This window comes from Bactrocera neohumeralis, chromosome 4, assembly GCF_024586455.1.
Source record: "Bactrocera neohumeralis isolate Rockhampton chromosome 4, APGP_CSIRO_Bneo_wtdbg2-racon-allhic-juicebox.fasta_v2, whole genome shotgun sequence".
NCBI lineage: Eukaryota > Metazoa > Arthropoda > Insecta > Diptera > Tephritidae > Bactrocera > Bactrocera neohumeralis.
In genome coordinates, this window is record NC_065921.1 from 38813976 (window position 1) to 38958154 (window position 144179).

A 144179-nucleotide genomic window follows, 5' to 3' on the forward strand; every position below is an offset into this window, starting at 1 on the left:
TTGTTCGTTAATATTTAATTGCCTGCTCGGTACAAGTAGCACCTGTTGGCAAGAAAATGCCCTCGTTTGCCAGACCCATTTTCTGGCTCAGTATGAAGAAAGCAAAAACGGCGCGGGTGTTGCCGATGGAGAAATATCATACGCCAGCAATTACATAGAAATTTACAGATTTTATCAATGTTATGACTGTTGAAGAAGTCAAGTCGCCTTGGAAAAGTTTTTTGCTACGGATAGTCCAAAATTTTCCAGTTTACACAGCCATAATACTTTGCCTTAAAAGGAGATTTTTCAACTTTGAAATCGACGAATTTTATTGATTTTCTTACACGGGTTTTTTCTCTGTTTCCTTGAATGTATCCTTATTTTTTCAAAATAAAATTGATATTATATCTAATATAATCCCATCTATTATATTCTTTTTCTTTTTTGATTATTTTATCAATTCCAATCGTTGGGCATGCTTTCGTCCGAAAAAAAAATGATGCATGCTCCAAGTTCTTCCTATTGAATAGCTCGGCCGGCAATCCATCGGCCCCCGCCGCATTGTTGTTCTTCAGGCTTTAAGAACTGTTCGCATGGAACAAGGATTCAATTGGGGGATCGTCTTATCCATCGTTCCCTCCATAAAAACCTGCTGATAGATCACCTTTGGGGGTTATCAAATGTATTCTCATTTTACTGGCTTCATAAATTTTGAGGAGGTTTCACTCATTTGTTCGTTGATTGTATCTGAACGTGCTGTGGATCGATCAAAACGAAGACTGTGTTCTTTTCACTTTCCGAAACCAAGGCTTCTCGTAAGGAATTTGAAATGCCGTTCAGTTCCCTATGTTTAATATCAAAAAAGGAAAGAAATCGTTCGGCATCTGTTGTGACTCTCGACGTCGAAATTCCTTGTGTATGTTCAATGCGTTTTGTTTGACGGATCTTGGCTGCAACAAATAGTGGTCCGAGTTATGAGGAAAGTCTTTTACTTGTAATCCTCTGGGAAAAGATCCTATGTTCGTTTCCATGCAGCATATTGTGTATCACTATTGTGTGTTATAGGAAACTTGAATTTAGCAAAAAGGTGCACATTAACCATAGGATGAATGATGCATTACTAGGTCGGGAGAGCCCAGTTTAAGCAGATTGAACAATACAATAGAATAAGAACAAAAAAGAAATAATGGTCTGTTTGAGCTGTGTTGCATTGTGTCTTCCAAGATTTATGTTTTTTCAAAGAAAATTAAAATGCAAATGAAAGAAGTTTTTTAATATTTATGATACATAGAATTTATTCCAAAACCTCAAATTATGGAATTTCTCCAACCATTAAGCGCCCATCAGGTACATATTTTGGCTGAACTTTATAGATGTAAATGCAGGTGTGTGTGTTCCACTTGAGGTGTTTAGCATTTGGCGCATTATGTAAGCTGTCATCGAACGTGGCTAAGTACATTTAATGCTCTCAAGCCTAACGCTTTGCTTTGATTATACTTTATTCCAGTCACGTTATGATTATGGAAATAAATTGCTGACTTTTTGACAAAAGATTTGCAAGTTTATTGTAGTTTTATTGTTCCGCCGTTAACGGTTAAAGAAAGCAAATAAAGGCGATGTCGGGCAATAAAAAAATAAAACAAAATAAAACTGAGAAAGCAAAATCAAGTCCAAAATTGTGTGCGCTTTGCTGTAGAAACGCGCACATGGTAAAGGCTGAAGACAAATAAGTTTATATGAAATACAGAAATATGCTATGAATGCACATCTATACACACATAGACAAAGCGACATGAGCGTGTGTATGAACCAATACTTATGCTTGGTATGTTTTGATTTTGTTTTGGGTGAATAAACTTTGAACGCACCGCTCGCGTACACCCAACCGCCAGTGTTGTTGTCCATTAATTTGTGAGTTAAATAAGTCACGCACATTTAGTTTAAATATTTAAATTATTATTTTCTTACAGAAATTCGTAATCGCGCACTTTATTATACATTTTTACACATAACATATAGAAATAGACAAACAATTGCCTTTAACATTGCTTTTAGAAATCAGTCCAAAGTATATTTTTCTTCTATTTAGCGCATTGCATCGCAAAGATCACAGTTCTCTTCATTTCAACTAGTTTCAGCTCGTTTCCGCTCGCACGTGTAATCAGCTTGCTAGCTTGCTTAGTTTAGTGTTTTTTCGCCGCCGCTTCTGGGTTATAGGGATGCTCTTCCAAGTACTTCAAAGTCTTCAGCACCGATTCGGGCACTGGTGGTGGTGTTGGAAGGTGTGCGCCCACCGGCTGGTAGCCATTCTCATCAGCTATGTACGACACCAAGTACTCCTTGCCGTCATCGGCGACAAAAGCAAATTTGCCCTCGATCGACTCGCCATCATGCTCTGCGTCCACCTTCTTCAAAACGCCGTCTTGTGAGGCCTTCGAGCCATCGCCGAGCTCGTAACTGTGGGAAACAGAGTAGCAAAACAAAAGATGAATTAAAATTTCTTAACATTTATTAATAGAGTTGAACTGAACTGGCCAAAAACAAATCACAGACGGACTCAACAAAAAAAAAATGCAATTTATGAGATGTGTGTTGCGCGAAATGTTCTTGTTAACAGTGGCCAAAACAAGTGGTTATCTGAGGCGTTTGTGCGCATTTCAATTTGTCAACACTCTGAGCTGGAGAGATAAAAAATGCGCGATGTTCGTTCGTACGTGGAATGTGATCTAATTTTTTATGAAGCTTGTGCTTGATTTGATGGGAAGATATGTATTTAAGTAGTTTATGGGAGAAATGCTGCGTTGAGCTCCTGGTGTTCATAATTTAAATGTATTTTTATACATAAAAAAAAATTAAATAGAAACTTTGCGAATATTTTATAGTTCAGTGTCCAGTTAATATATTCTAAGAATGAATTCAATTTTTGAAACCATTGTTTTAAGATATTGCCTTTTATTATTGCCTTTTCTTCATCAGCAATAAATAATAGCTCTACGTGACTCGAAGTTTGCGTCTATAATCTACTAGAAAAGTGGAACTATTTATTACACGAAAAACAAGAAATGAGTGCTAAAAATGAGAATTATATGGAAGATGCAATGGAATATACTACTTATGGTGCTTGAGTCTCTACGTGACTATGGACACAGCTAAGCGAAAGCTATGAAATTATGCAGACTCTTAAAAGTCCTAAATTCTAATAGTTAATAAATATGCTGAAGAATCCTTATTGTTCATAATGAGAATTAAATTAATACATTATAGTTCTTAGATGTCTCGTCTTATAATCGTATTATTAACTTGAATTCACTAATAATGAAAAATGAGGAAAATAAGTTGTCAAAGCTTGGGTCTATGACTATATTCCTACGGTATGCGTTTACAATATTCGAAACATGCGTTCCCAAGCAATGTCCTTGTGAGTACTTTCCCGTATATCTCATAAACAAGCAGAAAACAATAGCTTTTTTTACTCATATAAGACGAGTCTTGAGCCTGAAAAGGTATTTTGGTATTTTTTGGTCCTTTTGCAATACTTTATTAATATGAAGAAAACCTCAACCACAACTTAAAAATTCGTAGTTTGATGGAAGTTTATGGTGGACAACTTGAAAGTGTCAACAGTGATTTGCACGTTTTGAAAGTGGTGAGTTTAGCTTGGAAGATGAAAAACGTTCTGGGCGGCCAAAAAAGTAGGAAATTGAGAAACTGGAAACAATAATCTATGCAGATTGTTGCTAAACAAAATAAAAGCTTACAAAATATTTGCGAATCATACAAGCAACCATTTCAAAACGTGTAAAACCTGCTGTATAGATTAAAAATCAAAGAAATTGGGTGCCATATGAATTGAAGTCAAGAAGCGTTGAATGACGATTTCACATGTCAAAAATAGTGTTGAACGCTATGAAAAATTGATTTTGTGAAAAAGAAGATATCCATTACAGTAAACCTAACCCCAAAATCAAACCCTCAATAGGAAACTGACAACAAACCATCACATTAAAAGAAAAGAAATCGCCCCCGAATTTGCGATCAGCCTCAGGTTTTATGACCCCTTAAAAAATATTTGGGAAACAGCGCCTGGAAAGTTTTGTTTCACCAAAACTCAGACATCGCCCCTTCTGACTACCCTTTGTTCCGGTCAACGCCGAACACCTTCATTTAAATACGATTTATATCACAAGTTTGACTTGTTTATTCTTGGCCGCCAACCGGTGCAGTTGTTTTGATTATCTTTGAATTGGCACAAAGAAGGAAAATATCTTAGCTTCAGATGAAATATTTTTTCTTTAACTGAAAAAAAAAAAAATCACAAGAATACAGTTATAGACCTAGCTGGAACCTTAATACTACAAAAATATAGTTACAGACTCAGTTAGAAACTAAATTATTATTTCTAAGCCAAAATATTCATTCATTCTTGTTTTCAAAAATGAAATGAGTTTGATTTATGACATTGTCTTTAAACAGTTAAATTTTATTTCAAGTTTTATGTGTTTAAACTCAATAACATATAACACTTGAGTCATACTAGAGAGTCCAAAATCGATAAAACAAAATTTGATACGTTTGAAAAAAGTGATTATACTATCGATAATTGCATTGGTATCTGTATTTTGACAAGAGAGTGGTGCCCAAAGTAAGTGGGCAGAGAACTTACGAATCGAAAACGGCATATATCCGGATTTAGTAACTACAAAACTTAAAAGACTGTACAAAACCACTTCGATCAGCAGCATCATTTTAATTAATTTAAAATTATTTATGTTGGAATAAATTAGAAAGAAGATCAACTAGTTTTTTGAACTTCATTTCAATAGTTAATTTTTAATAACAATATAACACGAAAATACACATCTGACTCAATATCTTATTGGAATAATGGCTTGCTTGTAGAAATATGAATAATTAATGTTTTTAAAAGCTTTATTTTTTTCATTTCTTATAAAACCCTGCTCATTTTAAAGCATAAGTAATTATTGAAATCTCACGCTACACTCAGACGGTCCCACAGTACCAAATACAATAGTTCTTCATTGCTTTTAACTTTATGTCAATTTCTTCCATATGTCAGTTTTATGCAACACTGTGTGATTGATTTATGATTCCGCTTTACAACATACACAACATATTCACCACGCTCATTATTCAACTTTCACATTCTACATAATGCTTACTGGTAGTGGAATTTTCCATCATATTCCACCATGGCTTCATTGGAGATCAATTGCACTTCTTCCTTTGCCAGCGTCGAGGCAAAGCACAAACAGACGACCAATAATAATTTCATTTCGATTTTTTTTTTGACTAGAAATTCACACAAACGATAAGAAGAACAGCCGATACGGTTTTTAATTGAACTTAATTCGACAAATACCAACAACAAACAGATACCAACTACCAGCAAAAAATTATTGAAATTGAGATTAAGCAGAGCAGTTCACCTAAAAACGCGACACGCTAAATGACAAGCTCCATGCACTAATGACAGACTTTTATACGTGCGTCAATGCCATCATCCGACAGCAGCAGCCGCCGTCGCCGCCGCACAGATCACTTCAAGATTCCTGATGACAAAATAGCAAAAACAACTCGAAAACAGTAATAACAAATGCTTAAAAAGCCAAAACAAAGATAATCTTAAAATTCAGCGACTATTCAATGTCGACGAAAATAAAAACAATGTTTTTAGTGGTATTAAATAAAGTCGTATATTTATAATAAATAATATTGAACTTGTTTTTGACTGCAAGAATTTCATGCTTACACATATGCAAATGTCGGTTTATGAATGTGAACCGCGCAGCATACCTTGCAGGAAATATTTCAGGTGGTGAATTTTGATAATGAGTCATTCTCATTTTGAGGAAACTAAGAATTTAATGTTTTTTTTTGCAAATAGTGGTGGACCTTTAGATATAAGGATAGCTGCAAATAACCAACTGAATTTGAATCCTTAGTACCCATGATCCTTCTAACGATAAAGCAAAAACAGCTCGATCTGGCACTATTCAACATCCACCTGAATCGGTAGGTATTGAAGTAGTTAATTCCAATATGGATGAAAACATCAAGATTGTAAAGTCTTTAAAGGGGTAGCTGTGTATCGGGAAATTTCACTGTTCCGACAGCTTGCTCAACGGATTTAGAGGTGTAATGCTAACACGAGATCTGTAGCAGAAATTGATTGATGCGTTATGCTCTAATAGGAGATACAGAGATTATATTTCCGTCAGGAAAAGAAAAGTTCTCTGAGTGCCATTCACTTAGGAGTAGCCAGAAATTTTTTTTTACATATTGCTCAGCATGTCACCGCTTCCGGTCTTAGACCAAGCATTCTCTGGGTAGTAAAGAATGTCCGTTTGAAGGCAAGCTATAGTGAAAAGGCGAAACATCCCTCCCCAGGGTTGTGCGCTGGGTTTGGGACCGCCACGTCAAAAACGACTCCAATGATAAGAAACAACAGCCTCGGACGAGGCTTTGATGACCATCATGACAAATCATTGTGGCATTTACTTTAGTGGCCATATAAAGGAGTGCAAATTCGGTGTAGGATTCATGTTGGGAGAGAGATTCCGTCGACGAGTCATGGCATTCACCCTGGTGGATAAACGTCTAGCCACAACCAGCATCAAAGCTGAGTTCTTCAACATATCCTTGACTTGCGTCCACATCCCGACAGAAGAAAAGGACTAAAGATGCCTGCTATGAGTGCTTGGAAATTGTCAATGAGAACTGCCTCCACCGCGATGTCAAAATCGTGCTTGGCGATTTTAACGCCTGGGTGGGCAAAGAAGGTATCTTTGGCAACGGTCGGTAAATTCAGTCCCCATCATGTAATATCGCCAAATTGGTTGAGGCTGATCGACTTCGCCGTGACCCGAAACATGGTTATCGTATTACATTCCAGCATAGGAAAATTCATCAGGCTACCTGGCTGTTTAAGCCACGAAAGCCACCAACCAGATCGATCATGTTGTGATAGACGGAAGACACGACTCCAGTGTTTTAGATGCTCCGAGGTCATAACATCGACTCGGACCACTATCTTAGTGCAGCTATGATACGCACCCGCCTTTATGCACCAAACGACACATGTCGACAAACACAAAGACGTTTCGACGTCGAGAAGTTGGAATCACAACAGACAGCCGAACTATTTTCTACTCGACTTGCTCTTCTTTCTGAGAGCGGTCGTCAGCAACTCGGTATAAGGGAACTGTATGGCGGCATTTTAAGCTTTTTACGTACAGCTGCAGCCGAAACCATTGGTTTTCGGAATAGGGAAAAGAACAGCTGGTCCGATGAGCAGAGCCGTGTCGCAGTGGAAAGAAAACATACTCCCTACCTCGCAACGTTACAATCGACCTCAACACGAGGTCGCATTTGCAGACAATGAAAGAAAGAGACCGAAATGCATGAGTACGAAAAACTTGACAAGCAGGCTGACAAGGGAAATTAACGAAAATTCTATGAAAAGATGCGGCGACAAACAGAAGGTTTTAAAACCGGAGCATACTCTTATAACACCCCCAGAGGTTATCTATGGAGGGAATACTTCTCCAGCCTTCTGAATGGCAGTGAAAGCATAACACTTGAACCCGATTCCCAAATCGATGACGATGAACCGGAATTTCCATTGTCCAATCATGAAAAAGTTCAGGCGGCGAAGAACTGATAAGGAGCATGCATCAGCTTCGTTGTAGAAAATGGTCGGATGAAAGCATGTCCGACGATTAGAATGAAAGTATGCTCTACCCAATATTGTGTGAAAGATTAAAGCCCACCATCAACATCAACGCTTTCAAAGTTGCTTTCTGTCTATAACGTCACTGTTGACCGTCATAACCTCGACTTCGTTTATATTGGAACCAGTATTGACAGCACATTATTGTCAGCCTCGAAATCCAACGCAGAATAAATTTTGCTTACAGGTGTTACTTCGAACTGAGTAGGCAATTGAGAAGTAAAGTCCTCTCTCGACGAATAAAAACTAAACTCTATAAGCCACTCTCTATTCCTGTCCTGCTATATGGTGCTGAGTTATGGACGATGGCAACATCGAATAAGTCGACGTTACGAGTTTTCGAAAGAAAAGTTCTGCTAAAGATTTGTGGACTTTTGTGCGTTGGCCACGGCGAATATTGCATTTGATGGAACGATAAGCTATACGAAATATACGACGACATTGACATAGTTTAGCGAATTACGCTGGCTAGGTCATGTCGTCCGATTGGATGAAAATACTCCAGGTTTGAGAGTATTCGACGCAGTACCCGCCGGGGGAAGCACTCCGTTGGAAATACCTGATAAAGAAGGACCTGGCTGCAATTGCAATTTGGAATTTGCGCGAAAAGAAGAAACGACTGGTGCACTGTTGTAAACTCGATTATAACCGCGTAAGCGGTGTCTAAGCCAATAAAGAAGAAGAAGAAGTGTATTTTTTGAAAGAGAGCAAACTCAAATAAGGCTTAAAATTTGCTACAGGGTAGCTATAAATTAAATAAAATTAGCATAAGTGGAATTTAATGTTATCAGAATGCGAATTTATTTTTGGTGAAATTTGAATTCCAGCAATGCATCAAAATAGAAGGTTTCAGTGGAAGCGCCAGCAACAAATTACAGCGACACCTTTGCTAATCAGAATTCTCGAAAATTATTGGCAGCAAGATTTATGTGTTTGCGTGTGTGCGTGCTCAACAACTTTTGTATAAAGCACTACCAGTTAGGGTTTAAGCTTCGCAATCATTTTGACTTTGTTGTTATTTGTATTCTTATTACTTGGATTATAAATCATAAAGTGATAGACCATAACTAAAAGCGGTTATAGTGTAAATGATTTTGGCACTTCATTTGTTGTTTATTTGTCAGTGAAACAAATTTCGGCAATTTGCATATAAACTAGATTCATATCTGTATATAATATTCCTATATTAACATATTTCCTTACGAATATTAGCCAGTGGTTTGGTCAGTTGTTGTTGTAGTTGGCGGATTTCAAATAACGACCTGCTGATAATCGTTATTTTAGAATAATTATGAGACAAACAGTTAACTTCACGGTACATTTACGGTAAATCGCTTTATTTAACTAACGGCTTTATAAGGCGATGTGCAATTTATAATAAATTGAAAAGTAAATTTTTGATTTAATTGAAAGTGAATGCGTCTTAAGTGTGCATATAAATTGATTTTTGGCGAAACTTGTTGGATATATTTTGGTTAGAATGTGTTTAGAACTCCTTTATTAGAATACGCAAGGTTTCGTTTTATTTCTATGAAATTTACAGGTAAGGTATAAACTGGAATATATATCAAACTGCTTTTCCTTCCATGGCAACCGTGGGAAGTCCGTCTTCTTCTTCTTCTTAATTGGCGTAGACACCGCTTACGCGATTATAGCCGAGTTAACAACAGCGCGCCAGTCGTTTCTCCTTTTCGCTACGTGGCGCCAATTGGATATTCCAAGCGTAGCCAGGTCCTTCTCCACTTGGTCCTTCCAACGGAGTGGAGGTCTTCCTCTTCCTCTGCTTCCCCCGGCGGGTATTGCGTCGAATACTTTCAGAGCTGGAGTGTTTTCGTCCATTCGGACAACATGACCTAGCCAGCGTAGCCGCTGTCTTTTAATTCGCTGAACTATGTCAATGTCGTCGTATATCTCGTACAGCTCATCGTTCCATCGAATGCGATATTCGCCGTGGCCAACGCGCAAAGGACCATAAATCTTTCGCAGAACTTTTCTCTCGAAAACTCGCAACGTCGACTCATCAGTTGTTGACATCGTCTAAGCCTCTGCACCATATAGCAGGACGGTGTTGTTTAGCTTTTGATCGTCGAGAGAGGACTTTACTTTTCAATTGCCTACTCAGTCCGAAGTAGCACCTGTTGGCAAGAGCAATCCTGCGTTGGATTTCCAGGCTGACATTATTAGTGGTGTTAATGCTGGTTCCTAAATAGACGAAATTATCTACAACTTCAAAGTTATGACTGTCAACAGTGACGTGAGCGCCAAGTCGCGAGTGCGACGACTGTTTGTTTGATGACAGGAGATATTTCGTCTTGCCCTCGTTCACTGCCAGACCCATTTGTTTTGCTTCCTTGTCTAGTCTGGAGAAAGCAGAACTAACGGCGCGGGTGTTAAGGCCGATGATATCAATATCATCAGCATACGCCAGCAGCTGTACACTCTTATAAAAGATGGTACCTTCTCTACTAAGTTCTGCAGCTCGAACTATTTTCTCCAGAAGCAGGTTGAAAAAGTCACACGATAGGGAATCGCCTTGTCTGAAACCTCGTTTGGTATCGAACGGCTCGGAGAGGTCCTTCCCGATTCTGACGGAGCTCTTCGTGTTGCTCAACGTCAGTTTACACAGCCGTATTAGTTTTGCGGGGATACCAAATTCAGACATCGCGGCATAAAGGCAGCTCCTTTTCGTGCTGTCGAAAGCAGCTTTGAAATCGACGAAGAGGTGGTGTGTGTCGGTTCTCCTTTCACGGGTCTTTTCCAAGATTTGGCGCATGGTGAATATCTGGTCGGTTGTTGATTTTCCAGGTCTAAAGCCACACTGATAAGGTCCAATCAGTTTGTTGACGGTGGGCTTTAATCTTTCACACAATACGCTCGATAGAACCTTATATGCGATGTTGAGGAGGCTAATCCCACGGTAGTTGGCGCAGATTGTGGGGTCTCCTTTTTTATGGATTGGGCATAGCACACTTAAATTCCAATCGTTGGGCATGCTTTCGTCCGACCATATTTTACAAAGAAGCTGATGCATGCTCCTTATCAGTTCTTCGCCGCCGTGTTTGAATAGCTCGGCCGGTAATCCATCGGCCCCCGCCGCTTTGTTGTTCTTCAGGCGGGTAATTGCTATTCGAACTTCTTCATGGTCGGGCAATGGGACGTCTGCTCCATCGTCATCGATTGGGGAATCGGGTTCGCCTTCTCCTGGCGTTGTGCATTCTCTGCCATTCAGCAGGCTGGAGAAGTGTTCCCTCCATAATTTAAGTATGCTCTGGGCATCGGTCACTAGATCACCTTTGGGGGTTCTACAAGAGTATGCTCCGGTCTTGAAACCTTCTGTAAGCCGCCGTATTTTTTCGTAGAATTTTCGAGCATTACCCCTGTCGGCCAGCTTATCTAGCTCTTCATACTCACGCATTTCGGCCTCTTTCTTTTTCTGTCTGCAGATGCGTCTCGCTTCCCTCTTCAATTCTCGGTATCTATCCCATCCCGCACGTGTTGTGGTCGATCGTAACGTTGCGAGGTAGGCAGCCTGTTTTCTCTCCGCTGCGGCGCGGCACTCCTCGTCGTACCAGTTGTTCTTTTGCACTTTCCGAAAACCAAGGGTTTCGGATGCAGCTGTACGTAAGGAGTTTGAAATGCCGTCCCACAGTTCCCTTATACCGAGTTGTTGATGAGTGCTCTCAGAGAGCAGGAGTGCAAGCCGAGTAGAAAAACGTTTGGCAGTCTGTTGTGATTGCAGCTTTTCGACGTCGAACCTTCCTTGTGTTTGTTGGCGTGCGTTTTTTGCTGCACAGAGGCGGGTGCGAATCTTGGCTGCAACAAGATAGTGGTCCGAGTCGATGTTAGGACCTCGGAGCGCCAGCACATCTAAAACGCTGGAGACGTGTCTTCCGTCTATCACAACATGATCGATCTGGTTGGTAGTTTTTCGATCCGGAGACAGCCAGGTAGCTTGATGAATTTTTTTGTGCTGGAATCTAGTACTACAGATAACCATATTTCGGGCCCCGGCGAAGTCGATCAGCCTCAACCCATTTGGGGATGTTTCCTCGTGGAGGCTGAATTTACCGACCGTAGTGCCAAAGATACCTTCTTTGCCCACCCTGGCGTTAAAGTCGCCAATCACGATTTTGACATCGTGGCGGGGGCATCTCTCATAAGTGCGTTCCAAGCACTCATAAAAGGCATCTTTGGTCACATCGTCCTTCTCATCCGTCGGAGCGTGGGCGCAGATCAGCGATATGGTTGAAGAACCTCGCTTTGATGCGGATTGTGGCTAGACGTTCATTCACCGGAGTGAATGCTAGTACTCGGCGACGGAGTCTCTTTCCCACCACGAATCCCACACCAAACTTGCGCTCCTTTATATGGCCACTGTAGTAAATGTCACAAGGACCTACTCGTCTCTGTCCTTGTCCCGTCCATCGCATTTCTTGGACGGCGGTGATGTCAGCCTTTATTTTCACGAGGACATCAACCAGCTGGGCAGCGGCACCTTCCCAATTAAGGGACCGGACATTCCAGGTGCATGCCCTGATATCGTTATCCTTATTTCGTTTGCCATGGTCGTCATCAAAAGGGGGGTTTCTCATCCGAGGCTGTTTGTCGCTTTTCATTGGGATAGGCTTTTTACGTGGCGGGTCCCAAACCCAGCGCACAACCCTATGCAGGGGAAGTTTCGCCTTCTCACTTTAGCTCACCTTCGAACGGATGTTCTTAGGCTACCCAGAGGATACTTGGTCAAAGACCGGAAGTCGTGAGCTGCTTGAGTCATATGTAAAAGAATCGTTTCTGGCCACTCCCAAGTGAATGGCGATCAGAGAACTTTCCTCACTTGCGTGAACTTCTACACATGACCCCATCCTCCGGGAAGTCCGTCTACTTTGATTAATTTTGGGTATTATTTGAAATATATCATCAATATTGTTTTGTGATATATGAAATATTTGATTAGGAAAATTGTCTTCTCTCTTGTGTATTTGCAACACAATAAGATACTAGTTCAATCTGATATTCTCAAATACTAAATAATAAAGGGTGATACAAGTAGAGGTACTTTTTTCAATAGCCTTTTTTTCATGTCATGTTATTTTGTAGAGTATTGTTTGGCATTTCATTACGTAAAGTCTTACACGTGAACAACGTTTACAAATCCTTTAACTTTATTACGAAAATTCACGATTTGTAAATAATTTCTCTCGCACGCTTCGCTGCTCAATGGGTATGTAAACAGCAAAATTGCCGCATTCGGAGCGAAGAGCAACCTGAAGAGATTTAAGAACTGCCATGCCATCCAGAAAAAGCAATGGTTGGGTGGAATCATTGAACCATATTTCTTCAGAAATGATGCCGGTGAGACCGTTATCGTTGGCGACCGTTATTGCGTCATGATAACCCACTGTGTGATGTCTGAAATTGAAGCTTGATCTCGGCGATATTTGCTTTCAATAAGCCGACGCTACTTCCCACATATCACTCAATCAATGGATTACCAGTGGAAATGCTCGATCGAGTCATCGAAAGTTAAACTCAACGGATGGATCATTTGGCATTTAAAAAAGATAATCTGCAAACAAAAAGTGCTAAAGAATGTTCTTTCGAATGATAATAAACATTCCTCATTCAATTTGAAGTTTCTGTGTTTTTTCTTTAAAAAAGTAGGGAGCCCGAAGTGGATCACCTATAAATACTGGGTTTACCGACAAGAACGACGTGATGTTAAAATGAAATAAAGTACTCAAATTTGGTCAAAATGGGTTCTGTTTTTTGATATGCAGGTAATTTTATGCCATTTATGATTTGAAAAAAAAATGTCGATCTAAAGGCCACAATTGCTCCGTTTGTATATCTCAACCCGAATATGCCTATTTTCGGTGCATGTACTGTGCTGAATGTTGTCTTCGAGTTGCCAAACTTTGCACGCAATGTGTCCATGTTTAGACGTGAGCCATTATGCGGCGCACTGTCTTGTTGGACAAATCAAATTGGTCAACAACGTGTTATAATGTTAGCCTCATTTTCAAATAAATAAGACCCCATGATGCTGCCATACCATACACAATATTTGGAGATGCAATTGCGTTTCCCGAACCATACGAGGATTTGACTCACCTTAAACTTTTTGATGAAAACATTTGACCATGTTATAAAATTCAACAACTTAAAATATCCGTCTTCCATTCGTCACATTTTAAAAACTTACAAGTGACAGTCTGCTTTCTAATTGAATTAATTCCGATGCAGTAAGATGAGTTCACAGTTGCCAAAAAATATTAAATATTATATTTGTAAGGCCAAGCTTTCTCCAAATAACAGAGGAAATGACAGCATTTTAAAACAGAGAAGGAGCTGCTAGGCTAGGCTAGGCTAGGCTTAGCAATACTGTCGGAAATTTTAAGAATTGAAGGAGTGTGAATTATAATGAATTGTATTAGATATGATTTTTAAAGTCAACCGTGCCGATGTGAAATACTAACTTTGAATAGGAAAATAAAAAAATTATTCAAATTATTGATCATTGCTTTTTCCACATTTTGACCAACTTTCTGGCAATTTCTGGACACCATGCGGATAGAAATGTTCGTCTTTTGAAGCAAGCCAATTTTCGACTTCTGCGTAGAAATCGAGGGGCTCCTCAGTGAATGCGTGTTCCATGGATGAAAACAAATGGTAATCGGAAGGGGCTAAGTCTGGTGAATACGGCGGGTGGGATATCGATTCCTAGCCAAGTTATTTGATTGTATCCTGAACCGATTTTGCTTTGTGTGCAAGTGCATTGTCGTGTAACAAAATTCCTTTGTCGTATCTTCTGAACCATTCTGGTAGTTTTTCGATCAATGCATGGTTTAAATAATCATTTATTGTCTATAGCGATTAGTATCAACAGTTTTCATTACGAAGCTCATGATATACCACGCCTTTCTGATCCCACCAAACACAGAAAATTGCTTTCTTACTGAAACAATTTATTTTCGCAGTTGATCAACCACCAACGTTCAGGATTAACCCATGATTTTCTCGGTTTAGGATTCTTAAAGCAAATCTATTTTTCATCGCCATGAACAATTCAATGCAAACCTAATTTTATTTAGTGTCGTGGAAGCTAAAAAGTGTTTTGCGGTTCCCAATTGTCCTTCATTCAATTTATCGGGCACACATATTCCACACTTTCGGATCTTTCCCATAGCTTGCAAACGGTCTGAAATTGTTTATTGTGATCCTTTCGACGCAAAGTATCATCATCATCAAATATTTATTGCAGTTCGACGTCTTCAACCTCTTTTGGTAGTCTTCCAAGTTCTTAATTTCTCACATCAAAATCATTTTCTCTGAACCGTTGACAACATTTTCTGATCGAGCATGACCACCATATGTCTCGCCAAATATTCCAAGTGACTCTGTTGCAGTTTTCTTCAAAAACAAACAAAAAACAAGCAAGAAAGGGCTAAGTTCGGGTGCAACCGAACATTTTACGCTCTTTGAACTTCCAAGAGTTAAAGCCAATTGATGAAATGAGATTATAACCATCTCCTATCCGCACATAAGGGCTATGTTGAAAACTACAAAAAGTGCGAGAACTCAATAAATAAATAAGACAGAGACTTAAAATTTAGTATCCGAGATGATATAAACGAGCTTTATAGGATCTGGTAAAAAATTTAACGATGGGCGTGGCATTGCTTACCTGTAAGTGAAAATCAATAAAGACCTGCTCGACTAATTACAATCAAATTCGGTAGATAACTTTAAACAAATACTGTCTTTAAGCTATGTATCTACAAACTAACCAAAGATGATTTTTTATGCCACCAATATCAAAGATTAGGACCTTGGAGCTTACGGCTGACTGTTAAGCAAAAATAGCCGTGAATACGTGAGATATGTATCGAAGTATGTAGAATATTTTATTGATTTTATTGTTATCTTGTGACAAAAAAGGATAAAATCGGGTCAATATAAATGCTCAACATCTTCTTTTTTTTAAACTTCCGTTTGCCTTTATTTCGGTCAATCTGAGAGACCAGACTTCAAGCCGTTTATGGTGGTGAATATATTATATTTAAACGATACGTATGTGATATTTTAAAGTTAAATAAGTCTAGACCGTGGTCTAAGCCCCTTATTCCCCTTATTCCTAATATAGGGGTTTCTGATCTTCTGCTTCTTTATTGAAGGCGACACCACGTACACGATTATAGTCGAGTTTACAAGAGCGCGCCACTTGTTCTTCCTTTTCGCTGTTTGGCGCCAATTGGAGATTCCAAGTGTAGTCCTTCTCCACCTGGTCTTTCCTACGGAGTGGAGGTCTTCTTCGCCCTCTGTTTCACCCGGCGGGTACTGCGTCGAATACTCTCAGAGCTGGAGTGTTTTCATCCATTCGGACAACATGGCGAGGTTGTTGTGGCAAATGATATCGATGCGAGATGGATTGAGCCATGTGTAGAAGTCTCATTAACTTGGGAGTGTCCAGCAACGATTCCTTTACATATGGCTCCAGCAGCTTACGACTTCTGGTCCTAGATGAAGTATCCTCTGAAAAGCTAAAGGACATCCGTTTGAAGTCGAGCTAAAATGAGAAGGCGAATCATCCCTCTCCAGGGTTGTGCGCTGGGTTTGGGACCAATGAAATGGTCATAATATTATAGCCTCGGAAGAGAAATCACCTTTTTATTTCTGCTTCACGAGTTAATTTTTTACTCATAAACCAATGTATTAATTATGAGATTTTGCCTCTTTGTTGTTGAATTCATTGCAACTTTTTAAAATTTCTGAAACTACATATTTCAAAATGCTTTAATGAAGATCTAAATTATTGAGGTTTTAAATCGTGAGTAAACGATAACCTTCGAAATATTCAGTAAAAGACATGTTTTAATTTTTAAAGAATCTTTAATTCTTCGTTTGCATTTCTTAGTTCATTACACAGATTTGCATAACATTTGCGTATAAAATGTACATTTAAGAGAAATGTAAATAATCGTTCATATTATGTACTTTACATATGATACAACAACATTATTTTGATTTATACACTAAATTTCCGTACGTTTCTTGAGTAAAATATTTAATAATTTTTTCTTTACAAAATATGCATTTCCTTTACGTGTTTTCTTTATATAAAAAGCAACAACAATATCACAAGGGTCCGAAGCGATAAAGTTCCGGCGACTACAAAAACAAATTAAGAACAGCAGCAGAGAGAAAGTCGAGACAGTGTTCAACTAAGTGAGAGTAATTAAGAGTTCAAGAGAAAGAGGTGCAAAATTAAATAGCTTACGCTGTGAAAGTGCAAAGGACAAAAGTAGCAAAAGTGGAAATTTGGAAGAGAGCGTAGAGCATGCTGGTGATATGTTGTATTTGTGTTAAACTTTTAGTAATATTGTGATTGATTGACTTTCGTAGTGCAGTGAAATGCTGAGTATCATTGTAGGCAGAGTATAAGGCGTGTAGGATGCGGTGCACACAGCGGAAGTTGAGGCAAAGTGAAGTGGCGTGAGTGTGTTTTACATTTGCTAAGAGTAGTGGGAGTAGTGAGCAAATGCCAGTTGATAACTACTACATTATTAATATTTTTATGTATTTTTTGTTTTGTATATTTGATTATTATATGTTTTTGTTTATTATATTTAACGGTTCATTCAGTCAGTGTACTTAGTAGTTTGTTTGAAGCTTTTCCTTACATACATTTACACATCAGCTCGCTACACAATGCTTCAACTCACGAGTGCTATGTTGCTGCATGATTGCTTTTTGCATACCCTTCGTGTGTGCATAACGTGTTTTTGTATGTGTGTGTGTGTGTTTGATATAATTATTTTAATTTTTTGCGTATGAGCAACGTGTCCACATTCGTCCCTTGGTAAGGGTTTGTCTAAGTATATTTACATATTTGAGGCTTTTTAGTATAGTACAGCAATCATTTCGAAGGATTCACATGGCAAGGAAGATATTGATAAGGATATTAGAGGAATGGATTGTTTAGAATTGTTGCGTTGTCACATTATTACAGTGTGTGTGTGTGTGTGTATGTGTGCAGCGCGAAAGAAACTATTTTTGTGCTTTAACGCCTTTCTTTCGCATGCCACGCATCGCTTGCGGTTGAAATGCTTAACGACGCTTCGCTGGGGGCAAGCTGAGCAAGTAGTCGAGTGCCTTCTGGATTGCTGGTGGGATTGGTGGTGGTGTGGGCAGATGATCGCCCTGTGGCTGGAAGCCATTCTCATCGTCGGCAGCATAGTTGAGCGTAATCAGGTTGCCCTCGGGCGAGGTGTAGCTGACGGAGCCGCGCGCAATGATCACATCGCTGGTGTCCGCTGAGGTGGCCTTCTTCAATGTGCCGGTCTCCTCGCCCTTAATGCCGTTAGAGGTTTCATAGCTGTCAGCAAATAGCAGTGGGTGGAAGAAAACGCAAGAGAGAGAGAGAGGAAAAGTGTGTATTTAGTATCATTTTTGTAAACAAATTTATATTCGTATATATATCAGAATGTAAATATTTTATAAAAATATACAAAAATGTCACTTTTCAAATTGCCTAACTTTCTAATATTACTGTTGCTTAATTGGTTTTTCAAACGCTTCGCGCCTTTGACGTACACACATTGCAAAGGCATTTCGTAAGCGCTCGCAGAAGATCAGAACCGGTAGTTGAGACATTTGCTTATTGCCTATGCCAGCACCAAAAAGCAGAAACATGACACTGCACAGCGGCAGGAACAGGTATTTCTTCGGAATTTCACATTGATTTAATTAAATGTTATTAAATTTTGTCAATTTAAGTATAGCGCAATAATAAATGAAATTTATAAATTGTCATTGGGAGATTTGCGGTATCGCCGGCTTGGCGACGACGTTAGTCACGTAGAAGGCGCTATAAAATTTAAATGTCTAAATTTCGTCGAAGTAGAATTAGCGAGTGAGTCGTAAAATGATCAACTTTGAAGAAAGTTGTGCTATAAAGAATAATCTAATGTAATTTATTTGTATGCTGTGGAATGCTACTTTGGAATTCATGACTTTTATTTTTAATTTTTGTAAAACGGTGTGGTGTTCAACTAGCAAATTTTAATTAAGTTCACACGCAAATTCGAAATTAGCAAACATTGAGGTAAACCAAAGAAATAGAAGGAAAGAAATTAAGAGAAAACAATAAAAGACTAAGCAAAAGTCTATAGCATTAACTGTAATGCAAACTGACCGATAAAAATCAAGTTCATCTTTGTATTTGTACAGGGTATTATAGCTTCGGTGCAATCGAACTTAACTTTTTTCTTGTTTTAATACGCTATGGAATTTATGAAGCATTTTTGTAGCGTTTGCTGATGAATCGTCATAACCGAGTTTAATTTGAAAGTGATTATAATATAGTTAAGGGGTTACGGCGTTCAAAAAATCGAAACTGTGTTTTTTAAGTCGGTTGGCAAGATTTCTCGAGAACTACTGAATCGTTCTTCATGAAATTTTACACAGGTCTTTGAGAAACAATTGTTAAAGACTTGGACGAAGGATGTTTATTTAGATTACAACTATTTGAAAGAAAATGTCCTGAAACTTTCACTGAAATTTTAATTTTTTGCTAAAATATCTGCCACAAATTTAATTTTCTGTTTTTTTCTTTCGTCCAAGTTCTAAGTTAAGGTTTTAACTAAAACACACATTTTTTCACTTTAGATGATCCTGTAAGAAGTTATCCTGCCAACGTGGGTGCATATATTTTGTGAGTGGTCACCGGACAAGGCAATCGCAATTTTTTCCGAAAAATTCATAATTTTTTTTTATTTATAAAGCATATTTCTAACAACAAAAAATTCGAATAAAATACTTATTTTTTTATATGAGAAAAAAATTGTTGATTAAATATTGATTTTTTACCAAAGGAAACCCAATTAACCGCTTCAGAGAACTTCACAGATTCAAAATAATGAGTTCGACAGAATGTTAGACAAATTAGACCAACTGGTGTGGTAAAAAATAATTATAGAATGTATAAGATTATGGTGGTCAATGTTTTATTACAATATATTTTACTTTGAAACTTTTTAAAGTTTGGTATAAAAATACTTAGCCTTTTGAAGACATATCTATTTTATTTGACATGAACCGCGAAGTGGGTTAAATTGTACCTCTTTCAATACTCTATTTAAGAAAACTCAACTGAAGCTTTTTTGTTGGAATTCTTCCGAACAAGATATTTTTACAAAGAAATGCCTTTTTGAACTTAGACAAGATTGAAGTTAATCAAATAACATCGCTTTCTCTATTGGCATAAATAAAACGTTAAAAATGGTGTATGTAGGTGTCTTATACCAATGTCTTCTGTGGGTCCTACTAATACTATATTAAAGAAATCGACGATTTTTGGTTTAATTCCAAAAGCATTAAAAAACTGTCTTTCTCAAAAAAAAAAAAAAAATATTTTAACCTTTAAGTTTATAATAAAATAAAACTTAATTTGAAATTTAACACAAAGGAATTCATCATCGAAATATTAATAATTTTTTCAAAGCAACTCAATAATTAAAAAAAAAAAACATTTAATTCATTTAAATTTGGAACACGAAAAAATTAGTTCTTTTTAGTTTTTGTTTTATTTAATTTTACTTTTTTTTACTGAAAATTCGACATTAATTTTGATGACATTTTAGTTTGCGCTTAATATAAACAAGTTAAGTTGGAACATAATATCCAAAAATATGCAGAATAATAATAAGAAATATAGTTAGAATAGTTTTAAACTAGCTGAGAACATTAGTTAGTATATTAAAAATTGTTTATTCGTGGAAAAGGAAACCGGCAAATATGTTGTTCTCACAAAGCTAGTTTTTGGCACTTATTTATTTACTATAAATAACAAAATTACTATTGAGTTTTAATTTCAAACGCCTGCTTAGAGCGGATAAACTTGTAAAATCAGTATAAATTGTCGACTTTATAGGTCAACTAGTGTCCATTTAGCTATTTATTATCGTAACTAATAGCACAAGCAGATACTTATAGAATATTCAAAATAGAATGGTTGCGGATTATTACAAAACTATGTAAATTATTTGCTGTGACGTAAAAAGTAAGCTTTACCAGATATATGTATGTTTTCTATTAATAATCTGCTATGTTTTGCTAGATGCCGCTCCTCAACTGAGCAGTATTATAACTGAAAAAACACTTAAGATCCGAACTTGAACTTATTTTGCACTCGTAAACTCAGCGCTAAATTATTGTGACTTCATAAAATGGCGTCAAAATACATACGTGTTTATTTATGACAAACTGCAACCATTAAATTAAAGATTTGGCGGTTAAGCATGGAAAATATTGCAGATAAATCAGCGTTTCATTGAATAAGCCAAACTTGTATGGCTGCATATTTGTGTTGTTGACGGGCGTTGAGTAAATTAAAAATTTATATGGCCGGCATTAGAATCACGGCGACGATAATAGTAAAATTGTCAATTTTTTTTTTAATTTTTTTAATTTTTGAAAATGGAAGAAAGCCAAACGCAGCGCTTTGTTTCGCGGAAATCTAGTTTATCTTTAATTTATCTTTAATGTTTAACCTTCTACTTTAAGCTCTTCCTTCTAAGTGAGTTATGACAGCTTCAATGATTTACGTCGCGATTCATTAAAATTTGGCATTCAAAATCTTTTTAGAAGTTTTATAAGCTTTGCTTGTTGACAAATAACGCTGAAGCGCGCGCCAACGTTAAGAATTTTTTGATTTATCTGTTTAATTTTTAAAAAGTATTAATTTTTTTTTGTACTTTGCATATTTGGCACATTAAAATTCATAAATTCGTAATTCCAATAGCCAGTAAACGTCAGGTTTAGTTATTTCAAACAGCTGCGGCTTGTATGGCTGCGTAAGTTCGTGTCTTAAGTCTTTTGTTGATGAAGTGTATAATAAAATGCGAGCGCCGCAAAGTATGCAACGCATTTGTCGCTCGCTACTCACTTGTAGTTGTAAGAGCCGTCTGGTTCAATATTCGATTCTTGACTAACAATTGATGCACCTGCCTCACCCTGCGCTTGCGGTGCGGCAAACACTGCGGACGCGGCGCAGCCGATCAAAAGTAATGTGATTTGCTGGAAGTAAAAGAATGGACGAGTATTTATTAGTTACGTATGGAATATATAATTGATATTTATAGATAATAATGCTGATTTTGAATAAATTAGAAATCATTGAAAAGTGTTAAATTAAAAAGAAATTTCTTTCTGTTAAAATGTGATTGAAAGACATTTTTTCTGGTATATGATTTAGGTAACACTAAACCATAGTGAAATCCTTTATTCCTACTCAATAACTTGTTTAAATCTTACAGAAGTGAATGAGTTAATAACCAGTAGTACTTGTTGTTGCGAATTGAAGTTTAAAAAAAATTGCTTTTGCAACAAATTTATTGAGTTTTAGTTGCATTTAATTGTATTGTTATTTATTTGAAAAAAAAAAAAATAGAAAAAATCAATAGAAATCAAAGGCAATTTTATTTGGAGTTTTTGAACATTTTCAAAACACTGCTCATATAAAATGTTAACTATTGTAATTTCGAGTGGAATTTGATTTCATAATGAATTTTTCGGAAATCTTTCCGTAATTCCTCAATTGAAGCGTAGAACACTTTAAATTGAAATTCGCTGTTTATTGCTCCAATTGATTGGTTTTTTCCATTAATGAGATGAAATTTGCAGGGAAAAATGTGTGCATATATTTATGCATAGATTTTTGTATAATGGTATGTATATATGTACATATATAATACCATCAGTTGTATCAATTTACAATCACTTGAAAATGCACGTTCTTCATTAAAGCTCAAATCAAATTTTAATTAAGTGTGCTTCCATTGGTGAATACGAAAGTGAATGTAGGTTACAGATGGCGAAAGGCAGTCATACTGCAATCAAAAGATAATGCTCAAGTAAGAAGTAGAGTTTTTTAGTATCCATTGCAGATAATATTTATATTTGGAGCAAACGAGTAATTTGTTTAGTTAAATGCATTAAAATGAATGAATTTAGCAATCAGTTTCCAAAGAGCAAGTGGAAAACTTTATTAGTGATACTTAGTTATAAGAAAAGTGAAAAAAATATTTAATACATTTACTATTGTAGTAAATGGGCCAGGATATGTAGACCAAGACAAAGAATTTCGTAAAAAAACTTTGCGTTGGTTGAAGTAGACTATGAAAGGCTTAAGCTTTTTGAAAAATCTTCGGTTGAATAAAAACTTATTTTTGTGCCTGCTTTGGGCACGTGAGTGCATAAGTATCATCTACCGATATCGAATCACTATGGCATATGGTTGCCATACAAACTGTACGAATAAAATCAAGCCTTTTTATGGAAAACTTTTTTATTTGGCGAGTTAGCTCCACGAAATTTGGCAAGGACTATTGCGCAAAGAAATTATACAATATAAATAATTTTTTTTCAGATCGGATCATGCTATATGATTGATATTGATAGCTGCCTTACAAGCTAAATGTTTAAAATCAAGTTTTTCTGTGGAAATTTTTTTTTTTATTTTTGTTTGTTATTCTAATGTTTTTTTTTTTGCAATTAATAAAGTTTTACAAAATAGCAAAATTATATTTCTGAGAAAAACAAAGAAAGCCCCCCAAAAAAAAGAACAAATCAATAAGTCTATCATCAGAGGCAACATTCGAATTCCTTTCCTTTCATAATGTGTGCGAATAATGAAAAATTTGCATAATCACTAACAGCAAACACCGACATTAACCATTTACAAGCACAACTTCAGCTACATCACTAACTTTGAGTTGCTGAAACTTTTCTTCATATCCCCACACACACACAGTGCAATCAAGACAATCGCCACCCTTAATTACGACGGCATAACAAATTACCAACTATTATTGCACAATTGACAGTAGTTCAATAGTTAATCAATATTTTTACTATTTTACTTATTTCCAACATTTGCCCATTGTATTTATGTGGCTGTCTTCGTAACACAGTTGCCAATGATTTATTTAAGTGCCAAGCAACAACAACCCACAATTACAACTACTCAAATCGACAGCGACTTGACAGCTCATTGCGATGCCATTTTGAACACCTTTATTTATGAACATGAAATCTACGCCTCGCTTGTTTGCACTCGTATGCAATTGCATACTGATAATGAGCACGAGTGTGAGTACTCATAGGCACAGCAGTGTTTGTGTTTGTTTTTGTTTTTGTGTACTTTTTTCATATACAGACATAATCAACTGTTTATTTGGCGGCTTTCAATGGGCAACAACAATGCGCTTAATGCATTTAATTACAGCAATTTGTTTGCAGCTGCCGTTGTTGTTGTTGTTGGCGGCATTTTAAAGGGCGTACTTGTCGTGCTGATATTTCAATTTGAGACGCGCATCTAATTTGCATTAGTAAGCGCATTATTTGCACGAGAAGAGCAGCCCTGCCGGCTTGAGCTGTGCGCGTCTTTGGCAATTTCGCATTTTTCTTTTAATTGTGTGTGTGTGTAAGTGCTGTGAAGGCAATATTTAGCGCTTTTTAGTTCAATTTATTATTTTGTTGTATTATCTGCCTCCTGAGTGCCTGAGTGCCCATTCACAGCGTCTATTGTTGCAGGAAATGCGCGCTGCAAGTCGAAGTAACTGACAACGGTTGCCCAGAAGTATGAAGGCTTGTTGTTTTTGTTGCGCAAGTCTTGCGTGCAAACATTTCTAGGCTTTATTAGATTTTTCTAGAGTTTTTCCATAGTTTTTTTTCAGATTGCGTTCTTACAAATTTAAATTATTGTGCAATGTTTTTTGTAGAATCAAGTGCATAAATTAAATATTGCGCATGCGCTCGTTCGCACGTTGTTGTTGTAGTGCTTGGGTAAGCAGCGACCGAAAATTGTTTAAATATTTGCGCAAAATATTTGGTGAATAATGTTGTTGTGTGCGAGCTGCGCCCACAAAAAGGTCCAGCATATGTGACGGCGTTGCCACTGCGGCGAAGACAAGCAATGCCTCATAGCAATATGTGCATATGTTTACACATGTATATGTGAGCGCCCATTTTTCAACAATTTTTTTACCGAAAAACGTATATTTTTTGCGACATGTCTGGGTTGATATTTCACGAATTACCACACGCCAATATGTCTGAAAACAATGCCTGTTATATATGAACAGATCTTACATATGTATACATATGCACATATACACACTCCAATGTATCGACATTGCTTTGCTCTAGTCTATTCTGCGCTACGTTGTCATCTGCTGGCATTCAGCAGCTCTTCAGTGGCTCTGCGCGCTGCTTGCCAGTAAGCGACTCAGCCACGGCGCGTTGACTCTTGCCATCAAGCGCTGCTGGCCGCGCTGATTTTTATGCGGTATTTCACCCGCTAATCGTTGCCTTTAGCAGGAAAATTGTGACAAAATTGCCCCCGTTGGAAGCGCCTGTTATGCGCGCCGGCGCATTTGACCTTTTCACATACCATAATGTGGCATGCCAATTGCCGCGGGCTTAGCTGGCGCACCAAGCTGTCGTTGCAGCTCCGCGCCTTAAGCGCGCTATCAGATAATTGAGCAACATTTAATTGTTGTCGTAATGTGATGAGTGTGGCAACGTGCTCGGCGGCAGCTCCTACCGGGGTTGGCACTGTTGCTGCCATTGTTGCACAGGAAAAGAAGCAGCAGCAGAAGATGCCACAAACGCCGGCATTTAGCTTAATTTTACTTAAGTGCTGTTGAATTTGTGTCCAATTTTCTTGATTTCATTTTAATTGTTTACGACCAGCACAGCGCTCGATAATTTATACTTTTTGAAAGCTTCATTTCCTTATCGCATTCAAAAATGCTGGATGTGGCAAAGACATGGATGCTTCGACCACAATTAAATGTTTGAATTTGATATCTGCGTCTGTGTTTATGTTTGCTTTTGACTTTTGCTGTGGGCGTTCGTGTTCACAGTTCATAAATTTTACTGTTTTTCTGTTTGCCATTTTTTATGTTTGGCTTGTCTGATGTGCTGCGCCAAATGACCCCACGCTTTGTGGCCTGTATTAGCTTAAGCAATTGTCATGTGGTTTTTGTAGAAAAATAAGGTTTATTTGAAGTGCTAAATGTCAAATAAACTTAGTGGGGAGCTTTGTCGATTGTAATTTTGGTTTTTTTGTAATTTTTTTTTAAATTTTTTTTGCGAATGCACGCTTGGTTTTTCCAAATGTTTTTTTATATAGTTTTTGCTGGTAAATTATTAGTTTTATAGATTTTTGAAGATTATAATTTCTTTTCAAATATGGATAAATGAACCAAATATGAAGAAAGGTAAGAAATTAGTTGTGAATTTGGAGAAGAGTTCACAAGTTTAGACAGACGTCTGCATGATAGGAGCGATTGAGCTGTTCCAACCAATAATTTTTAATAAACAATACTACAAATCGTCAACTAAAATGCAAAAAAATGTAGCATCACAAATTTAAAGTAGAAGGAAAAACGATATAACAGAAATTACTCATGTTGAAACAAAATTTGAGTTTTGCTTATAAAATGTTTATATATTGTTTATATATGACAGTAGAAGCTGAATACTTTATGCTACATATATGTCATATGATGTAGTAGATCGTGGAAAACTCAATTTCGATTATTTTGATGATGCGTTGTTTTGAACTTTAGGTGACGATATATTCATATCATTTTATAAAACTCAACCGATCTTTAAATGTTAAACAGGTCTTTGAGATACAATTCTTAAAGAAGATTTGGACGAAGGATTCTTTTTTCGTTACAACTATTGTCAGACAAAATTTTGTTTTTCAGTTTTGTTTTGCCTTCGTCGAAGTTCTAAGTTAAGGTTTTACCTAAATACGTAATTTTTTCAATTTAGACTATCCTGTAAGGAGTTATCCTATCACCAAAATGACGTCGTAATGGTCGAGTTTAAAATATTTTTCCCAAAAATTTCAGAATTTCTTTCTTAATAGTGTATTTTTAGACCAATGAAAAATTCTAAGAAACTATCATGTGTGTATTCACCATAAATCAGACCAGTTGTATATTATTTTATGTTTAAGCTAAGTGCCTGCAGTTGACAAATAATAAATTCTAAAGTTTTATTATCATAAATCATTTCAGCAAGGCAATTCAAATATTTGATGAGTACTATAAGGGCGTTGAGAAATGATAATGATATTGTTGCTTTTCTTGTTTTAAAATAGAAACTGTATACTTTACAATCATTGTAAGCTGATGTTGTTGTAATATTGAAAAGCATGTTAGCATATTTACGTTATAAATAAAATATTGCTTTTAACTAGGAATTTGTGGGTTTTCAGTTTAATTTGTTTGTTAATTACATTAAATCTTCATACTGATGATGCAAAAACACTCGTAACTTTGATAAAACCCAGTGGCGTAGCTACAACTTCGGGCGCCCTGGGCCAAGGATGGATGTTCTGCCGCCCCCCTTTATCTATGTACCTTCCTACAAGTGTCATGAGGTGGTTCGAACAAAAGTGAATTTTTACAAAATACCTTCGATATTAAGTACATAAAATTTAGGAACTAGAAGCCACGCTAATTCTGAAGTTCCACAATTCTCACAATACGGTTTTTTTTTACAAGACATCTTATTAAACGCCATAGAAAAAAACCCATTTTCTGCCTATATCTTGTACATTTTTGACACAATTTGCAGGAATTTTTGCCCAAATTGGAGTTTTTAAATACCATTTTGCCGCCCCCAAGACGTTGCGCCGGGGGCGACGGCCCCCTTCGTCCCCCCCTGGCTACGCCACTGATAAAACCCGAATATATTAATCCGTTGTAGTAATTTTTAGCAAGTATTCAAATAATGCAGACAAAAAGGTTACTTCATAAAGAAATATTACTTTTAACACATTCTAGTTTTAAATTGTTTTCTTTTTTATTTTTAGTTTTTTTTTTTGTATTTTGTAATCATATGATCTAGTTAAAATTGTGCAAATAGAACAAGAGCAAGAAAGTGGTATTTTTTTGTTGAATATCCCTTTACATTTGATTATTTATTACAATACCGTTATTATCATTACACTATCGGCAGTGCAATCCGAATAATTAAAAAAAAGAAATAATCGGAAAGCAATATGTTTTTGTAATTTTGTTTCTGATGCTTTATTTATTGATTTCTGGATCTTCAACGGTTTTGAGCTTGAAAGTATAAGGGAATAAAGTGTGCCACTTTGAGGACTTAATGGTTGATAATTCCCTTAAATGTCTTTTAAAGCAAAATTAAGAACTCGTTAAATATATGTGTTATTTTTCAAGAAAAAAATATCCATACAATTTTCCAAACACATAAATAATAACCCCTAATAGTTCAACTCATAATCAGCAAATTATCATTTGTTTTTGTTTAGCTGTAGTTACCGCTCAGCACAAATTAACTCCTTTTTGATAAGTTCTGACATTTTATAATTTAAATTGATATTTATATACTTTGAAACCTTCCAAGCAAACTCTTTCAATAGTACTGAAAAAATGGATAAAATGATGGAATTTTGATAAAAATTGAGTTTAGATTTTACATAATAGATCGAAAAAAAGTGTTTCTGAGTATTTGATACTTTGGCCTATACAGGATGAGATAATTACTACAAAAGCAATGAATGTTACATTACTTCAAGTCACTATTATTATTGGTTTGAGCGCATGCAAAAGTGTACAAATCTGGCTGGAGAATATTTTGAAAAACAATAAAACCATTTTCGTTGATAAATATTCCTATTTTCATTATTAGGCCAGAAATATATATAGCAGCCCTCGATCATTCTTTTAAGAAAAAAAATTAAACTCCGATAGTGTGAAAATATAATAATATATCTATATTCATATTACATTATTTACTACTCATCATTTGGGTTATACAGTAACTATTTCAGGTCTTCTAACAAATGTGATCCATTCTGTGAAAATTCGATTGATGTAAGACTACACTTGCTTGAACCACTTCGTTTACAAACGAATACGAACACTACTGAGGACATTTCAAGCAAACGGATTCCCAGAATTTTAAATGCGTAACATCTTTGCTAAAGAAACAAAGTCAATGGTTTGTTCCTAAGAGGACCTGAGTTGTAAACCACAAGTTTCAGAGTTTCCTTCAAAGATTTTTACAATTCTTGTAAACAGTTTACAAAGCGGTAATTCACTTGCAAATTAATCTTCCAATATGCAAAATTATTTCAGTTCAAAAGCTTACGCTTACGCGCCACTTACAATTTTCATTTTTTCACAAATTTTTTCTCAACACTTGAACACTGTAACGTTATCCTTCGGCGCACTCGGCGTTTGCTTGTAACTGGCTGTCTAACGGTGCAAGAACCCTGCTGTTGCTTGTGGTTAATTGCACAAATGCTTTGTTAATGATCTCATAGCTGGCTGGTGGCGATATTTATACGCGCATGCGATGAGATGCAACCGGGATGAGCTGAGTTTCAGCTGAGATAAGCTAAACTATGCGCGCGCTGCACACGGTGTACGGAGAGGCAAGAAGCAGCGCCACTATGACAACCGGCAATAGCGACAGCGACAACAATACACAACTAACAACAACACTACAGCTATTGTACGCGCAGATAACTGAATGGGAAGCATTGCTAGAAGAGGCATCAGCATCAGCTGAGATGTTGCCGATGGTGGCGATGAAGCTGCCGCGTTATGTTGCTGTTGGTGTTGTTGGCTTCCGCCGCAGTCAGCAGCAAAGTCGGAGTTGCAGCCGCGCTGCCAAAGGTAAGCAATGCAAAGCACAGCAAGATAAGTTGAGTGCAAAGCAACAACAACTCACAAAGTGCTGTATGTTTGTAGGCATCAAAACAGCAACAACAACAACAACAATAGGTATAAAATTGAGTAAATAACGTTATGTAGTTACCGGTAAGAGAAGCTGCGGCAGCGGCGGCTGATGTGGTGGCTGCAACGAAGCGCAGTGACGCTGACGTCAACGTCGGCAGCGCTGCTCAGTTAAACAAAAGTGCAAGTACAAACCGTTTACTTTTAATTTGTTTTTATTTTTGTTTTCGTTGTGAGTTTTTGTTTTTGCGCTTTTTGCGAACTAACTCTTAGCTGTGCCTTTGAAATTTGTCTTCGGCAGCGTCGTAACTCAACACTTTGTCGTTGCGCTTGGTGCTTTTTCAGCAAGTTTTCAAGATTTATTGAGTTGAAATTCGGTCTGCGGATGTGCACACCTAAGGCCGACGTGAGGTTTTGCGGTGACTTGCTGCCCCAGCGCCTCACTGCCTCACTGGCTCGGTGCCACGGTGTGCGCGTTGTTGTTTGTGGTCCCTTTACAGCGACGGCTAACATATGTCTGAATGGCTGGGTGGCTATGTAAGTGTGTGAATATGTGTGCGCGCACATTTTTCACCCATTGCCCTGTCTGTAGAGCGCGCTTTTTGCAGGTTTTTTGCTTAATTTGTGCGACGCGGCGCATGCGCAACCTTAAGTTGATGAGCTGCCATATCTGATGTGGTGGCGTAGTTTTGATGGATGTGTAAAAGCGATAGGAGCATTTTTTCGCTCCAACTTATTAACACTTCACTAGTTAAATGTATTTTGTTTTTGTGTTGTGTAAAAAAATTTGTATTTATCTAAATTGCACTTGCCCCGTCTATCTTCATCTATAATAATATAAATTATAGAAAACGTGTTGCAATTATTAAAATGAAATTCGTCATTGCCAATAACAATTAACTGCGCATATTTATTAGGTGACCCTGCTGGTTGGCGGAAATTTCCGTTTACTGTTAAAAAGCCAAAGCATTTTGCGTCTAAATTTCTGTAATTAGTTTTTTCTTCATTCTAATGTAATCAGTTTTCCAGCGGCAATGCTCTGTGGTTCACGAAATAAATCGTTATTGCATTTAAATGTATTTAAATCAGTGCTAATCGGTGTGGCGCATCAAGATGATGAGTTGCTGCCGCAGTAAGTTTCTGGTGGTGGGGCAGTGGCGGGAAATCGCCGCTGTTAGTGGGTTTGTTTTTGGCTTGTTTCGAGCTATTGCGCGATTCATTACTCGTCGTTGCTGCCCATTTTCTGTTTATTACCTACTTTGCACGCCCGCTGCTGCCATTGTCGGGTCAAAATGTCAATTTTGTATTTTTAATTCGTTTTTGGCATTTGTTTATGTGTGTGTTAAACGAGGAACAGTGTGGTAAGATTCAGCAAATGAAAGTGAAATTAATATGTTTTGAACTTTATTTATTTGAAACCATACTTTTTTGCTCCTATAAGACATACTTCTGAAAATTCTTTCCAGAAAATGTACGGAAATTTTTTTTATCATATTTTTAAAACTTCCAACCATTGACTTAATCGCATGAGAAATAATTCCCATATGCCATTTCGTGCATGTACATAAGAACAGATGGGCGTCATGGTTGATGGTGCTCATTTAGATCATCTTAATAAATGCAACAAAATGGTGGCGGCCGATAGATTGCCGACCGAGCTATTCAAAACGGCGGCGAAGAACTCATCAGCTTCTTTGTAGTATATGATCGGACGAAAGCATGCCCAACGATTGGAATTTAAGTGTGCTCTGCCCAATCCACAAAAAGGGAGACCCCACAATCTGCGCCAACTACCGTGGGATAAGCCTCCTCAACATCACATATATAGTTCTATCGAGTGTATTGTGTGAAAGATTAAAGCCCACCGTCAACAAACTGATTAACTTTATCAGTGTGGCTTTAGGCCTGAAAAATCAACAGCTAACCAGATATTCACCATGCGCCAAGTCTTGCTTTTGACAGCACGAAAAAGGGCTGACTTCATGCTGCTATGTCTGAATTTGGTATCCCTCAAAAATAAAACATCTGTGTAGACAGATGTTGAGCTAGCAAAAGCTTCGTCAGGACTGGGATAGACCTCTCGGAGCCGTTCGATACCAAACGAGGTTTCAGACAAAGTGACCCCCTATCGAAGGACTTCCTCAATTTAATACTGGAGAAAATAATTCGAGGCGCAGAGCTGAATAGAGATGGTACAATCTTCTATAAGAGTGTACAACTGTTGACGTACGCCGAAGATATGGATATCATTGGCCATGGTTCTGCTTTCTCCAGAATGGATAAGGCAGCGAAGAAAATGGGATTGGTAGTGAAAGAAGGCAAAACAAAATATCTCCTGTCATCAAGCAAACAGTCGTTGCACTCACGACTAGGCTCCCACGTCACTGTTGAGAGTCATAACTTCGTAGATAGTTTCGTCTATCTTGGAATCAGCATTAACAACAACGTCAGCCTCGAAATTCAACGCGACTGAGTAGGAAATTGAGAAGTAAAGCGTCAAATAGTGAAAAATAAGAACGACTGGCGCGCTGTTGTAAACTCGGTTATAACCGGGTAAGCGGTGTCTATACCAATGAAAAGGAGGAAGTATCCAGATAACGGACTTATTCATGAAAACATTGAATGTACCCTTGTTTGCGTTTCAAACAATTCAGGCATTTATCAATAGCAGGACGCCCTGATGCTATTAGTATTGATGACTCTGCTCAAATAACCAGGAGACTGTCTACCAATCACTTACAGCAGCAGGATAGTGACCCGATTGAACCCTTTGCATAAATTTTACACTTTGATTATTTTATGACTAAATTGGTTGGACCAGCCGAAAACTACCACTTCTTTTTCTGTCGTCAACTGTAAATGTTTATGGAAAAGGCGAATAATGCGGTAACAATCATTTTTAAAACAAGTAAGGAGGCGATAAGTTCTGGTGTAGTCGAACATTTCATACTCTTGCAACTTGCAAGGGTCAAAGCTGAGGAAATACGTTCAGCTGTTCGCATGATTTTAGGTTAAAACCTTTGCGAAAGGATTCTACAGTCATTATTCGACGAAATTGAATGAATCAAAATCAAATTTTGTATTTTATTAAGTTATAATGTAAGCTCATTTAGTTTAATAACTATATTTTACTTTAGCTCAACGAAAATTATATTACATATAATCATCCTCAAATGAGATACATATATCTGACATAAGCTTAACCGAAGAGGCTAAATTTAATATACTGAGTTGATGTGCTTAACGTTAACTAGAAGATCGGAATTGATGATATTGACCATATGTGGTATTCCAATTACTTCAAATAACCCCACAAGAAGTAGTCTAATGGTGTTAAATCACAACTTCTTGGAGGCCATTCAATGTCACAATTTCTTGAAATAATGGAATCTCCAAACTTTTCTCGCAATAATTTGCTTGTTGCACGTGCTGTGTGGCACGTAGCCCCGTCTTGTTGGAACCAGAAGTTGTCAAGATCAACTGCTTCCAGTTACGGCCAAAAAAGTTGCTTATCATCGATCTATACCGCTCACCACTGACAGTAACGGTGTCACCAGCTTTCGAAAGAAGACGGACCGATGATTCCACCAGACTAAAATCTACACTAAACTGTCAATTTAGATGAATGTAATGGTTGTTCATGAATAATTTGTGGATTTTCTTCGCACCAGAATCGACAATGTTGTTTATTTAACGCAGCACTCAGAAGAAACTGAGCCTCATCGGAGAAGATGACTGTATTAAAAGTCCCGTTTTCGTTTTCAGGTTGTTCCAAAGCAAAATCAACAAATTCACGACGCTTACGGTAGTCCAATGGCTTCAGTTCTTGAGTGAGAATAATTTTATACGGATACAAGCCCAAATACTTTCCCAAAACCCGGCAGATTGTGGTTTGTCCCAATATTTTGAGAACGACTTGGAATCGACAAATTGCGGTCCTCAGCAACACTTCGCCGAACGGCAGCAATATTTTCGTTACTTCGAGCGGTGCTCTGTATTATTGGCACTTGAGCATTATGTAAAGAAAATGCGCACTTGAAATTTTCAACAATTTGACGAATAGTGTGCTCATAAAATGGCAAAGGCACCTGGAGAACGATTAATTTTATGTGAAAATTTTATTTCTATCAGTTACAATTTGCTAACCGTTCCACTGTGCAACATTAGCAATATATTTATCTATAACTAAATTTCTGTTTCGGTGTATGACTCTGCATCGCCGTCAAATGAAAATGAAAATGAAAATTCGCGCAGGCAATTGCGCCGAGAATTTCGTGACAAGATTGCCCCAAAAGATTTCATTCAATGCACTGTGAGCATCTGCTTTTTTATGGCGTTTGATTGCTTTGTTCTTGCGGGTGTTGCACATTGTGCTCATGCACTGTGTGTGTTACTGTGTTTCTAGCGATATTTATTTATTTTTTGTTTATAGTGGGATGGGACGCTGAAAGGCAGAAGCGTTGCATTTGATTTGACTTCGATCGGGTCGGAGCGCAGCATTGTTCACAGCCATTGTCTCATTGTAAAAATGGGAGTACATACAGACACGTTGGCATGTTGGGAAATTTGGAATTTAAAAATATTTTAAATTTTTTCTAAATAATATTTATTTTTTTGTAACAAGAAGAGTTGGTGTGTAGGCGTTGGGCAATTGCGGTGTACAAATACATTTTATTAATTAAAAAAAAATTATTTCCAAAAATATATTTAGGCAAATGATAAATCACTTACATGTTTTTTTCCCTAAAAGTTATTTCGACAATTAATCGCCGCACATTATTATGTAATGAGGTGCGACAAGTTGATTGCGCCGCCTTTTTGGACACTAGCAATATTTCAATTTTTTTGGGGATTTTTTTTCGAAATACGTACTTGCATGTGAGTGTGTGCGTTTGCTTGTATGATGACATAGTTGAGTAGGTACAAATGTCACTTGTTTCTTGTCTCTGCTGGCATTGCCTCGCAGTCAAAATCTTCAGTCGTGTTTTCGCCATACAAGCGCTTGCATTGACATGTGAGTAATTCACGTACATAAATACATCTTCTGCCAAGAGGCCCATAAATGCCCAAAGAAAGATGCAACTAGTTTTTCTACTCGCTGCCTTGTTGTTGTTTGCTTGTAGTTTAACCATTGACTTGTGCTGAAAATTAGTCAATCGATGAGAGAAGTTCAACTTGATGCACACACATAAAATTAATAATAGTAATAATAGAAGAAGAGAGGAGCAGAAGCACCGGTTGTGGGTTGTTGCCAACCAATTGCCAATTGCCGATTGCAATGACCAATGCAGCTGACTTATGTCGTACTTAAATTTGTATGTGTGTGTGTGTGTGTGTGTGTGTGTATGTCGGGTCGGTTGGGATGCCTGCATTTTTAATATCTCAATAAAGTTGATAATAATTTCATTCGAAGGTCAACGTGTTCTTTAAATTCACTTTTTATTCGCATTTGCATCTGATGCCTCACTTGCACAACTACATCCACACACTCGCATATATTTTTATTTGTCTTCATTTTGATTACAAAAGTGTAATGAATGTTCGCTGGTAGTCTTAAAGTGGCTACTTGATGAGCATCAGGTTTGCTATAAAATTGCCATAATGATCCGTTTAACTAATGTTTAAAAGCTTAAAATTTGCATAAACCTTTGCTCATACCCAACATTAATTGCACCATTCAAAGTAAGTACACTTTGATTTGTTATTCAAGATGGTCTTTATTTGAAATTGCAGAGCTTATCTGGTTCTAAATATTTCTTTGTTAATATGTATTGATGAATTTCCACGGCGGTCAGCAAACCAAAAATCAAATAGGTACTTGTGATCGGCGAAACTGAACTGGTTATATTTACAAGGAGGTATAAAATCCCGAAGGAACCTTTTCCCTTATTAGAGGGCTCTTGGCAGTACCTTGTCGAATAGGTCAATTACTTGGGAATCATCCTTGACATTATGTTATGTTGAGGTGAGGTTGAAGAAGATATTGGTTGGATTATATTGTTGTAAAAGAACTTTTAAAAGTGGAGAGGACTCCTACCAAAAAGTTTTGCTTTGGCTTTACAAAACCATGATTAAACCAATACTGTTCTGTGGTGTATTTGTCTGACGACACGCGCTCGGTAAAGCCACACTCACTAAAGAGCTGGAACGTGTTAAACCAGAGGCTTTTATTGGCATCAGTGGTGCACAATATACAAAACCAACGATGGCACTTCTGCCATTCTACTCAGAGTACCCTTGGACATAGCCGGCAGATGCATTCCTGCAAAGGGTGCTATCAGACAACGGAAAATTGAACACATTACAAGTATGTCCCAGGTTCTATGAGGGACATTTCGAAATGCTCTCTCACTGCGACGGCATCCCTAATAACTTGGACACTACGCCATGGAACTTATTTCTAGCGGCGTTTTCTCTACGCATATACATCCGAGATATATGTGCGTGGGGAAAAGGTACGCATTGAGCCTTTTCAAGGATGGATCGAAGCTAAAGAAAAGGGTTGGAAGAGGAGTATTCTGTAGGAAGCTTTCAATCAACTTTTGTTTCAAACTACCAGATCTCTTTAATGTCTATCAAGTAGAAGTGGACGCCGTTGAGAGCAAGATATCCTTGCTCGCTGACAGTCAGCTCAAAGCTAGTCAAGGAGTGCATAATCTCACTAGCAGTAGCATCAAGCTACTTCCGTATTAAACTTGTCTGGAATTTGTAGCAAATTGTAAGACTGATGAGTTTTCAAGACAAGTCACCTACACCCAAAGGGTTTCCCTGTCTTCATGCACTCGAGCACTAGATCTATGAGCTTCGCGTGAGCTCATCAAGCAATGGTCGGCGAACGGTATTTATGATGTTGTCAACTCCTTCTGGTCCAAAGTAGAACGCAAAAGGTGCTTTGAAGTGCTAGCTCCTAGCAAGGCTCATATCGCCGCTTTGATAAGAGTTCTAACTAAATGCTGTCTAATTGACACTCATGCGGTGAGACTACAGATTTTTGAGAGATTACCTTGGCAAAGTTGAAGAAGGTGAGGTTATAACATCTAGACAATTTTTCCTCCACTTTCCCCAGACTAAGGTTAAATCATCACGGTTTCCATACTTTTTTTGAACCCGACAAATTGGCTGGGAGTGAGATTAGATGCCTCAATATATTTGCGGTTCAGTTTCTAGTAACGATAGTATAATTCTGAGCATAATCGCAAGGTCAACTTTGAACATTTTCAGCGAAAAGAAAATCTTTAAGATACAACTCTCAATATTCAAATATCCCTTTCCGTTATATAGAATTGTTCTGGGAATAAATATTGGGCTAAAGTGTGTGGATTTTTAAATAGGGTTGCAATATATCCATATCATAGTTACATTTTTTTTATCTGTTTATATTTTAATGGATGAGATGGTATATTAAATTAACCTTCCCGAGTAATATAGTTTCCATATAAAAATTTGGTTGTGTTCGGTCAGCTTATTTGACAGCTATATGCTATAGCAGTTTGATATCGAATCAGAAATAAGAGCAACTTCTTATCTGGAAGAGATTTTCTCTGAATTTGAATAATAAGATTGAATGCTATTTTTGCTGGTACTGGTACTGAAATCGTCATATTTGGTTTAAATTATAGGATTCGATTTGATTAGATTAAAGATCTGTATCCAAGTTTGCGACTTAGTAATAGTCTTTTATACGAGGAGTGTTCAAAAAACAAAAAGTAACGGGAACTTTAAAATTAAATTTTCGCTAGCTTGGAGAGTCTAATTGTCATATAATTTTGATACTCTTGCAACATGTTGTTAGAGAGGATAATAGTTTATATATAAAAGATCAGGATGACGAGAATAGTTGAAATCCGAGTGACCGTCCGTTCGTGCAAGCTATAACTTTAGTAACAATTGAGATATCTTAATGAAACTTGGTGTGTGGGTTTGTTAGCACAAAAAAATTGCAAGTTTGTAAATGGGCGCAATCGAACCACAGCCGCGCCCACAAACCCTCATTAACCAAAAACTGATGTGTAACAGTGTGAAATCAGTAGACTTTTGTTCGAAAATTCGGGCAATGTCTGAGATATACATATGTATAATTGAAATTCAACTATAGTATTTCTCTGGCAATGGGATGTGTGTATGTCAAAAATGGGTTGAATTGAACCAGTACTTTCCTTAGCCCCCATATACTTAACATAAAGATAATCGAAATTCCGTGTGACTTTGTACTGTATATATCGCCCAATATGTGAGTTATCCTAATGAAAATAGGAGAGTGTGTTTCATTCATAAGAGTGTATCTTTGTGCCTAATTTGAGCGAAAACTTGGCCTGGCTCCTAAATAACTAATATCAGGATTTTCGAACATCCAATGTTAAAGTATTTTTCTGGTTTTGATTCTTGCAAGTTGCAAGAGTATAAAAAGTTCGGTAGCACCCGAACTTGTTCTATTATATTTTATACAAGTCCCTGAAGTACAATAAAATTTCCAGCTGTATTAAATATTTATGTATTTAAAAGAATTAGTTTTGGTTCCAAAAAATAATGCTTTGCAATACCTTCACAACTCTCTTACTTTAGCTGAGCATTCTTTACCCACTCACTTTTTCAAGTTTATACTTGGATTTAACCAGAAGATCGAAAATGCGTACATACATATATTCAAAGGAGGAAGGAAGAACAAAAGATCTTTGGTCTTTGGTCAAAACTCCAAGGACGACAAAATGTAAAAATATCAAAAGGAGAAATTATGATTCCATTTCAGGTTTTAGAAATAGTTTAACCTAAACTAAGTTCGAGAAAATTTATTTTTGATAAACCTTCTCTAAATTGAAATTTTTTTACAAAGGAAACTAGATGGGTTAAATCAGTCTTCTTCTATGCGCTACGATTATTGTCTATTTTTAGAGCTTTACAAATCCAATCGAATGTCTAGTTACTAGTTTTATATCATGAACAGGGTTTGTTAAGTTTGCGACGATGCTTGAAATTATCAAAAGGAGACTTAAAGTATACATATGAATACAAGGTCTGTCGCAAACGAAACAGGACTGTTAAAAAAACAACAAAAAATTAATATTTTTCAAAAGTTATATTTTTTATTCAAAGTAGTTTCCTTGTGCTTCGATACAGCGTTTAGTCCGGTCAATTAGCATTTCAAATGAGTGTTTAAGGTCATTTTTCGGAATGCTCTTGAGAATATCGGTCGTCGCCTTTTGGATAGCTGAAATGTCCTGAAACCAGTGTCCTTTCACGGGCAAATGAAGTTTTCCAAATATATAAAAATCACAGTTTGCAGGATCAGGTGAGTAGGGTGAGTGATTAATGGTTAATATAGAGTTTTTTGTCAAAAAATCAGTGACAAGCGTCGATCGATGACAAGGCGCATTATCGTGCAACAGGCGCCAGGACCCTGCCTCACGGTATTGTGGTCGAGCACGACGAATGCGTGACAAAAGACGCTTCATAACACCAAGGTAAAATACAGCATTAATCGTTTGGCCAAGTGGGACGAACTCTCGGTGTACAGTACCCTCGGAATCGTAAAAACAAATCAACATTGTCTTTTTGACTTCTGAAGACGGCCAACTTCTGATCGTCACAGAGGTCCTCACCACCTTCTTGGAATCGCTTAAACCACTCATGCATATTACTACGGGATAGGCACTGATCACCATAAACTTTTTTCATCATTTGAAATGTTTCAGTAAACGTTTTCTCAAGTTTAAAACGAAATTTAATATTTGCTCTTTGAATTTTACGACCGATGACCAAAAGCTGCTGTCACTTTTTGATCGATAACATCGATTGTAGTTATCCAATTGTCTTAAATTTTTACGAAATATCCACAAGATACCAAACTTTTTATTTCATATACCCACCAATAGGTGGCGCCACCAGAAACAGTTACATTTAAAAAGTTCTGTTTCTTTTGCGACAGACCTTGTATAAATGATCAGCGTGACGAGCTGAGTCGACTTAACGATGTACGTATGTCGTCTGTCTGTATATATATGAACTAGTCCCTTAATTTTTGAAAACTTTCTCAAATTTTGCGCACAATTTCTTCGAGTCAAAAATTAGCTTTTTTTTATATATTGCTATATCACATACATAACTGTTAAACAAATAAACTCTCGGAATCAAGTTCTTGTACGGAAAACTGTTTCATTTGAGACAGATTTTCACGAGATATCTTCACTAAATTGGGGATGAATTCTTTTCTGGGGCAGCGTTGCAATCTCCGAGGAAATTGTTCAGATCGAGGTAGTATAGCATATAGCTGCCATACAAACTGACAGATATAAGTTCTTATAAGAAATATTTTGTATTTGTTAAGGGTATTATAGATGAGTTTTCTTATTTAAAAATAATAGTTATGGAATTACCTTATCGTGACAATATATCTTTTAATGCTGAGGCATGCTTAAACAAAAATTATATACCGAATTATGGTTAAATGCAAAACATGCTTTTAGGTGATGTAATGCACAATGCATGTCGTAGGTCCATTAATCAAGAAATAGAAGATATTCAGCGTCTGGCATGCCTTGCAAGTAGTTCCGTTTCCAACCACAGTGCAACAAAAAAAAAAAACAACTGCAAATGATTCTTTAAAATGTCTCACCATCAAGACCAATTTGTGTCATATTATAAAATGACTCATAAATCTAAACGCATGCGCATACATACATACACCGGTAGGCCCAAGATTGTTTACTGTGCAACAAATTGAAAGCACACGGTGTTCTCAGCCATATATGCTTACCATGCAACCCAGTGCACTTAATTCGATACGAAATCAATATGTATAACAAGGTTATTGCCAACAGCAGCGAACGTTTACGACAAACTGGCACAAACGAAGTAAACAATCATAATTCTTAAGCGGAGCAGCAGATGACTGCGTTTAATGCACAATTAGCCAAACAAGTGGCAACGTGCAGCAAGCAACAACACACGAAATAACCAAAGCAATTTTGCTCTAATAAATCAATTAGCAATTATTGCAAAGCGAGTATTAATGTACGATGAAGAACGTATGTGTGTATGTGTATTGTTTGTAATATATAAATATGCAGATATGAGGTTTGTTTGTGTGAGTGTGTGTGTGTGCCTTAGGTACAGATGAACGCAGGTATTTTTGCTATGGAAGTGCAATTCATCTACAAAGTGGCAAACTATGTAGACGCCAACAACAACAGCATCGCGGATGCAACATTAGATGTGTGCGCAAGGTCAATGTTTACAAGTTGCAAGATTATGTATGAGTAGACACATACACGGACCCACACACCTCATAATGCCTTTCTGTTACGTCTATGCTTAAGCAAATGCCATTAAAAGCAGCATAAAGCAAATAGGAGCGAAATTCAAAAGCAGTCAATAAAAAAAAAAAACACAGAAAATAATGAATGACAAGCGATAAAAATGCCATGAAAACCAAGCTGCAAATAATAATAATTTTAATACGAACAATCAACGTGTCTTCGGAAAAGAAGAGTGTCTGCTAGTTGCCAACACATACATATTTACATTTATATTTTTCTGTTTGTTTCTGCTCACCTACATAACTCATAACTGCGAAGACAATGGCATCAATGTTGCCATTCCTAACAGTGGCAGATATTAAATGGCAGGTGGTTACATAAGAAAACAAGAACAAGAAAAAGCGTTAACTTCGGTTGCACCGACGCTATACCATATTACCCTTCACAAACAAATAAGTTTCCATACCAGAACCTGGTTTTATTAAGTCAGTTTGTAGCTATATGGTCCAATATCAGCGGTTCCAATAAATAAGTAGTTTCCTGGGGAAAAAAAGGACGAGATCACGATCGATATGTCGAAAGCTGAGAGGCTAGTTAGGGTATATACAAACGTTTGGACGCACGGATTTTTATATATATTTTCTATGTATTCCGACGTTTCCTTCTTGGTGTTACTAACTTCATGGCTACCTTGTTCAGGGTATAATGATTCGTCACTGTGTAATACAGCGTCAATCGTAAACAGCAACACTAATAATGCAAACTAATAAATATAATTATGTTTGATATTATATTTGGTGGGAAAAAAGTCGAAATGGAAGATGAGTTAAAGCTAGCGATGTCTCTACATATGCTAAGCAAAGAAAATTAGCAATTAAAGCGAAAAATGATGTGCATGACACTTAAAAGCTGTAATTGTATTCACATACTTAAGTACATAGATAGCAAAATGCATACATATATACGTAGCTTAATTACATACTTAAACAGAAACGTTGGTGCTACGAGTGTGGCACATGTGTAGCACGTCAAAAGTGAAGCCAATTAAATGAGTGTGGGATTGGCATATTTATGTGCTGACAAATGAGCATGCGCTTAGTTGCGGAAATGTCTTAATTATTGTTTAAAATTACAGTCATCATTTCATATACATATGTATATGTGTGTAGTCGTTCTTAGGATTATAAAAATTGTTGTTTTAATATGGATTGCACGCTTTCAACATGTTGCAACAGAGAGTGTAACACTCTTGTTCTTGTTTGGTGTCTAAAATGTAGAGCTAATCATTATAGGTATAGAATTATATACTCGCATACATAAATGATCAGGATGACGAGACGGATTGAAATCGAGGTGACTGCATGTGCTTCAAACTCGATGTCCGTTCCCTTGTCCTTTCCTCTGTCCGTCTATCTGTCTGTACGGGCAAATAGTAAAATATATTGGTGACACTGATTGCTCTTCCTCGGCACTATAAGAAGTTTCGTACTGTAAATGGGCGCGATCGAACCAGTGTCAAGCCCACAGTTTGCATTAACTTTTTATATAACTTAAATTTACCGCAAGTTCGAAAATAATTATATTATTATAGATGTGTGTGGGCTAGAGTACCTATTTTACCTATTTTTTACATAGAAACACATCTTTACGAGAAAAAGATGCTTCCGGAGTTTCATGAAGATAACTCACATATTGACCTATACATATGGTTTAAAGTCAAGCGAAATTTAGAAAATTCTTTTCCTTTATACATACATACATATATGGGGACTAAGCGAACCAATGCACACTGGTCGGTTTCATAGGCCAAAAATAAAAACATAAAATTTTGAAATTTATTACCGTTTGTATCAAGGCTATTTCCTAAAACACCAATAAAACTAACGGTAAATAAATTTTTGGTCTATCCCATTCGTAGGGGCTACGAAAAGCAAGAGAAGTGAGACAATAAAAACACACCGACTGTGCAGTGAAAATAGCTTAAAACTTAGCTCGTATAATAAATTAAATTGCGATATAAAATCGTGTTTAATCCCCATAAATCGAAATGAGTATTGATAATAAAGGCATATGTTATATAACAAAGTAGTTTTTATGTAATAATATATTGTTTTATTATTTTAAAACAATTGTTTTATAAGTGCCCTTTTGAGTAGTATGTTTTTCCTTATACATCGATTTAAGGTATACAAAAAGTTGTGATCCCTGTCTCGCCCTTAAATGAATCAAGTTTTTTATATTAGTTAATATTTTCTAAGTCTATGCTTTTGATTTAAGTTGCAACTTTTTGCAACTTTCTTTGTTACTCATGTTATTCTACCAGGCATGCGATTTTTTGTGTGTTTTTTTATAATATTTTGTATTTTCATATTCGTGCATATTTTATTGTTTTTTATGTTTTTTTTTCATCATACATATGTATATACACATATTTGAGCTTTGGTTTTTATTTTATCATTTTCTCACTTTTATCAAATATTTGTTTTATACGTTATTTTATTTAGGCACATCATATCGGTGTAAACTTTCACGCCTATATACATATTTTTGAATTTTGGTGTTTAGAAAATGTGTGAAGAAATATCACTTATCACAGAAGCAAATTTAATAAAGTTTCATTATTTACTTAATAGAAGCTTCGTTAACAAAAAACTTGATATTAACTTTTAAAAAGTTTCAAAGGAAAAACAGTTATCCTGAGCCAATTAAGGTCTCAGAATCTGATGTTGAAGTTGAGATAAAAAAATTATTGGACCACATTGCGTCAGAAATGTAATTAATGAACGGAATGAGTCCACTAATTACCTATTATCAATTGGAATATGTGGCTTTGATGGCAATTCTGGTCAGAGTGAATATAAGCAGAAATTTGAAAGTAATAATAGTAATAATTTGGAAGACAATAATTTATTTATCACGGCATATGTCCCTGTATAACTGATAATAAAATCGCAAAATGATGAAGAGCACAAACAAATTTGGAAAAACTGCAGACCGACCTTCGTCCACCCGCTATTGCCGTCCTGTTCGAATTCAATTTGAAAAGGAATTAGTTTAATAAAACCTCAATGCACTAGATTTGCGCTAGATCCTGCAAAGGAATTAACTTCAAAATATTTCTGGTATTATCTTCCTTCGTCAGTCCGTAAAATTTTAACTCACGCTCCTGATGTTATTCATTATGCACCAGTATCAATTATAGAGCTCTCATACGAATCTGCTGAGTCAAGCAATAAGGACGTTAAGATGTATCGACTCCATCATACATGAAAGAACTAACGGATCACTACAAATCAGGGCTTGGTAAACCGATTGTTTCTGAGCTTAGATCCTTTTACCACCAGTGAAAGAAACTATCATACAAAAGTAAATCAATTTTATTAAATTCAGTTTTTGATTTAGTTAAATAATATTCAAAAAAATCCTTTTTTCGTTTATCAATTTTTTTAATTTAATACAATTAATTGAAATTTGTTACCATCGGGGGTGGCAGAGTGGGAAACGGGAGAGGGAGATTTTAAAAAGCTTTGGCAAAAGTTCCACTTTTATATATGCAGTGGAAGTATTTTTGGCCGCTGATTCTATACAAGACCGACCACTGTGCAATGACCCGATTTTACCCATTTTTAGTACGCTTTATTGCACGCAATGAAGTCGTTGGCATGTGCTCAAGGGCAAACGGCTATCTCTCCGACCTTTCTCGCTTCTGCGCTGCACAGAACCTAACACTTTCGATCACTAAGTCCACATCGACAATATTCACTATCTGCACGAAGGAGTACAGAATCGAGCTTAAAATTACAATTAATGGCGTTAAAATTCCGTCTGTCAATAATCCTAAGATTTTAGGTGTGACACTCGAGAGCCACTCCTCATACGATCGCGATTATCGCCAAAGTACAGAGACGCAACAAAATCCACAAGTCGATAGCTGGCAACACATGGGAAAAAGAGAAAGAAACGTTGTTGGTAACATATAAGGTAATCGGCCGGCCGGTCCATAACTACGCCATACCGGTATGGTCGCTTGGATGCAGTCAAATGCAGAGGAGGAAGCGACAGACATGTCAGAAAACTGTTCTGGTGCATATTAAACTCCTCTCCAAGCAGTTTCTGCCAGGGTGCTTTCGTTGAAATCATCCAGGATTTCGGACGCAACTAACTTTAGACATACTTGTACAATGACTGTAATTCACAGTGGAACCATAAACACCTTCATCGACTCCCGCTAAATGAATTACGAATTTGGAGCCAAACTACCCCTCATTGCAGGCGACGAGCTCGAGTTGCCGCGAAAATTGAGAGTGACCCTTACATAGCTTTGTTCTGGATAGTGTAGCAGGTTAAACTTCTACTTATCCAGACATATCAAATATATGTCAAGTGTGCAACGAGTCCCCACATGACACTACCCACCTGCTTGTATGCCCAGCTAATCCTAAACATCTGATACCCCTCACCCTATGGTCCAACCCCGTCGAAACAGCACGTTTCGTGGGACAACCGTTGGATGACCTCGATGACAACTTATTATTAATAACCGTTACAAAAACAACGCCAACAACAACGAGAAAAAGAAATCCTCTAAGTTTCATTGCTTATTTTAGGGGCATACCGATATTTGAGGCAAAAGTCGCATAGGTACTTAGATGGAAATTTCGGTATTTGGGGACTTGATAAGTTATTGTCCAATTTCATCCAATGTTGAGATTTTACCTGTACAAAGTTTTCTTCTGATAACTAGATGAAGTTTAAAAATTTGTTATATGGAAAGAAGGCGCGGCTATATTCCGATTTCGTCTAAGTATTTTCACACTGTACAGCAGACGTGCTAATATAATATTATGTGATGAGTTTTGTTGAAATTAGTTTAGCATTTCCTGAGAGAATTCCATCTAAAGGCTGGTGCCACGCCCATTGTCCTTTTGATACCAACTCCTATGGAGCACTTTCTTAACAAAATTGGGAATGTTTTATATTGAGTTTTCCTTCTTTTGTAGTACAACATAACCTTTCTATGGAGAGCGGTTATAGGCTGCTTTAACCCATTTTTACAGAACAGAAAGAAATGATCTAAAATATAGTAGTATGTAAAATCGCTTGTACTCCCTGCATTGCTTTTAGTAAAATATTGAAAGTTTGATAGATCTTTTCGAGATTAAAAGAATGAAAACTTATTTGTTACAAAAAATATATTTAGATTGGTACACATTGATTACAAGGGTACTGACTAAGATTGTTTCAAATTTGCATACATTAATCATACTCTTCATCTTATAGTTAGTGGATCAAAAGTTATATTAATATTGAAAGTTGTAATATATACTATATGATTGCATATTCGAGTTTTTCAAAATTGTCAAATTAGTGTTTAATAGTCTTAGAATTTTTTTGAAGTCTGAGCTGTTCTTTTATCCTAAAAATACAAGTTCTGCATTTAGCCTTTTCTTACTCGTAGAGTACAATACCCAATATTTTGAAATTAATATTGGATTTCTTGCATAGAAGTATGTAGCCTTGAAATTGCTTTAAAATACATCTATTCTCTTTAAAGAATTACCATTGACCAAACTAAGCCTGCTTGCATTTTCGCTGTAAGTGTCTTCAAGGCATTCTGGATACCCTTCCTTGACCGTGGTGATATCAGTGTCAAGAACACGTCGTGTTATTGCAACTCTTAAGTTTAATACGATTTAAAACGACCTCCATAACAAATGTCTGCACTTTAAATACAAATAAGTTGAATTGATGCGCGTTAAACTAAATTACAAAGTATTTAAGATGAAATAAATTTTAATTAATTCGAAGCAAGCGAAGTCAAAAATGTAATGGAAGAAGTCAAAAGTGACGAAGCATTAGAATTTTTATTGTTGGACTTGTGTTTAAGCACAAAATAATATAACTTCATTTGAAAGATATGCCAGTGATGTATTTACATATGAACACCACCTGCATCACATACACAAACATACAAATGCGCAGACATTTATTGCTCACAGTTTATGACTACGCGACCGTAGGTGACACTCATCGGCTTAAGCTCCGATTTGCTATGCTTTTAGTGCTTCTGCGGTGCATTTAACCTTTGCTGCCGAAAACCGGCTCTGAGTGATCTTACTAACTTTTATTTGATTGCCATTATTTGGTTTGCTGATTTTGGTGTTATCACAATTATTTGCAATGAAGCATTTGTGAGATATAGTTTACAAGTTTTCAGTTAATAATATTTTTTTTTTTTAGAGTTTTCAGGTGCTTCGCTTATGAAATTCAATATGATAAATAAGAGTAATAGTTTCATATGTAAAAACAATCGGTTTAAACGATTTATTATTTAATATGATTACAGCTTGAGACCAATGGATTACGAGATTTTTCAGAGAAGTTAATGAAGAGAATGAAGTATTCAAAAACAAGAAAACACTTTCTTTTTGGGCTAAGTGAAGAATATTCTTCACAAATAAAGAAGTTTCCATACAAAAACTTAATTTTGATTTTTCAGATTTTTGACACGATTTCTTAAAGATATCTCGCCAAATAAAAAAACTTTCCAAATAAGAATTTTATTCTGAGCATTCAGTTTTATGGCAGCTATATAATACACTGGTTAGTCCTGAAAATTTCTTCAAATATTAGAGAGCTGCTGTGAAAAATAATCGGTGCGGAATTTCATTTTTTTTTTCATCAAATAAACAAATTTCCCATAAAATAATTTTAATTTGATCGGTCACTTTGTATGACAGCTATATGCTATATTTGTTCAATATCTTGATATCTTTGTGAAAACTGAATGGCAGAAAAATTTCAAACCGATATTTCGTACTTCAAAATTCCTTCAAAAAGCAACAACAATTAACATAAAACATTTCCTGTATACCTAATTATATTTTAAAGCTCACTAAATTTTAAAACAACTTTTCTTAAGTACTTTTGTCATCCTACCAAATAAACAATATTTTGAGGCTCTTTAAAAACCGCAAAATGTTGTATTTTCACAGCTATTTCGTAGGAAAAAATTAATTTTAATGCTAAGGTATGAGCATTTTCGTACAAGTAATGCAAGTACTAGCACAAACAATTGCTTCATATGTGCTTATGGCTGGTGTGGTAAATTTTTATTAGCTACTTTAAATCGTTTGTTATGTCTACATAGGCATTTTAAAATTAAATTTATGCACAAAAATCCAATATTTGCATATTCGTAAATTGGCATAAAGATATTTATGCTAAGCATTTGCAACGCCAACGAAAGACTTAAGACACGAACTTGTCTAAGCGTTCGCTTCAACATATGGTGTCAGTATATACAAACTTGCAAACGTAAACACATGAATACATACATACACTCATGAATATATACAAACACACATGCATATAAACGTACACATACTCACACACTGCATACTCAAATGCATGCATTAACTAAGTAGGTATTTGCATATGTTTCGGCTAAAGCAGCAGCCATCGCCGTTTTTGGCGCGAACTTGACAATTCATTCATATTGAAATGCCGTTAATATTGGCTTACTATTATTTTGGGTTTCCACAAATGCCAAAATTAAAATATTTGAATGTTGCATCTTCTGATTAGTAACGGTGGTTAGCCGTGTCAACTTTACGTTTGAGCAGGTCTGTTGAAATGGTCATGGTGTTTGTGGTGGAAAGAATGCTTATGAAAGAAGGTACATATGTGTGAACTTTTGTTTTTCTTGCTGGCGTTTTAAGTGTTTTATGTTTTTACGGACATATAATTTTTTATTACATAAGTTTTGCATATGTACCATATTTGTAGCTTTTTCATAATATAGTACATTATAAGTGTTTTTCTTGATAAATATGTTTTTATGTAAAAACAGTTTGCATTTTAATTGGTTGACTGTAAGCTTAGTTATAAGTTTTGAAGTTAAATTAATATAGAAAAGGAAGAAAATCAAAAATGAAGGCAGTAAACTTATTTGATATATAAATTAGAAGTGTCTTTGTAAGCAGGGCCGCAGTAGAGAGTGTCGTCAGAAGCAAACAACTTCACTTCTACTGGGTTCCAGGCCAAAAGTCACTGACAGCTGTCACTCGAAAACTTAATCGACATTGTTAAACCCATGCATTGTCTATACATGATCTGAACAGGAGCGTGGCGAGGATAGCCAAGCGCGATGAAATGACATTGCAGGGTGCAAAACTGCAAATATGTTTAAAGCAAAAATCAGAACTACGCCTAGTTCGTACTGGCACTCGATGAACTGTGGGAGCATAGTTGGAATGCTCACGAAATGGGGCTGACAAATTGGAAAGACTGCAGAAAATTGTAAGACCAAGGCAGCAAAGAAACAATGGAGCATCTCTTGGGCACTTGTCTCGTATTGGCATGGCAACGTTTCAAGCTTTTGGCCCCACAGTATGAGTTACTCTAAAAGAGACGTTAAAATTTCATTCTCATATCGGCATTGTTTTGTTCTTTTTTTATGTGGATACTTGACAAAGGCTCTCTTCTTTTCTCTGTCTTATTAATAAGTTAATGTTGGAGTACTATTCTGTTGCTTTCTTCAATTCTTCAAACGTTAGCGAGTAGCATATTGAACGCATTATACCAGCGTAGTAGTAGGAGTTTAATCTGCAACAGTATTCAAAACGAAGCTGCGCAAGTGTTACTGTCGATTCTCGCGGCAACTCAGGTATTGTCTTATGTCCTCGACATAGTTCAGGAAGAACCTCTTGATGCTCTTAGGAAACGGTTCCGCTCCAAGTAGGAGACTACAGAGATGATTTATACGAAAACACCCCAGCAGAAACTGCTTGGAGCATATGGGTCACTGTGCAGATGTGTGGGGTTTGTACCCACACACTTGTATGCTAACTTCGTTGTAAAAATGAAATACTGATATTACGGTTTAATATTATTCAAAACGATTTGCAACGTACAAAGTTTTATTAATTATTGAAAAATAGTTTTCTTAAAAGTAAAAGAATTAAATAATTAAATTAACAGTTTATCTTGGAAAAACACTTCGCTTATAATCAACGTCGTCACGTGCGTACGGCTACACGTTCGGTGGTCAGGTCCTCTTCTCCTTGGCATTTTCTGTTTCGGAGTCTATTATTCGATACTGCTTGCGAAAAAGGGTTTTCGTGTTACTCAAATCTCACAGATGTTCGATAGGGGACATTAAAAAGCATTCCGTTATAATCCGGAGTGCAGTGTTGTGACCAGTTTGGACCTTCCTCTTTTGCGTTTCACTGCATCCAGGCGACTCTATTGGTGCGTCGTAGTTAAGGACCGGTATGTAAGGCCTTGTATGATGCCAACAACGGTTCTTTGTCTTTTCCCCATATGCTGCCGGCTAGCGACTTGAGGATTTTGTCGTGGCACAGTACTTTGGCATTATTCACGTTCGTGTGAGGAGTGAAGGAGCACAGGTTATCGAGGGTCACACCTAAAATCTTAGGGTTATTGACAGTCGGAATTTTAACGCCATCGTCTGTAATATTAAGGTCAAGTCTGTACTCCTTCGTCCCGTTTGTTAATATGGTCGCTGTGGATTTAGTGGGGGAGGGTGTTGCTTTTGAGCACATGCCATTGATTCCATTGCCTGGCGTCATTATCGTGCAATTATCAACGTACGAGGTGATAGAAATTATCTTTGGTTGTTAAGGGAGTTTCGAGATGTAGAAGTTAAAAAGCAACGGGGAGAGGACACCGCTCTGCAAGACTCCTGTTTAATTTTTATCAATTTAGAGTTCACCTCGAAAAAGTGTGAATGTTTGTCGACTGCTCACATAGTTCATACTCCACCCCTTCAACCCTGAAGGTAGCGTAGATTTTTCGATATCCTCAAGTAGTGTTGTGTTGTCGACTGCTACTGGGATCGTTCTCTCGCTAAGTAATATGGCGGTGCTGTGCACTTTTCGAAAGCCACGGTGTTTGCGAGACTCAGGTGGAGCGTGAAGGTCAGCAGTAGCAAGGCCTCAAGTGTCTTCACTACTGATGGGAGGAGAGTCATCAGACGATGGACTCCCCTTTATTGACGAGTTTCTCAGGTTTCAGTATTGGTACCACTGTTCCGATTTTCCATACATCGTGCATTTGAGGGGTGCTCAGCGACAGATTGACAAACTTGGTGAGGAAACCGTCGAGCCTTCGTTCTTTAGCATCAGCACATTTATTCCATCAAGACCAATGGATTTGGAAGATTTTGTTTTATTGAAAATAAGTTGTGCGCAGTATTTTGGCATTTTACGAAGTGCTCGAGTAACGCATCGTGTGGCTTTGTCTACCGAAGGGTGCATTGCAAATTGCCGGCTAAAACAGCTCGCACACTTCTTCGGCTCCGATATATATCCATATTCTCAGATAGCCAAGCGGTTTTGAAATCACTAAAGTTTTAGGGTTTCATTAAAGATAGTGAAAGAAAACGTTGATTCCTTTTTGAATCCAAAATTCCATTTCATGATAAATCTGCAATGGGTTCCAGAACATAGTGATATTCTTGGTAACTGTGATGCAGATAAACAAGCCAGAGTAGGCATAACCCTACAATTAAACTCCGGTAAAGCGGAAATATATATGTCTCTGGCTACTTGTAGATATTTAATTGGCAAACTTTATCAGAATGGCCACAATGGCGTGCACACTCAGGGAATAGAGGTACATAAACCATATAAGCAGTAGACATAGCTTCTTTTACAAAATTTGAATCTAACAGCAAGCGTTAACTTTTAAAGCCATTTCAGGTTTTTGATTTTTTTAGTGGTGGGAAGAATTTCCGACAGAGAACAAAAACAAGCCTATTAATATTTACCAATTTGGAATTGACATTTGAGTGCGGCTCACTTATTGGGGGCTCATTAGCGTAGATAACGTCAAATTAATTTAAATATATATTGCTAATTTACATATTTACAAATTTTTCGAATTTCGTAGGCTTAGATGGATTGCGCCAGACGGCGCATACGCCCACGTGAACTTGACAACGCACACACATTCAAACAAACATGTGTGGCATGCCAGCACACGCTCGCGATCAAAGCAATTTAGGTCCACACACACTAAGTGCCTAAGTGCCGCCAATTACGGGCGTCTGAGGTGTGAATGCTGAAATGGCAATTTTTTTTATCTTCGTTTTGTTTTTTGGAATTTTATTCAATTTATTTTATTATGGCATATCAAATTGCAAGTAATTGTTTTGTGTACAGTTATGCATTGCCGACAATTTGCGTGAATTAAATTATGTACACAATTAAAAAACACTAAAGATTTTCTTTGCAACAAGTCTCGGAACGCAGCGCAGCGGACTGTTACCAAGTAATCTGCAGGCGGGTTGCTTTAAATGTGAAGGTCAACGCTGGCCGCCGAGCATTATATGGCCATTATATTGGATTACATACTTTTGCTAATATAATTGTATATTTTTTTGCCGTTGATTTTTCCATTCAACTGCTGCTTCGTTCATTATTATTATTATTTTTTATTAAATTACGTTTTTTGTTTTGCTGTGCGCTCTTCGCTAACAAGTTGCAGTGGCAAGCGGCGCTTCTTCTTGTATGACCATCCACGGCGCTGCCTTAGAAGCGCTATTGATATTTACTGTCTTGTTGTTGTTGTAGTATTTGCGCGTGTCTCTTGCATTATTCGCTGCTGCATTGTTGGTCGCTGTTTGCTTATTACTGCTGCTCGCTGCAGTTGCAAATATGTGCGTTTGTATGTGCATGCATGTGTATGTGGGTACCTGTTGTGATTGCTGTCACCGTTTACTGGCGTTGTTTGTCACTCTCGTTGATTTCGTTCGCATAACTTTTTCTATTAGCAAATGCTTTTGGCTGTTGGTGTTGCTAATATTTGAATTTTGATTAGCTTCATTTGCGAAAGCATGCACAGTAGACCAAAGCAGCTTAAAATGGGGGCAAATATGGTTTGTTTTTCCACTGAAAATATGGCAAAATGATTTGAGAGAGTTTAAGCCTATTAGCTTAAGTTCCTTCTTGCTGAAAACGCTAGACAAAATCTGGGATGCGCACATTAGGGCCGCAGCGCCTCCTAAAAGCTTGTCCAAGGTGTAGCACGCACATTCGAAAGGCAGAACAGTTGAGACTGCACTCCACTGGTTTTATCGAAAGGGCTCTTGAATACAACGAATATGTTCTGGGAGCATTTCTGGAATGTTCAACAACGTCTCTATGGAATTCTTGCTGAATAGTATTCAGTCGATAGATGCTAATGCTATAGATGCTTCCAGCGTTCTAGGATCAGCAGCCTCTCGACCTCTAGAAGAATAAGAGCATAATGGAACGATGCTACAATGACCAAGAAAGTTTGTAGAGTTACTCCGCAAGGTGGAATGTTACCTCCGCTATTATACCTAAGGATGACTACTTCTCACGGACCTAGTAACTGAACTCACCCACTTGAACATTTGTTGAACTAGATATTCGAAATCCATTCGGATTATATTTGTTGGTATATTTTGATACGTTAATTTCGGTGAAGAAAGTTGAGGTCAGCATGAGCAGCATGCTTATATTTTATATTATGCCATTTCGATTGCAAAATTGATAAATGTTAGATTAAGTTAATCTGGTAGGCCAATGAACCACTCATAGACCATTTTAGTCTTAATGATATCAAAGAGAGCGACGTCACATAGTCCGTGAGCAGTAGTGATCCTTTAGGGTGTCAGCGCTTGACGTGAATTTTAATAGGTTCTCTGGCCTCACTATCAACATTTTTTAAAGTGCCTTATATCGTGAAGTTCCAAATGCTTGAGGTGTTGCCTTTCTAATACGAGACAAGTGCCCCAAAGATGCTCCATGTTTTTCTGCATTCCTCCCCATCAGTCAGACCCATTATGCGAGCGTACGTCGCCACCAAATTGTGACCAGTTAGCATTTCAACCATGTCCCTATAAATTCTTCTATCGAAGTACCAGTAAGTACTTTGTAGATATATGACAGCCCTTTTGGCAACCGGAACCCTGAAGACATCGAGAAATCTGAAACTCAATAGAAGTTAAGCCGCTTGTTCCTGATACTTTTGTTCGAAATGAGGTTGTTGGCTTGATCTCTGCTTGGCTGACAACGTAGATATTAATTCTGATTAGAGGCTGGCTCAGCGGAGTTTCAATACCAAAACTCTTTACTTGAAATATACTGCAGTGATCTGGCAGTATTAAAGGCTGTCTTATGCCTAACTCCGTACAGTATCTATTTTATTCGCACCAATGGAAAAATAGATAGAGGTTCATTATTCTTTCCATCGGAGAACCATAACCACTCAACAAAAAGTTGCTCAAAAGAATATTTCTTCTACTGCAACAATAACAATAAATATTGGTACATGTTGGCATACATGATTCAAAGCTGATATTACAGATATATGTATTCCATATTCTAGTATAATACATCTTTATAATATTAATAATTTTCAATAGTGGTCTGAGCGATACGAGTCCGTTGATTTTTAATTTGATCTCAGTGTGATTTTTGGTCTTGCCATCGTTCACCACCTATTCGTCGAGCATTGTTCGCCCTTCCGGCCTAGAGAGCAGTTGTGTGGCATTTCCTGTGATTTTAAATTGCTGTTGCAGTTAATATATCGTTTGGCTGGTTAGATATGAAGTCGACAATAAATTATCTATGTGTTGGTAGCCAAATTAAAAAAAAACAAAACGAAACAATATATGAAAATCTTTATCAAATGCTCAAAAAGATCTGGAGTATTTCCTTGATATTGGTTCCTGATTTCAACAAAACGGCGTGCCATATACGAATTAGAACTTCTCAGTTTCTGTCAAAAAACTGTTTAGACTCTGACGTTAAAAACTGATGATACTGACCGGATGCACATATTTTCACCTTTAACTCCCCAAAAGCCAAACCGAATTCTGGAATAGCAAGGGAAGACACACTAGAATTGCTATCGGTAGAACGGGAGAGAGTCGGTGCTCACATATCCTCCAGTTTTCTATAACTAGATACCTGGGCTTCGTGGAAACTTGGCCACCGCTGGGCCTCCATCGGTACATGCACTGTCGCAAAAGCCTTTTGACTCACGACTGGTCGTAGGAGATCTGGTGATCTCTACACCGTCGGTAAGGTTAGCCTCTTCCTAGTTGTGGGGTTTTTAACAGGCTATTGCCCTATTGACATCCCATCCAAGGTTGGGAATCTTACCAAACCCCATTTGCAGAAGATGTAAGGAAGCAGATGAGCTGGACAACACTTCCTTCTTGACTGTCCCGTGTTTGGGAGGTTAAGACTTAAACAATTGGCGCATCCCTTTGACATCCCGCCGAAATGCCGGGAGTTGAATAAATAAAATATCTGATAAATAATTCAAATAAAAGCAGTTGTTTTTATTTAATGGCATTCAATGTTTCAATGCCGTTATAAATTACAATACATCATGTAATGAAATTTTTTTTTATTTTGCTAAATATGTAAATTTTCTCTCAAAAATTTTTCAGGTTAGTTAGTTTAATTTGTTATAATTTTTAATCATTTCTCCAAACACACGATATTGCAAAACATTTCATCAACTTAGCTCCACTGTACGGAATCTGTGCTGTCGAATTATTGCCGCAACCGGTGCAACAACATCTGTGATTTATGAGGTACTTGACCATTGGTCACTAAGTCAATGCGTGCATTAGACATTTGGTGGTGTTTCTTTTTACCCAAGTTGCTGTGGTTGCATGTATTGACAAATGCAAATATGTATGTGTGTTACAAAAGCAAATTAACCCATTGCAAAAAGCCACTGAAGCATCAAAATGAGGGTGTCTGCCGTCCGTTTATATGAAACGATGCCATTAAGTCATCAATTTGGGGAATTCAAGCCCACTAATCATAAAATATCTATAATTGTATACATATACATACATACATACATATATGAACGCATTAGAGATGTAAGAGAAACTAAATTTTTAGTCTCGACTTTACTCCAAATTGGCTCCTTGGTTCCGATAAGTGATATCGAAAAATTCAATATGAATTTGAAATACTAAGTTATATTAGGTTTAGGTTTTACAAAAATAGAAAAAATTAGTTGTTGTTCTGAGGAAAGGCAGGCTGTCAAAGGTAGATCAGTCGATATTGCTTTGCACGATGTAGCGTCATGGCTGCAGGAGCCCTTGTGCACAACGAATTTACTGTAGGAACCGGTTTCTTGGAAAATTTGAGGGGCCTTCAACATCTATAAACAGTCTTCTTTGTGACAGAACCTTCGGAGAGGAGTAAAACTAAGACGTCCCAAAATGTTAATAGGGGAGTCCCGCAGGCGGTTATATTGCTGTAGAGGAGCTAAAGGGAAAATGTGGGTCACACACCATAGATGGTGCTTTAAAACTTTAAAACCGTATGCAAGCAAATAATTTTCTATATTATATTCGTCTGGTGGGAGGCGCGCGAATAGGCTACACAATAGCGGGATTTGCTCTCACCGGATCCGGGAAGAAGTCACCAACAAGAGACTTTGGCAGCAGTTATTTTGAGGGAAGATTGTGTAAGCGTAATTTTCTGTAAAGAGTTTTCTTTTTCAACTGCATCCTTGGAAACTTGGATCACTGACTCGCAGAGGCCACTCTTGGCTGTTTTTTCTCTGCTCCCGACGAGGGATTTGTGGATGGCAAGAAGTCGCTAGAGAAGACATAGTGAGCTTGCGAAATTGCAGCATTTTCTGGAAAGAGTTTTCTTTTTTAAGCTACATCACCAGTGTTTTTCACACTCATTTGGGTGTCTGGTCACAGCGGAGTCGCTGGCAACTGCAACTGAGGTAGTCAAAGGGGATACCGTTTCCCCGCTCACATCGGAATGAGACTGAGTTGGATTTCTATTGGCGTCTTCCGTTCTAGCGCTGTACAGATAGAACTCGCATGCGATTAGTAGGTGCAGATCGATGATCAATTCCTGTGTGACTGCGAGACTCTTTTCGACTAGAGTAGAATGTAAAAGAATCTTGGCGGACGCTAGTTGTCAATGTTGTAAGGAAGAGGGTGAGGTGGAAACATCTAGGCACTTTCTCCTTTACTTGACTGAGGCTGAAACATCTCAGTAGTTTTATCTTCGGCAAACCTGAAGATTAGCCGTGTCAACAAATTCGTCATATGCTAAAGACGCTGTGGGGATTTGTAATGGTCTTATAATCCAGTAATATAGGAGTTTTTAGGTACCACAAAAAATCGGTGTCCTAAGCTGCCAAAGTGAGATCCGTGTTGGGATCGGCCTCGTAACGTAACCTAACCTGATGAAAATGAGTCGATGAATCGATAAAAGATCAAAGAGCGTTGAATACGATGACTGTGTTGTGTGGGAGGGGATCCTCAAAAATTGGTTTAACAAGTCTCGAAGTGATTTTGGGAGGTTTTTTTATAATAATAAAGAATCATAGAGTCATTCGACATTTTCCGGTGTTATATTCCGTCAGAATTAGAAAAAGGATTCTTGCACCGTTCTTGCCTATATTTATAAAGTCTTTGCCGATATCGCTCATATCGATTTCTGGAATTAGTCAGGTGGGTCCCATTATACACGCACATCTCTAGTATGTATGGATATGACCATCATAATCTACCTATATTGCTAATCTAGAAATATATTATTTGTTTGTTATACCCTCGCATCATGCTGCAATGAGTATAACAGTATTGTTCTCCTATTTTTTGCGCTTATAAGTAACGGGATTTTCAATAAGAGCGCTACAAAAGTTTTTTTTAAATAAAACAAAAATATCTATCATTGAATTTTTTTATTCCTGTGAAAGTACATTCGATGCCATTTTGTATGGAACTCGATTTCTTTTGCATGGCCACCACTAGCACACTTGCAGAAGTCCAGAGGCTGAACTCAAATTTTCGACTGTTTTCAAGCATACATCGGTCGATTCTACTGCAATTTCAGGTTTGATATTCTTACGAAGTTCATCAATCGTCGCTGGCTTATTGGCGTAGACTAGAGACTTGACGTAGCTCTAAAGGAAACGGCGTCAAATCGCACGACCGAGACTGCCAATTGACTGGGCCATTTTGTGAGATAACACGTTCCCCAAACTTAGTTTTCGATAAATCGATTGTGACATTCGCTTTGTGGCTTGTGGCGCCGTCCAGATGGAATCACATATTGTCCAAGTCTATATCATCCAATTAGGGCCAAAAGTATTCGGTTATCATTGAGCGGTAGCGATTCCCATTCACAGTAACATACCAGTCTTGATCAGCATGGAAGAAGTACGGCCCAATGGCGCCACCGGCCCATAAGCCGTACCAAATCGTAATTTTTCAGGATGCAATGGCCATTCCGCCAGAAATGAGCCTTATCGCTGAAGATGATTTTTCGATGAAAATCCGTATAATTTTCAAGTTGTTGCTCAGCGCAATTCACAAACATACGACGATTATGGAGGTCAAGCGGTTCAGTTCTTGCGTCAATTTGATCTTGTAAGGATCTAGGCCAAGACGTCACAAAGATGCCCAACGCTTGAGAGCGACGTGTGAGAAACTGATTTGGGTCTTCCTCAATTGATGCGCTAGCGGCAGCCCGACACTACGGGCACTTCTTTGTCTCAGACACTCAATTTTTGATCTGACAGAACGATTATGACGACAAGAAATTGGACGTAGCGCTCTAAAGTTGAGACCACTGACCCCGAATTTCGGTAGCACATTTTAATAATTTCGACTAATTTCGTTGTTGGATCGTGTGAAAAAATATGGCTGTCCCTATCGGTCTACTTTTGTAGCGTCCTTATTGAACAGGATATTTTAGAAATAAAGATTTTTTTTGAGGAAGGGTTGCTTCGTATGTAATTTTCGGCTGCGCTCGAACTTGCTCACTCCTAACATATTTTCTTTTTAATTGCTCAACTGGTAAGATAATAATAAATGAACGCTTTTTGTGGCGTGGCAGCTCGTCAGCATTGCCACCGCCAATTAATTGGATGGAGCTAAAAAAAGTGCAAAAGTCACACTGAAACATTATTACTTTTTTTGAGTCGCGCAACATGGTGCTTTCAAATGTTTCCAAACGGCCAGCTCATATCCGCCAAGCGGTATTTGCATATGTGATGTTCTGAAACGTTGACGCATTTTTATGGCAACTTTTAGCAAATTTATTTTCGAAACAGTTTAAGCCTCGGACCCATATGCGTGTACAAGTGTGTGTGTGGCGGCATGTTTATTGACATGGCGCAGCAAAATTTACAAAGATTCATTAAAAGTGAATATTAACGGAAATTGCCTTAAAAAATGAACGAAGCTGCCAAATCGAATGATGGTGCGCTCGTTGCTGGAAGCGTGCGTAGATTCTCGCTTGGTGCGGATGACACAAGCGCTTCATTTAAATGTGTCTAATGCACTATATATTGCCATGTTAAGCCAATTTACGATTTATGCTGAAAATGGGTGCCGTAAATTAGAAAATATTTTTTTCCCAGGGAATTTTATGACTTACACAATTTCGAGTATAAAATGGGAATCTTTATGTTCAAATTCTACAGTTGCGTCAAAGCATCATTAGCGCTTGCATCCTTAACGAGTGTTGGATCCGCACGAATTTCTTAAAGATGAGCAATCTAGTTAAAGTATACCGTCATATTATATAACTTTATAAGATTTTTTAAAATAAATATTTTATTTCGATATAGTCTCAGATCATAGGCGTCATTGCTTTGTTCTTCTTCGCTTTGGCGGCGGCCCAGCAGAGCACAGTGACACCGAGCGCGATCATCAACCCTGCGCGTTTTGATGCCCGCGGTCGCTTTAATCCCTATTATAACGATCTTTACTATAACAATCGTGCGTTTAAAAATCGCGACTACTACAATCGTCAGTACTACGACAATTTGTTTAAGAAATATAATCCTGGCGTAGCCGCTCCAGAGGCACGCATACTCCAGCAGGAGAATGAGTTGAATTATGATGGCACATACAAATACTCTTACGAAACGGAGAATGGCATACAAGCCGAGGAGCGCGGTGTACCAGTGAAGTTGGGCACCGAAGAGCAGAAGGAGGTGGTTGAGGGCTCTTACTCGTATGTTACTGCCGATGGTTTGCGTGTGATTGTCAAATACACTGCCGATGAGAATGGTTTTCATCCAACAATATCATGTAAGTAGCGCGTATTCCAACTGTATTTAGTATAACTGTTAATTAAATTATTTCCCTCGCTCGCACAGATGACGGCATTGATGCTGAGCGCTACGCACGCGTCCAACAACCTGCCGACACTGTAATTATACGCCAAAATTAATTGCTTTTGACATGTGTGTTCGCACTTTGCATTTATGAAGACTTCAAAACGATATTAGTGACATCCGAAATAAACGAATGTTTTATAAAAAGAAATTCAGCTTATACATACATAATTTGTTATTTATTGGGGGAAATTGAAATTTGCCTACTTCTTCTTCTTAATTGGCGTAGACACCGCCTACGCGATTATAGCCGAGTTAACAACAGCGCGCCAGTCGTTTCTTCTTTTCGCTACGTAGCGCCAATTGGATATTCCAAGCGAAGCCAGGTCCTTCTCCACTTGGTCCTTCCAACGGAGTGGAGGTCTTCCTCTTGCTCTGCTTCCCCCGGTAGATACTGTGTCAAATACTTTCAGAGCTGGAGTGCTTTTATCCATTCGAAAAACATGACCTAGCCAGCGAAACCGCTGTCTCTAAATTCGTTGAACTCTGTCAATGTCGTCATATAACTTGTACAGCTCATCGTTCCAACGACTGCGGCATTCGCCGCTGTCAATGCGCAAAGGATCATACATTTCCCGCAGAACCGTTCTCTCGAAAACTCGTAAAACCAAATCATCAGATGTGGTCATCGTCCATGCCTCTATACCATATAGTAGGACCGGGATGATGTGTGACTTGTAGAATTTGGTCTTATGCGTTGAGAGAGAACTTTACTTCTCAATTGGCTACTCAGTCCGAAGTGGCAGCTCTTGGTAATAATTATTCTGTGTTGAATTTCGAGGCTGGCGTTGTTGTTGGTGTTAATGATGGTTCCAAGTTAGACAAAATTAGCTACGACTTCGAAGCGATTACTGTAAACAGTAACGTGGGAGCCAAGTTGCGAATGCGACGACTGTTTGTTTGATGACAGGAGATATTTCGATAACCACATTCCACAAAAGTCAATGCTAAAAACCTCGGAGTAGGCACGTCAAAAACACTGGAGACTGTCACAACATGATCGATCTGGTTGGTGACTTTTCGATCCGGAGACAGCCATGTAGCGTGATGAATTTTCCCATGCTAGAATCTAGTACTACATATCACCATATTTGGGGCCTCAGCGAAGTCGATCAGTCTCAACCCATTCGGGGGTGTTTCATCATGGAGGCTGAATATACTGATCTTTGTACCAAACAGACCTTCTTTGCCCACCGTGGTGTTAAAGTCGCTAAGCACGATTTTGGCATTTTTGTCGGGGCAGCTTTCATAGGTGCATTATAAGCGCTCATAGAAGACAAGTTTGGTCACATCTGTCGGGGCGTGGGCGCAAATCAGCGATATGTTGAACAAATTCGCTTTGATGCAGAATGTGGCTAGGCGTTCATCCACCGGGATGAATGCTAGGGCTTGGCGTTGGAGTCTCTCTCCTACTACGAAACCCATACCGAATTTGCGATACTTTAAATGGCCACTGCAGCAAATGCACTTTTTCGACAGCAATGATGTCAGCCTTTACTCTCACGAGGACATCAACCAACTGGGCAGCGGCACCTTCTCAATTAGGCATCGGATATTCCAGGTGCATGCCCTTAAATCGTAATCCTTAACACCTTTGCAGTGGCCGTCATCAAAAGGGTTGTCATCAAAAGATGGTCTTTATCCAAGGGTGTTTCGTCTTTTCACCTTAGCTCTCCTTCGAACGGGTATTTTTTGGCTACCTAGAGAGTACTTGGTCTAAGACCGAAAACGTGAGCTGCTTGAATCATATGTAAAATAATCGATTTTGGCCACTACCAAGTAAATGGCGCTCAAAAAGCGATGCACACTTGCGCAATTGCTTTTACACATGTTTCCATCTTCCTGTTAGATCGTTGTATAATTATAAATAATTCGAAAAAACAACCTTTATAATCTAATGAAATATGCCCATATCTAGGCAATGTTTATGAGGGGTTTTAAGGTAAGGTAACACTAATTTTAATAAATCATATATAACTTTCCTTTTTAATATTTCATGTACATCTTATTAATGTACGACAACAACAGGTTTAAATAAAACTGGTTCCATTTATGGAGAGATCAGAGAGACAAGTTACGTGTGCATCAAGCTTTAGCTGATGTCGATTTAGCAAAGTCCGCATTTCCCTCGGACTGTCTATACTGTTTATAAGCGAACCAGTTCTTCCAGTTTTGAGGAATAGATCTTTTGCACACAAGATCAGAAAAAATTTATTGGAAGATTTTTAATATATACATATGTATGTATAACATCAAAAAATTCTGTATGGATTATTTTCCTAGACAGCGCTACAATCTTCCAAGAAATTGTTTAGATTGAACCTATGGAAGTTCTATTTAAACTCAGCGAACAAATCAGAAAAAAAAAACAGATAATATAGGGTTTTCACAAGTCTCATAAAGTTATAAGTTATAACGATTCGAAAACATAGCATTGAGAATCGTAAATGTGTAAACTCATTTTTGTATGAAATCCAACAACAATTTTTTTAAACAAGTGTAAAAATTTATAATTTTACGATTTTACGATGCTTTACGACGGGTTGTGAGTACCCCAATAGTAAATATTCTTTCATATTACAAAACGAACCATACAAAAATGTGAATATATTATAAGAAATAGATTAAATTAAAAAAATAAAAAAAATAGAGTTTGTTTGATACGAATTGCCCTGTGTGAAATGGATAATATAAAAGCGAAGTTGTTGATTATGAGTAAAGGAGTTGCCTTGTTTGAACACAGCCCCCCAGAAACGGTGATACTGTGTTGATTTTCATACTACAATCCATAATACAAAGCACTTCAGCCCACATCTTTGAAGTCCTTTTCACGAGAAGCGCATATTGGTAATTACAAAGAGCCATTTTTATTGAATGTTCGCCACAGGTTTTGGTTAATAGGTTGTTGTGGTTGTTTTATGATCCGCCATCGGCTCTCTGTAGAGTCTAAAAACACTGGCTCACAATTTCCGGTTTTCGGAAATTAGAATGATGCTGCCCTTCCAAATATTACACCTCTGTTAAGTTCGGCCAAAGTAGGTAACGTTTGCGTTGATACGTATTTAACTCTGCCTTAACTTTTCTTCTTATAGTTATCAAGACAAGTGTTTTCTTATGAATGTTATACAGAAATGCGTAAGAAATCTATTACTAAGTTGTACAACTTCCGTTGTTCGTCAAAAAGCTTATAAGCTTGCTGTGTTGAAAGGCGCCTGAAAGTATGCTTTGAAACGCAATTACTGGCATTGAAGCACATCGACCAATGGAGAATTACTACATGTTTGATCACTTGTATTGGCAGCCTCTCGCATTTAATTTTTAATGCAGCGCTTCATGTTGTTCCCAAGCTTAGCTTTGCTAGACTCGCACTTTTTGTTGTTGTTTTCTCACACACAATTTTTACGGCTGCTATTTTTAATAGCGCTTATCGCAATTAGAAGCGCTTAACTCGGTCGTTTAATTGAATTTGAATATTAAGCTTTACCTACATACATATATACATACATACATGTTATACATATGTATATACATATGTGAGTATTTATTTGGAATTTGTATATTCAAATTTACTGACGGCAGAATTTGACATTTAATTTGATAGTTGCTGTGCATATGACGTATGTAACGGTATAAAATTGTGCTGAGATTTTGGCCGTTGAAATATATTATAATTATGAAAAATATTAACGGTTTAAGTTATTGAAATGGGTACGCTGAAAACTTAATAATTCAATATTTTTTTCGAATTCTTTTTGAATATTTGAGCGCTTGTGTTAAAACATACTGTTAGCATAACCGTTTCTCAGCATATTTCGAGTGAATGTACTGGTTATACCATTAGTTGAACTTTTGTGGTTCTGGACGTTGATTGCCGTTTAGTAATTTCTTCTTTCTATATAATTCGATCGATATTAGGAACGTAATTTATGAAGTACATTTTTATTTTTTCTAACCTCTAAAAAATGATTCCAATATTCATTGAAAGTGCCCGTCTAACCATAGTAGTAGTCCATGTTTATGGAAAATTTGTTTTTTTTTTATTCAATGTAGTTCCCTTCAAGGATGGTACACTGATTATAGCCACCCTCCAACCAACTTTTGTATACCATTTTTATAGTACGATTGGTCCTTTGCTTCAAAATAGGCCTCAGTGTCGGCGATCTGATAAAAGGAAATAGTGGCAAGCTGCATTGTCTTGGTGAAACAGTACTTTCTTTTTCTTTTTCTTTTTCTTTTTTAAAACGATCCAATAACGCAATGTAACAGTCATTGTTGATGGTCTTTCCTTTTTTAAGGTAAATGGTTCTATGCGCATTCCATAATATAGACGCCATAACTTTGCCAGCCGACTTTTGAGTTTCCTAAGCTTTGCAGCGTGTTCATCGTGTGCAGTTCACTCAGATGACCGTCGATTAAACTACGAAGTGAAATGATGGAGACATGTTTCTTACATTGTCACATATCGACGCGAAAACTCTAAACGATGATTTGAATAAAAGTGAGATCGCGGTGTACCGACCTACTTTGCACAGAGATGTCTCATATTGTATTTAGAGTGCCTGCTCTCTTGAACATCTTCACTTTACGGTCATCTAAAATTATTTGGTGACATTTTTGTTGTTTTTGTCGGTAACAACCTCTTTTGGGCGTTCACCGTCGTTGGTGCTAATTTCACTACGTTTAAACTTAGCATTTAAATATGTTTAGTTTTCTTGGGGTAGTGTCTGGAAACTCGCCATCAAGAAAAGTTGTAGCTTCTACTGTAATTTTTCTCTTCAAAAAGTAATATTTACCAACACTCGAAATTCCTTTTTATCCATTTTTTTTACAATAACATAACTTGCTTGACTTAAAACGATATCATATACAAACTGATGATTTGACAGATGTTAATTATATATACATGAAGGTTAGGGCTAAATAAAAATCATATGCGTCAGGGCGGAGGACTTAAAATTGTCCTTTTAGAATTGTTTTGTATGTTCAATAAACAAGATAAGAATATTCATTTTTTGTATATTTTTTACTCCATGTCGTTAGATAGTTTTTTCTTACTTCTCTCGCAATATATATGCCTAATTTTATTTTGTATTGAACGAACTAAAATTGATTGAAATCAAGATATATATTTACGAAAATTGTAAGTTATTTGTGTACATGCGATTTTCAAGAAATTCCAATCAACTGAATGCCACAAATGCTTGGGTTTTTCATATAAATAAGCCAATTTCGGACATTGATACTAAATTATTGTGTGGTAAATATGATGAGACTGACGAAAATACCAAAAAATTGCTTGTCCTCGGCAAAAATTCTGATATCCTTGCTGATATAATTTGCCCTTAGATATGAGCCCGTAATACATATAATAGTATTTTATTTTACTAATTTGCCCAACGGCAGAGATTTATCGGTATTAGGTAAGATTGAACACGGGCAAAGAAGAAAATCTTGAAAAATCGTTTTATTTCAAATAACTTCTTCAGCTACATTTTTAATTTTACTGCATGCAGGTGGATTGGACAATGATCAGTTCAAATTTCTCTCATTGCTGAGAGCGCTCGGAAGAACTTTTTTAATTTACTACGAGTCAGAAACATCTGAGAGTACGGTATCCGACCTGTTCCTTTTACAATTTACCTATCTACCATTATGTTCCTGAGCAGCCGATGCTGTTCTCTATCTGATAAGGACTAGTTACATTCCGTCTCGGAGTAATTCTCCTTAACACATTTGGAAAACAAGTTTTCTGGCGGTCTGAAAAGTAACAGATAATTCAACATAAAGTTGTGCTAGACGAGCGACTTTCTTAATTTTAGAAAGCCACTTAAAGTGCAATATGGGGAATACTATAACAATATATAGCATAACTTCACAAACTTAACTATGATGGCCGCTGCATCAAGTGATCAAACACGTAGCGAAGCTTACCATACTGCTCACGGCAGCAGAGCGTTTTGCCAAATGGAAGATAATGTCGTCTCAAAAAATGAAGGCCTTGGTAGAAGATACAAACAGACACTTCTTCCAAGGGATAGCGTTTTGAAGAGGGTAAACTTTACAAAGAAGTTTAGAGTTACTCTCGGCAGTAAGGGCGACGAACTAGCCCGCTCTGCGGCAGCGTCCAGGATGAGGGGAACCCACGCTATAAAGGAGTTGCTCCGCACGGAGGAGAGAGTGTGGAGGGTACTAAGAGTAGGCAGCAGGAATGCGTCACTATTACTGGGAGGGTACAATCTTGCAAGGTTTAAAGATATAATCAACCTTCAACGAGACAAATTCCGTCTCCTTGTCGTACTATATACAGGGCAATGCAGGCTCTGGAACCACTTTTCCAACAAGGGCAAAATATCTTGGGAAAACTCCCGGTTTTGCAACATCGTACAGGACATTCCAGAACACCTGAGTCTAGATAGCCCAGAAATTTGTAGAGGCAGGCTCAAGGCCCTAGGTTCCAACTACGTGAACAGAGATCACATAAACTCAGTCACGGCCTTTCGACTTTTGTGACCATATGTGATATAAGAGAGTACACAATAGACCATAGGTCACAGTGCATAGCCTCAATTTTCTATCTACATATTTATCTATGGCTGCGGAAGTATGATCCGTTACTCTTTACTTCAAAAGTGGGACAATTTTTCTGCAATTCGGTTTCCAATCGGCACAATATGTGGACATAGCAGAACCCTGTGGACGATTTGATTCAGGTAATCCATGCAGATTACTCATTCCAGGTCAACATAACCTTTACGGTTATGTTCTGGCATATCTTGTCAACTTATCTATATATTCTATACTATACTATACTCTCCACATATCCGGCACTTCTAAAAACGTTTAACTCTTCAATAAAATCAATGAGCTTCTTTCACATTTATATAGTATAGTTCAGTAAGTCTTAAATATGTCCTTAATAATTTTTTTCAATTAATCTTAAATTTTTAAATAGAAAATATTAAATATACATTTACTAAAATAAATATATTAGTGTTATATTATATTAATAACTGCACGAGCCGAATATTATAAATATCGAAAAATAAAATAAATATATATGCACTCACTTATCAGCGCCGAAATTTCGCTCCAAGAATTATTTACATTTCAATGCCCCAATTTTTGGATGATTACACATTTTTTTTTATAAATTCTCTCGACCTTACGACCATTGCTGATAAAAAACAATAACCTGTTTGTTTTGTATTTTTTTGAAACAAGTTTATAAAGCAAATATGAATTTACAGTGCGGTGAACTCAATGCACTGATTGTACATTAGAAAAATCAGAAGCACCGAAAAAACAGCGATAACAATTTTTTATAGAAAGAGGGCAGTGCCGAAGTGATTTACGGCTCAGACTTTTATGTTCATAATAGGTAATAAATTTTTTACAAACACTGCCCTGTTCTCGCACTCTCTGGATATACAAATTTGCAAATAACTAAAAGTCTCATATATATAAATTACATAATATTTTGTTGTTTTCAAAGGCTACAGATTTGCACTAGACAATTATATTCGACACTTTCGCAAACTTAAAAAAATTCGCGAGTCATCATTTGTTTAAAAAAGAATGAAAGAAATGTAGTTGCTTACGAGTTATTTTATTCTTCTTTTACAAGAAATACGCAACAGAGAATCAGATAATTAGAATGAGTCAGTTGTATCCAAGTAGACTTGAACAGAAACGAGTCATTGACTTGAGCTGGTCAGAATGTTTTGGCTTAACTTTCAATTTTGTTTACTTTGGTAGTGAGTGATTGAGGCATTGCGTCTAACGTTTGCTCCTGACAGGAAAAGTGAATATGATCTTGTAGAGAGATAATTTCATAACAGAGTTAAGAGAGAGGGTTTAACTGCAAGCTATTGTAGAACACTCACAAAATTTTATTATCTAAGGCATCGGTATCAACTCCAAATATATTGTTAAGAACGTACCGCTGTAGCCTATAGCCCTCATTCAAATTGACCGATCAAAATCAGCATAAAGATCTTTTATGCTACAAAAAATGCACCTGTGAAGGGTATTATAGCTTCGAGTTAGCTAGCGATTTTTCTTGTTTTAATTTTGTTGAACATTGTTTTGCCACCCGCTCACAAAAAAACAGATATTATTATATGTACGATTATTAATGATGTTTTAAAAACAAAGCATTTAAGCGTCAAATGTTTCTTATCTCTAACAAAATTCTTTAACTTCGTTAATTTTTACCAAAATAGCATCATCACGATGCGATGAGATAATTTATTTAAACTCTCACAAGGCATTGCAAAAAAATACAATAGTTTTTCTTTTATTTCATAAACATATTCTTTTCATTGACTTACCAAAAGTAATCTGTGGTCTGACGGCAATATGTAAACAAGTAGAAGATTGTATTGACTGAGAGATTCTGATTGTTTTATTTGTTTTCATATTAATATGGCAGAGGCAGTGATTCACCAAGAGTTCTAAACCCTCAAAAAACACATGTCTAGATTTCATAGTTGTCGGACAATTGGTTAATTGGTGTAGCATTTTGAGTGATACATGTTTTGGTTTTTAAGAAAAATTATGGTTTGGTTTTAATAATAAAAAACGAGAATGCAGGTGTTTTGTACTCATACCGCAAAGAAATACTAGCGGGAAAGAAAATGATCGAAGAGTTTATTACATAATTCCTCCTCCACCAACTAAAATACACCCTCAATGAAAAGAAGAAAAAAGCTTCGGATGAGAAAACCGCCTTTTAATGATGACCACTTCAAACGTATTAAAGATTACGATTTAAGGGCATGCACCTGGAATGTTCCTTATTTGGGATCCTCATACGAGTAAAGGCTGACCCCACCACCGTCGAAAAAGTGCGATAGATGGCACAAGGACGGAGATGAATAGGTTTTTGTGCCACTTACTACAATTCGCTGCCTGTTTTGTGGTGGAAGGGAGACTTCGTCGCCGAGTCCTGGGATTCACCCCGGTGGATGAATGTCAATCGATCACAATACGTGCGGGATCGGATACATACCGACAGTTGAAGAGGGAAGCGAGGCGCATTTGCACATAAAAACAGAGAGAGGCCGCAATGCGTGAGTACGAAGAGCTCGATAAGCTGACCGACAGGGGTAATGCTCGAAAATTTTACGAACATATGCGGCTACTAACAAAAGGTCTTATGACCGGAGCATACTCTTGTAGAACTCCCAGAGGTGATATAGTAAATGATGCCCAGAGCATACTGAAATACTTCAGCCTGCTGAATGGTTGTGAAAGCATAACACCAGGAGATGCGGAGTCCGATACCCCAATCGATGACGTAATAGAGAAGTTCGAATAGCAATTACTCGTCTGAAGTATAACAAAGCGGCAGGTGTCGATGCATTGCCGGCCGAACTATTCAAAAACGGCGGCGAAGAACTAATAAGGAGCATGTATCAGCTTCTTTGTAGAATATGGTCGGACAAAAGCATGAACCAAATAATCGAAAGTCACTTTATTGGGGATATACGGTTTTGACCAAGGTTTATATCAATGTTATAAGGAACCATATTTAGATAACTTGCTTATTGACCGATAAATACGGTATAAAGTTAACCGTATATGAGGACAAGGGAAATATGCACTCGATTTTACTCATTTTTGACACGAGCACATTTGTAAAGGGAACATATTCTCCTTGAATTTCAACCAGTATTTTTGGTAGAAAGTCACCCAGAGGCACTAGAGTCCAAATATTTTCTTTCAAAAGCTTAAAAATGTATGCTGAGATTTTCCAATTTTGGGTTCCGATTACACTGTGGACACTATTTGTTTTATTATGAGAACTTCATTGCTGATTGATTTATTAAAAAAAGTACGCGGAAATTGTAAATAAAACGCAAAATATTTATTTATTCATCAATATTTATTTTGTCGCCTTCAAAGTAATCCCTGGCATATGTAATAGACTTATGCCAACGATTTCTCCAGTCCTCAAAACAGTCTTCAAAAGCACTTTTTGGGATGACTTTTAGCTCTTTCGTCAAATTTTGTTTTATCTCATCGATCGACTGAAAATGGTTTCCACGGAGCAGCAATTTCAATTTGGTGAACAAGAAAAAATCACACGGAGCCAAGTCTGGTGAATACGGTGGTTGATCGATTGCGTTTGTGGCTTTAATTTCGGCCACAATCGTGGCCCGATGCGATGGTGTTTTATCATCGTGTGAAATCCATGAATTGTTCTTCCACAATTCCGGTGTCGAATATGCGTGGCAAATCATTTGCGGCCTATAATTTTTAAGAAGAATTAATTATATAAAATAGAATAAAATGTTTACAAAATAATTAGACCAAATTAAGTTCTTTGGAGTCGCATGTTGTTATTTCAATCCGTCGTTAATTTCCCACATGTTTTTGTTTTTTTTAGATTCCTTACTCGATATATTATGTTAAGCTTCTTTCGCTGAGGGTATCCGCATATTTTCGACCCGACAATTTGTATGAAATAATTTATTGCAAATAGGCAGCCATTACTATTAAGTACGAACATATGCAACAAATCGCGATGATCTCCGAACCGAACTTTACCGTAAATATAGTTAATGTGACACCGTTGTTTAACACCAAAATAAAAGCGCAGATAATTTACATACACCAAACGGCGCTCACCTTCACCGAACGGCCTCAACGCATTACAGTTCATTCACTGCAGTCCTGCAAATCATAACTCACGCACACAGGCGCACACAACCGCTATACGCTGCGACTATCCAGTGGCTAAGCGCGCGGTTAATGTGCGCGGCTGTAAGCTTAATTAATTCCAACTGTTTTAATGGCGGTTGTTGCGCGCGCAAATTTATGGCACTTCCTGGCGCAATGCGACGCGCTGCACACACACAAACACACATGTACATGTGTGGAAACACCCGCATAGCGCGCGTATGGGTCATGCGATCGATCGGTTCGATATGACTGCTGGACAGACGTGCCAATGCTGATGGACGCAATAACTGTCAACACGAATACACTCTTGTGTCTATGTGTGTTGTACACTAACACTTGGATGCGCGCTATTTACGAGTATGGCCAACAGCATGCCGTTGCGTGCGCCAACCGTGCGACCTTGAAATTCCTTTTACTCTAGATAATTTTAAGAAATATTGCGCGCATCAAGTAATTACACAAACAAAATGTACGCATAGTCACGAATTGTAAAAAATCACCGACCGACGCAGTGAAGAAGCTGTGTGAGACACGGCTACAAAATGAAGAAAAAAGGGTAAAAATGAAATATAAAATAGTAAATAACCGGCAATAAGTGGCAATCGTAAATGAGCCAATCAAATTTATTGTTGCAATTTCGGGTGGGTAAACGACGACAACGACAACGACAACGCCGACGACGGCGATGCCGATGGCACTGCCGCCGACGCTCGTAACCGCTGCTGTGGCTGACGATGGCGACTCGATAGGGAAACTCGTAAAAACCGTTTTTTATTGCGGAGCGCGTAGTTTTTATGTATTTTCTGCGATTTTTCGCTGCGTCAGTGGCGTTGGCTGACGGATGCTAGCGTTGGCTGGCGGCTAAGTGCAGTTAAGTTTAATTAAAAAAGGCGTATTCGTTTTCAATTTGCTAAAGGTTTAATTCGATTTTATTTTAAGTTATTTTTTTGCGGTTTTTGGTTAAATTTTTATTACATATAACACATTTTTATGACTTATTTCCCAGTTTGTTGAGATTACTAATAAATTTATTATAAATAGTTAAATATGAAATTAATTCTTAACATTTGTTGTTGTAATTTTTTTTTCGTTTTTTACTTGTTGTTTTTGTTTTGTGGGGAATGTTTTTTGTATTTTGTTGCTTTTCAGTGGGGGAAGGGTGTGTTTGTGTGTGTGTGTGATGCGTGTTGATGAGCGTGTGTTGAGCGTCTTCCGCGACTTCTTCACTTCCGCGTGCGTACGATGCTTTGTTGTGGCTGAAATTCAGCTTTGTTGGCACTTTGCTGACGGCAAGGTCGCTGCTGTGCTGGAGCGTCCACTCCTTGCGGCATTTGCTGTGAGCCAACAAGCTGTTCCTATCTTTAATGGCAGTTGATGTTCGTTGATGTGTGTGACGTGTGAATATTTCGTCGTAACTTAGCGCTAATTTTAGTTCGATTTTTCTGCTGCTTTTACATAATTACATAATTTATATAATATAAGCGAGCAGTAACAGTTATTCAAGTTCTTACAATAGAAACGAGCCAATCGTTCGTGTTACTTAACTGATGTGCTGCAATTCGTCTAATTCTCAATTTGTTTTTATGGATTTTTAGTTTTTTTTTTTCAATTTGTTATTGCTATATTCTTCCTTGTTTGTAATTAAATGGCACCTATTTGCAGCGTACTGCTCGGCTTAGTTGTACGCCTGTGTGTTGCTCTCGGTGGCCTGCTCGTTGTACAGCTCGCTTTGGTACTCTTGATATTGTTGCTCATATTGTTGCTGTTGTTGCACATAATATTGTTGTTGCTGTTCATATACTTGCTGTTGCTGTTGTTGTTGTTGCTGTGGCTGTGGCTGTGGCTGCTGATACTCTTCGACATATTGCTCACGTGGTTGCTCCTGCTCGTATGCCTGTATCATTTGTTGGTACTCTTCGACTTCGTGCTGCAATTCGATGATTTGTTCGCTGATCTCTTTGGGCATCTCCTCCAAGTGGATCGACTTGATTTTGGCCATGAAAGCCTTGGATGCCATTTGGTCGATGCGGAAACCGCGTTGATCGAACATGGGTGTTTCGCCGCGAGATTTGCGCAAATCGTCGACGTATTTGAGTGCGCGTGCGATGGCCTCTGGGATTGGCGGTGGTGTGGGAATGTGATCGCCCTTGGGTACGAAGCCGTTGTGGTTGCTCTCGTAGTGCACGCGGTAGAGTTTGCCATCATCGCCGGTGTACTCGTAGAAGCCCTTCGCGTCGGTGCCGCCGTTCTTGTGCAATTTCGCTTGCTCTTCACCGTAGATGCCGTTCTCAGTCAAGTAACTACAGAGAGCAATGGAGAGAGAGGGATAAATTAACATTTTTAAGTTTAATGGATAAACAGTTATGTTGTAAAGAGACAAAGAATCGTTTGTGCTCAAAAACGAGAATCGAGATAATTTGAAAATTTATATGAAATTTTGATAAATAATATTGAACTTAAAAATTAAAAATTCAGAAAATAAATTTTGATAAATACTATCGAACTCAAATAAGTCGTTTGTCAATGTTGCACTTACGAGTGATCGTATTTGTCCTCTTTGCGCGCATCCTCCTGATGCACCACCTTGTATTTGCCCTCCTCATCGTAGTTGAACAGCACCGTGCGTGGTGTTGTGGTAGTGGTAGTCGTTGTTGTGGTGGTCGTGGTTGTTGTGGGTTTCTTCGTTGTTGTTGTTGTGGACTGCAGGTGTTTTTGTATGTGTTTTTGGTTGTCGGATTTTTGTTTTCATGATTTGTTCGGATTTTGTTTACAAATGGCAGTGTATTTGTTGTACGAATTGTTGTTGTTGTTGGTGGTTATACGTATATTGTTGATTTGATTGATGATTGTTGGTGAGTTTTTTGTTGAAAAAGGGGTGGAATTTTGTAATTGAGTAAATGCGCGTTTAACGGTAATTGAAACAACTACTTGCAAGTGAGTGCGTATGTGTGTGTGGGGGTGTGTGCATTACATAGATACGTTACTTGGGGTAATGTGTGAGTGCAGCGTGGGGAATTGTAAATTTGTGCATGTGTGTGGGAGTTAGTGCCCGTGCAGTTGCGTGTGTGTGTGAGAGGGGATCATGTTGTTGTTGTTGGAAGGTGGATAGCATTAAAAATGTTTTCAAATATATATTCGATTTTTTTGGTTTTTAATTTAATTCTCAAATGTTAAGAATTTAATGCTGAACTGTTTTAATAAACTAATTATGCTTATTTTTTTAAATTAGTTTTTCTTAATTTTTTTTTAAAAAATTTTTTAATTAATAATTTTTTAAAGTTATTAATTTTTCTTGTTAATTTTTTTTTAGTTTTGTAATTTGTTTTAAATTAAAAATTTTAATATTAATTTTCTTAATTTATTTTAATTTTTAATTAATCTTTTTAATTAAATTTTTTTAACGGATTTAATTTTTTTCTATAAGAAAGTAGGAATACGGGTGATTGTTCCTTTTTTTTCAAATATTTTAAATTAATTTTCTTAATTAAGTTTTTTAAATTAAAAAATTATTTCAATTAAATGTTTTTCTAAAAAAAAAATTAGGAATACGGGTGTTTGTTTCTTTTAAATTAAATTTAAGTTTTCTTATTCTTCTTATCAATATCATGTATAAGGTGAGATATTTCATGAATTTACTGTTACATTGTTAATACTTTAAATATAGTTGATGAGTGTTGGATGCGGGATACTGGGATTGTTTGTGGATTGTTTGGAGGCGGTGCATTTTTTTTTTTTGTAAATTTTTTATTGCTCTGCATTTGGGGATGTGGACGTTGTTTCATCTCCGTTTTCAATTAAATCAGCGGAGTGATTAACAACAGGATTGTCGGTGTTGGGTGTGATGTCGATTTGTGGTTCATGGTCAGGGAAGCCATATTCCAATTTGATTTCAGGAACTTTAAAATCAGCATTACTTACTGTGTAAAGATTGTGGCTGTGGAATTGCAAGGAAAAAGTATTAATGAAATTAATTAATTTGAAAATATTTAAAAAAAATAAATAAATTTTGTATGTACATATATGTGTGTATGTGTGTGTGCTACTTACTCATAGGGCACATCGACATGCATATACGGAATGTTGGTTCCGTTGTAGGGCCCATAACCACCATCGTAGGGGTAGGGGATGTGCGTGTATTTGCCAAGTTCTCGGTTATCGTGCACGTGACGATATGGCTGCGAACTGTGTATGTAACGTCCTGCAAGCAGAAGGGCGAAAGAGAAAAATGTTTGCTTAGTGAAGTTCATATTTTTGTTATTTTTTGATAATTTTTTGCGATTCATTAAAAGCATTTTTTAAAAGCGTTTGCGTTTACATGCGTGTGTGTATATGTGTTTGGTGTTGTTAGTAGGGGAAATGTCACTGCTGTTAGTAGGCAGTGTGTTTAAGCGAGTTCACAGTAAATTTTAATTTTAATTCAATTAGCCGAGAACCAAAAAGCGTTAAAAGGGAGCATGACAACTGGTTGCCTACCAAAATTGATTTCAAATTTTCTGTGTGATTTTAACTTAAATTTCTTTTTGTTTATATTCAAATTTGATTTTGCTTCTTAACTTTGTTTTTTTGTTTTTGTTTTTATTACAATGTTATTTTGTGTTTGCCTTGTATTTGTATAATGTTTATGCGGATCTGGGTTTGGTGTGGCTATGGTATTTTTTCGGTGGTGTTTTTACATGTTGTTTTATGTTTTTTATGTATTTGCGCAAATATTTATTATAATAAAAAATAGAAAAAATTATCTTTACCCTGAGCATCATAGTAACCGCCTCTTGCGCCTAGAAGTAGATATTCGTGTATTAGAAAAAGTACAAATAACACATGTTTATGCGCACTGAAAGTCAGCTAAAGTCATTATATACAAATATATATATCCAAATTGTTTTGTTTCTTGTATACACACATACTTATATACATGTTGAGTCAATAACATAAGCAATAGCAGCAGTGAGACTGCGCGCATGCGTATGCTAACGACCAAATAACAAACAGAAATACAGTTACAATGACAGCATTGGCAATTTATACACAACTACATACATACATACTATATACACATAGATTTATGCGTGTGTTATATGTGTCAGTGTTTTATCGTGTGAATCGTTTGTGGTAAGCTGACGGTTAAATCATATTTTATTTTATGGTTTTAGTGTACGCTCTGCGCTGGTATTTTAAGTGTTTTTATATTTTTTTTCTTATTTTTTGTAGTTTTTTCACTACTTCTGCGCGGAGCTAAAATGTTTATAAAATCTTAATTGTATTAGTAAGTTGGTTTAGTGTTACAGAAATTAGTTGAAGTTAGCTTTGTTTTTGTTTTTGTTGTTTGGTTTGTTTTGCTTGGTGTTAATTTGGTGTAAGTACTAGTTACTTATGGTAAATACAACAACAACTACTATAGCAGCATATTACAACAGCGCAACACTACAAGTACATTGAAAGAAAGCGTTAACGTTTGGGTTGTGCAAACGTTCTGAAACTGAAGGAATTACCTTCGCCGCGAGAACTTGGACGATATTTGCCATCATTGCTTGGATGATATTTGCCATCGTTTTTATTATCTACCGAATTCTGATACTTGCCATTTTCGTTGTCACCAACCGGTAAGGCGGTGCTGAGCGCAACGCCGGCCTGCAAAGAGAGAGGAGGGAGAAGTGTTGTGTTAGAATTATTTGTGTCGAATTATGTATTATATTTTATGATTTTGTTATTGTTTTTTATATTTAAAGGGATTATAAATATGTTAAAATTTACAAAAAAACAGAAACAAAAAAAAAAAAAAAATTGTGAAATATCATTTTAACAGTCAGGGTTAAAAGTTTTGTGTTTTATTTTATGTTTTGTAGAGCAAATCCCAAAAAAATAAATATATGTATATACATAATTCAAATATTTTATGCAGTGTTGCCATATTTTTTATGCACAAGAAAAGTTTGGCAAGAGCCTGTAATTACTTTAAATCAAAATTATGGTAAACACGTGCTTATTATAAAAAAATAAGTAAAAATATTTTGCAAAAAAACTTTAGTTTAGCTTAATGTAAGAATATATGCATTTTTTATCTTTTGAGGTACTAGAATATACTTGCTTCAATTATTATTTTAATACAGTTAATTGACTAGCATTTTTCACAACAAAAAAGTAGAAATTCGCGCATTCAGCAGTAATTTAGGAACAATTTTTGACAATTAAAGTGTTAAAATTATGCATTTTTATAACCTAAATAAAAAACTTATAATTTTTGGCAATAAAAGTGTTAAAGATTGGTATTTTTGTTTAGGAAAAATAAAGAAAAAACTAAAAATATTAAATCTTTTGTCTATAAAAATTTTGTGAGTTGTAATTTTATAAGAAAAAATATATTAAATAAAATTAAAAATAAATAGAAAAATTTTTTGGCGCAAATTTTAAATACTAACATATTTCTTTACAAAACAAAAAAACAAAAATAAATAATTTTTCTCTAGCAGAATATGAATCTTTATAAGAAAAATAAAATAAATTAATTAAAAACTAAATTGCATCTCTTATTTTAATTTATTTATAATATTTATAAAAAAATACAAGTGAAAAGAAAAAAAAAAAATTAGAAACGAAAAAATATAATTTTTTGTCTAATAAAATTTCGAAATTTTTTTTTATAAAAAAGCGAAAGTAAATAAATATAATAGAAATTAGTATTCATAACTGCAATTTCTAATTTTGGTATTTAATAGCAAAAAAATGTGTAAAGCTGCAACTTGTGTCTACCATATTTGCATAAATGGAATAATTATATAACAAGCATTCAATTCCAGACAAGTATTTTTATTCCTGTTCTAAATTTTAGCTTTTTGGATATTTCACATTTCCTTCGCTGAATTAAAAAAGATTTAATGTCTTAGCAATTTTTGCTAATTTCGAATTTGGCGCGTTCACCTTTTACCTAATTTAATAAAACATATTTATATACGCATATGTACGTACATATATGTATATAAAAGTGAAAACATAAATATAAACTCAAAAGCTAACTGTACGCATGCCAGCGCGCCTAAATCACAAAACCAGCAAAATAACAGTTCATTGCACAGAAATTTTTCGGTTTTGCAAGTATTTGGCAAAGCAATAAATTTCGTGCTAATGAATCATTAGAAGCTGCTGTGGCAGCAAAAAGCAGAAAATTTGGTCATTTCTTGTTTGCGCCCAAAAAATATCAATACAAAAAGCTGTAATAAATTCCGGACTAGCAGCAAAGAGCAATACTAAAAGTAATATTAACCGAAGTGTTAGAAAAAAAAAATTTAATAAATTTGAAAAAGTGTAAAAAATAAAAAATAAAAAAAATCGATAACATTAAAAACGCCAAAATAAGTATTTTTAGCACTTCACCAAATTGCTATTAATTAAAAAAGCAGCCGACTTTGGTTTTTGGCGTACAATCAGACGCTTTTGGGTGTGTTGCATAGACAGCCAGCAGCGTTGGCGGCAGCGGTCTCATCTATTGCCAATGCGCGCTCAAGCCAACAGCGCTGCAGGCCGCACAACAAGCATACGTGTGAGAGTGTGTGTGTTTGTTGGGAAAAATATGAGCGCGCACCATTTAGAATGATTGATTGTGTCAATTTGCTTTGCTCATACATAGCTAACACACGCATACATATATATGAAAAGTATATTTATGTGCAGCTGTGCGTGTATGTGTGCCTTTGTTGCGCCTTAAGGCAAGTTCAAAGCTGTGGAATTGTAAAGGTCGCATTCTAAGCGCGACACACACATACACACGCACACTAGTCTTTGCATTGTTATACTTTTGCAGTTGTTTTGATTGGGTTGCATCACAGCCGTTAGCTGATTGCAAAAATTCAATTAACATTTGCTGTTATGAAGGTTCTTTTGGCAAAAGCGAGTGAAAAAAGTAAAAAAAAAAAAAAATCGAAAATGTGCAAAAAGCTGCGCTCAAGTGCGTTGAACTGCCAAATTGCGCTGTTTGTTGTTATTTATTATAACATTTGCCACACAAACAAGCGCGGAAAGTACGCAGCAGTCGAAGTAAACAATTGCAAACAATGCGAAAATAATTGCTGTTGTATATGAACAGCAGCCGCAACACACCTTACTCGCCAATTATTTATGCACTTGATCGGTTGCTTCAGATGCCATTGCAAATGCTAATCTTCAACGCCCATAAACCAGCCAAGTTTACTGGTGCGCTGCAAGCGGTGGCACATATTTGCAATATTTGCCATATTTTCACATTTCCTCATTGCACTCAACACACACACATACACTTGTGCTTATAAATAGTTTGCATTCAGGCGCTGACACTGACTGGCGCTCACGTCGTATGAGTAACTTCTGCTCTTTCTCTGGCTTTCCACCGGCACCATGCCCTCACTTGCACTGCACTTTTTTCAGTTTCAAGTTCACTGTCTTTGGCTCTTGCTCTTATTTCATAGTTTTTTATGTTTTTTTCAGTGTTTTTTGTCAATTGCTGTTGCAACAATTTCGAGCGTTTGCTTTTACTCACCACAATGGTTGCGAATAAGATCACTTTGGTATGCATTTTGTTGCAAATTTTTGTTGTTGTTGAAAAATTCTTTAAAATATACACCACTTCACACTTCACTAACACACAGTTATATGCACTATATGTTTGTTGTTGGTTTTGTTGTTGTTTGTTTCACACTTGTATGTAAGCTTCACTTGGTTGTGGCGGCTGTGGTAATCCTTAGGCTTTGCTGGCTGCAACAGGAATGTGTGCTTACCGTTCGCGTTCGGCTCGTTTATATACGAAAGTGTAGCGTTCGCGGCGCGCTGATATGCGACGTCAGGCGTTGATTTGAAAACGTCTGCTTTTGTTGATCTCAATATTCAAGTTGCCGTCGTTGTTGTTGTTGCCAGTTGGCGTACTCGGCATCACAGCGCTCACTCGCTACATAGAGTTCAATTATTGTTTGCTGTTGTTGTTATTATTATTGTGTATTTGTTTCAGATTAAATTGTAATTTACTCTTGCTTGTTGTTGTACTTTTTGGTTGTTGCTTAAAATTTTTGAAATTCGCTCATCGCCACACTTCGGCAATGCTTCGCTGGTTGTTTGTTGTTGTTGCTGCTATATTCTGGTAATATATTTGTTATACATTTCATGCCTTTATTTGACTTAGTGTGCACTGTTTAGTATAATTCGCGTGATTTGAAAGAAAGTATGAAAAAAATATTGCGTAGGCTTATTGTCGATGTGTGTGTGTGCCTGAGAATTTGACATTTTGTGGGTGAAAATACTTTTAATCGCTTTTCGAGTTCAATACTCCTGGTGTGTCATTTTAGTTAGCTACTTAGTCATTATGAACTTTTCACCACTCGAATTAATTTATTTTCGAAGAAAGATGACTTATGTGGTGTGATGAAATTACTTAGAATGAGTGCAACACAATCTACATAATTCTATTATATTTGTAAGGATGCTGATAATTGGAGAACAAACTATTAAAGGTATATGTTTGGGAAGAACTATATTAGCATTTACTGAAAAAAGTAATTTTTTATAATTATTGAGTCTATAACTATATTGTACAATTTGCTAAGATAATGGTGTAACTTGATTACTGATCTATTGTTCCAATATTTCGAACATATTTTGGCTAGCTACTGTCCTTGTGCGTCTTGTTCATCATATTCTTATTCACTCAGACTTGTCGAACTTTCCGCCTGAAAAAAGTTTTTGTGGGGTATTCTTCTCCATTATTTTAGTATGAAGAAAACCTCAGCCAAAGTCACTGTATTTTGTTGGAAATTTATGATAAACATGCTCTAGCTAAGCGAACATCCAAAGAGGACTTTAGAATAGAATTGCAAAAAGAGAAATCTTCTGGGCGTCAAACCAAGTTTGAAGTTGAGGAGCTCGAAGCATTACTTGATAAAGATTGTTACCAAAAAGAAAGTTCACAGAATTCTTTGGGGCCCTTTAAACAGCCATTTCAAAACTTGTGAAAGCATTTGGTTACATTCGAAAGCAAGGAAATTGAGTGTCATATGAGTGGAAACAAAGAAACGTTGAAAGCAGGTTTTTTATGTCAATAATGCTACTAGAACGCTACAAGAAAAAATTGTTTTTGCATCGGATTGCGACTGGTGATGTAAAATCGATTCAATACGTCAACGCATAACGCAGAAAATCATATGAGAAACCATCCAATGCAACGGCAAAGCCGAAAATCCATTACGCCAAAGTAATACTCAGTGTTTGGTGGAATTAGATAAGGTTGCTTTACTATCAGAACTTCCTTACTGGAATAAGGTTCACATCTGAATAGGGTATAACTATATATAGGAACTGTACCGGTTTGTGATTGAGTACCTCAAAGAAATACATATATATTTACTATAATCCCCACCAGATGAAATACTGCCAATGATTCTCCTAGTCTTCGAAACACTTTTCATAAGCACTTTTTGGGATGGACTTCAGAGAATTTTGTTCTATCTCTTAAAGCGACTGAAAACGCGTTCCACGAAGCGGCAGTTTCAGTTTGGGGAACAAGAAAAAAGCTTAATCTAGTGAATATGGTGGTTGATCAATGGTATCCTTTGCGATTTTAGCTTTAAATTCGGTCACAATCGTGTCTCGATGGTGCATTATTATCTTGTTAAATCCATGAATTGTTCTTCCACAATTCCCGCCGTTTTCATCGGATGTTCTCACGCCTCAATACGGCTAAATAGAACTCCTTATTAACCGTAAGTTCCTCCGCTGTACCAAACCACGAATATCGGAAAAAAACAATGAGCATTTGATTAGCGGATTTGGCGTAATTTTTTTAGTTTCGACTCGGCTTTTTTCCCACCATTCCACAGATTGTAATAATGTTCAGAGGAGCTTTCCTAAAACTTTATAAAGATCACTTCAGTCGTCTTGAAGTATATTTTTCCAGTAAATATTTGTACACATATAGATGAATACCGTATATAAATTTTGTTTATAATTAGTTGTTAAAATTATAGAAGATTTAATATTTTTTTTTTTTTAATAAACACCATAGTAACATTTACAAGAATTGACAATTAATATCTATCATAAACTAAACTTGTATTTAACTTCCTATATAGTACATTTCCTTCAAAACGGTGTTAAATGTTAAGTGTGGTAGTAGTAAAGAAGGAAGAATATTTTTATTCTGTATTTTTTATACTATATATCTACTTATATTTTTAAATATTTGAAAAAATCTTTCATTTAGAAGTATAAATCTTTGATAATTGACTCAATTAAGGGATTGCCTGAAAAGTTTATAAAAGTGGTTTTGCGGAAGGGATTATTTTCTTTCAATTATATTCACAAACCTTTAAGACAGTTTATTTTCGTTTCCTTAAGCATTTAAGTAGAACTGTTGGAGATCTAACTACTCTTTAGTCACTTAGAATTCTGACGAATTCATCATCATTATTTTTTTCAATTTGTATGCCTTTTCCAAAGCAAATGCCATATAACAAAATACATATATTGTCGGCTTCATTAACAGTACATATGAGCTTCGTCGAATGTACACAGATATTCGGCAGACATCAAAGAGCAGAAACGAAACATTATATTTATATAAATAATTAAATATATTATTAAAACGGGAAGCTAACTGTTATAGGTAAATATGAGAAACTCGTTAAATTGCTTAAGAATTTAATTTAGCTAATATAACATAATCAGTTAAAATAAAATTCTGATGAAATGCAGTGTTGACGTTATTGACGTTATTATACATCAATAATAAAAGATATGACGCGACCGTAAATTAAAATGTCTATCTTCGCTTTAGGCGACTTAAGCATATTATAATAATAACGATTAGAGTTTAAGATCAACAACTGGCCAGCAAAAGAAAGAAAAATTTTAGTAGCTAAGGTTAAAAAGTAGTTGGATGGTCAAAAAGGGTATCACCAGAGCGTCAGGCCACACTTGAACCAAAATTAGGTCAGAGCCCTATTTCAATATAGGCTTAACTAGCGTTGCAAAAAGAGATTTTGTAATATATAAATCTTCGGTTTGGAAACCGAATAAAAGAGAAACTTTACAAAAAATGGTTCAGCGCTGTTAAGTCGCACCATCTTGGAAGCCTGGCTAGCTAAGAGTTACTCTCAATAAATTGATTGTTTCGTTAGCTTTATGGCATATAATACCGTGCTGTGAGAACTAAAGGTCATCCATACCAACATCTCCCGTTCATACTAGAATCACTAATGATGGCTCTATGGCGTCCCCATGCACTTTACCATTATGACCGTCTTTATATTTGAAGAAATATGAACCAACGATTCACTGTGTCCATAGAGCGCAACAAACAGTTGTCGTTTATCAAACACAAAATACTTCTAGTGAACATCGGATCTGTGGCCATCTCGTTTTGGGCCCATTAACCGAACGTGTGAAGCACTTGATGGTCGTTCGGTTTAATTCTTGCACGAGTTGCATTTAAATGGAGTATACATTAAGTAACAGGTTTGAAAAAAAAACAAGTAAGGAAGGGCTAAGTTCAGGTGTCACCGAACATTTTATATTCTCGCATCATAAAGTGATAATCGAGATTTCATTAGCCGTCATTTACATATTTTTCAAATACCGTATTTGTGTAAATGTATGTATATATTATACAGAGAAGGCATCAGATGGAATTCAAAATAGCGTTATATTGGAAGAAGGCGTGGTTGGGAACCGATTTCACCCATATTTCGTACATGTCATTAGGCTGTTAAGAAAATATTATATACCGAATTTCATTGAAATCGGTCTAGTAGTTCCTGAGATATGGTTTTTGGTCCATAAGTGGGCGACGCCACGCCCATTTTCAATTTTTAAAAAAAGCCTTGGTGCAGCTTCCTTCTGCCATTTCTTCCGTAAAATTTAGTGTTTCTGACGTTTTTTGTTAGTCGGTTAACGCACTTTTAGTGATTTTCAACATAACCTTTGTATGGGAGGTGGGCGTGGTTATTATCCGATTTCTTCCATTTTTTAACTGTATATGGAAATGCCTGAAGGAAACGATTCTATAGAGTTTGGTTGACATAGCTATAGTAGTTTCCGAGATATGTACAAAAAACTTAGTAGGGGGCGGGGCCACGCCCACTTTTCCAAAAAAACTACGTTCAAATATGCCCCCCCTAATGCGATCCTTTGTGCCAAATTTCATTTTAATATCTTTATTTATGGCTTAGTTATGACACTTTATAGGTTTTCGGTTTTCGCCATTTTGTGGGCGTGGCAGTAGGCCGATTTTGCCCATCTTCGAATTTAACCTTCTTATGGAGCCAAAAAATACGTGTACCAAGTCATCATGATATCTCAATTTTTACTCAAGTTACAGCTTGCCCGGACGGACGGACGGGCAGACGACGGACGGACGGACAGGCAGACATCCGGATTTCAACTCTACTCGTCACTCTGAACACTGTGATATATATAACCCTATATCTGACTCTTTTAGTTTTAGGACTTACAGACAACCGTTATGTTAACAAAACTATAATACTCTCCTTAGCAACTTTGTTGCGAGAGTATAAAAATATATTCCCTAATTGAAAACCACACATATAAAAAGACATCTGTTAGAACTTATTATTCATTCGAACGTCCGTATTGTTATTTTAGCAATGTATAAAGTTGGCTATGCTGACTTGAGTATATGGTATCCCAATACTGGAAGTAACACAGAATCACCCACGTGTGCACATCTGATTGTATGTGTGTCGGTAAATACGCGAACTAGCCCTTCAGTTTTTGAGATATCGATCTAAAATTTTGCACATCCCTTTTTCTCTGTAAGAAGCTGTTTATTTGTCGGAACCCCATATATACTATATACATGTAAATTAGTTTTGTGTTATTATTATTCCATAACCTGCGAAGGAATTGTCAGGATCACTGTATCATATCATACGACTTGAATGTTGTTTATATAAAAAGACGAGGCAAGAAAGAAGTAGCAAAACGTATTTAGTTGGATATCTAGTTGCTTTATGACGTGTGTGGAGTTAACGTTTTTTCTTTTTTTAATATTTTAGTACATTTGTTTTCAATTAATGTTCTCAATTTTAATTTAGGTTTAAGGGGTTACATGGGCTAAGGGATTTCAAAAAATTTATTTTTATATTGTCTTATTAAAATCTACAACACATTGGAATATCGTCTTGAATTTTCAAGTTCATCGGAATAATAGTTTTGGAGATATAGCATTGAGAACTTGTGCGCTCGAGTCTGTCTTTAATCGCATTTTTCTCGAAACTACGTTTTTGAAGTCGGTTGGCAAGATTTCTCGAGAACTACTCAACCGATCTTCATGAAATTTTACACAGGTCTTTGAGATACAGTTCTAAGGATTTTCCTTTACGAAAATTTTAATTTCTTTGCAAAATTGTTAGCCAAAAATTCAATCAGTTTTTTTCTTCGTCCAAATTCTAAGTTAGGCTTTTAAGGGGGTATTCTCATGTAATAACTTCGAAAGATCGATTTTTTTTTATTTTGACAGTAAAACTTATTGAAAACATGCTGTGAAAAATTCAGACCGAAGTTCATAGTATTTGATAAGTTACAGCTCATAGTCGCCGACGTGTCGTAAGCGACTGTCTACCAGGCGCCATGACAAGTCTGCAGCTGCTACGTTTCTAAACGAATTTTTCTCTAATCATCATTTTCTGAAACTGTCATGGTTCTAAAAAAAGTATTCAACCGATTGCTTTAAAATTTATATATCGTCACCTGAAATGCAAAATAACGTGTCATCAAAAAATTCGAAATTGGAGTGTCTTATTGATTACGATTCACCACTTCAAATTACATACATAATATTACATATGTCCAACATTTTCAGGTTCTGCAATCAGATATAAACCAATTTTAACCAATATTAAATTTTTTTTTCACTCAGGTTCCATTTTATTTCGTGTTTCATTCAAGCCACTGTAAATTTCCGAAAATGTTGTTACGTTATTTTGCATTTCAGGTGACGATATGTTCTTCTACTCATTTATAGTTATCGTCCCTACCAAAATTGTTTATTTTCGAAAATATTTTCATATTTTTTTTAAACGATTTTTAACGAAAAAAAAACAAGATTTTCGTGACTTTTTTTTTGAAGTTCGATATTTTTTTTTTAATGAAATTGATTATATTTGGTAGGGACGTTAGCCGCAGAACTACTACCATTCGATTTTTTGATTACAGATAACATGAACAGCCGCTATCACCGTGACCAGTGAACTACTGTTTTTTGTTGGGGACTACTTTGATTTAAAAAAAATATATATTAAAAATGTAAAAAACGAAAAAATTTTTTTTTTTTTGTACATTTCAAAATACAAATAAAAATATATTAAAAAATTAAAATGATTGAATTTTGTTGTCGCATAAAAAAAATTTTCCTAAAAAGTGGTAAAATGTATGCGTTCACATGAGAGTACCCCTTAACTAAAACACGTATTTTTTCACTTTAGTTGATTCTGTAAGGAGTTATCCTTCCAACGCGGGTGCATCTTTTTTCCGAGGAGTTACCGGAAATGCCGTCACAATGGCCGAATTTAAAATATTTTTTCCAAAATTTTCAGAATCTTTGTTATAGTGTATAGTGTATGTTTGTAACAATAAAAAATTCTAATAAACTATTTCATTTTTCCTATGAGGAAAAAATATTTGAAAAAAGACTGCTTTTACCCGAGGAAACACATGTATTCCCTTAAAGGCAACTAACATAACCTATGTTATTGAATATTTTGAGTAAATTAAAGCTTTGGTTGGTGTATATAATATAATTAAAATAAGCATCAGCTACACATAAAATAAAACAAAATTACTTTCGTTAAGGCGATAATGTGGACATTAACACGATAGGTACACGCCCAAATTTGGGCTTGTTTAACGAGTTCAATATTATTAAATTTTTGTAGATGTACTTGTAGAAATATTTATTCACTATATTTGTAAAATCAATCGATTTATGCACAGTCAGTGTGCGATTGTGATGTTAGAAGCTGTTACTTGCAAACCACAACCATTTACTAACAATTTCTTCTGAAGCAACATTTTTGATCTCAATCTCTTATTCAGCACACCACAAATACCCCACAGACCTCTTAGCACACCAGGCTTAAATTTTCAGATTTCCGATTTCCTTCAGATTTGTTGAATAGTGTAGTTATTTCCGTTTAAGAAGCAAGATTCAATTCTTCGGTTCAACATACATTATTTGAATGAATAAAATTTAAAAATATATATTTTTACTTCGTGAAAGCATTTGAGGTATTGCCAGAAAACTCCAGGTGCATGAAAACCATTAAGACTTTTTTTAAATCTGATAGTCTGAATGCTCAAATTGAATTTGCAAGAAACCGGCAGACAAAACACCTGCCAAAAATATGCATGCGCACTGAAAATAATCATATTTAGTAAATTTCCAAACAAAAGTTGAAGGAGTGCAAATCAAAAAGTGCCGAAAGTTGAACTTATGAATATGGATTTCAAGCGGGTCAATAATTTTGTTCCCGAAATCAATGCACGCTAAATGCGATGTATATTTCGCCAAATTTATCTGCATATGAACGAAATTAAAATCAGATAAAATAACTTGAAAAATCCTACGCAAATCATTTGCACCCAATTGTTTTAGGGCGTTGAGAAAATACGAACACAATCGTACAAACAAATACGAGTTTAATACGACGCACATGTCTCAATGCACGAGAGTGTGTGTGGGAAAATGTCAAGCACTGCGATGACTCCCATGCGCTGCCGAGCGTCAGAGCGCCCGCATTTCGCCACCGCTTTGGGTGAAAGTACGCATAAATCTCGGCCGTGCCGGCGGAATGCGACTGCGGCTACGGTTGCGGCTACTACGCCGTCACAATTTCCGTTTCGAGCCGTTGCAGTCGCAGGGAAATCGCAACTTAATCTCCGGCTAAGAAACCAAAGTCAAGGTCAATGTCAAACGCAAATGCAAACGCGCTCCGGCTGATATCGAGTGCCGGTAGTCGTCGCCAACAGCCGAGCAGCAGCCTATCTATAAGCGAGCGAAGTGCGCAATGCCGGTTTTAATGGAATTTCGCTGGCAATCAATTATGGCAACAAAACTTTGATGCGCTTTTTATTCGCTGCTTGTGTTTAGTTTACTTTAATTTAATTAACATTTAATCGCTTAGTCGTCTTAGTAGCGGACTTTATGGATTTTATGGTAGCATGTCGACTTAACTGTGTCGAGTCAGAGTCTGAATTTGAGCGTAGCGGTTGCAGTCGGTAGCAACGGTTTTTGATTTTTACTTAATGAATCATAGTTTGTGTGTGTGTGTGGTGGCATTATCGGCTACCGGCGGTTCAATGCACTGCCTCCGCCGTGGTTGCATTCTGTGCGCGTCAGTTGCTCAAGGTCTTTGGTGCATTTTGGCAATTCGGTGTCTTCACACGTCAGCATTTTTGGCAGCAAACAACAGTTACGCGCCCAAGATGTGTTATATATATAGACATAAATGTATATGTTGGTGTGTGTTTTGGTCTTAAAATATTTAATTGCTTTGACGCCCTAAAGTATTACAACTTCCATCGTCTGCATTCGCAATGAATTGACGTTGACGGTCAAAATTATTCTCGATTGAGCACCAAATTTTAGTATATTTTTGTTAATACGTGCAGGCTGAAATTGTGTGCATTAAGGCATACGTATGTATTTTATGGTCCCATTTAAATACCAACCAATATTTCGGTTGCTTTATTTATGGCTGCGAAGTTGAAAATAATTTTAACAACTTAATTTCGTCTTCAAATTTAATTTTTACGACTTCGTTCTTTGTGAAATGAGTCGCTGTTCAAGTGTTTGTTGTGCTCTTTTAGGAATCGGAATTTAGCAATTATTATATTCTACTTTTACTAAAACTGAAGAAGTATAACTGTATATATAATGTGTATGTAATGCGAATGGGTGTGAGTTAAAACGAGTTTGATATGAATGTGGGTAATGCCTTTTAGACAGTAATTGTATTATTCCATAATCTTTTATTAAATATGTAAATATTGATTTTCATAGACTTTTTGATTCATATATTTATACTTGTATATATGTATATGTATATCAAGTTATTTAACAGTTATGAAGGCCGTGTCAACTACAACTGTCTGGTTTATTACATTAAGAATATATACCACTGAAGAGAAGACACAAAAGTTGTGTTTTCAAATTTAATAGGAATTTGATCTTGCTTTTTGAGGGAAACCATGATTGTAACAACATAGTCAAATCAAGTGCTACTAAAGAGATGAGAGACAAAAAGGCGATCTGAAAACGGATTTTTATACTCTCGCAACAATGTTGCTAAGTAGAGTATTATAGTTTTGTTCACATAACGGTTGTTTGTAAGTCCTAAAACTAAAAGCGTCAGATATAGGGTTATATATACCAAAATGATCAGGGTGACGAGTAGAGTCGAAATCGGGATGTCTGTCTGTCCGTCCGTCCGTGCAAGCTTTAACTTGAGTAAAAATTGAGATATCGTGCTGAAACTTGGTACACGTATTTCTTGGCTCCATAAGAAAAGGCAAAATCAGCTCACTGCCACGCCCACAAAATGGCGAAAACCGAAAACCTATAAAGTGTCATAACTAAGCCATAAATAAAGATATTAAAGTGAATGCATTAAGGAGGGGACATATTTGGATCGCATTTTTTTACTACTAATTTTTTGTACATATATATATATAGCTATGTCAACCAAACTCTATAGAGTCGTTTCCTTCAGGCATTTCCATATAATTCATAAGTTCAAAAATGGAAGAAATCGGATAATAACCACGCCCATCTCCCATACAAAGGTTATGTTGAAAATTACTAAAAGTGCGTTAACCGACTAAAAAAAACGTCAGAAACACTAAATTTTACGGAAGAAATGGCAGAAGGAAGCTGCACCCAGGCTTTTAAAAAATTGAAATGGGTGGCGTCGCCCACTTATGGACGGAAAAAACCATATCTCAGGAACTACTGAACCGATTTCAATGAAATTCGGTATATAATACTTCCTTAACACCTTGATAACATGTACGAAATATGAATGAAATCGGTTCACAACCACGCCTTCCTCCAATATAACGCTATTTTGAATTCCATCTGATGCCTTCTCTGTATAATATATATACATACATTAGGAACCAATGATGATAGCGGAATAAAACTTTACACAAATACGGTGTTTGAAAAATATGTAAATGACGGATAATGAAATCTCGATTATCACTTTATCATGCGAGAGTATAAAATGTTCGGTGACACCCGAACTTAGCCCTTCCTTACTTGTTTCTTAATGCATGAGCTATTATCTTTATAAAAATAAACGAAAGTCTAAATATTTAGTGAAATTAAGTGTACTAATTGATTTCACTAAAATATCACACATTTTGATCAACCTAAAGGAATGTTTAAATAAAGGTGGTATGTTGGAATCACTATATAGAGTATATTGGCGATGGTCGTCTGAAACCAGTTGTTGTTCTGGAAACTGTTGATGCTGTTCGCAAACTGATATTATAAGATCATCATGTGATCATGAGATTGCGTGACCATTTGTCAATAAAATAGTTTGTTCACGTTGGATTCCACAACATCCATGTCACAACCATACCACTAGAACAAAGCACAATATTAAAATCTGACACAACCATTTCTTTGCCAGTTGTCTTTCAAAAAATTAGGAAAACTAACCGTTGAAGACGGATCATTCTTCACCACGACAGTCCTAGGTCTCACACATCGACTGAAAAAGCTGCACTTTTCAGCATTCAATACATTGATTTTATGAGTCATCCATCATAAGGTCTTGAATTGGCACACAATGACTTCTTTTTATTCCCGTACGTAGAAAATAGACTAAGATGTCAACGTTCTTCGACATCTAAAGACGCGGTTTATGCTAGTTTTCATCCCATGTTATCCATTTTTGGTAAGAAGAGGCACCCTTATTAGAAAAAACGCTCTCTAAATTTTATTAAAATATGTCACAAATCTTTATATAGGGTGCTAAGGGAATTATTGATCTGCGTCAACCCATTTTTGGCATACAGGTATACTATTATTCGAAAAAGATTCTAACCGAATTTCCATAATATACCTCACAGATTGACCTATATTTTCGATACAAAGCTCGCAATTGGAACTTTGATCCACATCTTCGGTATCTGGAGACATCAATAGGTTTGGTCGGACTTGACATACCTTAAAAATACTATTCGGAAAAAGGTTTAGCCCGAGATATTCAGTGGCGATTGGTTTGCATTCTGAAAGTAAATGCATCAGAATGAATTTAAACTTATGTTATATATTGTTATATAGGAATTAGGCGTGGTTGTAGTCTGATTTCGCCAATTTTTGTACTGCAACTTAGAAATGTCAAGATAATATCATATACCAAAGTTGGTCTTAATCGGTTGAGTATGTCCTGAGATATGGGGTTTCACCTAAAATTGGGCGATGCCAAAACCATCTTCTCCTTCTGGCACCGGCTCCTATAAAGCTTTCTCATAAAATCTCGAATGTAAAATTCAATGCCACTTCCGTATTAATTTTTTGTAGTTTTCAATAAAGGGTGATCCATTTCGATTTAAAGAAAAAAAACAGATATTTCAAATGTATTGGGGAATTTCCATTATCATGAGCATGCTTTGGCATTTTATTTTGAAGATTATCTCTTACAAATGTTGGTCACGACTACATCACAGAAGGTCCATGCGTAGAGTCCAAATTTCGATGACTCTTTCGAGTATTTCGACTAGTAACTGGCGAATGACAGGAGCGGTGTTTTGCTCTAAGGCATAATCGAAGCGAAATTGTCCGCATAGACTTCGCACTCTACATGTCCCTAAATGTCCTAAAATCCTTAAATGTCTAGCGGTATGATATCACACGTGAAACGTGAAATTATCTGCTCATCTGCAATAAATCCATTGATTGATGTGATGTGTGGGAAGTGGCGCCGTGTTGTTGAAACCAAATGTCGGCGAGATCACGAGCTTCAATTTCAGACATCAAGCGCGACTTGTCTCGTCATCATAACGCCTACATCTACCTCGATTAGTGTTAAGGAATACAAACAACCGTTCGGTGATCAAAACTAGCATACCCTGTAGCTATATGTTGCAAATGGGTGGGTTCGCGCGACTAATCGCGCGCTGCATCCAATCTTCGACTGAAGTAATCGCCCAACACAGTAGATTATTCGAGCAACTATAGATCGGTATCACCGTACAAGCCAACGAAACAATCAATTTATTGAAAGAAACTTTTAATGAGCGCATTATTTCGTTTCGTTGGCCAGTGACGTGGCTTCCAACCTTGTGGGATTTAACACCGCTGGACTATTTTTTTGGGAGTTGTGTGAAGACGTAGATAAGCCCGAAATGATTGATGCCTAGGAAAAGAATATCCAGCAAAACAAGTTTCAATCAAAGTATTCATTAATAAATGTTTCGAAACATGAGAACATGTAACAGCTTCCTATAAATAAAAAGTTTTCAACTCGTGTTTAATTCATAACATAAAGAATATTCAATTTTGCCGTGCGCTGTTTGATCAGTTATACCACACACAATTCTGAGTACTTCACCCTTCAAAGAATTGACTCATAATTTCATAGTATTCCTGCTTCATTTATCGTTAAATAATATAAGCCAACTTAACCCGTCATATTAAGTACTTAGCCTATAAATTATTTAATTTCGAAGAATTTTCCTATAAAAGCCTTAATCAACAGTGGGCATAAAATTGCGTAAGCTGTTTCACAAATTACGTTGGTACTAAAGTATCGATTATTCTTCAGTTTCTGTTATCTGTCGCATTGCGTCGAAATACCAGATTTGCATTAAATATTTTTACTTCTCTTGAAATACATTCACATACATATTCATGAGCAATTCCGACTGAAAAGCAGTCGCCACCAAAATGATGAGTAACCGCCAGTCAAGTATTTTCTGAACTAAATTATCCAAAATCATTTAATAAAACCAGTTGAAATGATTATTTAACAGTGGCACAGTCTGCAAGTGCATAATAACTTTTGACAGAAGTGAAGAGGGATCCTGGAAATTGAAGTAGAGAAACGTAGGTAATAATTATAAAATAAAGAACTTGTGGGAAATTTGAAAAAATAGCTAATGAAAGTAAGTCATGTTCCCAAATTTTTGTTTTGAGCATTGTTTTTTGGAGTTCATGTTATGGATTGTCGCTGGGAAGTCTCTTAAAGTCACATAACGGTTACGTTGTACTAAAAATGCTATAACTCATTGAATAAATGCGCCATAAGCATTTGATTTTACAACCAAGATAAAAGTCCGAAAATTGGACAAGGGATTGGAACCGCTAACTTATTCTGAAATTCAATATCTCAGGTACTACTTGACAGATTTCAACAAAATTTGGTGAGTGAAGTTACTTAAATAGTCCCATTATACATGAAAATGGGCGAAATCAGATTACAACCGCACCTACTCCCCCTTAACTATCTAGGTCTCATCTGAACCTTTCATTTTAAAGTATACAAATCAAACTTCAATTGAGTTATCTGAAAAAATGTTTGCACAAATATTATGCTAAAGGTATTTCACTTTACGCCCAAAATTCTCGAAATCGAACTAAAACTTTTTAAGAACCCAGACGCCAAATATATATCGGTCAATGTGTGAGTTCTAGTATTGAAATTCCGGAATAAAATTTTTGTGCTGACAGCCAAAATTGGATGAAAAACGCTCAAAACTTTCCTTGCTACTATGTACGTCATATAAATATTTTGGAACTTCCGTTTGACTTTATATCACATATATCATTCTTTATGCAAGAAATCTTCATAAAATTTAGAAAGAATCTTTTTCTTACTTCAGTATCAGTTTTCCTAAAATGGGTTAAATTAGTGCAATACTTCTCCAAATAGCCACATATCTAAACTTTGGATTTTCAAACATCCGCTCGACTTTATTCTTTACATCCAGGATTTAAAGGTGACTTTCATTCTTAAAAATAAACCAAAAACCGTTCTGCAAGGTCTTGATATGTTAGAAGACTAAGTTAACAGGGTTGTGCGGTGGGTTTGGGACCCGTAACGTAAAAAACACTACGTATGAAAAGAAGAAAACAGCGCCGGATGAGAGACCCCCCTATTGATGACGACCTCTGCAAACGTATTAAGGATTACGATTTAAGGACACACACCTGGAATGTCCGGTCCCTTAATTGGCCGCTGCCCAGCTGGTTGATGTCCTATTTGGAGTGAAAGCTGACATAACCGCCGTCCAAGGAATGCGATGGACGGGACAAGGAATGAGGCAAGTAGGTCGTTGTGATATTTACTACAGTGGCCATATAAAAGAGCTCGAATTTGGTGAGGGATTCGTGGTGGGAGAGAGACTCCGTCGCCGAGTACTGGAATTCACCCCGGTGGATGAACGTATAATCGCAATCCGCATCAAAGCGAAGTTCTTTAACGGAAGAGAAGGACGATGTGAGAGAACTCCGATGTCAAAATCGTGCTTGGTGACTTTAAAGCCAGGGTGGGAAAAGAAGGTATCTTTGGCTCTACGGTCGGTAAATTCAGTCTCCACCATGAAACATCTCCAAATGGGTTGAAGCGAAAATATGGTTATCTGTAGTACTAGATTCCAGTATAGTAAAATTCATCAAGCTACATGGCACAAACCAGATCGATCATGTTCTTGTTGACGGAAGACACTTTTCTAGAGTTTTAGAGGTGCGTACGCTCCGAAGTCTTAACGTTGGTTTTCGGAAAATGCAAAAGAACAGCTGGTATGACGAGGAGTGCTGTGTCGCAGCGGAGAGAAAATAGACTGCCTACTTCGCAACGTTACGATCGACCACATCACGTGCGGGATGGGATAGATACCGAGAGTTGAAGAGGGAAGCCAGACGCATTTGCAGACAGAAAAAGAGAGAAGCCGAAATGCGTGAGTATGAAGAGCTTTACAAGCTGGCCGACAGGGTTAATGCTCGAAAATTCTACGAAAAAATGCGGCGACCAACAGAAGTTTCAAGACCGGAGCATACTCTTGTAGAACCCGCAGAGGTGATCTACTAAGCGATACCCAGAGCATTCTAAAATTATAGAGGGAACACTTCTCCAGCCTGCTGAATGGCAGTGAAAGCATAACGCCAGGGGAAGACGAACCCGATTCCCCAGTCAGGCGAAGAACTGATGGGGAATATGCATCAGCTTCTTTGTAAAATCCACAAAAAGGGAGACCCCACAATCTGCGCCAACTACCGTGGGATAAGCCTCTTAAACAACGCATATAAAGTTAAGTATATCGAGCGTATTGAGTGAAAGTCAATAAACTGATTGGACCTTATCAGTGTGGCTTCAGACCAGGAAAATCAACAGCCGACCAGACCGTGCGCCAAATTTTGGAAAATACCCTTGAAAAGAGAATCGACACACACCATTTTGCCGATTTCAAAGCTGCTTTTGACAGCAGGAATTTGGTATTCGCGATGTCTGAATTTGGTATCCGCGCAAAACTAATTCGTGTGACTTTTTCAACCTACTTCTGGAGCAAATAATTCGAGCTGCAGAACTAAACAGAGAAGGTACCATCTTCAACAAGAGCTTCATCATCCGTGCCGAGAGATCTGTTTTGTACAGACTAAATATAAGAGCAAATGGGTCTGGTTGTGAACGAGAACAAGATAAAATATCTCCTGTCACCAAACGAATAGTCGACATGGCTCCCATGTCACTCTTGACAGTCATAACTTAGAAGTCGTAGATAATTTCGTTTTTTTCGGATGCAATAGTAACACCAACAACAATGTAAGCCTGGAAACCCAACGCAGAATAACTCTTGCCAACTGGTGCTATGACGGATTGAGTAGGCAATTGAGAAGTAAAGTCCTCTCTCGACGAACAAAGACCAAACTTTATAAGTCTCTCATTATTTCCTGTTATATGGTGCAGAGGCAAGGACGATGAGAAGGATTATGCGGAAGATTTATAGTTTTTGCGTGTTGGCCACGACGAATATCGCATTCAATGAAACGAGAAGCTGTACGTGTTATACGACGACATTGACATACAGTTAACATGTAGTTAAGCGAATTAAGAGGCAGCGGCTACGCTGGCTAGGTCATGTCGTCCGAATGGATGAAAACACATGAACTCTGAAAGTATACGACGCAGTACCCGTCGGGAAAAGCAGAGAAGAGAAAGACCTCCACTCCGTTGGAAAGACCAGGTGGAGAAGGACCTAGCTACACATGGAATTTGTAATTAGCTAGAACAGCGTAAGCGGTGTCTACGACAATAAAGAAGAAGAGGAAGGTGATTTTATGAGTTTCTAGTTGCTTGATCTTCGAAAAAGTTTTTGTGTAGTGAATTTACTGGTATGTACATGTTTTGAAATACTAACTAAGTCAGGTTATTCATCTCTTACTTCGTGAGAACATTCTGAAACCATAAAGCACTCAGGTCAGTATAGTACAATCACCTATTAGGTTATGACCCAGTTAATCCGAATACGAACAATGCGCTTCGTTTGTTTAATTTGATGCAAATCTGCTATAAAAAATCTATACAATTTGCTTACGCATTTCAAAAATATTTACTTAAACAGGCATAATTAGAATATAATATGAGTCGCATGCTATAACTCAGACTATATAAGTACGTGTCTGTAGGTGTGTGATGCGAACCTGTATTTTCCCATGTTTGTGCCTTACGCTCATACTCACCTTAGGTTAATAACATCTGCTTAGGCGGTGCATTGTCCCTGCTGGAAGCCGGTCGATATACAGTACGCCATACAAGTAACCGTACGACATACCTACATGCATAGAATATGGCTCGCGAAATGTACGAATGATAAATTATGTCAGCACGAGCATCGATTGCACTCAAGCGCTTGATTAATTTTGATTAATTAATCTTGCATTGTTGAGGCGTCAATTGGCGATGTAAATGTGCTATATTTTTTGAAAGTGCTGTAATTAAGTTTAATAAGCTTTGATGCGCAGAATTCTTATTGTTTTCATTGAGGATATTTGCTTATAATTAATGATTAACATTGCTACCGGAAAAGAATTAATAAAATAACATAACTGTTGTTTTTTGCTAATTTGATTGCAGTCGGAACTGTTTAAGGAGATAATTAATATAAATCCGCTTATGTTTGTTGCCTGTTACGATTTGATTGACTTATGGAAATGAAATGTAATTGAAGTATCGTATGATTGTTGAAGTGAATGAAATTAAAGTGAGTAGGGGCGCTCGTGTACCCAGCTGTGCGGGAAGTCAGTGCTCAGTTGAGTAATGATTCGTTACAAGTGTGATTGAAGAGTTCACAATTCTATTTCTTCCGCAAACAGCATGAGTCCAAATAGCATAAAACGTGTGTAATTAAAATAATATTATTTCAACAGGTAAAAATCTGAGTATCTTATTGTGGGGTATTAATGAAACACTTGCAATATGTGCCAGAAGTGTCAAAGATGAGTTTATTCGGTAAAGAGCTGAAATATGTACAATGAAATGCACATATTTTTATCACTTCTAAGCGGTGTCTCATCCCCACACCATTTATTTATAGACTTTATTGGAGGGTTTAAACTCAATCAATGCAATCAGGAACTGTGGGAAGCGTTGAGATAATCTCACAGCAAGATTAACGGCATGGTATGGCTATCAGTTCGTGTATTGCGCTCTCTTCTGTTGACTTCTTTTCGTGACATTAGTTTCTATTTCTGATTTATCTACAACCATGTATCTTTCTGTAAAAAAAACCAATCCAGCCTCGTGTTCTTCTATATTCTGAACCGATAGCTCGGCTTTGTGTTCCTTGTTTCTGTTTTCACTTTACTATCTGCCAGTATAGTGGGTTTCAAGCTGACATCTTCCTTAGAGGCATATGTTGAGGCCACCAGAGCAGATGCAACTTCCGTGGTCAATTCGTTTTCAAGTTCATTAACTGGAGCTGGTACTAAGAAAGGGTCCACATAATGAGTGTCTGCCCATCCGTCAGCAGGTCGCGCTTGCGTCGTTGATTGTTGCGGACCTACTGCCGTATGCTGACAGATGTGCTCAGTAGCGCGTAGTTCGTTAAACTATTACCATCCTCCATTGGGTCGGGGCAATATGGATCCTGTTCCACTTCGGCCACATTAGACAAAGAGAAGTCAATTTCGCTGCGCGTTTCATGGGAGCTCACGAGTTGATCAGCAGCAATTGTGTTGGCGTCATCAACCAACGTTGAAGCTACGGTAGCCGTCTGCGTTTGGATTTCAGACATTTTTATTTGACCAGTTGATTTTAACATGTCCATGTTTAAGAATAGTTTAAGAATCAAGAGCTACCTGTGGTAATGGTTCCATGGGAACTCATGAGTTGATCAGCAGCAATTGTGTTGGCGTCATCAACCAATATCCATGTTTAAGAATGGTTTAAGATTTAAGAGCTATCTGTGGTGGTGGTTCCATGGTTAAGGGGTTTTTCGCAATCAGGGAATCAACTTTGTGTGTTACTGGCTACATGAGTATTTAATACTCGGTACTACTATCGACAATTACTGCGTCAACCACTTCTACTACAGTTGTGCCATCATTGTTGCTGTCAACTGTGCCGAGTGTGGTCTCGTAGTAGAGTGCAGTTGTTGTTTGAAGTTTATTTACTGTTAGCTTATTATACTCTCGCAACAAAGTTGCTAAGGAGAGTATTATAGTTTTGTTCACATGACGGTTGTTTGTAAGTCCTAAAACTAAAAGAGTCAGATATAGGGTTATATTTACCAAAGTGATCAGGGTGACGAGTAGAGTTTAAATCCGAATATCTGTCTGTCCATCCGTCCGTCCGTCCGTGCAAGCTGTAACTTGAGTAAAAATTGAGATATCATGATGAAACTTGGTACACGTATTTCTTGGCTCCATAAGAAGGTTAAGTTCGAAGATGGGCAAAATCGGCCAACTGCCACGCCCACAAAATGGCGGAAACCGAAAACCTATAAAGTGTCATAACTAAGCCATAAATAAAGATATTAAAGTGAAATTTGGCACAAAGGATCGCATTAGGGAGGGGCATATTTGGACGTAGTTTTTTTGGAAAAGTGGGAGTGGCCCCGCCCCCTACTAAGTTTTTTGTACATATCTCGAAAACTACTACAGCTATGTCAACCAAACTCTATAGAATCGTTTCCTTCAGGCATTTTCATATATATAAATGGAAGAAATCGGATAATAACCACGTCCACCTCCCATACAAAGGTTATGTTGAAAATCACTAAAAGTGCGTTAACCGACTAACAAAAAATGTCAGAAACACTAATTTTTACGGAAGAAGTGGCAGAAGGAAGCTGCACCCAAGATTTTTTTAAAAATTGAAAATGGGCGTGGCGTCGCCCACTAATGGACCAAAAACCATATCTCAGGAATTACTAATCTAATTAATTTTACAGCAAAATAAAAAAATATGTAAATGACGGATAATGAAATCTCGATTATCACTTTATCATGCGAGAGTATAAAATCTTCGGTGACACCCGAACTTAGCCCTTCCTTACTTGTTTTTAATTAATATTCCGATAAATTTATAGGGTCCGTTAACTTTTGTTCGATTAACTCATCAGTTGTATTCTATATTCTATGTACTGCAGGGATATTGTGCATCGCATTCCAGTGAGGTATGGGCTATAAGGTGCCTGTTTTGGATATGGTTTTAATGAGTAGGTTATTGCCGGAAGCGTTCTCCGTTAATGGCTTCACCCGGTTGTAGAAGCTCTTAATATAGCGCGTTCTTTCGACTATACTCAGCTTGGGCGATAATTTGGATGGCTTTTCCAGGTTCCATTTGATTGTATGAATTTAGTCACGATCCAATGCAAATATGTCTTTTTTTTGTAGCTTTCAGGCAGTAATTCTGCCATATATTTCCTCGGATTTGAATATATTCGACTGCTTTCAGGCGTTTCGAAATGACTGTTTGAGTGACTCGCGAGGTTTTTGACAACAATTTTGACAGAGTAACACTTCTGATCTTCAAACTGTTTTGGTCACTGGAAGATTTTCGTCTTCCAAACCAAAATTACCACTTTTAAATGAATCAAACCACTTTGGCACGTTTGCTCTGCTTGAATATGCTTACCATAAACTTTCATTAAAATCTGAGGACTTTTGGCTGAGGATCTATTCATGATACTTTATTGAAGAAGAACTTCCCTCTAAAATACTTTTTATGCACAAAGAGCGAAATAGTTTAGTGAATTTTTGAATGAAAAAATTATTATTTTAGTTTAGTGTTTCAGATATCCGCTAACAGACCATAAACTACGAAATGTTAGACCGATTGACCTCTAAGTTCAAAAAAATTAATAGGACTGCAAATATTTATGTATTATTATTTTGTAGGTTATGAGTTGAAGAATGTACTTTTACCTGTGATGGTCTACTGTGCCCTCTGCTATTATCACATCACTTCATTAAACCTAGTTAAAACAAAGAGCCTTGGTAAAGGGTTAATGGATGTGGTAAGCTAAAAGTTCTCTGACTGCCATTCACTAGTGGCCAGAAATGATTCTTTTACATATGGGTCAAGCAGCTCACGACTTCCGGTCTTTGACAAAGTATCCTCGGGGTAGCCAAGATAAGAGACCCCCCTTTTGATGACAAACAAACAGTTGTCGCACTCGCGATTAGGCTCCCACGTCAGTGTTGACAGTCATAACTTCGAAGTTGTAGATATTTTCGTATATTTTGGAACCAGCATTAACAGCAACAACAATGTCAGCCTGGGAATCCAACGCAGAATAACTCTTGCCAACAGGTGCTACTTTGGACTGAGTAGGCAATTGAGAAGTAAACTCCTCTCTCAACGAACAAAAACCAAACTCTATAAGAAAGGTTCTTCGAAAGATTTATGGTCCTTTGCGCTGTGGCGAAGGCGAATGTCGCATTCGATGGAACCATGAGCTGTATGAGATATACGACGATATTGATATAGTTAAGCGAATCAATAGACAGGGGCTGCGCTGGCTAGGTCATGTCGTACGTATGGACGAAAATACTCCAGCTCTGAAAGTATTCGACGCAATACTTGCCGGGGGAAGCAGAGGAAGAGCCAGATCTCCACCCCGTTGGAAAGACCAGGTGGAGAAGGACTGTTGTTAACTCAGCTGTAATCGCGTAAGCGGTGTCTACCCCAGTAAAGAAGAAGACCATTATAAAACCCGCCTTAATTAGTCACTTGGGAAAACATTTGTTGCTTGAACATTTTTGCATTCATTTCTCTTAGAAACAGCTTAACCTGGCGAAGACCGGATATTTGTAGCCAGTTATGTCATTTCCTCCATGACTCATAATGCGTGAGGATCACAGCAAAAAAATGTTCCGGTCTCATTGGCTTCATTGCTGCAGCTTTTTTCACTAGAATGTCAATAAGCTCGTAATAACTTCTGATTTGATTTCAATGGAGTAGATGGCTTGAAGAGCTCCTTAACTATCACTGAGAATGACAACAACCAACACAGTTTTCCATCTGGCGTTTTCAAGATTTCTGTAAACCATTGCAGGTTGTGTTTATAGGTACGATAGTGAAATCTTATCAGTGGTTTTTACTGTCCTCTGCAATTTTGACTAATTTTCCAAAATATATAATTAGGTAATGTCGCAGTAGAAAAGAGTATCATTGGTAGATGGTCTTCAATAACATCTCTCCTTATGTCCACATTAGTCTGACACCTCTGGTCTACATCCAGCTAAACATTTGCATATCATCAACGCCTCCATCTCTAGCCCAAGGATGCAGGCGTCCCTATACTAGGTATGAAGGTATCTAATACAGGTTTCAGAGTTTAGACCGTAACCTGGCGCAAGACTCTCTCATCGGTTTTATAAGGTACATCAAAACGTATTATAGTACTCCCATTTGAAGTATGGCTGAAAAGATTCAGCACCTGACTCGTTAATCTTGGTAAAAGTGTTAATTGTCCAAGTTGTTGGTGAAAGTGCATGAATATCAACAGACAACAGAAACTACGATCGATTGCAATTAAAATGAACTGGCGGAGATTTGTATAGAAGAGGAGCTAAAACCGTAATTCTGGAAGAACTCATGGTTAACGAAAAGGGCTTATCAGAAGTGTTTTGACTTTCGAAAAAGAGAGATCGATTTTATTTTAAAATATTGTAATTCATTGTTTAAAGAACTCCTATGCTTCATATATTATTATATATTGACTGAAAATTATTTTATGAGACAATTAGGAATTAACAGAAGAACTTATAAAACAATATGCGTATATTTCTTTATCAAAATCACTTATGCAAATAAGAATTTATGTGAATATGTTGTTTTAGGAGGAGCATTGTAAATTTTTTACAGCATCTAGGGTTTCTATTGAGAATAAAATTGTATTCTATGAGAAATATTCTGGTCCGAGATCATTGGGCTTCAGGCGTAATTGTGCCACTTCGTTATCACATTGCGTTTGCATATCTAGTTTTATCGGAACCTCAAAAAATGAGCTAGTACTCATTGAACTAGGCGCATCTTTGTAATCTCTCGAGTATTGTGAACTTGAAGATGAGTCATCGGGATCATGAAAAGCACGTCGACAAAACTTTCCTAAACGTTCTGTCTGTAATCCTTTGTCCGTATTACACGTACAAGTGTACAGATTTTCACCTAATTCCGTAGACGCTCTGATATTCGACTCAAGAATCTGGCGTCCAATTGCTTCGTCTGGCTCAGTGGCTATATCACTATCCTCATGGCGACAAAATTGCCGTATCCAATCGATCTCTTTATCACAATTAACAAAGCGTAGATGATAAAATGGTGGCGGTATTTTCGTGATGAAGCGACTCTTTTCGACATAAATTCCCTCCTCAGTATCGTAGGTGTTCGGTTGAAGTGACCGCGGACTATAACGTGAAACCGGCTCATTTGGCACAACTGGTGGCAAGTCCATGCAAAGTTCACGCGTATAACGACGATCCGTTTTGCTAAGATAAGTCCAATTAGCGGTATTCAACTTAGCTTTATTGAAATCAGCCTTAAATATCAAACCATCTGGATAGATCATTTTGTTGATGTTAGTCAATTCACCGTTATCGAACTCCCCGATGAATGTAAAAGAATATGGTGCTGCCATAGTGAGACGTCCGATGCCGTGAAAGCGACCACGTCGAAAGAACCCCTGGTATTCGCTGCCATCGGGATATACGTACAGCCCGTAGCCTTCCATGCAATTCAGTGGGTTGTTATAAATACCAACGTAATTGCTGCCAGTACAGAATTTGACGCTTCTCTGCATTTGTTTGTTGTGAGTTTTTCAATTCCTTTTTTTGAGAATAAAAAATTAAATAGTAAAACAAATAGAAAATAAAAAACTTTTCATTTGACAAATCAATGAAGTTAACTGAATTATTATTTCACCATACTGGGGATCAATTTTGAAAGTTTAGGCGAATATTTGCTATTTGTGGTTTCTTAACCCTTATATAATGGTTCAACAAATTGCTTGGATTTTAAAATACTTTCTTCAACTTCTCATTCTCTACTCTCCACGTCTTTTTTGGTGTCGAGTTTGATTTGGATATCGAAATAGATTTTTAAGGACAAAGGAGGGTTGGATTTCTGGTTTGATTTAAGAGAACAATTTAGAAAGTGAAATTTCCTCATATATTTTCATCAGCAATGCCGCCGTTTCTGTAATCAGTTTAAATGAAATAGGTCCTTGGAAGACAGTTCTTCCTTCATAATTAATTACAGAAAGCTGTTTTGTGGATGTTGATATTTGCAACGACCACTTCACTGGGCGTTCTTATATGCGATATGCTGCCAAAAACAAAAAACAATCGCTAAGGTAGTGTACTGGATAAGTCTGAAGCATAAGGGAAGAATGTTTTTCCATCCGAGATTATTCAGAAACGAAGCACTTTTTGCTCTTTGTAACTATGACATAATTTATTACATTTTTCTACCGTGATCATGGTATATTAAGTTTGTCGCGAAGTCTGTAACACGCACAAGGAAAAATTGGAGCCCGTATAAAATATATATCGAAATGATCAGCGTAACGAACTGAATCGATTTAGCCATTCCCGTTGATTTGTCCGTCTGCCTGTATATACCCGAACTAGTCCTTCAGTGTTTGGAAGATCGAACTGAAATTTTGCACAATTTCTTTTCTCAGCACATTTGTCTTAACAGTCGATATCGGGCCCTATTGAAAGTAGCTGCCGTACTGAATGATAAGAGACAGTTTTAAATACGGAAAACTTCTCATTTGACAATATCTCTTTACGAAATTCGCAATGGATTTTCGTCAGTTCAGACTCAAGTCCTTGTACAAAAATCTCTTTTAGTTGGCAATGTACCTGACGTCAGATAATCTACAAAACATCGTTACAATCTCCGAGTATATTGTTCAGATAAAACCACTAGAGCTTATACTTGTATGTATTTAGTTGCCATCAGAATCAGAACAAAAATATTTTTATACCACTTTTAGCTGTAAAAAATGATCATGTGAAGGGTATTGTAGTTGTGGTGAAGTCGAAGTTTTTTCTTGTGTTTAGTTATATTTTTATATAATCGCAACATGTTGCCACAGAATGTCGTGATCAAAAACTGGTAATGGTTTCGCTCCCTGATAGGCTTAATTAAAATATTGCACAACACACTAGGACAATTAAATTAAATGGGACAGATTCTTTTTCACCTGGTCTTTTCAACGGAGTAGAAGTCTTCCTCTTCCTTCGCTTTCCCCGGCGGGTACTGAGTTAAAAATTTTCGGAGCTGGAGTGTTTTCGTCCATTCGGACGGCATGCCTAGCCAGCGTAGGCGCTGTCTTCTAATTCGCTGAACTATGTCAATGTCTTCGTATATCTCTTCCAGCTCATGGTTTCATCGACTGCGGTATGCGCCATTACCAATGCGCAAATGACCATAAATCTTCCCCAGAATCTTTCTCTCGAAAACTCGTAATGTCGACCCATCAGAAGTTGTCATCGTCCATGCCTCTGCACTATATAGCAGGACGCGAATAATGAGTGACTTCTAGAGTTTGGTTTTTGTTCGTTGAGAGAGGACTTTACTTTTCAATTGCCTACTTAGTCCGAAGTAGCACCTGTTGACAAGAGTTGTTCTGCGTTGGATTTCGAGACAAGTTTCAAGATAGACGAAATTATCTACGACTTCGAAATTATGACTGTCAACAGTAACGTGGGAACGTAGTCGCCAGTGCGATGACTGTTGGTTTGATGATACGAGATATTTCGTCTTGCCCTAGTTCACTACCAGACCCATTTGCCTCGCTTCCTTATACATTCAGGAGAAAGCAGAACGAACGGCGCGGTTGTTGAGGCCAATGATACCTTATTTATTTCCACTAAATAATTATGTAAGATGCATACATTTCACTTACAAAATGAGACAGAAGGGCTTTACAATCATTAAAACCAAATACAATTTGCACGCATATTTCTTTCAGGCTAATCCTTATCAAGTCAAAACAATTTTCAAATCAGACTTTAACTTTTCAAGCCCTGATATATCGAATAAGTGAACCTTACATGGACTGAAAGGCATAAGATCGTCAAACTGTAATATATAGAAAATTGTTGAAATTCAAAAATGACAATTTTCATATAATACACGTAGAGTACCCTTAAGTCATATGTCATAAATTAATGTCGGGTCATCATATCTAATATAATAATTTAAACTTATGTTTGACCCTTAAGTCATATGTCATAAATTAATGTCGGGTCATCATACCTAATATAGGAATTTAAAACTGTATAGTTTGTTGACTTGAATGGTTAAAATCAACCTACGAATTGCCTCAACCCTTATACCAATTTTGAATGGCAGTATAAAAAAAATCATTCAAAGTACTGGCCATATGTTTTTACACATTTTGACCTACTTTCTGGCAACTTGGGGATACCGTGCCAATATAAATCTTCGTTTTTTGACTTTCACCAGGTTTTAGAAGCTCATAATTTACCACACTCTTATGATCTTAACAAACATAGAGCATTGCCTTCTTACAGAATCGATCTGTTTTTACAGACGATGTTGTTGCATGTCACATGAAACCTATGATTTTCTTAGTTAAGGATTCTAAAAATAAATCAATTTTTCATCGCCAGTGACAATTCGATGATGATTTTCTTTCCTGTCTTTGAAGCAAAATTTCACATTTTCTCCACTTTTGGATCTTTCCCATAGCTTTCAAACGGTCTGAAATTGTACATTGTGCAACGTTTAACTTGGTTGCCATTTCCATTTGACTTGGACTCATCTTCGTTTATATTGATAGATGTCATGCCAACCAAACAAAGAAAAAATTAAGGCTCGTTCACAACAAATGTCCCTACCAACACATTCGTATCATGACGTTCACTTCATACCGGTACACCATGCCACATATATGTATATAATGTTTTCGTTTGACATGCCATCTTTTGGAGCTTTTTTTTGGTTAACCCCTATATACGAGTATAAGATAAAGTTTCCGATCCACTGGTTATCTGGCTTGGTTGAGTTTATATCACATATTTCCAATTTGAGTTAGAAAAGTTGATTTTAGTATATAGTATGTTATATCCAGGATACCAAATATGTTTGTGCTCCATTCACGATTTCGTCAAATAATTCTTACGCAACATTTGTTAAAATAAAGTTAAAAGTTTCCTTAGAAATTGCGAGAATATAAAGTGTTCGGTTACAGCCGTACTGAGATCTTCCTTACTTGTTAATTTATCGCTTTATATGGTTTTCATTGCCTTTCGGATCACTCCGTGCAATGAACTGCAACTTTCATATACATATGTATATATCAATACATATGTACATCCGTATGTACCGATATATGCGTCGCTAGTCGCAAATGTTTTTGTCAGCGCCTATAATACCAATTTTTTAATTGTGTTAATTTTTCATTCATGTCATTTTCTTTCACTCTTTTATTCACACTTGAAATCGGAGCTGAATTTATGACCTGTACTTGTATGTGCATAAGTATTTGTTTGCTTGTAAATTTGTTGAATAAGTTCAATTAATATCACAGCCATAAAGATTTATTTCGTCTATATATTAAGTACATTAAATGAGATAATGAAATAAATTTATAAAAAGTGGGAAATAACCTGCAAAAATATACCAGTGTATAGAGAATACAAACAGGCAAGATGATAGGGCTTTACAGGAACAACAGGAGGGGTGTTGGATGTATATTATGTGTTTTGATAAGAGTATTGGAGTATAGTATACAATTTTACCATTCGGTATTAAAAATTTGTGATTTCATAACGAATCTACCCCGTGTACTAACGTTATATGAAACATGTCTATAAAATACCTCATCAAATAACTTAGTGGAAGTTAACTGCAAATTCAAAAGTTTTAATATCACCATAGTCTTTCTAAGACCTTAACTTCATTGTCTTTAAATAACCTCAAACACAAAAGGTTTTTCATAACATCAAAAGGCACCATTCGAAGATTCGGGATACATTTACCTTAGTGGCACGACCATTCGTGATGTTATTTCGATGATTGAGGTCTGCTTGCACAATTGTGCTATGATATGCCTGTTCTAACATATTCTCATACATTGTATTTTTGGGTGAAATGGGAAGATAATGCTCAAAGTGCGTTGATTTACTAAAGAAACACGTCAGATACATTAAATTATATAATAGTATAGACTAAACGGAAGGGTTGTATGGAAGTGGGTCTAAAATTTTCCTATGGCCAGGAACTCAAATTACAGATAAGTGGAATTGACTTGCTGATTGATTACTTAAAGCCTTCTTGCAATTGTTGACTACGCTGGAATTAATCTTTGGCGGCAATGCTAGCGAAGTTGTTTGGCTATCCGTGTATGCAATGTGACACAAAAGAAAAAAAGGAAATTGTAATTTAAATTCCCAATGATATTTCAAAAAAAATTATCTGCAATTTTTACCGAACATAGAATTTGTCTCAAATTTTGTATTTCTAACGAAATTTCGTTGCGAATGTTGAAGGCTTACGGTGATTAAGTTTTATTAAAAACACAAGCTTACGAGTGATACAAAGCCTTCAAAGACCGTCGAGAGATCGTTGAAGATCTCTGGCGTTGTTCTGATGGAAGACAAAGCCCTTTTTTTTAATTAGTTTTGGCCGTTTTTTCGATTGTTTGCTTCAATCTCATCAGTTGTTGACAGTAAAATGTAGAATTAATCGGTCGACCAGGCTTTCCAATCCCACTAAAGCATCTGCATAACCTTTCGAGGCGTCAATCCTGGCTTTGCCACTATTTGTTGAGCTTCATCATGCTTGGACCATGATTTTTTTCGCACATTATTGTCGTATTTGATCCACTTTTCCCCTGTTACCATTCGCTTCAGAAGTAGATTCGTAGATGTTAAATCGGTCAATTAAATTTTTCACAGACAATTCATGTGGTGTGACCAGAGCGAGGTGCATCTTTCACATAAAAAATTTCCAGAGCAGAAGCACGCGAACCATTGTTGTGCTTCACGAACTGATATTTTATTTTTATTAGTGGCTTGTGTGGCATTATTCCCTTTTTTATACAAAAATTTCAATGTATTACAAATTTCTTCATTATTTTCACTCATTTTTGAAATTTGATTCTGTTAAATGAAGCTTAAAATCTAACCTTTCCTGCACTATATGGTATGACACAATGTGATTGGTAGCACCGGAGATATACGACTGCAACGACATCTATGGACAAAATACAAAAAGACTTTTTCCACTACCCATTATTAAAAAAGTGAAAATAATGGTGTTTAAAAATCGTCGGACAAGTGTTCGAGAGATGGCAAGAAAGCTCGACATCTCTCTCGAGACCATTCGATTGATTTGGTGGATATTTTGGGTATGAAACGCGTTCTTGCTCGACTCTTCCTGGTAAAGCTGATTTTTTTTACCGTAAATACGTCTCTTTAGACATGCTTGATCGTGAAAATTCCGCCTCATGGAGAGCATTATAACACGCGTCGGAATGGAATGTTTCAAGTCGAACGAAGAGATAAAACAAAATTCGCTAAAGGAGCTGAACTTCACATATATGTGGACAGACAAAATACCCTCGACCACCACAAGAACCCTTCTTCCTCTTAATTGGCGTAGACACCGCTTACGCGATTATAGACGAGTTAACAACAGCGCGCCAGTCGTTTCTTCTTTGCGCTACGTGGCGCCAATTGGATATTCAAAGCGTAGCCAGGTCCTTCTCCACCTGGTCCTTCCAACGGAGTGGAGGTCTTCCTCTTCCTCTGCTTTGCCCGGCGGGTATAGCGTCGAATACTTTCAGACCATTCGGACAACATGACCTAGCCAGCGTAGCCGCTGTCTTTTAATTCGCTGAACTATGTCAATGTCGTCGTATATCTCGTACAGCTCATCGTTCCATCGAATGCGATATTCGCCGTGGCCAACGCGCAAAGGACCGTGTATCTTTCGCAGAACTTTTCTCGCGAAAACTCGCAACGTCGACTCATCAGTTGTAGTCATCGTCCAGGCCTCTGGATATCAATATCATCGGCATACGCCAGCAGCTGTACACTCTTATAAAATATGGTACCTTCTCTATTTAGTTCTGCAGCTCGAACTATTTTCTCCAGAAGCAGGTTGAAGAAATCGCACGACGGAGCGGAGAACCCGTAGAACATTATAGACAATGTTGTCGTAAAACCATGAGAACAACTTTGTTGAGAGATCAATGGTTCATCTGTATAAAAAATAATATACGTTATTATTAAAGTATTTTTTATAAATGTCCTCCATTTTAATAAACTATAAATAATAAATATAATTTCCCTATCGTAACTTGGAATTATGATGCGTCATTCCTAGTTAGTTCGGAAATACTTCTGTTTATGGAATTCCCCACTAAATATACGACTTTGCACGTACGACACAAGCACATTACTTTCAATCTCTAATCCGGAGGCGTCACATTAATTAGACCGATGGGAAAAATATGAATTTGTTGTTACAACAACATAGCAAACTGTCAAATATATTCTAGAATACACAGTTATGTGTGCATTTGTATTTGTGCGAGTGTACTTCGGAGTCTTCGTATTCAAAAACAAGCAGGCTTGGAAACATTGTTTCGCATTCCATACCACTTCACGCGTAATAATTTTCGTATTAAACGACTGTGTTTCGTCTTGAAGTGATAATTAATACACACACACGTATACAGTGTTACATATCGTTGCGGTTTACCAGTGTTGCAAAAGACCGTGCGGAGTTACATTAATTTGTCTTAGTGGGCTCAAATTAAAAAAAAGGAGTATATATCTGATACATTTATTTAAACGAAATCAGCTTTGATTGACGCGGTTTTTATATTAGTAAAAAGTGTAAATAGAAATCAGCTGATCGAATTAAATTCAGAACAGATAGAAAGAACTATAAGTGCGAAGTTCGTTTTCCATTTTTTTTGGTTATTATGCACTGCACTCTTCCCATAAAATAACCTTAGATTTCAGGAACTTTTTATAAATTTTCCTAAGCCCTAAAAATTATATCCAGAAAATATATTTAATCAGTAAATTTGCTCTGAAACACTGTTTTTGAAAACATCTCTGACATTCCGAATGAGTTAAAAAAATCCAACCATTCGCCCTCCTGCGAACCCCTTAGGAAAATATGGATCTGCTACAGTAATATGACTAAGATTCTGCCTAAATTCCAGGCTTAAGTATACTTCGTAAATTAGTCTCATAGATAGAATAACAAAGAACTTTTCGCAACGGGTTAAATATAATATTTGCTACATAAATTTATAAGGGGTGATCCAATTAGTTCGAGTAGTTATTTGAACAGTGTGATCATTTTGGCTGATTTCCTGAAGTCACATCCCTTTTTAAGTGAAAATAAACTCCTATGTCGTTCACTTCTTAGCTTTTTTAGTTCAGAGGCCCGCTGCGCTGCGCATAACTGTAGCTTTAAAAACAACTCCAAAGCAGCTCCTGAACTGGTACTAAACCTACCACCTATAGACCTCATCGCTAGAAACTGCGCAACCAAATTGGCGGGCGACTACTGACTGCAAGAGAATTTACATACAGAACTTTGGGACATAGCTCGGTGGGTAATGGCGGTTGGGCGAACATTGACTGCATGATCCCACTTTTCAACTGAGAAAGAAGGTTCGAAGAAAACATAGAAAATGATGGCTTGCTTAAATGTATGTTAGCTACGCGCAACACTCTAAACATTTATACGGATATTTCATATTTTAAGTTTCCGGACCACTGCATATTTCAAGCTGAGGTATTTGCTATTGCGAAAGCCGCAGAGCGTGGCTCTAATGCAGCCGTAGGCAATTCCAGTCAACATCTACGGAGACAGCCACGCAGCAATCAAGACAGTAACCTCGTATCGCATATCGGCCAGAACTGTCTTACTTGACCAGGGCAACAGTGGAAAGTGTTGCCAGAGACAGGCAACTCTACTTCTACTGAGTGCCAGGGATGATACATTGAAGGAGACATCGATAATGTTGCCGCAGAGTCTGTTAAAATTCGTGTGAAGCGCAGTCATCCTATATGATGATGGACCTAGCAACTCCCTCTGGTATCGTAAAAGTCCAAAACTGGTCTATTCGTGGTTTGTTCGTCTACCAGATTAACCTAACCTAAACTTTAAGTTTCGTGAGCAAGGCTTTGAACATTCGAACTTTAAAATTTAAAATAAACGCAATAGCTTTTAATTGGTAGTTTTGCAGCACCCTTTATAAATCAGTGAGCGCCAATGACAACCTATCAGCTGGAGGCAAGACAAACGCGCATAACTCACAACGTCTAAATTCCAAAGTGGCGCTCCACTAATCAAGCGCTATAATTGTGCGAGTTAATAAATTCGAGAAAATATTTGCTTAGCCAATGAAAATAAATACCAACAAAAAGGAAAACCGCATGCAATGTGGCCGCAATTTCGTAGTTCAGTATCGTGTGAACTGTTGTAGGCGTCGAATCGCGCGGCCGGCGTGGCGTATACGTGATAATTCGATAATCTAAGCTAAGCTCTCTCTCTAGTAATTTCCCCGCACTATTATCCTGCGTGGCACTATGATTTCTCACTCTTCCACATATACAAAACTAGCCATTTTATTGCTATATCTATTACAAACGATCCACTGTCGCCCACAAGACACGGAGGCAAACGGCTCCCCGATTAATCCACTGCGTAATGGTCGTTACATACCAGAGTTGCATGGCGCTGACCGTGGCAAATATATACCCGACGAAAGCGGTAAATATCATCATGTTAAAGTGCCCTATAACGGTGGCTATGGAGATCGCGGCCAAATGTATGTTCACGATGCTCGTGGGCTGCCGCTACATCAATTCGGCACGCTCAATGGCTTCCAACTGGGACCGAAGGATCATTTGCGCTTCTCTGTGGATTTCAATTTCGACGGCAGTGGTTGGCAAATCGTGCAGTTCGAGTGGATAAATGACGATGACGTCAAAAAACATTACGACTACAAGTATGAAAATCAACTATGGCCATCGGATTATGGTAAGTGTGAAGAGTTGCAGGAGTAACAGTTTTGAAAAAATAAAACTTTATTTTTCATTAGATGTGAATGCTGATGTGATGTGAATGCTGATGTGGAAGCGACTGCGACAGAGAAGCCAGAGGAGCCAGAGGAAGGAGATACGACTAATGTGCACGTCTCGGGCGAGTACCAAGATGATATCTATAATGTGAAATATACGAATGACAATGAGCTAAATGCTCCGAGTGTAAGCCAACTCACACAAAGTTTTTGTTTTTGCTTTCATGATAGCCTGACTCATTTTATTTCTACAGCAATTCAACATTCAAGCGACTATAAGTGATGTACTCGATTACGTTCAGACAAATGTGTTACCCACACTAACGTAAAAGGCGACGATTACTCTGCTCAAAGAAATACTATTTTTCTACTACTAATTTTATATCACTCTGGTAATATACTATGACTAATATCTTGACCGTGAAAAACTGGTACATAAAATATTTTATTGACAATAACAACACGTAATTGTTTGAAGCTTTTCATCGTTTTCATCGAGCTTCTTTACTTTTCTTCAATTGGAGAGTCGATTTGGAGACTTCCTATGTGAACAAACATAATTTATTGTTATTGTAAAAGAGTCTTCTGACATAATTTCTGAACAAAAAACCATTTAGAACAACTACATATAATGCTTCCAAAACTTTATTGCCTCTTGAAAATGTTCATCTGAAAGTTTCTGCTCTAAATTTTTTGTATTATTTGTATTCAATCGTTTAATGTATGTTTATGTAAAATCATGTACAACTTATTAGCCACAGCAATGAAATAAAATATATACGTTGCCAAGAATTAATTCAATGCTTTCAACTACAAAGTTACAAAGTTTAATGTCCTCAAGTCAGATGAAATCGTACGGCTTCGAAACATGCATTTTGCACCAACCATATCTTCTGATGTGGAAAATCGTTAAAGAATCGACTGACCCAACAAACGAAGTCGGCGAAAAATCATTAAAGAACAAATTTTTCATGAATAGTTGAGACTCGAAGACTCTGTGCAAATCGGGTTCAGCGAGAGCTGACATCCTGGACAAAGTATTGATGAAATCGTTGTGTCAAAACTTCTATATGAAATTTGAGTTTCGATATGCTTTCGTATTCACTCCGGTTTTAGCTTCAGCGACTTTTTCCTGTTTGTTCAGAAATACTTTTATATGGAAAACCGATTCTTATATTGTCAAGAAGTTGAAAGATTCCTAAAGCCTGCCTATCGTTCACAACCGAATTCTTAACATCAAAATCGAATTTGAAAAACATGTGTATTTTCAGCCTGCCTGTAGTATAATTATTTGTCAATTGAAGACTCCAAGAGAGATGATCTATTAGCTTGATACTTTGCTTTGTTTGATATCAATATCGCGGTGAAGTGTGAAATAAGTCTTGGTGCTATTCATGGTAGTAGTATTGTTTATTGTAAAAAAAACAAAATATTCTATGGATTTTAGAATTTACCTTTTTAGGTTGAATGCTCTTAGGGAAAAATTTCCTGTATTTGTATTACCGAAGTAACATACGTGTTAAGAAAACTTGAGAATTACAGTTTTTTATGTGTAAATGCATTGTTCTTAGCCTGATTAGAATAAGTATTTGCTAAAATCTGTCAATAATAATTAAGGGTGTGGTCAATTATAGTTTTTGGCACCTAAAGCTATTTTCTTAAAATGGACTCTAGATATTTTATATTTTTCATTTGAATAATGGTGAAAGCAGAGAAGAACAAGTAAAAACGTTAACTTTGGTTGTACCGAATCCATAATACTCCTCAGAAGTACAACATATTTCTTATAAGAACTTGATATTGTATGCCGTGTAGTATATGGAAAAGTTCTAAGAGATAAGACTAATTGAACAATCCATCTCCTTAGAGAAATAATTAAATGGCCGTTAAGGCAAAAAGGTTCACAGCTCTGCTGTTCGACACTAAAAGAATGTAAGCAATCCACCGACCCGTCCAATGAGGGAGACTTCTGAAATACTATTAGAACTCTATGTATAGCCTTTTTGTTGTGCTGTTTTTGAACACAATCTGTGAGGTTCTGCAAATAAATGGGAAAATTAATAATGAAATTCGTGTAAAGAAACCTATGATGTCTTTAATTACACAAGAAAATCTTTGGCAAATACTAAGGGCATTTATATGGTTATATTAAACGATCATCGTTAGAACAACCCCGATATATGGAAGGCGAAATTGGTAAAATAAATATGTGGAGAGTGCTGTATGAAAATGTTATAGGGATCTTTAGATCGTGTTGCACAGATGTGCTATTTTTGTAAGGTGTAAATGCCTATAGATAATTATATTTGAAGTAGTGTCGACAATCTTATTTAGGGGTGCAACTATTTTGAAATTAGAAATAAAAAAAGATATTAAAATAAAATAATATTCTACATAATTTAATTTTTCAAACAGAAATATAAAAATTTCAGCTACAGCATTTTAAAGTGCAGCAGCTCAGTTCAATCAGCACCATTAGTATATCCCTTAACACGATTTCCTCTTTAGAATATTTTCCAAATTTGTTTGAGTGATTATTAAGGTTAGGTTAAGATATCGATCCTAAGGGGGATTTCACTTGGATAGCTTAGAGCCCTGGTCTGTTCAGATACCCATAAACTCCTAAAAACTGGATCATAACATCATTACAGATCGGAAAAACGTTTTCATCCTGTCTGAATGTTGTTGAAACGACTTATACCAGTTTTGCCTAAGTTTTTATGCAAATGATACAATAATCAATTTTTTGATATAATCAAAAATCGAATTTTAGCAGTCCAAAAACAATCAACATTTTGGGTAAAATTCAACTTTTTGTGTAAACGCCACTTTTTGCCAAGTTTTGATTTTTGGTTTCGACCGTACGTTATTGTACAGACAATATCTTTTAGTCATGCATTTTTGTTTTAGTATTCATTCACGAACCGGAAGGCTGGAATCATTGCAGCAGTGAAAGACTTTCGGAAACGTATCTAATTTTTTCTGCTGTGTTTTTTTAATATTTCAAAATAATTGAAAAATTAGTTTTTTGTTTTTTCAATTTCCAAACATCGCCTCTCTTAGGCTGCCCAACGAGCCCCTTAAGAGAATAACTGCAGCTAATTAAGTGGTGCTAACATTCTTAGTAGATAGGATGCAAAACTAGATACCTATATATACGTATGAAAACGAATTCAACATGACAGAAATATCTCTTTATAAGATCTAACATGTAATGTAATATTTGCAACTAATGGGTGTGGTAGTGAACGAGGGTAGCTCCTGTCATAGATAATTTCGTCTAATTTGGAATTAGCATTAACACTAACAACAACAATTGATAAGTAAAGTCCTCTCTCGACGAACAAAACCCAAACTCTATAAGTCACTCATCTTCCCGTACTGTAGGGTGCGTAGGCATGGACAATGACATCTTCTGATGAGTCGGCCTTGGATGTGTTTTAGAGAAAATTTTTCGGAGAGTGTATGGTCTTTTGCGCATTGGTAACAGAGAGTACCGTAGACGATGGATATACGGCGACATTGTTCAACGAATCAAGAGACAGCGGCTACGCTGGCTAGGGATATGTTGTCCGAATGGTCGAAAACACTCCAGCTCTGAGAGTATTCGACGCAGTACTCGCAGGGGGAAGCAGAGGAAGAGGAAGACCTCCACTACATTGAAAAGACCAGGTGGAGAATGATCTGGTTACACTTGGAATCACCAATTGGCGGCAAACAACGAAAGGAAAGAAAAAAGATGAAGAAGATACATATTTTGATATTTCTCCGAAAGCGCAGATAAATATATTTCAAGAAATATTCGTATTATTTTACAAACGATTGCAAAATGTTTGTATTTAATCTAACATTCAACGGAATTTATTGATGAAAAATAATTTAGACCACAAGTATTTAATGAAATTAATATAAATACAATTTGACGTAACTAATTCTTGGCGTTCGCAGCCAAGTATGCCAATAGTTTGGCAACATATGGTGGTGGAGTAGGTATATGTGCACCACGCGCCACAAAACCATTATCGTCGGCCACATAATCGACACGGTAGAGCACACCATCATCGCCGGTGTACTCGTAAAAGCCCGTCGAACGTAAACCTTCCTTTTCCGGAGCTAATTGTTCGATGCGTCCACTTTCCTCCGCCAAAATGCCATTCTCTGTTTCATAACTGGAAAAAAATTAAATTTGCAATTATTTCAAAGCATACTTTCTGGCTGTGGTGTGAAGTGAAGGAAATACTGTTAATAAACAGTGAAGTTATTGCAACAGCATGCTGTTAACTACAGTGCTTACTGCGCTGTTAATTTGAAATAATAATGTTAGAGTTTTTTTATACATTTTTTAAGGGGCGCATGGATTTCTAATGCTTAATAGCGAGTTAGTCGAAAGTTTTCATCACTTATTTATGTTGCACTGAGAACACTTACATATATTGATACCCGTCCTTCTCCTCCTTATCGAAAAGCTGCAGAATGCGCCAACCACCACCACCCTCACCCGTTCCGCTGCCCTTTGGTAGTGCTGGTGTAACAGCGGTGGTTTTAGGTGTCGGTCTTCGTGTTGTTGTTGTTCGCGATGCCAAATTCGCGCGATTACCAGCTGAACCAGCCGAACTCAGCGCATTACCGCCCGCACGTGACCGCCCAGCGCCACCGAACGCACCGGACGTACCGGCGCCACCACCGCCAGGTCCAAACCGGTTCTTGTCGCCTTCATATTGCCCACCGGCGCGATCGTCATGCACATAGGGCACATCTTGGTGCACATACCGTCCATCATTACCACCGCGATAGCGTCCATCGCTTGCGCCCCGATAACGCCCATCATTACTCGGACGATAACGTCCGTCGCCAATGACCGTAGGACGGAGACGTGTTGTACGTGGGCGCTGATAATAAGGCAGCGTGGGCGTGGGACGATAGCGTCCATCGTTCTGCGCGCTCGCAACAGCGACGAGCCCCACTACACCTACTAAGCCGACTAGCTGTTTGGAAGAATCAATGGTGGTAATCCTGTTTATCTGCGCTGTAATCCTGGCATGAGACGTGCGTACTTACCGTTACTTTCGACCACATGACTAGTTCTCACGCGTTAAATAAATGAAATGAATATGAAAATCAGTTGCTGCTGCTTTTATAAACGCACCACCAATTTAGCGGCCGGTTGCGTTTCTGAGCGAGTCATTGTTGTTCGCGAGCTAACGGAAGCGTGGGTAAATGGAACGGTTGCTGAAATCTCGTTTAATTGAACGCATTTACTTGCAACAATAAAGTGTCGCATTTTACGATGTTGATATTGATGTTCATGGTGCACCAGTGCTGATGAGCTGAAAAGATGCGCAAACGAAAATGACGAAACTCATTCTAGGCCTTAGCTACGATACTGAAGAGTGCGTTACTTCTCACACTGGCAATGTCTGCCATTTCTTGTATTTGCAGCAGTGTTGGTGTAAAATATCCGTTATTGGATATATGTATGTATGCTACATATTCGTTTATGTATAGTCGTCTGTAAAAAGCGGTTGCATCAAAATGTCGCATGGTATTTAATATGAATAACTTAGTGTTTAAACTCTTATGTAAGGCAATGCCACTAATGAGTTGAACGATAAAAACTGTACAATGAATACGAAATTGTGGTACATCAAATAATAATGGTGTCGCAACTAGTCTAGTATGCCGATACAATTTTCTTATTCGCATGGAAGAGTTGGATTCAGTTTTTATGGAGTTTTCTAGATGACTTATGATGACATCCAAATTAATTTTATCGCCTTAAAAGTAACGTCCATTTGAAGCGATGCACATGTGCCAACGCTTCTTCTAATCGTCAAAACATATTTTATAGGCACTTTTTGAGATGGTCTTCAGCTCTCGCGTCGAATTTGTTTTGATGTCTTCAATTGAGTCGAAGCGTGTTCCCCGAAGTGGATATTTCAGTGTGGAAAGATAAAAGACACAGGGGGCCATATCTGGTCAATACGGTGCTTGCTCAATGATATTTGTTGAGTCTTTGGCCAAAATTTAACACACTCAATTTTCAGGTCGTTAAAAAATAAAAGAAATAGTCATCAATAGTCAACTCATACACTGACCGAAATATTCGACAAAAAGTTTGTTAGAAAACCGAAAATCATTATACATATGTAGTTTATAGAAGTTGACTGTGGTATCGACCCGTTTTTATCTATTTTTGCCAATGCTACATACTATTCATATGCCATAATACTAATAAAATGTTCCTTGAGGTTCATCAAAGTACCATCAGCAATCACGCGGATGTTAAATGTTTGTTATATGGGGGCTAGGTCAAGTTTTCTCCCAAACTTATTCATTTCAGGAACAAAGTTACATTGTTATAAGCAAACTATTATACTCTTAAGTAAGATGTTGCAAGAGTATAATAATTTCCCAGCAGTCTGAGATCGTAAGAGGAAAAGGTCCCTCCTATTGATCCTGGTTGAAATTTTAAGAGATTACATGGGTTTTCTCGGGTAAAAAACAGCCTTTTTCAACAATTTATTTTCTCATGTAAAAAATTAAATATAGGAAATAATAATAATAAATATAAAAAAATAAAGGAAAAATTTGAAAATTGGTTTTTTGGCAGACAATTTTACAAAAAATAAGGTTAAGTTTTTCAACTGTAAATCGAAAAGAAAATATACCATTCAATCAAAAGTTCTCACGTTAAAATATCCGATTTGTTTGCAAGTCAGCAGGCTCTCTGTTTGTTCATACCTCGACTTTCTGATGTTTTCAAAAATGTATTCATTATTATAAAATGGTACCTTTGATCAGAAAATGTAAAAAAGTATTTACACTTTTTACGTTTAGGCTTCTGCACTAGCCACTAAAAAAGTATAATCTCCGTCTTTCACAGTTCGTCCAAAAAATCAAAATGCTTTCTTCAAACTGAATTCAATTTTAGTTCTATATAGTACATAACTTAAGGGATCGTGTCAATGTGAATTTTTCGAAAAGTCAATTTTTTTGTTGCATTATCGGATAGTTCACACAATAGTAAACATTCTCTCAAATTTTGAAATTGAAACTCAACTTATTACGGTTGCTACAGCGTTTCTTGTAGAAAGGGAACAGAGTGGGGAACAAAGCGACTCCAATCTTTAAGCGCGTTTTTCTAAGAATAGTATTTTTCAAAACGGTTTCCACTCTCAAAAGAAGAGTTTTGAAGATATCTAGTTTCAATTTGAGCGAAAATGTTTAACGTCATTCGCTATCGCGCTATGGAAGCGTTTATCTTTTCTTTAAATCTTCCTATTTTCATCAATAAAAAACTGTCGATAAACGGGCAAAAATCGATATTTTTTGTTCAAACCGCCGCTATTTTGTCAAATTTCAAAAAACCAACAAAAGCTTCCATAGCGTGATAGCGACTTTCCTAAGGATTAATAATCTTTTTGAAATTTTTGTTTCAGACCAAAATTGCGGTCGCAATTGTGGCATCGTACAGGACCTTTTTTTACGTGTCATTTCAACAGTTAATTTAAATATTATGTACCCAATAAATAAACATAAAAACACTGTTTGTATTTGTCATGAATGACTTTATTTCTAAAAAAAAGTTGGTCGATTAGTTAATTTCAACATTATGAAAAAAATGGCGAAAATCAGTGATTTTTCAGAGGGTCTCACAGAAAAGATCCCTTAAGGACAACGCAAAAATTTGCGTTAAATTTTATATGACAGTTGCTATAAGGCATCAAAATTGAATATTTAAAAAAATAACTATTTTATATTATATTTCGGAAACTAATAGTCTTAGTTTTAAAAAATTGGTATCGTCGTTAAACACCCTTTCTCCTGAAATGTGAATTTACTTATATAACACTGTGGGCAAATATAATAAGACTTTTTAATGTAAATATCGCGCGAAAATCTATTGATCAAAATGTTTTTTCTTGGTTGTTATGACTGTCAGTGAAAAACAATACCAATGAACATCAAAAAATGGTCGGTGAAAGGAGAATCGACACACACCTGTCTTTCGATTTCAAAGCTGCTTTCGACAGCACGAAAAGGAGCTGCATTGCCGCGATTTTTGAATTTGATCCCCGCAAAACTAATACCATTAAGTGTTGTGCTGACGTTGAATAAAATTTATGTTGCCGAGCCGTTCGATACCAAACGAGGTTTCAGACAAGGCGACTCCCTATCGTGCGACTTTGCTCCTGGTTTTTTTGATTGGTTCAGAATTATCTTCTATAAGAGTGTCGAGAATGCTGTTAATGCCGACGATATTGAATCACCTCAACACCCGCGCCGTTAATTCTGCTTTCTCCAGGCTGGACAAGGAGGCACAGAAAATGGGTATCATGAAACGTATTATTACGTCAGAGATGAGACTTGATCTTTGCTTACGATCCGGAAAGAGACGATCAGTTGGCCGAATATCATGGCCAAGGTGAGCCCAATTCGATAAAACCACGTTTAAGCATGGCCACAAATCAAGATTATGTTGACAGTTTTCTTCGACTATCGAGTTAAGGTACAATATTAATTTCTTCTGGCCGAACAAACTGTAAACAACGAATACCATTTGAGTGTTATGCGTCGTTTGCTATTCGTAAAAAGATGAGTCGGATTTACGAGTTTTGCGACCACAAAAATTCGAAAGATTTGACGAATAAATTGCGCATTGGCCACGGCGAATATCGCATCCGATGGAACGATGAGCTGTACGAGCTATATGACGACATTGACATAGTTCAGCGAATTAAAAGAAAGCGGCTACGCTGGCTAGGTCATGTTGTCAAATGAAAATCATCATTTTTTTTTCATCTTGACCTTCAGTGTTATATCAACATCATATTCAACTTTTTTCTATTGGATCGTGGTGATTTTTGAAAAAATACTTCTTCATCATATACATAGTTTCATAGCGAAAAAATTAAACTTAAGATATTGTCCAACAAATAACATAATCGCTAAGCGGTTTCCAATGACTTTAGAAGAATAATAGTCATAGTTTTAAAAATTGATATCGACGTTAGCAAAATCTTCCCTGAAATGTGAATTTACTTATATGCACTGTCACAAATATAATAGACTTTTTAATGTAAATTTCTGCGCGAAAATCTGTTAAGACAGAAAATTTGACTTTTTTTCTTCTATATTGACATATGACATAGAAAAAGTCTCCCATTCGAAGCTGTTTTGTTTTTTTCATTGGGGCTTTTTTATGTGGCGGGTAAAAAGCGAAGCGTTAGAAAAGGTCGTCGGTGATAATTGTTTGTCGCGAGCAGGTTTTTTTGATTGGTTCAAATTATTCAAAGAAGGTCGAGAATGCGTTAAGGACAAACCTTGTCGCTTTCGCCTGCCAGGATATCATGAAACGTTTTATTACTAGAGATGAGTCTTGGATCTTTGCTTACGATCCGGAAAGAGACGATCAGTTGACCAAATATCGTGGCCAAGGTGAGCCCAATTCGAAAAAAACACGTTAAAGCATGGCCACAAATCATGATAATGTTGACAGTTTTCTTCGATTATCGAGCTAAGCTAGACTCTTAATTTGTTCTGGTGCACCAAACTGTAAACAAGGAATACCATTTGAGTGTTATGCGTTGTTTGCTATTCGTAAAAAGAGGTCTGATTTATGGTTTTTGCACCACGATGAAACTCAAACGATTTTGAAGAATAAATTAAGAATTTTAAAATTATGAAAAAGTCTTACCATTTGTTGTTCATAGTAGTACCTTCCGCATCAAATTTTTAAATTGACCAAATGTAAAAATCATCATATTTTTTTTCATCTTGACCTTCAGTGTTATATCAACATCATATTCAACTTTCTTCTATTGGTTCGTGGTGATTTAAAAAAAAATACTTCTTCATCATATACATAGTTTCATACTTTATAAAATTAAACTTAAGATATTTCCAACAAATAACATAACACTGCTTTCCAATGACTTTATTAAATACTACCTTACATGCACTCTAAGCAATTCCGGCGTTAGCAAAATCTTCCTCTTTTATCATTTGCACCGTCACAAAATAATGGTAATTATACTCGTACAACAACACATACAAAGTAAGACAGAAAATTTGACTTTTTTTTCTTCTATTTTGACATATGAGTATAGAAAAGTCTCCATTCCTGTTTTGTTCTTACAATATCTTTTTTACATTTGGCGCACAACCATTTCTTACTTTACACTACTGAAATGAAAGCTTTTTTAAAGTAATGATTTTCAAATTTTATCCTTTTTAACTGAGATACCATATTAAATAAAGCTTTTTGCCATAACCGCAATTTCACAATTGAAAGGAAAACTTCGAAAGACTGAAAAATCACTTTCTTTATTATGAATATATCCTTCGAAAAATTCGTTTGGTCCAATACCAAGAAAAAAGTCGATTTTGCCATCAGTCGAATTTGTAGCAACTCTTTTACTTGCACCGGGACTTTGCGCTGGCCAGCTCAGGACCTCAATACTTTCTGCAGTGAGCTATTTCTGCACATTTGTAGCTGCTTACTTTGGATCATAGTCATACATAAAAAACTAATTCATAGACATCGATTCGAACGCGAATGGTTATTTTTGAAAATGTTGAGGCATGAAAATTAGTCCATTCTACCATCTATTCTATGGTAAAACGCCGCACCGAGAAACCGCTAGACAGACCATCAAGCTACCATATTTTGTGCGTAAACATTGTTTTTGAGACATTTATTTTCAAAATTGAAATTGAAATTAAGGTTTTAGGTTACAAAGCAAATAGATAATTAATATTTAAACTTTTTAAAAACAACAGTCTGTCAAGTCTACTGGGATCCAAGCGGTTCCGCTCATCACTTGCGATTTTTGGCAATTTTGGAACAGATTTATTTTTATTTTAGTTTTTGTGAAATTTGTTTTTTTTTTTTAAATACAGTTAAAACGATGTCTTTTTTCCACGATTGCCAATTAATAATACTAACAAATAACCAAATTTGTGTGCCAAATATTTCTTTGTCCAATTAAATTTCGTTAGAGTGTGCTATATATATTTAGGGTTTTCACAAGTCTCATAAAGTTATAAGTTATAACGATTTAAGCCGTCCACAATTAAAAAAGCACCAATCCAAGAATGTACAGAGAATGAATAACTGACAAACTGTATTGCCATATGTGAGTGCCCACAATAAAAAAGTAAAAAAAATCGAATGTCGATTTAAAAAATCGATTTCTTGCCTCGAAAAATCGATTTTTCGATTAATCTATCTCAGATCGCCATCTCTAATTCGAACGCGAATGGTTATTTTTGAAAATGTTGAGGCATGAAAATTAATCCTTTCTACCATCTATTCTCACCAATGGTAAAACGCCGCACCGAGAAACCGTTGCACCGTTGTGCTTAACAATTTTTGTGGTGTATCTGAAGCTATGTACATATATGTCTGACAATTTTTGGCAATTTTATTTTTATTTTTGCTTTTTGCAAATTTGTACCCATTTTTTAAATACAGTTAAAACGATGTCTTTTTTCCACGATTGCCAGTTAATAATACTAACAAATAACCAAATTTCTGTGCTATTTCTTTCTCCAATTAAATTTCGTTAGGGTGTGCTATATATATTTAGGGTTTTCACAAGTCTCATAAAGTTATAAGTTATAACGATTCGAAAACATAGCATTGAGAATTGTAAATGTGTAAACTCATATTTGTGTGAAATCTAACAACAATTTTTTTAAACAAGTGGAAAAATTTATAATTTTACGATTTTACGATGCTTTACGACGGGTTGTGAGTACCCCAATTACAGTATTAATTCTAATAGCGAAGAAAACAAATTTAAGTTCCATTATCATTGATTTTTATTTTAAAAATCTGATTCGATTTATTGGAGTTATGAAACCAATAAATTTTGAGCACTAACTTCCTCCAAAGCAGATAAAGCGGATAGCCATCTCCACTCAGTTCTTCTCTAATTAATGGGGTTTGGAATGGTATATTCGATTTCCTTCCTTTATGTAATGAAAATACTTTAGTAAGTTTGAAATTAAAAAAATATATATATTTCTCTTTAAAATTTAAATTAGCACAAACTACTTGCTTAACTTTATGCTAACATTCGTCCACACACCCTATTCAATACCCGTTCGCTTTGAAATTTCTACTCACTTATAAGGCTATAAATTATGGAGCATACATTTAGGGTGCCTATACACATTGTTGATCGGAATGCTGAGCAAGTTTTTTCCATCAATGCGTACTGTTAATATGGTAAGTAATGTCGTACATCTATAATGACCAAAGTCAACTGGATCAGAATTTATTGACAATACTTTAGTAGTTCTAGTACATATTCTATACATTAGCACCCGTTCATTTGTTCATACGTAAGCACATATTTGATCTTATTTATTGTGAATGCAATAATTACTATCATAACGGCATTTCTTAGTTCATCTTTCTAGTGTTGTGCATATTATATTCAGTATTTTAAGTTATGACAGGTCTATCGCTGATTTGGAACTGTGGCTAGAATATTGGATGTAAATTACTAATGCTTACGTAGGTTGCCGTTTATATTTCGGGATTTGGCAACATTAGTGTTGCAATCTGGAAATGCACAATTTTATCGTAAAGTTTGACATTTTGACATTTGATATTTCAGAGTATTTTAATGTACGAGCGCCATTTGTGTTGTTCACAGTTACTTAAAATATTCTTTTCGATCAAAAAATTTAATTAAATCTCAAACATTTTCGCGCGATTATTTTTTTTACAACTTTCGACGTGGATTAACTCATCAAGAGTGCATAGATGAACATAATTCAATTTTAGAAGATGAAGCTCCGTCAAGGACCAGTGTTTATCGATGGTTTGGTGAATTCAATCGAGGTCGTAGATCACTCCAAGACGAGTTTCGGGAAGGTTGTCTAAAATCAGTGGTTTTTTCGGAAACTATTGATGCTACAGAGTTTGTCCGGAAAGTAATAGGACTGAAACGATTAAAAAAAAATGTATTAGATCAATCGTTACAATTGTTTAAAAACTAAAGGCGATGTGAGCCAGGGCGTTGTCGCGGTGCAACTTTCAATCGGCTGCGATGTCTTGTCGGACCCAATTGAGCCTTCGTTTGAGTCTCTTGAGGACTTCCACGTAAAACTTGGCGTTGACGATTTGTCCAGGAGGAACAAATTCATGGTGGATGATGTCTTTGAGACAATGAGTACGTTTTTACTTTGGATTTACTCGTTCATCAGCGACCTCTTCCCGGCCCTCCAAAAAGGCTTGGTGCCACTGAGACCCACCGTTTCTTGCTAAAGCAACATCTGGGTAAACCTGCTTGATCATATCAGACGTCTCTGTCGCAGATTTATCGAGTTTCACACTGAATTTAATCACGTACCTCTGCTTTAGCGAACGCTTCATTTTCGGCTTGCACCACTCACAGGAACACGTCGCGCGAAAATGTTGTTCTGACTCTCCAGGTGTTCGGAGACCCGTTCGTTAGCTAGGAACGCCCTCTATCGAATCCAGTCGGTGCGCGCATGCTCCGAAGTACAGTCGTGGCGGAAAAAAATCAGTCCTTTTACTTTCTGGACAAACCCTGTATTTGCAAACTGATATTGCAAGCTCGTCCCGTGAATTATTGTGAGATTATGGCAACTATGGACATTATTGGTACTGGCATACATTCGATATTGCTTGAACATTTGATTGTAAAAAATGGATCCCACATAATTTGTTAATCGCTCAAAACAATTGTGTCGATTGGTCGAGAAAAATGTTAAAAAAATACAACGGTCGTGCTTGGAAACACGTCTATGGCATCGTGGAAAGTGGTGAATCGTGGATTTATCCGTGGAAGTCCGAAAGTGAACAGACGTTGACTGTATACGTGTTTCAAAATGAGTCGAATCAAACTAAAATTGTCTGTGTTTCTGGAACAGCTGGATATATCGCAACCATGCTATAAAACAACATAGAGCAGTAAATTTAATGTAATACATAATCATTTGTTTGCCGGTTGCCTTTTTGATCAAGGCTGAAACAACTGCATCTGTGAGCTTTCAAAACATCGATCTGATTAGTCATCTACCGTAGAGTTCTGAGCTGGGAAAATACTTCCTTTTATTCCCATTCATAATAAGAAAACTAAGAGGTCAAGGCTTTAAGACACATAAGGCGATTGAAGGCGTCAGAACGCATCTTTTGGAGATACCTCAGTCAGAGTGGCAAAAGTGCTTCGAAAATTGGTGCAAACGCATACAAAAGCTTATAGATCTTAATGGAGAATCTTTTGAAACAAAAAATTAAACGATTTTCGATGATGAACATTTTGTGTTTGTTCTCGAGTCCCGAAATATAAAAGGCAACCTACGTATATTATGTTAGTATTTAAGTCAACATCCAAGTATTGCAAACATTTAGATATTGCTAGTGAAACATTTGCTCATTTATCTTGTAGAACTAGAAGTTATGGTTTCAATTAGATTTTCAATTAACATAAATAATGAAAGAAACGGGTAATAAGTATGACAACACCTCGTTACGCTGTCATGGAAGCAACAATAAATGTTACTGAATCGATGAAGAGGGGTACAGCTGTAATAAATATGCAAATATTTGCGAACTCAAGGAAATAGAAAAACGTTCAGCTTTAATTGAAACAAGTATCTGACAATATATGGTAAACTCCGAAATTTAAAAAACGGTTAAAATCCTTAGAAAATGTTAAGTTTACTATTGTAAGTTGAAATAAAATGATGAAATTTAATATTGTGAGTAGTGCGATTTCGGCCATTTTGATATTATACATTTATTGACAAACATTTGCAAAAATTCTTTTATTAGCACCAACACTAGATGTTACTCTAAAAAGGCATATTATCCGAACGTTTAAATTTAAAACCTCAGAAGTTTTTTGTTAAAAAGTTATCGCCTTGTTTGTAGTTCAACTTTTTGGGGATGTTGTCGTTGCTGATATCCGATTTCATACGGTATCAATGATTGTTACATTTTTTTTTCATTTTTATATTACAACAGAAATTATCACTTTTTTACAGACGGGGGACAAACGGATGAACGGATAGGCAGATACGGTATATTTTCTGATCAAACCTGACCCAGACTGACAAAAAAAACATTTTCACGTACTTTAATACAAATCTTTATTATGACCTTCAACTAACTTCAAACTAAGATTCCTGAGCCAATATAGGCATATTAAAGCGATGGATTCATAGCACGATCCCCGAAGCCAATTTTTCGAATTCGGAAACAGAAAAAAGTACCAAAGAGCCATTTCTGGAAAACACGGTGGTAGAGCCGAGGGTGGCCGTTTCTTGTTTGGCCAAAAAGTCAGCCAGAATCGTGATAGAATATGACGCCGCATTATCTTGTTGAAAAATCTGTGAATTTTCTGCCCAAAACCCAGTTCCGACTAATTTTTGGAGCTCATCCGCTTGATTGTCGGACTGTTTCGACATCATATTCATAAACCCAAGTCTCGTTATCAGTTATGATACGTTTGATGAATCGAAGGTCTTCAGCCACACGTTATCAATCATCTCTTTTACGAACTCTACTCGACCTTGTTTTTGCGAAAGTTTCTATTCTTACCTAAAACGATAACCGAGATGTGTTGAATTCATCCTTAAACCAATTCAAAACATGTTTTTAGAGTGTGTAAACTTTATTACAATAGTTATTTTCAAATATGTAGTAAACATGTAGGTATATTTTGTAAGAAGAGTATTGTCGTATAAAGTAAAGCAGCGTACATTATTCAGGCAGATTGGCTTTCCCTCAAAATTCTTATATATTCGCTGCGCTGTCTCTTCAAATTTCTGGCTCCAAATTTCTACAGACGTGTGTGCCGTTGTCTTCTCCCGCGTATGTATGTGTGTGTGTTGTGCTAATCATAGGTGTTGCATACTGCAGTTTAAATTCACAGCTTTGTTGTTGTTATTATTGTTCTATTTCCCCTCACGCGCTCTAACCTCTTCGATTGCCCGCAAATTGGTTGCTCTGATCCTGCGGTGGTGGCGCGGTGGCCAAGTAAGCGAGCGCCTTCTGTATGGCTGGTGGAATCGGTGGTGGAGTGGGCAGATGATCGCCTTGCGGTTGGAAACCGTTCTCATCGGCCAAATAGGTGATGCGTATGGGCACACCTTCAGGTGAGGTGTACGAGAAAGAGCCTTGCGCCGACTGCAATGAGAAAAGTCAATAAAAAAGAAAGAAGGCGCATTTAGAAGATGTCTCAAAGAAAATACAATGCTTTTAATGGTATTCAGCGCTAATTTCATTTGAACATCAATTCGTGACTCGCCAAACATTGTTGCCGAAGGTGGGTTAGTGGGTTTGCAGACAACCGCAAATGGCCACAAATGTCAATCTGGATTACCGTCGCTTCGCCGCATCGCTGAACCGCTGAACTGCGCGCTCGTAATCGCGGTGAATCATTGGGCAACAATGCGCGCCGGAATCGTGTTTGCCGCACCGCAATTTATGTGCCCGTGCAATGGCAGAGGCGAGCTTAGAAAAAAGTTACAAGCGCTGGCGCAGACACACTACGGCGCGCTTGAGGCAGGTTCAGCGTGTTGGCCTCACATTAGTGAATTAATGCAGAAATTGATCAAACAAGTGAGGCGCGCAATGAGCGATGAAGCGCCGAAGTTGGCTTACCGCTCAACTATGTTGTTGTTGGCGCTGTTGTTAGTGGTGGCGTCATCTGCAGACGCGGCTATGACCCGCCGCAGTGGTTTATGCGCACATTATTTCTCTTATTGACCGTGTTAGCGGCTGTGCAGACAATTTTATTGCGATAATGACGGCTTCGACAACACACACACATATACATATATACATACATACATACATTCAAGCATACATACAAGCATACACACGATGGCATTAAAATTTTCCGAAAAGCTGTCTGCAGCCACGTGACAAACGCCCACAGCCAAACGGAAAACCCAAATCCAAGCGCATGCGCCCAAACATACAAACACGTACACATATACTGACTGCATTACAACAACATTGACAGCAACCACATTTCATTGATGAAACGCTCCGCATTCTCAGCATTCGTACAACGAAGCGCTTGGCAGCAGCAATTTATTGGGCGGTTGCGGATCTCTATCGGCGTTTGGACCAAACGCTTCTTCAGCAATTTGTCTTAGCCCACTGACATGTAAGTAATGGGTGCGTTCCAAGTTCGTGAACCGCTATTCGCGTCCACAAAGCATAGTAATTTATTTAATTACAGCGAATATTTTGCTCAGCGCGCCAATTGCATTGATTTATCGCTGTTGTGGCAAGCAAATTTGTATTAAAATATAGTCATACGTTAACATAAGCATTTATCACTGCGATTTAGCAATATTTTACGCTAGTAAATGGTTTGTTAAATCTTACCGTTCCTTCGGCTTCGGAGCCGGCATTCTTCAAGTAGCCCTCCTCATCGGCTTGTATGCCGTTGCCGGTCTCGTACGAAAACTTGTATGAGCCATCGAAATTGACCTCTTGCTCTTGTCTTATTATGGGAATGGGTTCGGTGGTGGGGCCCTGAGGTCGCGCCAGTGTGACATCGAGCAACAAGGTGATCAACAAACTAATCTGTAAAAGATAGTTACCAATAACAAAGAAGCATTAGGAAAATATCTACATAACGTCACCTAAAATGCAAAATAACGTAACATCAGTTTTCAGTTTACAGGCGAAGGAAACACTTTACAATAGTAACCACTCATATTGAAACAAAATTTGAGTTTTGTTTATAAAATCGTTATATATTGATTATTATATCTGACAGCGATTTTCAATTTTTATGTTGATATGTTTGCATTTTAGGTGACGATATATACCATCAAATAGATGTATATACATATGTTATGTGTATAAAAGTCTTTCGTCATTTTATTGAAATATTTTTACTCAAATTTAATGAAAAGTATCCTCAAGTAGATTGAATTATTACTTAATCGTAGAGATTTAAAATATGTAAAAATAGTCCGATTGCTTTAGTTGAGCTTTAAATTGTCTGTTTAAATTGGCAGTTGTATTGGCATTGGAATTTACTGACGCATAAGCGATATTGAACGTAGTATATAAAATTATCGAAACGTTGGAATTACCAAAAAAATTACATAACAAGCTATTTTGTGTTAACATGATAGAGATCTACTCAAATTTGAGAATATTTAGTCTTGCCATAAAATCTATTACAAAGACTACCAGCAGGAGGGTTTCGGAAGGCGAAGTAGAGCAGTAAAGCAATACTCTCTTCGATGGAAAGCCTTAGAACTTCCTGCAAGATTCTTCTCCTGCAAAAAAGGCAAAAACCACGCAGCAGTGGCTTAAAAGCGAAATTCCTGGTTTCATAGCTGCAGACGATTGACTGTTTTAAAATCCAGATTTTAATCCATTGGTTTTCAGTTTGTACTCAGAGTTGAAGAATATGGCCTGCTGATTACTTCACAGAATATAAGGGAATGTAACAGAGCATATGGCAGAACTAAAGTGTTAACCTAAGGTTTCTGAAGTGATTATAATCTTAACTCGGAATAGTGAAAAGAAAGCGGTTAAAATGGTTTTATTGAAAGTTGTGTGATATGGTAAGTTTGCCTTGTCAACGATGAGGTTTCCAGCCACTCTTACAGAAGTTATTATAAAAATTTTATAATAATGGTAAATAAAGTATTCTCTCTCTATTAATATGCATGAGTTAATGATATTTTCTGTCAAATAGAAAGAAACTGTGAAACTCTCTATTTCTATCATAAATTATAATCGATTACACAGCTCTAAAAACATATTCTTCATTTTTAGATTACGCTGGAAATCTTAGCAAATTTTGTTTATTTTGTTTTAATATTGTTTAAGAATTTATTTATGAAATCATTGAATGTAATTTTATATTTATGATTATTTCATATCTACATTTTGATCAATTATCGGCTTTATTTTTCCAGTCATATTTAGGGTTTTGGGCAACTTTTTGGCGTATACATACATCACGTTGCCCACACTCAGATTCCTTACCGAAAATATATGAAACTTATGCGGAAGGTTTTAAGGTTTTATAAAAATCAAATTATCTAGACTTACAATTTACACAATATTTATATGCTCGCAGAAACAACGATGTCGCCAAATTTCTAAAAATCGGTGGAAGTAAATGGAAAGTAAGAAAGAGCAGATTTGAGAATCTCTAGAAATATCTGGATTCATTTTCGGTTAATTCTAAAAGTTATAGTGATGAACAGAGAGAGTGTGGTTCTACCTGCATCTTAAAGTGATGGAATAAAGGTTAAAGGGATCGTCATATAATGGCGGATTACCGCTAGTCTTCACAGAGTGATTGTCAAACACGAAAAATATATAAGAAACGCTCATAAAAGGAGGGGGACATTTTCAACATTTTTCTCTCTATTTATTTCGATGTATCATAATTTATAGAAAATTTACTATTTTTTTCTGTTTTCTGTAATCTTAAATGGAAGGAAAGAGTTAAAAGTAAGCGAGAGTAAATTTTACAAAATCATTTATAGTTTCACGAATAGCGAGCATAAAATATATCTTTATTTCTTGGGCAACAAACCACTATAGATCAAATTCATAAACATGCTCTGATGGAAAATTAAATTTTTTTATGAAACAGAATATGTTATGAAGTAGATACAAGTATATATTAAAAATAAGCAAAAAAACAATATGTCGATACTGATTTCGCAGAGAAAAAAATTCTATGAAATATGAGGAGTTTGCAAAGCTTGTGTGACATCAATTAATTTAACACATGTAAGGAAAGTTTTTGTTTTTAATGTTCAACTTTAAACCTTATTTGATAACCATTGAGTAGCTCTTGGTAATTTTCACAAAAAGCATTGCTGTAAGGTTTCGAACAGTAGCCCAATTCATTCATGTCACTGTTTCCAGTTTTGTCCTACGAGCCCACCGCCCTACTATTACATGGAGATGAATCCGCTGTCTTCTTGCCTTTTACTACCAAATTGCTAGATGACTAAGCTCTAACATTGGTAGTTTTTCTGTTTTGGCAAAGGAATGTTTATGAACACATTTTAAGGACCTTTAGACACTTTAATGCATATCCACCTCAACCAATCTTAACCATCTTAATATTAAAAAAAAAGTTTAAAACTATGCTGCTCTTACTTAAATTCTTCTCAGAAGTGTCCTGGAAGCAAGACAGCAATGGAAAGTGTTGCCGGAAGCAAGCAACAAGGAAATAGTGGACGAGAATGCCAAGAATGGTGTACGACTAACACTCGAAAACTTGATCATCATTGGGAAACCCATGCATTGTCTATACGAGGATCTGGATAGAAGCATGGTAACTGCAAAAGTTGTGTGTAAAATGGTAGATCGGAATTAAATAAAATTTTTATACGGACTTGAGAGAAGAGACTGTAGGAACATGATCAGAATACTAACTGGTCACTGTCTGGCGGCGACACACGCCCGCCGAATGGGGCGGACAGATCGAGAAGACTGCAGGAAATGTCGAGAGCACAGCACGAGAGAAACAATGGAGCATCTCTTGTGCACTTGTGCTGCATTGGCAAGACTACGCTTTAAGCATCTGAGGAAGAGGATTAGGAATTGAGGCTATATATTCTATTGAAATTCGCGACCATCACAGTCAGCCTAAAGGATGCCTACTCCCAACGCACCTAGTAACTGAACTCCATCTGGTATTGCAAAGGACCAAAACTGGTCTAAGCGTGGCTTATTAGTCTACCAGACTAACCTAACCTAATATATTTTAATATTAAACTGAGTCCGACGGCTTGTATTGTTAAGTACTTATCCAAATTTATGCATCTATGAATTTAAAGTTCGGAAAATATTCAATTTGACAAAGATTGAAAGGAACTTATTAAGAAAAACAGATACTCGGGCTCAAATTTTGTATTTATCTTTTGAATTGGCGTCAACTTGTAAAACGAAGGGAGGAACTTCAACAAAATCGTGCGATAAGAAAAAGAAAAAGAATCATTGTCTAACACTAAAATAGGCTGTCACGCCAAACATACCTACACGTTCTTAGTTATACCAGATGGAGGTTCATTATTCCTGCGAGCTGAAGTTTTTTTCAAAGCTTTAAGCGAAGTTTAATAGGGGTTTGATATCGATTACTGCTAGTTCATGCAGTCTGGTTTACTACGAAGCTCCTAGATATTTAAGCCGAATTCTAGAAAAGACCTGATAGAAACAGAAGATGTGGCAGCGTGCCCATTTACTGCACTTTCTACATTATATTTAATTTACTATCATTATTAGCATTGCTCAAAATTCTAGATCTACTGGAATCATTATTCTATAAGAAATATTCAGAAAATGTATCCAAGATTAATTTAGAGATTTTATATTTAAGAGAAATCTGACTGCTAGACAGAGTTTATAAACTCTTATAAAGAATAGGTGCTTCGGAACTTGTTTTCAGTTAAATATTTTCTAAGGTTGGTATTATTGTTAACTCGATTTGGGCCTTTGATCGCTTACTTATTATCTAGGAGTGGATACTAATCACGGGTCCTCTCCTTATTTAACACTTAGAACATATTTATTTAATATAGATACTTATGTTAACTGAATCTAGTGCTTTTAAGTGAGTATTAATAAAAACAGGATCTTTAGTATTAAAAATTGTTATTCTCATGTACGAGTCTGTATAACTGTCGTTTTTTGAATAATCATAAAGTTCAATGGTAAAAATTATTCGAATGACCGCTTATCATAGGTTTATTGAATTCCAATAAATATTTTCTACTTCACTACACTATCTTTCGGCTTCAACCACACATTTGCTTAGTTCACAGAGACATCTCTCCACAATAATTATTTTTTATATTTTTTCCAACGATAATCCTTGTAAACTCTCAAGCCTGTGTTTTAATTTTTTGAAACTTACAATTATTTTCATGATCAACTTTTATGTTTTCACACAATCAGGATACTTTTAGGAGCACACTAAGTATTTTTCTCTATCAGTTGTAAGGATATCACGCTTGACACAATGAAGGCGAGAATGTTCAGACGACACACCGTACACAGCACTTGAAAAGTGTTTGTTGTATACTGTGTGGCAAACAGAATGAACAGGAATATTTATACCAAAAGTGAGTCTTGAGCGCTTTGGTGTGTCTTGCGAGCGAAGATTCACTTGAACTTTGTGCACATTACAAAGTGCCACAAATACACCATTTAATGAATTGTTTCGCCGCTTCGCCGGCTCATAGATTGTGGCGGGCAGCAACAAACGCCTCGACAACAATTGCTATACGAACGCTGACAAAAGTATATGCTAAGTACATATGTACACACGTGTATGTTTGTATGAGGGAGAGTTGCTGATATCAGCAACAAGAACAACGTCCAACAGCAACAACAAGAGTGGTCGCAAGCACCAGCAGCAGCAATTGTCTTAGTGTTGCATAGTGTTGGAACTCTCAGCACAAAAGGAAGCAGCAGCCAAAGTCAAAGCGGCAACCAACGCCACTCGATAACCCGCTAGTCAATTGCATGCTAACATGCTTTGGTCACAAATGTGGCCATCCGAGTAATTTATACAAATGAGATGAATAAACATACGTAATTTTCGCAATGATGACGGTGATGCGAGGCAATTGAAAAACCATTCTAAAAATTGCTTGCAATTTGTGATAATTTAATGATGTAATTATTGAGAAAAGTGTAATTCTTTGTATACTACCATTTTAAGCAACATTTTGTCTCTTTACTCCATCCAATTGTTTTTTGGGTGTGATCTTGGCTGAGTGTTTTGAGTGCGTTACTACCGACCGGTAGTCAAACATACCTTAAATGTGTAAAAAATCTAATATGTAATCCAACAATATTTTATAATTATAGTTTGGAGTTGGCTATAACGACAGCGCAGTTAGTTCTGCTTTCTCCAGGTTGGGCAAAGAAGCGAAACGTATGGGTCTGTTAGTGAACGAGGACCAGAACATCTCCTGTCATCAAACAAACAATCGTCGCACTCGCGCTTTGGCCCCAACATCACTGTTGACAGTCATAACTTTGAAACCGGAGATAATTTCGTCTATTTTGGAACCAGCAATACATTACCAATAACGTCAGCCTTGAAATTCAACAGAATATCTCTTGCTTATCATTTTTCCCGTCCTGCTATATGGCGCAGAGGCATGGACGGTGACAACATCTGATGAGCCGATGTTAGGAGTTTTAGAGAGAAAAATTATGCGAAAAATTTATGGTCTTTTGCGTATTGGTAACGTCAAATACCGCACTCAATGGAGCGATGAGCTTTACGAGATATACGACGATATTGACATAGTTCAGCGAATTAAGAGACAGCGGCTACGCTGGGTTGTTCATGTCATCCGAATGGATGAAAACACTTCAGCTCTGAGAGTATTGGACACTGTACTTGCATGTGGAAGCAGAGGAAGAGGAAGATCTCCACTCCATTAGAAAGACTAGTGGAGAAGGACTGGCTACATTTCGAATCTCCAAACTACGTGAAGCAGCGAAAAGGAAGAACGACTGGCGCGCTGTTGTAAGCTCAGCTATTACGCCGATTCATTCGTTTTGTTGAGGTAGCTAATATCAATTCCAGCCACAGTGTCTGGATATTTCAATATTAGTCTATCAAAAGTTGGAGAGAAATTTTTTTGATCATCATGGAGTATCAACAAGACAGTGTTCAGTGAGCAAAAAATCAATCGAGCTCTTACGTTCCACTTTGAACCACTATGGCACAAGTGCTAGTTTGCGCTTACTGAGTTCACATAAGGTCGGCAGATCCAGTCCTAAAGTGAAACAGGCCAACGAAGCCCAGACACAGTTTGATGGAGGCACCCTGTTGCAAGCTCTTCAGTTTTGCTGTTTCCCGCAATTCCAAGCGGCCAAATTAGTCTGATATCGTAGTAACTTCATGCCGTTGTCAGTGAAGTCAGAAGCTACTTGTCTAGACTTGATTTCACTGTCAGCGAGGCCAGTATAGCCCCTCTGCTGGTCTAGTATTTTAAAGCTAAAGTTAATGGAGAACTTTTGACAGCAAACGCACTGTTTCAAATTGTGAGCCAACTAATTTTACATCCAATAACTTCTTCTCATTTCCACTGTAAAGCTAAGCGAGCTCATAGTTTAACTGACGAATTATTTAAACTTTACGCAGATAAACATGACAGGCGAGCGATAAGTCGCGGCAGTCATGTACCATATATTTAGTCATCTTCTTAAGCATGCAAAAAGAGAAAAACAATTCGTCGCCTCAGAAAGCAAGCAAATGAAGTGATTATCCACAGCTCTGATATAATATATTTGTAAATTATTGTAGTTTTTAATTTAGTGCTGCGGAGAAACAGATATACATAAGTACATACACTAATATAATATATGTACGTATGTCTGTCGCTCAAGCCATTGCATGCCATTGTGGGAGTAGCTAACCGGTTGTCTGCCGAGCAATTCACTAGCTGTCCAAGCTGAACCTCTCTTTGTGGCGGCTCATCAGGCAAAGTGTTGGTCAATTTAACAGTAATATTTGACATTAACATAAAATCATACAAGCGTTTATATGTAAGTATGTGCATTTAAGCAGCTAATTTGTAAATAAATTTTACATGGTTTAATGTCAATTCGAAAATAATCAAATAATAATTATCAGTTGTGGTTGGAGTGGGATGGTTGGCGTGCCAGCTGAAATATGAATTTTTGGTATAACTGACAAATGTCGGTATGTGAGTGCACTCAAGGTCCTATTCGATTTGGTTGCGGGGAGTTTTACAAATTTAATTGCAATTTTCCAGTTTAGAATTACCAAAATTTATAAAAAAACAGTGTACAGCTGCTATGAGTTTGCACAATGGCGATGCACCGCAAAATATTTTAATAAGCAAGAATGGCACACTTGAATTTTTATTGTAATATAAACTCTTGTTTAGTGTGCTCATGCTTAGAAATTAATTTAAGATTCATTATTTATTAAATTAACATAACTTACGATATTACGAAATTACTTAAATTTAAAAACTTGCATTTTCAGTTTGTGAGACCATTGACCATTCGGCTCTTCTACCAAGTTGTATATAAAAGCTCGGCGAAGAACATATTTATTTTATGACAGTCTTAATATTGTTTAAAAATCGACCGTATATGAACCTTTTATTTCTTTCAGCCATTGAAAAGGTATACACTTTAAGGAATGATGGTAGCCTTGGTGTCATAGAAACAATGCACTAAAGCTTAAAATCGTTGGTAGCCTGTGAGTTTAGGTGCAGATATTTTGGGCAAAAGATCGGAGTGAAGCAAGCCAATTATTATTTAAGTCTATCCCAAGGTTGATTTATGTATTTCTGTTAATCTGATTCTCAACTTACCAACTTAGAATATTTGGAGCGGCATAGCATTGATTTAGGGTCAACGGGGATTAGGTAGTGTCACTTCCTTTACACATCATCACCAAACGACAATATATCGGCGACTCGACTGTTGGGAGTTCTCGTCAACACTCTCTCATATTGTAAGTTAGTATTAGTTTTATTAATTTTGAATAAAAGTTAATGGTTATAATAATAGTTGGGGCTATAATCAATTGAGTTTTAAAAAAATTTGTATAACGTGGTCTATTTATAGTCAAAAATTAAAAAGTATAGAGTTGTTGTTTATACATACTACTGTGGTCAAAAAGTAAGGTGAGGCGATCGTTGTGTGGTGCACTATGAATTAGTTCCGTCGGGCCGTTTTGCCGGATTTGGATCCGTGCGATTTCCGGCTTTGCAGCAAAATCAAAAAGCAAAAGGACAATACAAAGACGCCATTTTGACACAATAATGAATACAAAAACGAAGGGATTGAAGACTATACCGGAAAAGGACTATTCCAACTGTTTTGAGGACTGGAAAAGTCCTTGCCAAAAGGGCGTTTTATCAGGCGGCTTTAAAAGGGATGTTTCATTTGGAAGAATAAATACATTTTATAGACAAATTCGAATAGTTTACTTAACAGATCAAACTGCTTTTTTACAGGGCGACCTTAAAGAAGAGATCTCATGAGTCAGCCGAGTGACTTTGATGATGAATCTAGTAACGTTTGGAACATAAAGCTCAATTCAACGGTAGTTAGTTTCGGTTTGCATCGCTACAACGTTGACTAATGCGTATATTTTCTTGTCGCGGACAAAAAATGCTGTCGTCGCTGTTTACGTGGATGATGTCATCCTCTTCGCCAATGGCACAAAGCTCTCTGAAACTTTCAAAATGAATGATTTGGGTGCAGCATCATCGGTTTTGGGTATGCGTATAGCTCAAAATCTTAAAGAAGGAACACTGAGGATCAACCAATCATGCTAGATTGCCGATGTAATCTGAACTTTCGGCATGGAGTAGTGTAATTCTATAAGAACACCTATGGACGTGAGCCAAAAGCTGTCCGCAGAGACGTGCCCAACTCATAATGACGACAAAAGGGAAATGGCTACTGTTCCTTATAAGCAAGCTATTTGATTTGAAACCAGGGAAGGCCCATTGGACTGCAATAAATCAATTGGCAAGGGGACTATATACAGTTAGGATTTTCAAAAATCGATTTTTTTGCTTTTTTCTGGACAATATATATATAAATGAAACCGAGAGGCCCATTGGATGGCGCTGCAATAAACTTTAAACTCGTTTTTCGAAACGGTGTTTTCAAAATCGGTGAGCAAGATTTTCAGAAACGGCTAACCGATCGGCTGAAATTTTTACACAAGCTTCTTAGCTATATTTTTTTAGTAATTAAGAAGGATTTCCACATCGGATGAAAAAATCAATTATGGTTGGTTGCTTTTGCTGATTTTGAACAAATCACTAGATTATTTATTATATTAATGAAAATTTTGTTTTTAATTTAGATGATCCAGTCCCGCTCAACGGACCTCTGCAAAACTGTCTACGTTTCATTATTTTTCAGAATTAAAAATATGTGAATATAGTTTAAGGTTGGCTAATCAAAAAGCAAGTTTAGCCAAATCAATAAACGAAATATCTTAGAACATTCTTGAAAAATGCCTGACCTCCAACTGTATATAAAGCTATTTGAAGAAGTTAGTGCCCAAAGCTTATTCAAAAATAACTCATACTCAAAAATTAAAGATGGCCTAATTAAATTATACCATATTGACACCGATAAAATGATAGCCGATATTTTTACAAAAGCATTATCTGCGCTAAAAACAAAACAGCTGTTAAGTGATTTTGGTTTAAAGTAATTTATTCTCATCTTATTATTAGTGAAATATTTATGTCGATTGGTGGCTGCAATACAAGAATTTCAATCTGGCTTATAGCAATTTAAAAAGGTGTATTAGTGACCAAAGCTTCTATTGACAAATCTATGATCTTAAATTCTGCGATAGCACAGATATGCGCCATACAAATATCTGAAAACAAATTTTCAAGCAGAACGAAGCATTTAGATATCAATTGACAAATGTTATAGGAAATAGGAGCAAAGTTCATTACTAATAAATCGCCTTCTTTCTTTTGATACTGTCACCAAGTCAACACGAGTTTTACTCTGCCCACTCTAACAGATATGAACCCAACTAATTGGCTCGTGAAGAATAACATTTTGAGTGACGAAAATTTTGGGAATGTAAAAAAGACTTTAAGGCATTTTGAGACTTAACGAAACACTATTATCTGAATAAAAATTATACGGACACCAAAAACAGGCTAAATGAATGTTATTCAGGTGCTATAAGAACTTTTTTCGCATAAACAAACAAATCGCATTGTAAAATGTAAACTGCTAGCTTTGATAATTTTTTGTAATATTATGTTTTGAACTTCACATGGCTTAGATTAACAAAAAAATAATTTTACCAATTTCTCAAATATTCTTTATCAAATGTGTTTTAATTCAAATATCATGTAAGCATACTTAGTTTCCACTTTAGATAGGTACATACATATGTACTATTAACATTCGGACTTTTGAGACGTGCGCTGGAAGCATAAATTTCTCTAAAGCCTACTTTGCCTACTAGAATATAAAATAATATGTTTTGTTGCTTTTGCTTTTGTTATCACTGCGTAACATCTACAGAGGTTAATGACTTCCTTTGCATTTCGTATTCTCTAGGCAATTCGTTCTTGCGGCGGTCATCAAGGAGATTTTCATCAACATCCAGAATTCAGTGTGACTCAAATGAAATGCTCGCGAACTACAAAAAGATTGTCAACTATTTTATCAGAATTCACAGCATGCACTCACAATTATACCTTTAGATATATACTATATGTAATAGGCCGTCCCGCCATCTTTTAGCAACTGTATCGTTTTTATTCAGTAAAATTCATTAAGACGCAAAATTTCTTAAAGGTTTTTTGTGTTTTCAAAATTTCACTTAAAATGATATTCTTATTCTAACTGGATTAATCTACATATGTATTGTTATCTTTTTTATTACTTACAAGGTGTTTTCCAAAGTAAACAGGACTTAAAAAAAAACAGAACAAATGGTTTTTTCGGCAAAATCAATTTATGTTATTGAAAATAGTCTCCTTCTGCTTCAATACAGCTTTTTGCAAGGTCCGAAAGCATGTCGAACGAGTGTTTTAGCTCGTTGGCCGATATGGCCGCCAGTATGCCGGTGCAAGCCTTTTGAATAGCCTCTACGTCTGCATAACGCTTTCCTTTCAGGGGCAAATGCATTTTTCCGAAAAGGAAGAAGTCGCACGGTGCCATATCATGTGAAAACGGGGAGTGGCGATTTTTGGTCAAATAATGGGTAAGAATGATGTCTTTGAATCTTGGTTTTTGAGCAATTTTGGGTCGTCAGTAAATTTGTGCAGAACAAACCGTGCACACACCTTTCGTAAGCCCAAATGTTCGGTCAAAATGCGATAAATCGATCTTTTGGAGATGTTCAATTCCATTTCCATGAATTTCAATGATGATTTCGGCTGATTTTTGATGAATTTACGCACAGTTTCGATGGAATTTCCGGTGATCATGGATTTTGATTGATCGTCATTTATGTCCTCACGACCACTTTGAAAACGTTGAAACCACTCGTGCACTCTGCTACGGGATAGGCAATCATCGCTATAAACTTGTTTCATCAATTGAAACGTTTAGGTAAAAGTTTTACCAATTTTAGAACAAAATTCAATGTTGGCTCTTTGTTCGAAGCTCATTTTCGCACCGATAACACAAACATACTGATACTTAAAACGCAATAACTTCACTTCCAATCAATGAAATGTCATGAAATTCTCACTGGACAATCGAAATGGTGGCAGATTCTAACACACCAGTCGATATATAGATCGCGCCACCAGGGGCGCTAGATTCAAAAAGTTCTGTTTAATTTGGAAAGCATTATTAATTATTAATATGAGAGGGCTCAGTTGAGGTTGAGTTAAACACTAAATGTTTTTAAAAATGTTGAGAATAGAAGAAGATTGAAATAAATATATCGTGAAGTCTACAAAACTGTGCCTATCTTATTCAGAGAGTTAAAAAAAAAAAATAGCATCGCTACGTCGTCCCGTAAATCTTAATATTTTGGTCATAAATCTCGACAAATGGGGAGAAATATATACACGGTAAGATAAAACATGACTTTTACTGTCAACTGGCTGCAGTAATCACCTCAATAAAAGACAAAACATTGAAGTCGCAATGGATGATTTGAATACGCAAATCGACAATGAAGTATTGTCCTCCAACATCTTTTCAGAAGGATGGAATTTGATCGATCAATGTCCACATCTTTTAGATGTTGACTCAATTGTTTTCTTGCTATTCCAAAAATTATAAGCCGGCAACCATCTATTGGAAAGAAATTAACCGAAAAACAGAATTCTGCCATCTTGGTAGTACAATTACCTCAACATGTGGGACATCCGCAGATATATGGGCGTCAAAGTGTTTATCAGCGAGCTATTATATGATCGTGAATCGTGATCACTAGCATCAATTCCACTCGAAAACTTCAAACTTTTATCAACTCTGGTTTTTCAGGGTAATGAAAATTTGGTGGCCCTGCACCATTTTAAACCAAGATTCTAGACGACCATTCAAAGAAGTCATTTTGGCTGGATGGGCCACACCCTACGTTAGGATGCTAACGAAATTTTCCGAAGTTCCACAAGCTGGGGCGACCAAAAATCAATTGCATGCACAGATAACCGGAATGACTTTAATGTTTTTATTTTGTTCTTTCGTTCCTCGTGCAATGCTGCAGTATTTCGTTAAATTTTTTTTTTTTTAAATTGCTTAAGCAGCTTATTTAAAACAATGTAACTACTAAGAGAAGTTTTATAGTTTATTTTGTGAATGAGTTATGTATATATCTTTAATTATTTATTATTTTATTTTAAAGTTATACAAACAACATTTAAAGTGATATTTTGTGTTCTCTGATGCAAACAATTTCACATAGAGTAATATCGTTTGATACCCACTAGAAACCTACCTGCTTGGCCTTAAATTATTTCTCTTTCGTTTTAGAACCTGCAGACAATTTCATTTATGAAATTTATGAAACGTACATTCATGTGATCGGAAATTACGGATGAAAAAAACAAAAATATAATGTAATATATATCAACTTTTACAATCGATAAAAAAGAGTGTTGTCACCTTTCGCTTAACCAATCTGCACTGTATTCTGACTACCGAATTAAATCGTGCTGAAGCTGCAATGAACTCAAATATACGGATATATCTTGACATTTTTAAGCTTTGTTATTACTTTTGCTTTTGTGATTTCCAATTCACGCTGATTTTGCCATTTTTGTGTTAGCAACAGAAAGTAGAATCGAGCATATTCAGAAAAGAATCTACAAAGAAAGAGGGTGTGATAATTGATATATTTCTTAATGTGAATTCACTAGAACATATACTGACGATTTAGTATTTTGTTTTCCTTTTTTAGCAAAGTAACCGGAAACGAAGTGAGCTGAAATTTGTTGCAATAAAATATTTCTTGTACACTCGCATCATATTGTTCAGAGTATTTTTGTTTTGATCAGTTATATTTCTCCGTATTTTTAGAATAGCAGAACTTCTGTTTCGCTGACAATTTTGGACACATTTTGTTTTCCACGCTACTTTATCAGTATAAAGCATTGACCTTTGAAGTATCAGGTAGTACCGCTAGTTCGGTGGAGTCAAATAATATGATCTAGGCGGTTAATTGCCCCACTTCTTGATGTGATTCTTTGGTCGTATGCCAAATTATACTCAATTTATATGTCAAGTACTTGATTATTTTGACAGTTAGTTTGACAGCTATCCCTTTAGAAGATTTTGCACATCCAAAAACACCTTATACAGTCCACAATAATTTGGTATAGTTTTCAGCTCTCGTTGATTATTATATGTCAGTGGATTTATCTCAGTCCAGGAGCTAAAATAATGTTCTATCTAAACTTTTTTAACGTGAATAATTGAAAAATCTGCCATATCCCAATTTTAGAACGAACTCCGCCTAAATCTATTCCCTTCTTACTTGCCTTAAATATTTCACTTGCACTATTTTGGTTGAAACGTTTTATTCTTGTCACATAAATTATTTCTTTTGGTATATTTTGCTGCGAACCAGTTCTTAAAAAAATCAAATGCAGGCACCTAATAAGCATTTGCATATTTATTGAACATTTGAATTTTATCTAAATTTATCTCTGCCGTTGACTCTGTCCAAAGATGAATTAACGTTATGTACATATGTATATAAGTAAAGTATATATATAGAATATGTTATCATACTAGTCATGCATGTGTTTGGATGCAAATTTTAAGTTGAAAATATGAAACTAGCTTTTGAGTAGCATTATGAAACCGTCTAAACTTGTATTGCCAGAAGTTTCCGTTATTGTTCACTATCAGGAATATTTTTATTGTTCGTGGGAGAGAATTTCAAAAACAGTCATAAAACATAAATTGATTGTCAGAGAGACAGAGAAACTTCGTAATTCGATATGGAACTTGCTGAGTGGATA

The 144179-nt window shown here is 36.6% G+C and overlaps 8 protein-coding genes across 8 annotated transcripts; 2 read left to right on the forward strand and 6 right to left on the reverse strand.

Moving 5' to 3' along the window:
• Positions 1-2049: 2049 nt before the first annotated feature.
• LOC126756443 (endocuticle structural glycoprotein SgAbd-3) lies at positions 2050-5275 on the reverse strand. The gene is made up of 2 exons (XM_050469512.1): positions 5163-5275; positions 2050-2439 (listed from the first exon to the last, which is right to left on the reverse strand). Exons 1-2 carry the CDS (start codon positions 5273-5275, stop codon positions 2166-2168), a joined length of 387 nt encoding a protein of 128 aa, XP_050325469.1. The 3' UTR covers positions 2050-2165.
• Positions 5276-16601: 11326 nt separating this feature from the next.
• On the reverse strand, positions 16602-29086 carry LOC126756440 (endocuticle structural glycoprotein ABD-4). Its single transcript, XM_050469507.1, has 3 exons — positions 28948-29086; positions 21678-21808; positions 16602-18107 (listed from the first exon to the last, which is right to left on the reverse strand). Exons 1-3 carry the CDS (start codon positions 28954-28956, stop codon positions 17840-17842), a joined length of 408 nt encoding a protein of 135 aa, XP_050325464.1. The 5' UTR covers positions 28957-29086; the 3' UTR covers positions 16602-17839.
• Positions 29087-59318: 30232 nt separating this feature from the next.
• Positions 59319-60007, forward strand: LOC126756434 (uncharacterized). Its single transcript, XM_050469501.1, has 3 exons — positions 59319-59336; positions 59400-59865; positions 59934-60007. The coding sequence occupies exons 1-3, from the start codon at positions 59319-59321 to the stop codon at positions 60005-60007; spliced, it is 558 nt and encodes a 185-aa protein (XP_050325458.1).
• An 11639-nt stretch (positions 60008-71646) lies between these two features.
• LOC126754852 (uncharacterized) lies at positions 71647-97943 on the reverse strand. Its single transcript, XM_050467037.1, has 8 exons — positions 97733-97943; positions 97477-97676; positions 76127-76265; positions 75383-75412; positions 74685-74835; positions 74556-74571; positions 73174-73337; positions 71647-72937 (listed from the first exon to the last, which is right to left on the reverse strand). The coding sequence occupies exons 1-8, from the start codon at positions 97941-97943 to the stop codon at positions 72313-72315; spliced, it is 1536 nt and encodes a 511-aa protein (XP_050322994.1). The 3' UTR covers positions 71647-72312.
• Positions 97944-101967: 4024 nt separating this feature from the next.
• Positions 101968-102950, reverse strand: LOC126756431 (uncharacterized). Its single transcript, XM_050469498.1, has one exon. It carries the CDS (start codon positions 102921-102923, stop codon positions 102024-102026), a length of 900 nt encoding a protein of 299 aa, XP_050325455.1. The 5' UTR covers positions 102924-102950; the 3' UTR covers positions 101968-102023.
• Positions 102951-111584: 8634 nt separating this feature from the next.
• LOC126756457 (uncharacterized) lies at positions 111585-113007 on the forward strand. The gene is given in 3 exon segments (XM_050469526.1): positions 111585-112175; positions 112233-112398; positions 112466-113007. Coding segments are annotated over 3 exon segments (699 nt in total). The 5' UTR covers positions 111585-111717; the 3' UTR covers positions 112541-113007.
• Positions 113008-116139: 3132 nt separating this feature from the next.
• Positions 116140-117287, reverse strand: LOC126756432 (larval cuticle protein LCP-30). Its single transcript, XM_050469499.1, has 3 exons — positions 117270-117287; positions 116640-117196; positions 116140-116380 (listed from the first exon to the last, which is right to left on the reverse strand). Exons 1-3 carry the CDS (start codon positions 117285-117287, stop codon positions 116140-116142), a joined length of 816 nt encoding a protein of 271 aa, XP_050325456.1.
• Positions 117288-127899: 10612 nt separating this feature from the next.
• Positions 127900-134263, reverse strand: LOC126756438 (endocuticle structural glycoprotein ABD-4). The gene is made up of 3 exons (XM_050469505.1): positions 134114-134263; positions 129595-129795; positions 127900-128382 (listed from the first exon to the last, which is right to left on the reverse strand). Exons 1-3 carry the CDS (start codon positions 134123-134125, stop codon positions 128170-128172), a joined length of 426 nt encoding a protein of 141 aa, XP_050325462.1. The 5' UTR covers positions 134126-134263; the 3' UTR covers positions 127900-128169.
• Between the last annotated feature and the right edge of the window lie 9916 nt (positions 134264-144179).

What these genes read in the sequence shown, in the direction of transcription:
- LOC126756443 (XM_050469512.1), bottom strand. Translation starts at nt 5,275, where the DNA reads ATGAAATTATTATTGGTCGTCTGTTTGTGCTTTGCCTCGACGCTGGCA. An exon ending in GATGGAAAATTCCACTACCA is followed by an intron (nt 2,440 to 5,162) that starts GTAAGCATTATG and finishes TGTTTCCCACAG; the next exon opens with TTACGAGCTCGGCGATGGCT.
- LOC126756440 (XM_050469507.1), bottom strand. An exon ending in GACGGCTCTTACAACTACAA is followed by an intron (nt 18,108 to 21,677) that starts GTGAGTAGCGAG and finishes ATTTGCTGACAG; the next exon opens with CTATGAAACCTCTAACGGCA.
- LOC126756434 (XM_050469501.1), top strand. An exon ending in TTTTCATCCAACAATATCAT is followed by an intron (nt 59,866 to 59,933) that starts GTAAGTAGCGCG and finishes TCGCTCGCACAG; the next exon opens with ATGACGGCATTGATGCTGAG.
- LOC126754852 (XM_050467037.1), bottom strand. Translation starts at nt 97,943, where the DNA reads ATGGACATGTTAAAATCAACTGGTCAAATAAAAATGTCTGAAATCCAA. An exon ending in CGGTTACTATGATGCTCAGG is followed by an intron (nt 74,836 to 75,382) that starts GTAAAGATAATT and finishes TTCTGCTTGCAG; the next exon opens with GACGTTACATACACAGTTCG. An exon ending in GAGGACAAATACGATCACTC is followed by an intron (nt 72,938 to 73,173) that starts GTAAGTGCAACA and finishes TGCTCTCTGTAG; the next exon opens with TTACTTGACTGAGAACGGCA.
- LOC126756431 (XM_050469498.1), bottom strand. Translation starts at nt 102,923, where the DNA reads ATGCAGAGAAGCGTCAAATTCTGTACTGGCAGCAATTACGTTGGTATT.
- LOC126756432 (XM_050469499.1), bottom strand. An exon ending in AAGGACGGGTATCAATATAT is followed by an intron (nt 116,381 to 116,639) that starts GTAAGTGTTCTC and finishes ATTTTTTTCCAG; the next exon opens with TTATGAAACAGAGAATGGCA.
- LOC126756438 (XM_050469505.1), bottom strand. An exon ending in GCTCCGAAGCCGAAGGAACG is followed by an intron (nt 128,383 to 129,594) that starts GTAAGATTTAAC and finishes TTCTCATTGCAG; the next exon opens with TCGGCGCAAGGCTCTTTCTC.